The 141125-nt window shown below is 49.9% G+C and overlaps 1 protein-coding gene and 1 long non-coding RNA gene across 14 annotated transcripts in view; one reads left to right on the forward strand and one right to left on the reverse strand.

Annotated features, from left to right (window-relative positions):
- The first annotated feature begins 987 nt into the window (after positions 1-987).
- Positions 988-120784, forward strand: DYSF (dysferlin). 13 transcript variants are annotated; one of them, XM_007426884.4, is made up of 57 exons: positions 988-1258; positions 14680-14735; positions 16532-16623; positions 22706-22811; positions 24816-24930; positions 25538-25725; positions 28177-28305; positions 29000-29062; positions 29581-29631; positions 29947-29977; positions 30611-30726; positions 32520-32646; positions 34966-35069; positions 36414-36482; positions 36569-36612; positions 37693-37775; positions 38897-38938; positions 39866-39981; positions 40120-40233; positions 40528-40705; positions 41322-41446; positions 42838-42944; positions 46280-46472; positions 47605-47760; positions 50713-50844; positions 51279-51445; positions 52640-52754; positions 52873-52978; positions 55201-55343; positions 59278-59451; positions 64772-64865; positions 65659-65736; positions 70424-70605; positions 72025-72165; positions 74354-74383; positions 75628-75654; positions 76494-76535; positions 81078-81179; positions 82960-83121; positions 83289-83454; positions 83980-84053; positions 89477-89539; positions 95612-95710; positions 96708-96836; positions 98024-98179; positions 98985-99076; positions 99558-99728; positions 101015-101157; positions 103545-103684; positions 103990-104078; positions 104898-104993; positions 106398-106539; positions 109321-109420; positions 110324-110493; positions 112835-112944; positions 113361-113508; positions 117936-120784. In XM_007426884.4, the coding sequence occupies exons 1-57, from the start codon at positions 1171-1173 to the stop codon at positions 117972-117974; spliced, it is 6315 nt and encodes a 2104-aa protein (XP_007426946.2). In that variant the 5' UTR covers positions 988-1170; the 3' UTR covers positions 117975-120784. The 13 variants fall into 13 exon arrangements, with proteins under 13 accessions (XP_007426946.2, XP_025021620.2, XP_025021623.2 ...); XM_088128747.1 differs by lacking the exon at positions 988-1258 and adding an exon at positions 8093-8234; XM_088128755.1 differs by lacking the exon at positions 988-1258 and adding an exon at positions 14312-14332.
- A 6535-nt stretch (positions 120785-127319) lies between these two features.
- LOC148214068 (uncharacterized) overlaps positions 127320-141125 on the reverse strand; it is a 15467-nt gene continuing 1661 nt past the window's right edge. Inside the window, exons 2-3 of the long non-coding RNA XR_015793529.1 lie at positions 128953-129056; positions 127320-127567 (exon numbers count right to left, since the gene is read on the reverse strand). This is a non-coding gene — a long non-coding RNA (uncharacterized LOC148214068). The remainder of the gene's footprint in view (positions 127568-128952; positions 129057-141125) is intronic.

Raw genomic sequence — 141125 nt, forward strand, 5'->3', positions numbered from 1 at the left:
AAGCTCTTTGTGGCTTGGTCCCTGGTTACTTTGGGGCTATCTCCTCCAGGTGTCTCCACCATCCCACCTGGTCTAGCTGGAGAGGATGTTTTGGATGCCCACCTTGCAAGAGATCAGAAGGCTGGCAGCCAGAGACCAGCATTTGGAGGGTTTGCCCCCTCACTCCAGAACAGCATGCCCATTGAGGTCAGGGTGGCCCCATCCTTTGCTTCTCCAGGCAGCTGGTGGACAGACCTCTCCTCCAGGGCACTGGGACAGGGAGCGTCTTCTCCAAGTGGATTCTGCCTTCCCTACCTGGTCTAGCAATGAGAGAATGGTCCAGCCCTCCCCCCCCCACCCCCCGACCCCCCCCGCCACCACCAAAGCGTTGGAGGGGTGAGATTCTCAGAGGCAGCCCCTTCTCTTGGGAACAGCCTGGCCACCAGCTTACATGAACCCCCATCTTTTTTGCCCTTTGGGGCAATGGTGAGGATGGGCCTCTTCAGGGGAGCATTCAGATGGGAAGATCTTTCAAATGGCAGCTGCAGTTTTTATTCAGCATATTGGATGGGCTTTATATTGACTGGTTTGACTGTGATTTGCAGTTTTAGTTCTCACAGAGTGGCGAAGTGGGCAGCATTCACGTGTATGCAGATCAGTGAACGTAGCGGACTTCAGCGTGAATCAGCTATTTTGCTGCCTGAAAATCCCACAAATGCTTGCTCACCTTCCATTCTCTAGTGGTGAAACTCCAGTAATAACAAAGCAAACACTGAACATTTGTTTTCTCTCTGCAACTGCCTAATGGTTGGGCTGGACCTGAATGTATTTGTCTCTCTGTGTGTGTGTGTGTGTGTGTGTGTGTGTGCGCGCGCGCGCGCGCGCATGGAAGGGTGAACTCCAGCCACGATCCTCCTTCGGCCCCATTGGCTAGCTGAATCCAATTCCGCGGTTCGTTTGCCCTTAAACGAGCCGGGGGCCCAGGACCCGGCGGGCGGAGCAGAGCATCCCTGGCGCTGCGCGGCCGCTCGTCAGCTGGCCGCGGCTGCTTCCCCTTTAAGGGCTGTTTGGCTGTCGCTGGAGCAACGTGCCAAGAGCCGCTCGGCTGGCTTGGGAGCCGAGGGGACTGGCCCGAAGGAAATCGGGAATCGGCCACCCCAGCGGGCCGGGCCCCGCCAGAGCTCCCCGAGGATGCTGCGAGTTTTCATCCTCCACGCCCAGAATGTCCAGACGCCCGACGGCGACATCAGCGATGCCTATTGCTCCGTGGTGTTTGCAGGTAAGAGGGGGGGCCGTGAGTTAGCAAGCGTGGAGACGCAGCAGGGCCGGCGCCCCTTCAGGAGCGCCCTCCCTCCCTCCGGCTTTCGCTACTTCTGCTTGCAGGGTGCAGCAGGTAAGACAGGCAGCAAGAGGGTTTCTCGGGGGATACGCCTCTGATCTCGCCCCACAGAACGCCTGGCCCCCCGCTGCCGTGGGTCAGGATCCTGCAGGAGCTCGTTCTCCACCAGGGATAGGAATGGGATTTTGTGTAAGCGGGAAGACGAAGAAGAACTCGCTGGTGCCTCGAGGGCTGTCGGACGGCCTTGCCTTGCGAAGGCAGCCTGAGTGAGCTGAACTTGATCGTGCCTGAAGAGCGAGGGAGGAGAGAGCTCTCAGGCCTGGCTGGGCAGGAAGGAGCAGCAGGCACGGGGCCTGGAACGGCGGGCAGCTGGCGGACATCCAGCTGGGTCTTCAGCATTTTGGTCGGGAATATGGAAGGGAAGAGCTCTTCCCAGAGAGGCTGGATGGCCGTTGGAGACAAGCATGTTCACAGAAGGGTTCAAAAGAATCAAGACAGCAGCTGCAGCTTGGCTTTTTTGACAGCTCCCCTCACCCCACGGATGCCCTCGGCCAGAGATGCCATAGAGCAGGGTTCCTTAACCCTGGCCACTTTAAGACGGGTGGGCTTCAACTCCCAGAATTCCCCAGCCAGCCTGGGGGAATTCTGGGAGTTGAAGTCCACCCATCTTAAAGTGGCCAAGGTTGAGGAGCCCTGCTCTAGAGCCCTGTTTCTCAACCCTGGCCACTTTAAGATGGGTGGACCTCACCTCCCAGAATTCTCTAGGCAGCATGGGGAATTCTGGGAATTGAAGTTCAGCCATCTTAAAGTGGCCAGGGTTGAGAAACAGGGCTCCAGAGGGTGCTGCAAGAAGCAGGGGGCTGGTCCAGGGGGCTGGTCCAGCGTCCCTTCTGCATCTAGGATCCTGTGGATCTAAAGCACAGTCTCTCCTGGATCCCTGGAATCACGTGGCAGAGAAGATAGGCTGAGAGGCTCTGGAGCTTTTGTGATGACAATCCTCGGGGTAGGAAGTCATTCACCGGGAGAGCCCCGTTCTATGGTTTGCTCTGTTTGGGTTCAGGGCACTGTCGGAAGCCGCCCCGGATCATGTTGACAGCAATCCTTGCCAGTACTGATAATGCTGTCTGTCCGTTCCTGGTCCTGCAGTCGCTCACCGTTCTGAAGCTGCCCGAGAGGGCGGCAGATCAAGCAGAAAGCGATGCTGGTTCGGGTGATCGCTCCTGACAGACAGGAGCATGTCGTGGAGGATGGTGGGAAGCAGAGTGCCCTCTGCACATGCTTGAAGGCACTCTTGCATTCAAGGCGACAGCTGGACATTGGCTCAGGGAACTCAGTTGGGCTTCCTCTTTTGCACAGGAATCTGACTGCCGCCATTATTCCTGCTGTTGTATCAGTTACGTGAAACGTTGAGAAGCCAGAAAGAGTTTATATATAGCCCAACATTTGGCCCCAGGACGCCAACAGAGAAAGGGGAGGGAAGAGAAGTCAGTGACTCAGTGAAGCAATTCATTTAATCATTAATCACAATATTTATCTGCTGCTCTGCCGTGGAAGCCACCAAGGCAGAGCAGGCCAGCCCCAGCAGTAACACCTTAAAGCATAAGAACAATAAAACCATATTCAGAGGGGAAAGAGGGGCCAGCATGAGAGACAGGCAACCCCTGAGGCCAACCTGGGGGCCCAGATAGAGCAGGACTGACCAGGTTCATCTGGACTCTCCTGAAACAACCTTTAGGAAACTTTTGCATAGACCCCAAAGTGGTTTCTTCTGGTTTATTATGGGGGAGTGGCTGGTGCCAAATCAGCAGTGGGGTGAGTCTATGATTCAGTGGCCCTCTTCGCATAACATGCTTACGCAGATTGAAAAATTAATCTATTCTGGGGTTCACCCGGTGCACTGAACCATTAAACTAATCAGATGCAAAGCCAGAAAAGCTAAATTAAGTGAAAGTTAACCAGGACAGCACGTTGGGCAAACGAGCCAAGTGGGGGGATTCAGTAGACCACGGGCAGCATGATGGTCTGAGCGAGAACAGCGAGTGTTCACAAAGCCCCGGACGCCCCTGCCTTCTTCTATGACTCCAGCTTCTGGGCAGGGAGAATGGAGACTTGCAAAGCCAACCCAGCAGTTCACAAGAAGGATGGTGGAGCGATGGGACGTCCCAGGACTGTCGGGGCACCCTCTGACCTGTGCTAGTTCTCTTTCCAAGGACCAGGGTCCACAAGGGAGTCTGGGGACTTTGGGGTGGGGTGGGGGTGGCACTGGGGTGTTTGCTTGGAAACTCCTGGACGCTTAAGCCCTTCTGCCTCTGCTCCAGTTCCTCTTCTGCATCCAGCCCCCTCCTCTCTCCTTTTCTGACCTGGGGGCCAAGGGAGAGGGACACTGCCAAGCCTTCTTCTGGGCTTCAATCTTTGAAGCTCCTTAGCTTCTATCATTCTGAAATTCAGCAGAATTCTTGCCTAGGGATATCTCTGTGATGTATGCCCTATTTTCACAAATTGCACAACAAGCAAGCATAGATGGAGGGGAAAGAAGAAATAATTTATTCTCTCCAAAATAATTTTCCTCTTGCATACAAATCATCCCATCCATTTGTTTGATTTTTTCAAAACTGACTTCTTTGCTAGGATCCCTTGTATGTCCCTTCCTAACAATTGTCTACAAAAAATGGTGGATAATTTTGTCCTTCTTGAGGAACTCCCAAACTGGGAAACCTGCTTTTGCACAAACCTTGCTCTTCTGGAACTGTCCGTCTTGATTGTGGCAGAAGGATCAACTTTGTCCCCAGATTTCTTCCTAGGTGGCAAACTTATGATCTCCCCCAGAATCTTTCATCCAGTTCTGTTGAATAGGGGCAAAAGAATGGCTGCCATTTCATTTCTAAAGTTAGTCGTAGTGGGCGATAAAGACATTTGGGTTCAGGCCATGAGATGAATCAGAGTCAGCTGAAGGTAAAGCAGGCTGTTGGAAAATCACCAGGGTGTTAAGCATGGGTGTTCAGAGATCTTGCCATGCCCAGTGGAAACTTCTGAATACACGTATTTTACTGCACCGTTTAAGGGTCAAAGCAGGAATTGTGCGTTTCTTTATTGCTGGAGTGAACCCGGCATTTCTAGGGAGACCAAGGGCTGCCGGTGGGGTCAGTGATACGAAACGGGGACACAGCAGGTGGAATCTTCCCTGGTTTCCTTTCTGGATTTCAAGGGCTTTCATCTCAAAATGGGGAAACTCTTCCCACCCTGGTTGACCGGTGCAGCCAGAAGGAGCCCTGGCGATCATGAAGCCTGGAGGCAGATTGCAAGGGGTGTGCTGGGGACTCAGCAGGACTGTCTTCCATTGACCCGTTTGGGGAAGGAAGAGGCTGACCTTTTGCACTTGACTTGCTTGGTCCCAAGATCGGGCTCGTGCAAAGAGCTTTGGGCTCGTCTCCGCATGTGACAAGGCCTCCAGGAGAGAGCCTTTCTCCCAGGGAGGCCACGCTTTTCCTCCAGCTTCCTAGAAGAGCCCAGAGGAAGCCTGTGTGTTGGCATGTCTCCAGTTCGTAGAGCATGGATGCTCTAGAGTCGCAGGAGAGAGGCAGCTGGAGGCTGGTCCCTTCCCCCGGCTCTATTCATAGCCCCCACCTTCTTCCCCGGCTGCCTCTTGGCGGTCCTCCCCAGCACCTGTCGGGAGATGACTTGCTCTGTTTGCAGGGGAATGGCCGGACCTTCACAGCTGCCTTCCTCGCCGGGGAGAGACGGGAAAGGCAATCGCAGAACTCTTTGCATCCGTGGACCCAGAGCTAGTGAAGGAATCCACGACAGCAGTGCCACACCACGCACCCGACCCAGCCAAGTACACCCAGATCGAAATACCTGGAATCACGGACCTCATCAACCTCTGCCTCACTGCCTGCCTTCGGTTTGATGGACAAACATACCAACCAATCAGAGGGATCGCCACTCTCAGGACTCCTAGCAGAGACTGCCATGTGGCATCTAGAAACTATAGCGCTCCTATGCATACAACCAAAAGTATGGGTCCGGTGTGTGGACGACACCTTCGTCATAATGAAAAAGGAACAGCGGAGTCCTTGGGGTTCTCTGAGCTTGGCTGTTGTCCTGCAAACGTTTTGCTATCTGGCTAGAAGGGAGCGGGTCTTGCTCTCTGTTTATAGCCCCAGTACAGTACTGGGGACAGATTTCCCCAATTCTGGACAACAGCACTGAATGCCGATTGTTTTCGGGTCTCAGGGCGCATTCAGACATCCGGCCTCACCTTTTCCCTCCAGTCCATGAGGCAGCACGAAGATCATCCCCGAACAATCTCTGCCATCCTGAAACAAGGCCAGGAAGTGGCGCTGTCCTCACAGCGTCCAGGTCTAGATCGGCCTTTTAAGCTTAACTTTTCACATTGTCCAGGAAGGATTTGAGGTTGCATTTAAAAGAGCCCCCCTTTAATGCTTTGCAATTTTCCTTTGCTGTTTTCAGATTCTTGCGTATCATCTTAATTGTTTTCAGGAAGTTGGTAGAGTAGAAATACTGTCGTTTTGTGCCCCAACCAGCCAGGGTGGAGTTTGACTTCAGGAACTGGATTACGCCAAAGTTTCTCTGTGTTGCTAGATCTTAACTTCTGGCTCGCAGGATGAAGAGGAAACAGGAAAGGAAAGAAATCCTGGATGGGGAAAGGAAAAGCTGCGACTTTACCAGATGGGGCCCTGAGTTGTCCAGCCATCCCATCATAAAAGCTGTCAGGGTCAGGGAAGAGTCGGCCATGGTGTGTGTTGTGTGAGAGGAACCATCGATCATCTATATGGCCCTTACATCCTTTCATTGTGCTAATGGTCTGACTCACTTAAGGGCTCAAACATCATGAGGGATGTTACTTCCTTGCCAAAAGAATAAAGAGTTTTGTCTCCCCCATCCCGTTCCTAGCCTTGGGGGGGGGTAAAAGAGACTCACAAGTCAATGATGGTAGGAACAGCACTGACCACAACAAAGCACCACTGTGCGCTCTCAACAAATCATCCACAGGTGCATAATTTATCATGACCAGCTCTGCCATCTGTGGGAGTAGCAGACCCCTGGCCCCTCAGTTCAATTCCTGACTGCATTTGGAACTTGGCAAGGAATAAACACGTTTATATTTAAATATAAATATTCTGCCTTTGATCCCATTTGGAAATTCAGGGTAGTGTGGAAACTAGAGCTGGATTTTTGAGAAGGAATTTGAATATTGGAGCTCGAATGCGCTAAATGGGGGTGGGAGGGACACTGGGGAAGGGGCTGTGGTCGAGAGTGAGCAGGCTTGCATCTGATGGAAAAAAACAGTGGCCGCTAATCCATTATTAGCCTTTAACACTGTCTCTCTCATAAAGAAGAATTTAAATGTACACTCTGGAACTCCTGGCTACTTCAGGAAGTTGGAGTCCCTAAAAATAAATTCACAACACACAGCAGAATGTATTCTCATTAAGCACCATGTTCAGTTTCAGGCATATTGGGAAAAAAAAAAAGTAAGGGTCCCATATCTTTACAGTAAGGTTCCCTTGCTTATATAAAGATCCATTGTGATCAAAATGTATTTGGGAATTGTTGGACTGGATGGATCTTTGATGTAGGGATTAGAAGATTAGATGGTCCCGAGAATTCTCTAAAATTTTCCATTTTTCTAATCTGGACACAGAAACTCAAACAAAGGGGTAATTCCAGGTTGCTATACCTGTTTTGACTATGGTGCGATTAAAGCTAGGACCATGGTCACCTCATTTAGGTTTGGTGGTCACATGGTTTATTTTCCAGAAGTCCCAAGAGTGAGTTAACTCAGGATCCTTCCTGGTGGAAGGCAAGGCTGGTTTTCAGAAGGGAGCATCTTCTTGTTACCTGCTTCCTGAGAGAGATTCTGTGGATGAAACCTCGGATGAAAAGACATAATCTGCTCACCCAAGAAATAGGAGCTTGTCCAGTGTGACTAAGGGCCTGCAGGCTTGGCTGATCAAAAAGTATTTTGTAGCAGTTGGTGGAGCTCACTGCCATCAGCAATGGTGATGGCTGTGAACAGAAGTGATCTAAAAATCACCTTTAATAGCAGAGGATTTGGCCCCATGGGGAAATAATGTCAGGGGCCTGCTGGTTGATGAATAGGGGTTAAAGGCCTCTTTGGAAGGGGGGGGGATTCCCCTGGTAAAAGTCTTTGCTTTTACTTATCATCAAAAAGTTCCTTTATTCATTTATAAGATGTCCAGATCAGTGTTTCGTTATTTATTTATTTTTTCCTGACCTGGCAATTTCTGAAAAAAAGATGCTGCAGAGATTTTTTTTTAAACCCTGGAGGGTAGGGAGGAATCATACAAATACCCTGTGAAGGTTGCATTATTCTTGAAGAGCCCGCAAGTTCTCCGAAAAGGAAGGGTTCCAGGCGCATCTTTAAGGAGGGCCAGCCTGGCAGGAACCGTAGCGCTTTCCCGCTTGCAGAGGAGGAGCACCTGCAAAGCTCGCTGGAGGGAAGTGCAGGCTGAGCAAGCCAGGACCCGGCCTGGCTGGGGAGGAGAGGGGAGGAGAGGGGAGGCGGCTTGCCCGCCCGAGCCCAGATTTCTTCCGCCGGGACTCTCCGCGCTGCGTGCCGCTGGGGCATCCCTGGTGGCCGACCTCCGAGCGCCCCCTGCAGGGATAACACAGCAGCGCCGGGTTGCCGCCTGGTCCTGATGCTGCGCGTCCGGCCCGCGAGAGAGGGAGGCGGGGGGGAGGGGGGAAGCAGGCGGGCGGGGCGGGGCGGGGCTGCCCGGGCGGCGGGCCGGCTCCTCTCCTCCCAAGAGCCAGAGGAGCGCCGCCACGGCAGGAGCCATGCTCCGCTGTCTGCTCCAGCGCGCCTGCAGCCTGCCCGGCTTAGAGCGGGGCGACAAGCGGAGCGACCCGGTGGCCAGCCTGACCTTCCGAGGTGAGTCCCGCCCCCGCGGCAAGCGCGGAGCCGCCCGGCCCGTTCCTTGCGCCCGGGAACTCCGTCCTTCTCTGGGACTGGCCCGGCTGACTTGGGAAGGGCATTTAATGGGGCACCCCCACGGACTAGAGTAGGTGAAGCTGAAGCGGCTGTTTTCGGTCCTGGTTTTAATACAGTACGTTCCATCGGAGCCCTCTGGAATTGCTGGACTCCAGAGCCCATCATCCCTACCAATGGCCCTGCTGTGCGGGGAGGGTGATAGGAGTGGGATTCCAGCCAATGCAGGGAGCTCCAGGCTGGAGAAATTGTGGGGTGGTCCTGTGAATCAGACAATCAATCAATCGATCAATCAGTCAATCACATTGTTCTGCCTGTGCTTTGGAGACATGGAAGGGGAGGGTGGGAAGCAGCGATAGTAAGGAGGAATAGGAATCTCCGGCTAGAGCAGGGGCTGGCACCTCTGCCACGGGCAGAGCGGGGGTTTTGCCCCTTCGCTCCCCCCCCACAGCCACTTCTCTGCTCCAGGGAGGGGGCACTGAATCGTCCCAAGAAGGCTGCGCCCCATGGGGTCGTGCTAGAGGTCTATAGGCGGGTGTGGTGCAGCTATTGTTGTGACTTGTGCTGGTATCTTTTCTGGGTCGGTTGCAGCCCTCAGCCTGACTGAATCCGTGCCCTCTGGCTTCTTGCACGCCCTGAGCCCCCCAGGGCGTGGTCGAAAAGGTCAAGAGGGCAGCCACGATGGTGCCATCAAAGCTCTGCCTGGTTTTTATGGACGCCACACCGTTGACTTTTTAAACCCCTTCTGCAGTCTACAAAACAGGATGGTCCAAGTTCAGGTCAATGGGCTTCTGGTGCTGCAAGATGGACTCTGATGGTTTGTTAGGAGAAACGGATGGAAAGACAATTCAAGCAACGGCCCCAGCGGGCCGCTGGCAGTCTTCAAGCAGCAACAGCAGCATCAGGATCTCAGAAGGAAGAGAGAGACTCTCCTGGCAGCTTCTGGGGCAATGTTGCTCAACCTTGGCAACTTGAAGATGTGTGGACTTCAACTCCCAGAATTGATCCACTTTTCTTCACTTTTAAAAATCTCTTTAAGTTACTTAAGGTGTTCTCTAAGAATAGTTGAATAGTAAAGGTCCATCTCACCCGGTTGACACCCCTCTCTTTCTTCTTCCTTTGGAGCTGTCCCGGCTTTCGCAGCCATTTTTGGCTGCCTCTCCTCCGCCGGCTTCAAGAGCTTCTCCCGGGATCAATCTGGGACTTGCTGCGTCCCTGAGATCCGCGGGACGCGCCCTTTGCCATCGCCATCTCTACGGGACGGCTTAGGTCCATCGGGACCGTCCGGGGGGGAGATATCGACTGCAATCCTGGGAACCCAGGATCGCCCGCCGTATCGCTGCGACGCCAGCTCCGCCCTCTTGACTTTCTTGACCCCCACCTCTGCAGGCACCCCTGAGTGACGTAAATGATAATGTAAAACCAGCCTTCTCCCTGGAGTGTTAATAATGAATTTTAACTGAAATATCTGGGACACTTCATGAGGAGGTGTGGTTGAAGACGACCCTGATGCAGAAAAGAGCGGGGCTGGATCTCCCCCAACGATGCAAGCCAGAATGGAGAAGGCGCCTGGAAGCCAGTCCTGGAGTCGGGAGGGTCATCCGACCAGGAGTCGGAAATGACGGGACGACTGAACAATGACCATCTCACCCAACGTTCAAAGATATGACTCCTTGGCTGATTGTAGCTTCACCGGATGAGCCCAGGGTTGTTTTGAGAGAGGAAGGGAAGGGAAATTCCCACCTGCTCTCTCTGCAGTGCGAGATGATGCACCTCGGGGTGGTCCCCCAGTCCCACCCCCCCTGCGCGTTGCAAGTTTTCTTCCAGGGAGGGTCTCCATGCTACGTTCGCTCATTTCTTCGTAGGGCCACCCCCTTTTAGGGAGAAAGCCAGTGTCAAGTTAGGGAAAGGCCCTTGGCCGGAGAAGGGGAAAGCGGATATTTATTTTTATTCATTTAAAAGTGGAAGCCAGTGTTCTTCAGGAAGAGGAATTCAAAATAGCAATCTTCCTCTTGGCTTTTTTCTTGAGCGATGGTGGCGAGGAAGGGAAGACATGCATCATCCTTAGCTGTTTTGCTGATTAAAAATGCCAGTTCCCCCATTATGTGCCTGATTAGTCTTATTTAATGTTTTTAAAAAAGGTCTCCCTTGATAGCCAAAAGGATGTGAATGTGACTGAGCTGATTTCTGCTGGGGAGAATCAAGACTGGTTGTGGAGTGAAGAGGTTGTGTGCTGCAGTTCCAAGATGTGAAATACCTACAGTGTGTGTGTGTGTGTGAGAGAGAGAGAGAGAGAGAGAGAGAGAATTATATATCTGCTCCTTTATCTGTAATGTGGTTTGTCTGGTTTTAGCTTAGTGCATGTGAAACCTACCACTGCAATTGGTAACCCATGGTTCATGGCTTTGCCTTGTGGCTTCTTAAAAAACCATAGCTCATGAAGGAATTAGTTGTGATTAAAAGTAGGCTTTGGCTCCTTAATGTCCAAGGAATGGCCATGGCCCCAAGTTCTTCCTCTCATCCTCTGTTGAGGATCACCAAAAGCTGGTAGTGGAGAATCCAGAGCCCTGATACTCTTTGTCCAGCTGTTTAGAAGGGGCAATGCCGGGCTGGGCTCTTCCACTGGGCTATGGATCCTCTCTTTGTGCTGATGGAAGGGGCTTGCAAAGGTGGTGTGACTACACCTCCCAGAATTGTAGGCAGTCTGGTCAGCAAAGGCTCAGGGAGGTGGCCACATCTAGTTGACCTTGGCTGATCTCAGAAGGGATTAATACTTGGCTAGGAGACCTGCAAGGAATCCCAAGATGGTAGAGGAGATTGAGAGGTAAAAGAGACTTTCTAGAAGAAGCACTAACTCTGTAGTGTTACGAAGGAAATGACCTGGGTGTGCCCATGAAGTCCCCAGGTCTTGGGAGCAACCCTTGGCTGGCCTTGGGTGATCACCAAAAGGCTAAGCAGAGTCAGACTTGGTGAACTCCTGAAGGTGAGAAGATGTGAGTTGTGGTTGCCAAGAAAACCCCAGGAACTGAGGTCAACTTGAAGGAGCCTTGGAAGGCCAGCAGATACTCTGGGAAGGTGTGCAGCCTTTTTGGAAATCCTGTGGGAACTGTGTGTGGGTTTGTTTACATCCTGGCCCCGCCTTGAGGGAGGTGTCATTGTCAGAAAGAATAGGAGGGGGCGTGTTCATGTGAATCTCCAACTAACTTCAGCATGGTCTATTGAAATAACCCAGGTCCCTGGGTTTAACCGCTGACCTAGTCCCATTGCCTGGGTTCGCACAACTAATTGGGCCACAAATTAGAACAGCGTTTCTCAACCTTGGCAAATTTAAGATGCGTGGACTTCAACTCCCAGAATTCCCTAGCCAGCCATGTTATTCACTGCCCCCCCGCCCCCCCGCCCCCGTATCCTGGATGAAAATGGGCCCTTCGCTAAATCGGAGCCCCTTTATTTCTGCTCCCAACACCTCCAGACGCCTCTCGGCATCGCTGGAGACCCGAGCGAGCAGACGCTGATCACAGTCGCTTTACCGCCTTTGACCAGCCTAAGGTAGAAAAGTCAGCCCGACTACAGAAAATAAGAACAAACAATAAGATGCAGCACAAGTATACTAAGTAAAAAGGAAGTATTCAAATGAAAAAAAATTGAAATGAAATATAAAATGATAAATTACTGTACAATCAAAACAACGTTTTAACAACAGCTATACATACGGTATATAATTGAGTTTAGTCTCTATATGCTAATAGGAAGATGCTGATACTGAAGATTATTATTTCAATTTATATCCCTCCTTTGTTCTGTACAACTCAAGGCAGCCTCTCTCTCTCTCTCTCTCTCTCTCTCATCTCTCTATCATCTCTATCATCTCTCTCTCTCTCTCTCATCTATCTATCTATCTATCTATCTATCTATCTATCTATCTATCTATCTATCTATCTATCTATCTATCATTTATCTATCTCTATCTCTATCATCTTCTTTCTCCTTTTTCCCTCACAGCAACAATCCTGTGAGGTGGAGTAGGCTTAGAGTGACTGGCCCAAAGTGGAGCTTTGATTGCACCATCATGACCACTACCTTGACTTTTTTGACCAGCCTGCAGGCACCCCTAGCAACCCAACATCCTAGTCAGGAGTGGGGAAATGAGAGCGGTGCAAATATCTCTGTCGAACGGATGACGTGCCATGTCCCAGCCCAGCCGGCCTGCTTCTGCAGGGTCACAGGCGTTCAGCGAAGGGAAGAGAGCCGAGGAGAGGCCAAAGTGGGCCCATCCAAAGGCTTTGCTGAGAGTAGGATGTGGAGGCATGGATCTGGACCTTATACTTTGGGATAAGGGAGGATTCGGGGAGCTACTTAGACCAGCACCCTTGGAAGACCTGAAGGACCAGGCTGGGGACAGATCGTTGTGGAGAAATCTGTCTATGTGGTCACTAAGAGTCAGCCCTGACTTGGTGGCACCTCACCAATCAAACTTAAACCAGACTGATGTTCTACACTAAGAAGGGGCTGGGCCTGGTCACATCCTGATAAGATGGGGTAAACCCGAATAGGGACAGTTTGATCCAGGAGGATGGTTTTAACCAGCCCTTCTCTGCGTCACCCCAAAGCCCTGACCTGGGTCCCTTTGCTGCGGGTGGGAAATGCCGCTCTCAGAGGGCCCCGCTGGAGTCACTGAGCTTCTTCTGGGGCAGCATAGAGGTGGCCATCAGGTGCAGGGCCTGGGCCCTGCTGGCTGAGGATCTGGGGTGCTGCAGTCCTTGTCCAAGTTGGGGGGCTTGATGCTTTTGAACTTCCTTGGGCTCCTGCTGAGCCCTGTTCTCTTCGTCCTTCCGGCCATCCCCCCAATTCCAGTGGCTTTGGGGCCATCATGCTGGGGGCGTTTGTGGCCTCAGTAGGACATTGTGATGCTATGAAGGGGCCTGGTCACCTGTAGCCTCCCACGGCATCCCTCGGGCAGGCCTGCATTTCCATCAGCCTGGCTGCTTAGCAACTTGTCTGGTGGCCTTTCTCAGTTCTGCAACAGCCGCTCTCTTCCCTGTCTGCCGACCAGTGTTCCTGGATTGGGTGACTTGCACTTGGTTGGATGACAATGCCATCCTGGGCCAGGCCCCAAAAAGTCAAGATGGTGCCCACGGTGGTGCCATCAAAGCTCCACTGGTTTTTTATGTGCAACTTGCAGGGTTCAGTTTCCTGGGTGGGAGATGAATTTCTTGCAAGTCCCCTGGGCAGACTCGTGGTTGGAGCCTGCCAGGCCCCCAGTCAGTATATAAAGAAGACTTGACTTCCTGCTCATCAGAGGAATTTTCAAGAGGAAAGGCCAAGCTGGTCTTCTCCTCCCCTCCCCTCCCCTTTTTTCATCCTTGGCTGCCCTTTTGCACGACGAAGCTCCAGACTGAGTCTTCTGGGTTCCTGTGAATCCTTTTAAAAATATTGCTCTCTGTCTCTTCTGGGAAAGGGCTGTTGAGTGACCATATATAGCTGCATTCAGCCTGGCGCTGGACTGGGAGGAGGTGGGGGGAGGGGGAGGGGGTCCGGCTGCAGCTGCCCCAGACGGACCTTCCGCCCGGCCTTTGGCACTGGGGACCCTCCTATTGTTCTGGGGTCCTTGTTTAGGAGTCCCTTCCTTTTCCTTTCTGGAGTTTGAGCAGCGCCCAGAGTTGCTTTGGCCTTTGCCAAGGCAGTTTGCACAAACGCAAAAGGGCACTGCGTGCTTCAGCTGGAGCGCTCAGCGTGTTTGCTTAATTTATGGGCTGACAGCAAGGAAAAATTAAGCACGCAAGAGTTGCCGAAGATAGAATTCAGAAGCGACTGCCAGATGAGCTCTGCCTCTCTTAACCAGCTCCAAGAGCCAATTTCTGATTCAGATGAAGCAAGTTTGACCATCCAAGCTCACGCTGCATTCAAAGGGACTCCAGGAACCCTAAGCCACTCACTGGCTTGATTTGCCCATCCTGCAAAAACCTAATGGGGTGCATTTGGTTTATTATGTCTACCCAAACATCATGGTTTTGAAACCATGATTTATAGCTTCATTTGAGGTGTGTATGTAGCCAATGGTGGCTTATTTAACAAAACTACATTTCAGTGCAGGGGTAAAACCATTCTCCTTTCAATTCACCTATCAAACAAACCATGGCTTGATGGAATAAATCTGAGTGTAATGGCTTCTTACAGTAGAAGTCTTTGTCCAGGGTTTACAAATCACAGTAGCACAACCCGCTCAACAAAAGTTGAGCCAGGAACATCACGGCTTAGCCAGCCCGTGAACCAGACCATCTGCCCTGACTCCGCTCCACCCCTGAGATCTGCCTGCAAGAATATTTTTGGAACCAACTGCCCCAAGAGGTCCTTGGGGGATTTGCTCACCTGCTGTGCTTCCTTTTAGGAGTGAAAAAGAGAACAAAGGTGATCAAGAACAACACCAACCCGGTGTGGAACGAGGTGAGTCTGCCTTCCCACTCTGAAAATTGGCTTTGTTTTGCATTCAGTGCCAGTCAAACAGAGACGTCAAAGCCCCCAAGTTGCTCTGAGCAACTGATAAAACAGTGGGTCCATCTCTCCTAGATGAGGAGAGTGGGGATCCAGGTGGAGAAGTCCTAGAATCTGGGAAGGTAGGATGGCGAGCACTGGAAATGGAGCCATGGCGACCCAGGTATCTGGGTGAGCTGGCAAAGTCTGGGGACGAGTGGGAATGGGTACGGCATGGCAAGCCATTCAGGAAGGTGTGTTGGTAGAGCTGCTGGGGGCAAACCTTGAAGAATGACTTCAAATGGGCAACAGAAGAATGGGCAAAAACTGCAAAAGCTTGCCAAGGATAGATAGATGATGGATGGATGGATGGATGGATGGATGGATGGATGGATGGATGGATAGATAGATATAGATAGATGGATAGATAGATAGATAGATAGATAGATAGATAGATAGATAGATAGATAGATAGATGATAGAGATTAAATGATAGATAGATTTTCCCATTCTTATGCAAGTTGATCTGTTGTGCAGCTTATCAAGATACAAACACTGCTTTTCAGCATCAGGATTGGCAGTCCTTTACGAAAGTGGGAAGGATTCCCAAATTTCATCACCCACCTAAAAGAAAATAATTAAAGTAGGGGCAGTGGTTTCTTCTCCACAAGCCCTGTGCCCTGGAACTGCCTTTCTGCTTGCGGGTTCTGCCCTGTTTTTGCTGCTCATAGCTGGGTGTGTGTGTGTTACTACTTAATAGCTTCTTGATGCCTCCAAAGTCAGTTTATGTTTCTGGGCGGTGGGGGGGTTGGATTATCAACTTCCTCTCTAGCATTCTGTCCTCTTCATTCTTATAGTGAAACAGGGCTATTTCGCTCTTAAAATGAAACCACAAAGACAGAAGAGTTTGGAACTAAATTAGAACTAAAAGTTTTTCCTTTGGAGAGACACGTAATGACAATGGTGTCTGTTTATCACACATCCTCTTAGTAGTAGGAAACTTTTAGTTAATCTTCCTGGGAACCTTTGTTGTTGACTGGATTTCCTTCAGAGGAGAAGGAAACTGGTGGTGACCAAAAGCTTTGTCAGAAACTCTGTGCTGCCTTGTTACAGCCATGCTGCCTTCAGTTATCTGTAAAATGCGCAGCATCGTGGCAGAACCGCAGAGTTTGAATTTGGAGTCAACCAAAACCTCTTTCCGTTTGATGGAGATTCCATAGAGGAAGTTGGATGTCTCTGGGAAAAGGTTCATCCATTGATTTCTGCTTTTTCATGAAGGATTAAAACCTTGGCATTTCTGCACCTTAAGTGGAGAGATGCTCTGGCTGTGAAAGCAATGGCTGGATGAGGGATGAGTGCAACGGTCTGCCTCTATCCAACGGGTTACATTTTACTAGGGAAAGGGATGGAGATGTCCTCAGGGTATGGTCCAAAAAGTCAAGATGGTGGCTGAAGCTTTGACTGCACCATCTTGACCTTTTGGACTACACCTGTGGAGATCCCTGGAAAGGAAGCCGGAACTGATTCTCTGACTCTGCTGGTGGTTGTGGTGATGGGAAGACAATGTTTCTTCTTGGAAACTCAGCCCTTGAATGCATCTTCAGTCCTGGTGGTGAGCTTTGGTGAATGGGGAATGTGAAAAAACCAACCAGCCCGCAAAAAGGTGCCCCTGTTGCTGAATAGCTGGAGTCATCTGCTGGAATTAGTTGGGTTTCATCCTTGTGTATTGAATTTCTGTTCTGAAGTCCCTCTTTCTCCCCTCTTCTCAGGGCTTCGAGTGGGACCTGAAAGGTATTCCATTAGACCAGAATGCTGAGCTCCAAGTTGTCGTCAAAGATCATGAAACCATGGGCAGAAACAGGTGGGGCTCACAGGAATGTGTGTGTGTCCGTGCGTGCGCAATTAAAGTCTTGCATGGTGTTGTTTCTCCTGCCTGAGAAATTGCTGCTTATCTATGACAGGCAGGAGCTGGTGGGTTCCCAGCTCTGCACCCGCTTCCCTGATGCAGAGCCAGTCTCACCGTGGATTTTTCTAGCCCCTTTTGAAGCCAACCAAGTTGGTGGCCCTCATTGGTGTTCAGTATTAATGGGTGCCATAGTTCAGTTCTACGTTGTGTAGAAGACTCTCCCACTGGCCTTCGCTGGCCTGGCATTACTTTCCTTTTTCAGGCTGTTGATCTGCAAATTACGAGGCAAATGGCCTGGAGGAGCCATCAGAGAAGAAGGCATCTTTCTTAGGCAGTGGAACAGCTAAACTCCCGGAGTTGCGGGTGCTCCATCACTGGAGGTTTTCAAGAAACGATTGGACAACCATTTGTCCGAGATGGTTTGAGGGTAGGGGGTTGGACAAGAAGACCTCCAAGGGCCCTTCCAACCCTGGGATTCTATGATTCTAGGCAGCCCATCTAGCTGACCTTGGTGGTGGGATGGGAGTTTGTCAGGAGATCCCATGGAAGCTGGAGAAGTTGGAAAAATCAGCCAGGAAGGCATCTCCTTTGAGTCGCCAGACATGAAGCTTGACTTGAAGGAGAATTCTACTTTTTTATGGTGGTAGAGGAGGAGGGGGCAGGGATGTCAAAAAAGTCAAGGCAGTGACCACAATCATGCGATTGAAACCCCCTTTTTACATACGTGAAGCGCTGGCCGGGAAGAAGGCAGCTGAAAGAAGTTGTTACACTTTCCAGTGATAGGCAGCTAGATAAACTCTTTCTTATCTCAGCAAGGGACTCCCTGTGGCCAACCAGATTAAAATAAAATAATTACAAAAATTAAAATACCCAGCAGCTGAGAAAGACACAACAAACATCAGTCATCCACACCACCAGGAGACTGGACTCTTCACATGCTCTTTACCGTCAGCCACCTTCAGTGCCCTGGGGCGAGAAAGAAAGACCATCGATGGCAAAATCCAATCAAATCAGTAAATATATGAAAAGTCCTGGGCTGGAGTGACTTGGCTTGCATCTACAGACCAGCATCTCATTCTGGGATTCCTTGCAAGGAGAGCTGAGAATATAGCCCAGTGTTTCTCAACCTCTGCAAGTTTAAGATGTGTGGACTTCAACTCCCAGAATGGCTGGCTGGGGGATTCTGGGAGTTGAAGTCCACACATCTTAAACTTGCAGAGGTTGAGAAACACTCATATAGCCTATGCATATGCTGCTATATGGGTGGCTTTCCATAACTTTATTGCTGTTTCCAGGGGCATCTGGGTTGATGGGAACTCAGCTGATGATGCCGTATTTGCACCCTGGAGCTCCACCCCTCCATTCTCTCCAAGGAAATTAAGGAATCTAAGTCCCCATGGCCCGTCACAGATTCCAAAATCGATCATCTGTAAGACTGTCAGATATTCATCCTTTAATGCTAAGCAGAATCAGGTCTGGGGAGACCACCAGGAGACCCTTGCGTTGAGAGTGAGAAGCGGATAAAAGATTCCAGAAGCAGGCAGTGGCAAAACGCCTTCCTATTGCTGCCAAGAAGGCAACATGAGCGTAGCAGTCAAGCTGGCCCTAAAAGAAATTTCATTTTTTTAAAAATGCGGGGCAGAAAAGTTAATTCATTAGATGCTCAAGTTGGAAGGATTCACCAAATCCACCCCCCTGTCCTGGATGGCTACCCAGAAAATTCACTCTTGCTGCCTTCCACGTGTACTTTCTCGGGCAGGGCTTGCCGGTCTGTTGGGTGGCTTCCAATCGCACAGCGAGGGTGCCCAGAACCAAGCCACCGCAATTCTACCCGCAGCCCGCTCTGTCCTCTGCCCCCAACCCACAACTGCAGGAAGCTCCCTGCTTGCCGTTGTTCTTTTTCTGAGCAAGTAGACACACTTCCAAAACGTCCTCTTTGTAAAGAAACAAAAGAGTTGGTGAAGCCGTTTGCTTGGAGCACGCCGGCTTCTAACTTTTTAGGGTCTTGCATAACCCGTCGCGACTCAGGTTGGTCGCAGGGCGTTTGACCTCCCGGGCGAAGCAGTAGCGAAGGTTATTTTCAAGAACTAGCCACTAATCCTCCTCTGCAAGAAAGCCTAACTTCCGTGTGATGAAGGGGTCAAAATGCTGGACCAGGGACCCCTCCGGTTTCTGGTGCTGGTGGCTGGGGAGAACCTGGCCAGTCCGAAATTCTCCTCTGCCTGGCGACTTACTCGGACGTGCACAGTGGGCTGGGTGGTCTCCTTCTCTGCCTCTTCACACCCACCCCCTTTAGCAGCAGAAGGGAGATGCTGCCTCCAAGGTGGATCCGGTACTGGTCTACTGGGAGTTGGGTGGCCTTGTTCCAGGAAGGAAGGAAGGAAGGATGGGAAAGGGAGAGGAAGAGGAAGAGGAAGAGGAAAGAAGGCCTGTCAGCTGTCTTTGGGAACAATGGAATGGAGAGTGTGTAGATCTTGCTTGGATCTCCTTCAAGGAGCTCTTGACCCCTGGTGACTTCACAAGCATTATCAACCCAGTCTACTTGGTCACAATATGGGAATGGTTTGGGATCGCCTTCTTCCAGAATGTTCTTTTGATTTCCCCTAAGGGGGCCTGGCATGTCAAAAAAGTCAACATGGTGGACGCAAAGATGCAAACAAAGGCCCACCTCTTGAGCATGTGCAAAGGGCACTCCTCTCACTAGTATCTGCGTGACCTGCTCAGGTGGATGCATTTCGAAGGCTGTTGTTGCTGCCGCTCCTCCTGCAAACCAGCTGGCATTCTTTCACAGAGAAGAAGCACGGGCCTCCCCCCAAGGCTTCTTCGGCTGCTGCCGCGTTTGGCAAAGCCTGGGTGGACGGCTGAAGGAGAGGCTGATCTGGAAGGGATCCCTGGTGGGCCCTGCCCTCAAAGATCCCTAGATCCTCCAGCTTTGCGGAGGACAAGACCTCCCTCCTCCGGAAAGGGCCTCCAACCATATTGCGCCCTCCCCAGACAGTGGCAGGCGCTCTGGAGAGGGGATGTCGGCTGCCCCATAGCTAGACAGAGCAAGCTCGCCAAGGTCAGGGGGCCACTGACCGCCCAGCTGCCGAGCAGAGGGGCTGGGCTGGTATGGCACCAGCTGTGCTTGGGGAGAGGGGCGGGTTAAGAAATAAGATGTCCAGGAATAGGAAGCGTGATTCAGCCCCAGAGAATGCGGAGGGTGAGACCAGAGGAGGAGAAAATGCAGGAAGGGTGGGGAGGCTTGGCAGATTTGGCCCTCATCCAAACACTTGCAGAACTGCTGCTGGGGACCCTGGAGGTACGGAGTGTCCCCCGCACAGCTAACCCTCCTGAACGCCAGTCCAAATTCAGGTCCCATCGCCAGAGAAGTCAAGCGTTTTGAGCTGGATGAGTCAAAGCTTTTGCGTTTGGGACGTGCCCTCCTTCCAGACTTCCCAGGGCTTTGCTAAGTCCTTCTTAGCAAATGGCGTTGATGGCGTTCTTGCTTCTCCTGCTGGCCAGGCAGCTATTTTTGAGATCCTGCATTGGCAGCTGTTGGTGGGCTCTCGCTAAGCCCAGGGTCTGGATTTGCAAGGGGCGATCCAGGCATCTCATGTGAAGCAGTGTGGAGTTATTTTTATCCGCAGGCCTGGGGTGGGTTTCTCCCTTCAGGAAGCAGAGGGCTTGGGCACTCCACTGGCATGCGGGCTAAATCAGCCCTTTGCTGGATACATCTCTATTCATCGGTGACTAAAACGGGTGAGCTCTTCTGCAGCGAAACCTCTCCAGGTTTATGCACTGCAAGAATGAATATATATCGAACAGGACCCGAATAGACTTCCCTGTCTGAAAACCAGTCAAGATTAAGAGCAACTGAAAGATAAAACTCCTTAAAGTCCCCTAAAAGTCCTTGAATGGAGCTCCTGTCCTAGGAAGCAGGTGGATATGGCTTTGCTGCTTTCGTGGCAACGCTGCAAGAGGAACTCAAGGCCCTGGAAAGGCGTTGTGGGGCCAGTGGCAGCTAAAGGATGGCAGAGGAGGTGCCAGGCAGCCTCCTCTAGGCAAGGAAGAGGACCAACACCGAGAAGGCCCCTTTGGAGGGTGAGATGTGGCCCTCAGGAGCTCTGGGACAAGGGACACGTCCTAAGACTTCAGTAAAAGGGCCTGGGGCCTGCATTAGGGCAGCGTTGCTCCACCTTGGCAACTTGACGATGTCTGGATGTCAACTCCCAGAATTCCCCAGCCAGCATGAAAAGGACCTTCAGGCCATTGACTCGGCTGATGGGTGCAGAAATCCAAACTTCAGCATCGCTGACCGATGGCGGTCCAGCCTGCCCTGGAAGATCTGCAGCCAAGGGTCTTTCTGGGGATGTATTTCCCAACGTTCAGTCTGAACCGGCATTTTTTATATATATGAAGTCCACGCTCTTCAAGTGGCCACATTGGAAAAACACTGCTCTAAATCATCACAGTGTTAACAATTTCTAGTTTCTATTGTATAAATACTGTACCTCTGTATTCAGATATTATCTGTATTCTATGATGTATTACTCGCCTTTTGTAATGCGACCAAACCATTAACTGGGGGGGGGGGGTCCAGATGGCACCGTGCTTGTCCCATCAAGTGGGCCACAACTCACGTGACAAAGGGAGAAGGCTTCCTCTGTGCATAGTCTCCTCTGCCACCTTGACTTTTTGGCCCCTGCAAACGCTGACCAGATGCCAGGACGCAGGCTGGACCTTCCGGCTGTGATGTGTGAGACTCCGAGATGCCCCTTCCGAACTGAAGGGACCCAGCCCGGGGTGGGCAGAGGGGAGGCGCCCGCTCCTGTCTCTGAAACTCAGGAGTGGCGAGGCTCTTGAAGGTCCGGAAAGTTGGCTCCTTCCGAACCGAGATGCATTCAGGAGCCAAGGGAACAGGAAGAACATTTCAGGAGAAAGACGGCCGGCTCTCCGAACAATGCTGGGAAGTGGGAGGGGAAGTGACCCAAGACAGACCCGAGAACATTGCAAGCCTCCCGGCCAGACGTGGCTCTGGTTGCAACTGGGTGGGTGCAGGCTGATGTGGGGAACATGGGCTGAGTGGACAAGGTGTCCTGGAAGACTATTTTTTCCCCTTCCTTTTTCAAGCCAGACCGAACAACGGCTTGTCGGTCTCTCTCTGGGAAACGTTTCCTTTCCGGTCCAGGTTCGCTCCCCTTCGGGGATACCTATTTATGGATTTATTGGATAAATTGAGATTTGGAACTTTTTTCCTGCTTCCTGGCTTATCCCCGTATCAGGTTTTCAGGTGGAAAGCAGAGTGCAGGGGGGTAAAAATACAAGCTGAAAACAGGAATTCTGAGGCTAGATTTCGCCCGCTCTGGACCACGGTGGCCAAGTTGGGGTTGAGAACCTGGGATGTGTGAAACGCTGCTCAGGAGAATTCCTTGGAACTGGGTAGGGAAAGGCTGGGCGATGGAGTAAGGGCTGAGTAAGTGGGAGTTCGTGGTGATGCCAAGCCCTCCAATACAGGGAGTCCCGGGGTCAAAAATGCCCAGGTTACAGATGACCCATAGTTAAGAACGAAGCTTATTGTAGCAAAATTCAAGTTAAATACACAATTATTGGAGTTCATTACACAATACTACTTATACCAGTATTTCTCAACCTTGGCAACTTGAAGATAGATGGACTTCAAGTTGCTGAGGTTGAGAAACATTGATTTATACAGTATTATACAATAATATTGTTCCAGCTTACATACGAATTCAACTTAAGGACAGACCTTGGGAACAGAACTCGTTCTTAAACTGGGGACTCTCTGTACTTCTGGGGAGCAAGAAGGTGTAGCCCTCTGCTCGTCGCAAAAAACACGTTGCGCGTGATGGGCTGAACACTGGGAATTAAAAGTGTGTGCTGTAGGTAGGGTTTGTGTTTGGTGGAAGAGAATATTGCTCCATGTGTAGACAATTGTGAGCATTGATCTGAAATAACGGCTCCCGGGTTGCCCGCAGGCTTAGCTCAACCCCCCTGAGATGTTCAAGTTCTCCTGATGGCTCTTCCCCTCCACCAGGTTTCTGGGCGAAGCCCACGTGCCCCTGCGGGATGTCCTGGCCTCCCCCAACCTGGCCGCCAGCTTCAACGCTCCCCTGCTGGATGCCAAGCGACAGAGCACCGGGGTAAGTCTGCTTTGGGGGTGAGCAGGGGCTCCCTCTGAGAGAAGCACCCTCTGCTGATGGTGGAGCTGCTCGGCCATCTGTCCACCATGATGCCAAACAGATCAGGCGAGAGGCAGAGCGAGCCTCCCCTTGGGAGGAGGCCCATCCAGATCCAAGAGGGTCCCCTTCCAGCCTGACTCATCTTTTTAGAGAGGGAGCTGGTTTCGGAGCAAGGAACGTAGGATTTTTGCTTTATGAGTTGTGAACAAGTCCAGAGGTTGGGCAACTCCAGCACTGTGGAAGTCTCCACCAGCTGTGGTTGGAGGCGATGCAGGTGGAGAAGAGCGAGAGAACTCGAACTCAGGGTCTCCCTGCTCCTGGTCCTGGCTAGTCTAAAGTGGCAAAAAAATCAGACCTCCTCCGACTAACTCATCTGATTCAAAGGCAGAAGCTTTCCTGAACTGCAGCCCCTGCCTCAGACTCCGAGAGCAGCTAGCTGATGAAGAGAGGGCGCTGCGGCTCATGAAAGCGCCTGCCTCTTCTTCAGATCTGTTAACAGGCTTGCGGGCTCCTGACGTTTCACCTGTGGCTGGAGGCTGACCCCAGTGATGGACCCTGGAGCCCCTGGCGTTTGCCCTCCAGGCCAGCCTGACGTCTGGGGACGGCTCAGGACCCTCGGAGGAGCTTTGTTGACCAAATGCAGAACTGGCTCGGCGCTGCCTTCACTGGGAACGTGTCCTGACTTCCCGGGCAGATTCTCCCCTCTGGATTAACCGGGCCTGATCCCACTCGGCTTCTCAGCCCAGAGGAGGTGCCTTTCTTAGAAGCGATCCAAAGGCGTGGCAGGGTTTCAAAAACTGTTGTCAGGCAATCGGGAGGACTCTAAAGCTGCACTGATGATTGCCCGGGGCTGAGCTGCTCTCGGCTGACCTCGAGAAAGCTAAATGGGATGAAACCTATTACTGCTTGGATGGGAGGCCACTCAGAAATCCCGAGGATGCAGGCTGGGAAGAGAGTTCGGAGGAGCATCCTGGGAAGAGGCTGTGGCAAGCCACTCTGTGAGGCTGCCATGACCTGTGCCTGGTCCATCTACTTAATTAATTAATCTAATTAATGTAAAGTCATGAGGGGTTATGCTTGCCTACAGGGAGTCTACACCTTTTCCTTAGGTGAAGGGGCTCCTTTATCACTGTTTAAAAAAATGTTTAACTGAGCTCTATTACTGAGATCTGGGTCTTACACTTCTTCTGGAGCAGTGTTTCAACCTTGGCCACTTGAAGATGGGTGGGCTTCAACTCCCAGAATTCTTCAGCTTGCCGACTGGGGAATTCTGGGAGTTGAAGTCCAGCCAGCTGAAAGCGGCCAAGGTTGAGAAACACGGGTCTAGACAGCGGCTAGAAGCAGCACGGGGCAGTGGTTGATTTAACGTTGATTCTCACTTCCAGAGAAAAAGGCTGCCTGGATCACAGTGCAGCTTGGGTGGGGATGGTCCTCCGGGGCCTCCCAGCCCTTCTCCCTTCGTGTAGGAAATCAGGAGCTGCCGCATTTTCAGAGGGAGTGTGGTGCTTATCCCACCTTACGCTCCGTAATCTTGACAGTTCCTAAGTTTTATTTTCATGATGGTTGTAGATACGCTCAGACTTACCACTGGGCATTGTTGGAATGACGTATGGCTGTTGCTTTAATGTTAAGATCCAGTTCTGGTTTGGTTGTTGAGCTGTGAACTAATTTTAAGGGATGACATGTTGTCATTGCAACGGCTTTTCTGATTTGTGTGGTGCTTTGCTAAAGGAGCGTAAGTAACGAGAACCGCCACCGGCACCACAGGGGAGGCGTGTTTTGGAGTGCACGGGAGTTCAAGCGGCGGATCTCTTTAACACAGCCCCATCAGCCTGAAAAAAGAGGCAGCTGCCTTATAGAGGTCCTGCCTCTCCAGGTTAGCCAAGCTGCGCCCAAGCATCGTTTTCGGAGCGCATCCAAGTCCTTTCGGTTGACGTCCTTCATCCAGCCCTTTCCGTTTCTCAGGGGTGCCTGATCCTCCAAGTCTCCTACATTCCACCTCCTGGGGCAGCTCCTTTCGTCCCTCCTCCGGCCCCCCCGGAGCCAAATCCGACTCCCTCTGAGCTGGACACGGTGACAGGTAAGGAGGCGAACTGTCCCAGCCCAACTCTGTCCCAGGATAGGCCTGCCAAATAGTCTTTTTTTCCTTTTGATTCTGGACGTTCTTTCTTGCTCTCGGCTTCGTATTGTGTCCTACCCCGAGGGCCAGTGCAGACCAGGAGCTAGGCAACGAAACAGTAAAGGGATCATCTGTGGCCACTTCATGGACGTGTTTACGGAGGGATTCTTTGTGTTTTGCCATTGCTTTCCTCCAGCCTAGATGGCATTTCCTAGTGGTCTCCCGTCCAAGGATTAACCGACCTTGCTTATATTTTGGAGATCTGAGCTGGGCAAACAAACATGCACATGAAGAAGTCATTCTGGGTACCTGAAGCAAAGTCCAAAGGGAATTAGAGGTACGGTCCCATCGTGGCTAACATCCAGTGGTGGATCTGCTTTTGTTAATTGGTCTGATTTGACGGCCCTTTTCCCCACCGGAGCTGTCTTCCTGGCCCTTTTAGTCCCTGCCGCTTGCTACCATCTTCCTGGCCGTTCGTAAGCATTCAGCCCCGTTTTGGGCTGCTTTGCTTTAAGGGCAGTTTGTGAGCTCCTCAAGGAATAAATGCCGCGAACCTCCTTCTCTGCAGATACGGGGGGCGAAGAAGACACGGAAGAGCAGCTGGGCACAGATGAGGAGGAGGAGCCTTCCGCGAGGCCACCCGCTCCCGCTCAGCCTCCCTTGCCCAAGAAGCCGCCTTCCCACGTTCCTCCCGGAAGCAAGAGCAGGAAAAGCACTTCCCGGAAGCTGCTCTCCAACAAACCCCAGGATTTCCAGGTGACCAGCCTCAGGCCCGCCTTTGGGCGACGTTCACGCGGGTCTTTGGGGTCTCTGCCCTTGATCTGCTGGCTTCGCGCTGATGAGGCAGAAGGGCTTCAAGCCGTGGGCCTGGATTAGGCTCTCGCTGCCTGCTTGAGACGGTCTGCCCGATCCCTGGAAGCACCAGTGGCCCCGCGTGGCTGGAAGCCCCTGGAGACATTGCTGGGCACCCTGCATGGTTAGAGAGGGTGAAAAGGACAGGAACTCATCCGGACGTGCACCCAGGGTGTTCTTCTGCCAGCTAGAGTGACTTATTGTTACAGTGCAAATTAAGTAAACAGTTCGTGCTTCTGTTTCTAAAATACGGCTCAGCCCTCTATGGAGCTTCTCTCAGCTCCTTGACTGTGGCCTGCGCTCCCTGGTGCACCCAGTTGCTAATCATTGGGCTTTGCCACGTTCGCTCCTCTGCTGGGCAGCTTCCCTGCTCCTCACCTTTTCTAAATTAGGGCGGCGGATGGAAGGAGGGGAAATAACTCTTTTTCTTGAGCCTCTAGGAAAGCCACCGCCTTGTTGCGCATCTCCACGCCATCTCCATCTTGCATTACCGGCAGATGCATCTGCTCCCGGGTGTCTAAATTAAGGCAGGAGCTTCTCGCTGTCTACATGACTCATACAGCTGGAAGACGGGCAAAGCTCTACCCCTTGAGGCACACTGCCCCCAGCCTCAGTCATGGCAGCTTGCGCTCCCACATGGTTCCCATTGCCCATAACTTGCTTAAGAGAAAAGGCAAATCCTTCAAAGGGTGGAACATCTGGGGCTGTGAAGCACCAAGATCCTCCTGGTGGACAGGGGTCTTGGTACAGCTCCCCGTAGACCCCCCCAGTTCTAACCCAGTCAGATCTCCTAACTTCCACACCATTACATTAGCTGGGTCAGAACCTCATTTGGGGAATACAGAGTCTGTGCCAACTTTCTTCTGGAAGTATGCAGAAGGATTTTTTTTTACACATTGCATAAAAAAGTGAAGTTTGGAATTGGCTACCACAAGATGTGGTGCTGACTACCAGCTTGGCTAGCTTCAAATAAGGGTTGGTCCAATCCATGGAAGCCATGGGAGCCATGGCTATCAGCCTTGATGGCAGTGGGACAGTCCCCTGCTGGGCTTCCTTGGGCAGCTGGTTGGCCATTGTGAGAATAGACTGCTGGACTAGACTGGCCAGGGGTCCAATCCAGGGCACTGCTTTTGTTCTTCTTATGTTCTTACGGCGTCTCCTGAGCCTTGGCACTAGGAGGGCATTGGCAAGGCATCATGATAGCATTAGCCTCTCCCCTATTGGCCAGGCAGGCAAGCAATAAGCGTGGCTTGGCCCCTGCAGCCAATCAGGGCTTGGGAAGCCTGTTTTGGCAGTGAGTTCTGTTATGGAAAGATGCGCCCTTCTCAGCCACTCTTTCTCTCCAGCTCCTTTTCCTGGAGGACCAGATAGGCAAAAAGGGTCTTTGACAGTAGAGTTAAGCTGTGGGAGACTCAGTCTGGTTGGCGCTAAATGCCATCCCCGGGATTTCATTGGCCGGGTCACCTGTTCCTATACCCCAATAACTCCCTTCAGTATGTCCTGGGAGGAAAGCCAAAGAGGGGATGTGGGCATTTAGTGGTTCGCGTTTGTGTTTCTGCAGTTCTTTGCAGCTGTAGAGGTGGCCTTTCCCCCACTTATTGGGCTTATTTCATGCTTTGTTGTATTCCTGTAAATGGTCCTGGGCCATGTGAAGTAAGCGATATATTTATTTTTGTACAAATAAGCGCGGAGTCCTTGGTGCTCTCTGAGCTGGGTAGTTTGCTTGCCAACGTTTCATCACCCAACTGGGTCACATCATCAGGGCGAGGGAGGATGAGGTTTGCTCCCTGTTTATATACAGTAGCTCGCCCTGCCAGTGCTGGCACGAGTGTGGTTTCCTTCTTAGCGGTTCCTTGATCCAGACAAACAACCTGGCAGAAAACAACACCCTAATCAAGGAACCACCAAGGGGGAAACCACACCCCCGCCAACACTGGCAGGGCAAGCAACTGTATATAAACAGGGAGCAAACCCCACCCTCCCTCTCCCTGATGATGAGACCTAGTCGGGTGATGAAACGTCTGCCAGCCAACCGACCAGCTCAGAGAGCACCAAGGACTCCACAGTTCAACCCTGAGCTACAGAGATGCTCTTCTGTTGGAACAAATAACTGCACCAAATAGATTTTGGATGGAGGAAGAGGCAGACGTCCAACTTTGGACCGGGGTGCAGAATGAAGAAGCTCCAGGCCTTTCCGTTCCGTTCTTGGTGGCTCTTCCAAGCGTTTGGGCCTCTCCCTCCTCCCTTCCCTTTCTGGTTTGAGCTGGGGGGTGGGCAGACTCTGCTGGCTCCACTCACCTGCTCTCGCGTCCTTGATGGCCTGTTGTCTGCCTTCTCCCCACTTCTCCTTTCTAGATCCGGGTGCGCATCATTGAAGGGCGACAGCTCTCTGGTGTCAACCTCAAGTCTGTGGTGAAGGTCACGGCAGTGGGGCAGACCAAGAGAACCAGGATCCGGAAAGGAAATAGCCCCTTTTTTGATGAGGTGAGGGGAAAGGGGGGGGCTTATTTCATTCTTCAGTGGGATAGAGCTTGGTGTAACAGGTGCTATGAGTTAAGAAAGCTGAAATTCCCCTCGTAAAGTAGCCCCGGTAAAAATTCAGCAGCCCCCTCTCCTTTTTGTTGGGTTGTCATCTCCTGGTCCATGGATAGAGGACAAGGGAAGGGGCTGCCAAGCTTCCAATGTTGCAGCCCCTACGGAAAAGGCCCTTCGCACCTCTGGGGCGTGTGTGTGTGTATTATCCTTAGCAGACCAGGGTTCCTCAAAGTTCTGGCACGGTGAGTTTCCCAGGAGGGGGAAATGTGGTGGCGCTCAGAATAGTGTGTGAACCCAGCCCTGATGGTGAGTTTACGGTTCAGGGGAACTGGGTTCATTGCAGAACCATTCTGAGGTTAATCATGGGCAAGCAACAGGGCGTCACATGGACGCAACCAGTGAGCCTGAATGTGTTGGCTCCTCCATGGAGGAGTCTCGCATCCCTTTGGAAGCCCTGATTGTGAGAATTGCTGCAAAGCATCCCGGGACTTTTTAAAATTTGTGTGACTTTGGGAGGGGAAGAAACTCACTTGTCTGCCCCGTGTCTGTGGGTATTCCTTCGTGGCCGGTTTCCTGGCGGGCAGAGAAGTGGAAATGCGTTTGTGGTGCGGCTGGGCCTCACTCCTCTGCCTGTCTCCTGCAGACCTTTTTCTTCAATGTCTTTGAATCCCCGATGGAACTTTTCGATCAGCCCGTATTCATCACGGTAAGTGGGCTGGGGGTCCTCCCCCTCAGTTTACATATAGAACGTATCAGATAGAAAGTACGGTATGTTGCTTTTAGATATGTGAATTGCATGTTACCAACACAATGTGAGGCAATTGCGACTTTTTTTAATTGGGAGAGGCACATGACCCAGTTGTGGGAATTCATGACATTTTTTCTACTTCATTTATATATGTAGGTATGTGTGTATTTAGCACGGGTGTCAGCAATCTTTGGGGGTATCCCCAAATCACCTGAAATCTTGCAAGCTCACCAAATCTTGTGAGGTACCTGCAATCTTGCCCCGAAATCTTGGGAAATCTCTCCCCAACGTGCTGAGACCTGATGAGATTTTGCAGGAGGACACAGAAAGAGTCTTGGTGCAGACAAAGAGGGCTGGCTCTTAGGGCATAGCGCTGAGCTTATGGCTGGAGAGTCCCTCGCGGGGCAGAGGGCAGTTGTGAGCTGGCCTCTTAGGGGTGCTGTTTCAGTGGAAGCTCCTGTTTGTGTTCTCTCCAGGTTGTTGACTCCCGCTCTCTCCGGACGGACTCTGTCGTTGGAGAATTCCGGGTAACTCATTTCCTTCCTAATCAGCATTCTTGTTTCTCCAAATAATTACGGAGAAAGAGTTCTTGGGCTTCCTTGCTAGCCAGGAATTACGCACAGTTGCCGCTGTCTCTCTTTCCGCCCTCCCCTGGTGCCGCTTTCGCAAGAAACGCCGGTCCACTGCCACCATTGTCACCATGATCTGCAGAAACATGACCGGAAGGGGTCTGGCTGTGCATCATGGCTGGGCAGTGAGGACAGAGGGGGGGTTCTGGGGAGCAGTGAGGGCATCTGATGGAGGAGGTCCAGTCTGAGGGTCCTTGTACTTATGTCTTACAGTTGGACGTTGGAACCATTTATGCTGAACCCAGTGAGTGGAAACTGAATTTTCGTCTTTGGGGGAACTGAAAGGGTTTCGTTAGCACAGAGCAGATAGATGCGGTTTGCTGCTTCTGCAGAGCGCTGAAATGCCTAAGCAGGTTTTGATTAAAGCTGTTGATAGGTTTTAGAAGGAGACCCAAGCTTTGGGATGGGAGGAGAAAACATGTTTAGCAAGACAGTTATGGTGGAGACCAGTGCTGGTGAAGACCATCTCACTTCCCAGAATCACATCAGATGGATATAAGGGGTGTTTAGAAAAGTTTCTCCCTTGGCTGGCTGTTCATAGAAGAGGCTTGAACGGCTGTAGTGGGCACTGCCAAGGCATGAGATGTGGGTGCCAAAGACACAGGAATATGCTGGCTGGGGAATTCAGGGAGTTGACGTCCATACAAAGTTGTCAAGTTTGAAAAACACTGGTCTGAATGATGCTAGTTTTGCTTGTGGAGAGCTTTAGGGGTGGATTTCATTGCAAAACGCACCTTCATTCCGGAAAGGAAGAGGGGCCGTGAATTCTTCAGCCAGTGATTCCCTCATTTTATCAGTCTGATGGTATAACTCAGGTGGCTGAGTTATGATGTATGAATGTGAGTTCGGCCTCCTCCTCCTCCTCTTCCTCCTCCAGGGCATTGCTTCCTCCGGAAGTGGCTGCTGCTTTCAGATCCAGAGGATTTCTCTGTCGGAGCCAGAGGCTACCTGAAAGTCAGCTTGTACGTCCTTGGTCCTGGCGATGAAGCGCCTGTGAGTATATTCTTAAAAGGTGGTCACCTTGAAAAGGAGGCTCCCCAGAAGCTGTCTCTCCCCCTTGCAGGGCTCTTCGGCTGGGTGGAAAAGTGTGGGCTTTGGGCCTTCTGGGGGGACACAGTGCAACAGGGCTGCTATTCCGACAGGATGCCTGACTTTTTCATTTACTGGGAAGGATGGCTGGAATCAAGCGCTGCATCCTTTGGAAAACCAGCATCTTTTGAAGCCTATGGGGAAAGCCCCGAGGCTGTGATGCCCGAGTCACCATCTTGCATGCAAGCAAGATGGTCCAAATTCAAGGACCAGCACATTCACAAATTCAAGGACCGGCACAAACTTCACCTTCCAATCATGGCCCCCTGAATGTGTCAGGCGCGTGCTTTCCCGGAGGCGAATCTGGCCTGGGAGAAGCTGCCTTAGAACATAACCTCACAATTGTGGCCTTGGTGCTGCAGACTGAAAACGGGTTGTTTGGCCTCCTAGTAGAGCCATTGGGGGAGGTGAAAGTCATCCTCTTTCATGCTTCTCCAACACTTAAAACGCCACAAAACACTAAAAGAGCTCAAAAGCACAGATCAAATTGAATGAAAAGGCCAAGGGCAATACAAGAGACCACAGTTGGTAATTTCCTTCTGTAGCTCTGGTGCAGGTGGGGAGGAGAACACGACCAGGGCCTTCTGTGGAAGCCCTCAGGGACTTTCTCCCCTTGCAGGGCGCAAACATCCCCCAGCAGCACTTTTGCCCACAACATCGGTTTCACGTTGTCCCTCACCCAGGAGTGAGATGGACTTCCGTTGTCCTTAGTTGCGCTGATGCTGAAGCCAGTTTCTCCCCTTGTTTTGACACTCTCCGAGTGCAGCTGAAGTCCTGCAAAAATCTGTTAGAGTCGGCCACCCGATCGCTTGGAGGGAAGTCAGGGGAGTGGCAAGGACTGGGACCAGAGGCAGCCAAGGGAGGAGAAGGGTCCATACCCATTCTTACTTGTTGCATGCACACAATGGTTTCAGCCTTCCCCTTCAGGGAGGAGTGTGTGTGTGTGAAAGAGAGACGGGGTGGGACATGTGAGATTAAAGCCCCGTTTCTTGATGATAACATATTGCGTGACCTGAAAAGGTAAATGTTTAATTGTGGAGTCCTTGGTGCTCTCTGAGCATGGTGGTTTTCTTGCAGATGTTTCATTACCCAACTAGGTAACGCCGTCAGTGCGAGGGAGGGTGGGGTTTGCTCCTGTTTATATACAGTAGCTTGCCCTGCCAGTGTTGGTGAGGGTGTGGCACTGATGATGTGACCTAGTTGGGTAATGAAACGTCTGCAAACAAACCACCAAGCTCAGAGAACACCAAAGACTCTACAGTTCACCCCTGAGCTATTGAAATGTGTACTTTCTGGATCATGTAAACTGCCCTGAGAAAACTTTGCACTCACTGAATGCATTGTAAAAATTTAGTTTTAAATATTTCAAATAAATACAAATGAAAAATAGAAGAACGCTGATGCTAAGGCACTGAAGATGGCTTTGGAAAGATGAGAGGGTGCAATCCTCCCCCCCCCCCCGCCATATTTCCTGGGCTGGCAAGAAGAGGTGAAGCCTGATGCCTCCTTGGTGGAATCATCATGGCAGGAGGGGAGGGAGCCAAGGGGGCAGGAATTCAAGGGAGGGAGACAGCAGGGCTCCAGGTGTGTCTGAGAAGATGAAAGGCACCTGTCTCTACAGGTGATCCTTTAGGTACCCCAGTCCCAAGGCATGAAAGGCGGGAGAGAGCTTCATTTCCCTCCCCCTTTCTTCACAGGTGGAAAAGAAGGAAGCTGCTGATGAAAAAGAAGATATTGAGGGCAATATTCTCAAGCTGCCCGGGGTGTCTCTCAGAGGGGCCCACTTCTCCCTCAAGATTTATCGAGGAGAAGACTTGCCCCAGAGTGAGTGTGGGGTTGAGGGCAATTCTGCTGGGGGGAGGGGAGGGGAGAAGGGAGGAGATGGTTTGTGGGGGAAAATAGTGGAAGCAAAGTGCTGAAGGCACCTTTTCTTGGTGGTGGATGATGGGACTTCTTATTCAAGACCCCTGCCAGACATCTGGTTCTGGAAGGCTGCTGCGCTTGCTTCATAAGAACAAGAACAAGCTTGTTGGGCCTTTCAGCAGCAGCCTGAACTGAATGTGATTCTTTTCCGAGCACAATTCACACAGTTTTCTTTAACAAGGTTTACTGAGGTGAGAGGGTTAAGGTACAGGAACTCCAGCAACTGAACTAAGTTTCCAGTTAGAGGCACTGTGTCTCAGAGACCTTCTGAGCCTCTTTCTCGCAGCCTAATGGTGTACCTGGGGATAAGTGGCTGTCCTCACTGAGGACAGGGAACTTTGCAGCTGCTCGTTTACATAGCAGTCGCCTGAATCTTCATCCATCTGAGAACCGTTAAGAAGCTCCTCCTATTGGTACGGAACATAACTGATTGGACAGATTTCTTTAATCTATCCAGATTGTTTTGAATTTTATTTCTCACTTCTAGGGTATTAGTTATCCCATGCAAATTTGTCCCATCTGCAAATTTGATAAGGATTCTTGGATGAGTCATCTCCTCATTTAAGTCATTAATAGAAATATCGATGAGTGATGAATCCGGGACTAAACCCTGTGACTCCTCACTTGATATTTTTCTCCGGTCAGGTGAGGGACATCCTGGGTGTTCTGCATGATGATGATGATGATGATGATGATGATGATGATGATGATAATAATAATAATAATAATTTTATTTATTAAATGTATATGCTGCCCGACTCCCAGCAATTATATTAATAGAGTGCAATTGTTTCTGAATTGTTTTTTTTTTCTTTAAAAAAAAAAGAGCTTAATTTTTGTAAGTTTAGTGGTGTGATGGAATGGACTTATGGCCACGCTCAGGGAGATAAGCGTGCTCTTAGCCCCCAACAGGAGCGTGGGAAGTTCAAGAAGATGAGGCTGGCACCTCCCTAAGGAATTCACGGTGTTGTGGCTGGCTGGCTTGGGAAGTTTAGATTCAGTCTGGAGAGATTCTGTCTTGAGGTGGAAGCTAATAAACGCACAGAACTGTATTTGCGTTGTCTCGTGGAGTTCTTTGGGCTGAACCTGACAAGTGGAGTGTTAAGAATTTGGGAGGTGACTGATGTAAGATGTCTTTGGCTTTGGACTCTTCACAGCATCTCTGTGGGAAGACTTGGCCAGAGCCCTGGCATGTGAGGGAGGGGATCTGCTCTTCCCTGCCTCGGCTTGTTAGATATTTTTATTTTATCAGTTTTAAAATCTTTTAGGCTAGGTGCATCACAGCTAGATTGTCTTGTTTATTTTTTGAACATGTCCTCTATCCTGCAGGATAAAAGTTTGGAGTAATGAAGATCCTGAACAAAATAACTAGATAATTGGGGAGGGGGAGGTGGTCCTCCCTCCCTCCTCGCAGCCTTGTGAGCATAAGCAGAGCTGTGGGAGGGGCTACGTGGGCCGGTTGCTCTTCCCCTTGTTGGGTCAAGAAATTTGCTGGGGAGGGGGCAGAGGATGTACAGTCCTTGTCTGGTCCCTCTGGGCTGGCCAAGACTTGACGGTCTCTCAGGCCAGCCATCTTGACTTGGTGCAGAGCATCAGGAGGATGACCTGGATGGAGATATGCAGAGGCTGTTCACTAGGCAGAAGGGGCGGAAACGTTTTTAAGTCCAAAGCACGGATAACGTTTGGAAGTGGCTCAGACAGATACCTCCCTAATGCACCGGAGGAGGAGGAGGAGGAGGTCCAGCACAATCAGGCGTGCATGATTCTGTTCTTAGAGCCCATCTCAACCAAAGTAGTCTTAGCCTTAGCTCCCCAGAAGTTAAGAGGTTGCCTGGTCTGGTCTGCCTAGTGGGGCTGATGTTTCCTTCAGGATTTCCAAGGCTTGCTTGAACAATAGCTGAGGTTTCAGGGGGTAGCCGATTACACAGGAAACAATAGGAAGGTGGTGTGTTTTTTACACAATTGCAAACAAGGGAAGGCAACTGAAAAAAGTAATGTCAAGTAGCTCTGAAAGCACAAATGGCTCAGCTCCTTTCTACGTGTGGCCAATCGTGTCTTTTTAGCATCTGGACTTCTCTAGCTCTGTCCCTTTTTGCGCCTAGGAGGGTCTGGGAAACTTGCTCTCATGCTACCCTGGGAAAGTCGATCCCCACCTCCCTGGTCCCATCCACCAGTTTCTGCTCCAAGGTCCCTTCCAACCGTATGATTTTATGATTCCAGTGGATGATGCCGTAATGGACAGTGTCAAGCAGATCTTTGGCTTTGAAAGCAACAAGAAGAACCTCGTGGATCCCTTTGTGGAAGTTACCTTCGCAGGGAAAATGGTATGCCAGCTATACCACATGTGCAGGTCCCCCAGTCTCATGAAGTGGGAAGGATTATGGGGGAAAGTCTTCCTATTTCCAGAGATACATGACCAGGAACATTTCTTCCTTAAAATGTCTAGGAGCCTAGTGGCTCCTTGAAAGCTCTGACTACAACTGCAGTTATTTCTTGTAAAGGGACTGGAGGACCTGTTGAGTGGAAAGGGGGAATTAAATTCAAAGATAAATTAATAAGTGCAGGCATGCACCTATTGATTGCTAAGGCTACCATTACTTGGTGTGCTGAATTTCAGCTCCTCCTGTGCCAGCATGGAAGTCCAGCACATGTGGAGAGACCAAGCTAGGAAACCGAAAAGAACCCGTGGGTTATTGAACCATCTGGAGGCCAGTGCTCTTAGCCTGGTAGCCTGTACACATATGTGCAAATGTGTCACACTTGCATTTCAGAGCCCTTCCCAATTCTCAGACTTCCCCCTACTGTGTAGCTATATGGAGAAAGCTGTTTCTCAACATATGGTTGAAAGTTATCTCAGGTTAGGACCCTTCATTGCTCTGCTGGTGGGGGTCCTATGCTGGACAGGCAAAAAGAGTTCGTCTGTTTGTCTGAATGTATAGATGGGTCAAGGAGAGGGAAGAGGCAAACACGAGCCCTCTGGCCTTGTCTCACTGCTCTGCTGGAACAGGAGTGACTTCTCTTTTCTGACACGGATCCAGATGAATGTCTGAAAGGGGATTATCTTTAACATGTAATAGATCACAGAGCAGGGATCTCTCCCTCCTCACCAAGGATAAGTCCAAATGATGACTTATTCATTTATTTATTACATTTATATAGCCACCCATCTCACATGTGTGACTCTGGGCAGTGCGCACTATCAGAACTTGCTAAGTCTCTTTAAAGAGTATGTCCTCTCGGAAGGGCAGGTCCTTTAATATGTCCCAGTTGCTCGTGCCTCAGTTGTTCCAGTCGCACAATGGAGTTTTCCTTCTTCTTCCAACTCAATTCATGCCATGCCTGTCATCTCAGCCTGGCCAGTTGAGTCTCTGGCGGGCTAAGCCCCTCCCTCCATTCAGCCCCCCATGGCTTGGGCTGCAGGATAGACCAGCCCTCCAGTGTAGACAGAAGAACCTCTGAAGGGTGTTCAGACCTTGTGTGGCACGATTGGGCTGGGCATCCTTTTTTGCCATCCCAGGGATGAGGGAAACGCCCATTAAGGCCCGTAGCTTTCTTTTACTTGTTTGAACTCCCTCCCCGATTACTGCCCAGAGGTGGGGAGTGGCACCCCCAGGGAGAAGGGGCTCTGCTCAGGACCCTTCTGATGCCTCTTGTCTTCCCTCGACCAGCTCTGCAGCAAGATTGTGGAGAAGAACGCCAATCCTCAGTGGAACCAGGTCATCACGCTGCCCGCCATGGTGAGCAACAGGGGCCCGTGCCTTTTGCGCGTCCTGCTTTCCCCCGAAGGGTCTCTCTGATCGGCCCTTTCTGCTCTTCCCTTTAGTTTCCCTCCATGTGTGAGAAGATGCGGATCCGCGTCATGGACTGGTGAGTAAAGACCGAGGATTCGGCGAACCATTTTATGGGCGTCTGTCTTTCTGCGGGAGACCAGGAACACCAGCCTCTCCTTCACAGCTTGATCCCAGGTGTCTGCAGGTTTTGGGAGAGGAAAGCAGGCCAGGCAGCCTTGTTTGTAGCCGGGGGCTGCACTTCTGTCCCACCCAATTTTTTAAGCCTCCAAGGGCCTTGGGGACACAGTCGGCAGGGATCCCTCCCCGCCCTTTCTCAGTGGTAGCTCTTTAAGATGAAAAAAAGAAGAGCAAACAGTGGTCTTCCCCAGGCAGTGGTTTTGCTTCTGCAGTGTGATGTGGTCCTTTGGGGCCACTGAAATAAGGCAGGGGAGGGCTTGGGGGCCATGAGAGGGTCACCCCATTTCTCCCCCCCGTTGTCAGAAGCTTATTCTGCAGTGGCAGAATTTTCTCAGAGCCGCCTGGGCTGTTTCCACAGCACCTTTCCAAAGACCAGTTACGACCTTACGAGCTGCCTTCGCCTGGAGTTTCAGTGTTGGCTCACTTCTGTGTGACGGAGCAATTTGAAGGCTCTTGTGCGAATGCACCCTTTCTGGGCAAATTTACTCCCCCCAACCTCTGAATTCACTCTGACGCTGGGGACTGAAAAGTTGGACAAACATTTTTTCTTTAACGTTAGCAGGAAGACAGCTGCATTATCACTTCATGAGGAACTAGTATTTTGAAGCCATTGTTTATTGAACAAGCTGTAATGCCTTCTCCAAAGCCACAACAGAACCACTCTGTCCAGCTGCAGGCTATCTTTCCTCCAAACAGCAAGTTGGGGCCCTTCTTTGTACACAAGCAAGTGTAAAATCTCCCAGATCTGGGCTGCAAAAATCTGAATGGACACTAGATGGCAGCAACAGGATAGAGAAACTCTAACTCCTGGAATTCAGAAGATTTCCGGAGCTCTGAGATTTCCAAAGTTACAAGAGATCTTTCAGCTGAAGGTGCTCTGATCGGGATGAAAACCTTGATCTTAGTAGAAAAGTATCATGATTAGTGGGCAACTGTGGATTGAATGCATTTCAATCAAATCGACGTTTTTTGTTTTCAGGGACCGTGTCACCCACAACGACATCATTGGCACCAGCTACCTTTGCATGTCCAAAATCTCCGCTCCGGGAGGAGAACTGGAAGGTGGGCAGATTCAGAGGGGCCTGATCCCTGAGCCGCCTTGGAACTTAGTTGAGAGGGTGGCAGGCAGGGGCCTGCCAAGGTGGGTCCCTGATCCCTGAGTAAGCCAACCACAGCCTTCCTAGAGGTCAGAGGGGGTGACTGATGGGCTGCGTAGTCCACTTCAGGACGGGTGAGCCAGCTGTGAAGACCAAGGCAGCAGCAGTGCAGGGCTCTTCCTGTGTCGTCCATGGCATCGATTCACAGCCGTGGCCTCTGCGATTTGCGTGCTGAGTTTTCCTGGGCCACATCTTTCCCAAGGAGAACACTTTCCAACTATTGTGCAGCTGGCATCTGTGGTGAATCTGGAAAATGCCTCTGCTGCCATGTGGCAGTTACGTTTAGGGAAGGGCTTCTGCAGCAGGGCGACCCCTCTCTTTTCTAGCTGATCTGAAACCAAGGAAGCCTCCCCTACCCCCACCCCCACCCCCCAATTGCTGGTCAATATGTGTGGACTGAGTCTGGATGTTTGTAGATGAGAATGCACCCTTGGCGTGCTTCTGCGCTCCCATCTTTTCCGTCAAAAAGCCCCTTGGAAACTGGTCTTCGCGGCCACCTCCCCGGCTTGAGTAACTGGTGGTCCACAGCGCTGCCTTCGTGGAGGATCAGACGGCAACTGATGCTCTCTGGAAACCTCAAAGGCAAAGGCTGGAGCAGTTTGGGGGCTGCCTGTCTCTTTGACCCATATCCCTTATCTCGGATCAACCCACCACCCTGGCTGGGACCTCTCCTGGCCTTCCTTCCTGCATGTGATTTTCCTGATGCCAATTTGGATCCATTTAGCGGTCCATCTAAGTAGGATAAATGAGAGATGGGGGCTTTCCTTGACCTTTGAAGGTGCTGAAAACAGACCGTGAGAGCTTTGAGTGACTGCAGCATGAAAAATTCAGTTGTCATATGAATGTAGAGTAAAAGAGCCCTGCACCCCTCCTTGGAAATTTAGGATTAAAAAGTCATCTCGTCACTTTCACCCCTTATCTCTCGGATGGCCTCTTCCTCCTCCCTTCTCTAGCAGAAATTGTGATGACCCTACACCCAGGAGGACTTCACTTTCTGCTTCCCCCCCCCCTTTCTTTGTGCTTCAGATGAGTTTCCTGCTGCTGCGAAACCCTTCAAAGCAACAGACAGTATGTCCTCAGCATGTCTCTCTAGTTCCCCCCCCACTCCATGAGAATCCAGATCAGTGTATTTCTGAAACTAATTGAAATCATTTTGGAAGCCAGCTCCCACCCTTTTAATGCACGATGCATGCACGTTCTTGGAGATCAGTGGGGAGGGCATGTGCTTCCCTTGGGAAGATGATTATCAACCACTCTGATTTTTAACCCTGGTTTGAATCCTCAGTTCATGTGACTGTGCATGTGTGATTCTGTTAGAGGGAAGATTTAGGGTTAATCTTTCTGGAGAGACCTGGGCGTCCTTTTTCCCTGCCACCTCTCCAGCACAATGTTTCTCAACCTTGGCAATTTGAAGATGTGTGGACTTCAATTCCCAGAATTCCCCAGCCAGCATGGCTGGCTGGGGAATTCTGGGAGTTGAAGTCCATACATCTTCAAGTTGTCAAGGTTGAAAAACACTTATTGAGCACGATGGGTCTTTTGTGCAAACTCTTTAGCATGCCAACAATACATGGGCTGAATCTGGGCAGTTGGCTGTGAATGTGTCTGGTGCTTGGTGAAGGTGTCTCCAAACCATGAGCGTAGTCACTGAGTTTTCACCCTGGTGACCTCTGTAGCCCTAGATGGTGAGACACCTTGCTTTGATTGCTAGACATCTAGAAGGCAGGGATCATTGGACAGATATGGCATGACAGCTGAGTACAGATTGCAAGCATGTCCATTCTCACCCTAGTTTAATGTTAGGGGTTTAAAAAAATACAAGGATTTCCCCTCAGTTCCACTGCTTTCAAAAGATTCAGAAACATCCTGCTTCTGTTCTGGCCACCAGTAGAAGAATATTTGGGTGGTCTATAAAAAGGTCCCAGATGGGTTATCCCAGCTAGAGAACTGTTTCCATAGTTCCACTTTGATGGGCTTCTTCTGGTCTGTCCACAGTTGATGATAGCCTTGGCTTCCTGCCCACTTTTGGCCCATGTTACATCAACCTCTACGGCAGCCCAAGAGAGTTCACTGGATTCCCTGACCCTTACGAAGAGCTCAACACTGGCAAGGTGAAGCAACTGTTCTGAGTAGCTGGTTTGAAACCCTGAAGAAGCAGTTGGCTTCACCTACCTGGGCAAGTTGGAAGTAATAGCTGGCTTGTGAAGAGAGCCCCTCTCATAGCCTCATGACCCTTCTTATCCCCCAAGGGAGAGGGTGTGGCTTATCGTGGCAGATTGCTGGTGGAACTGGAGACCAAGCTGGTAGACCATGTCGAACAGAAGTTGGGAGACATCCCTGCTGATGACATCCTGCGGGTAGAGGTAAGGGCATGGACTGGTTACACACGTTGTACTAAGCCATCATCTGCTCAGTTTGGTTTTGGGTTGAGTGCTGCACGGCCATTATGTCTTTGATGCTTATGGCAAGTTGTAGGAACCCAGCCATTACGGCTTGTACACCACAGCTTATGTCTCACCTTAAGGTGCAAAAGTTTACAATGGTTAACTAAGTCCTGGTGTGTGACTCATAGTGGCTCTTACTCCAGGCTAGAGTACCTAGGATGGGCTTCTCCAGGAGTGGCCGAGCCTTTGGCACTGATTCTTGGTCTTCCACAGAAGTACCTGCGTCGGCGGAAATACAACCTCTTTGCAGCCTTCTACTCGGCCACCATGCTGCAGGGTGTGGGCGATGCCATCCAGTTTGAGGTCAGCATTGGGAACTATGGAAACAAATTTGACAACACCTGCCTACCGCTGGCCTCCACCACGCAGTTCAGCCGGGCGGTCTTTGATGGTAAGGAGGGGGGAGAGGCACCCATTTGGGACAGCCAGAACCGAAGCTCTTTGACCTCTCTAGCCCTGGGTGGGATTTCCTGCTCCTACTGACCTTCCCTTCTTACCCAGGTCCTCTTTGAGAAAGACAAGCAAGTGAAGCTCTTAAAATCATGGAACCATTGATCCACCCTCTTTAGCTGTTTTCATAGATTCGCAGAATTGTGGAGTTGGAAGCGGCCTGAAGGGTCATCTGGTCCAACCCTCTGCCGTGTGCAGGAAACCCATTTCAACCATCCATGAGAGGTGGCTGCCCAGCCTCTTCTTAAAAGCCTCCAGAGACAGAAAGCCACCACCTCTGTCAACTGTGGGGCAGAACTGACCCCCCGATTCTTTCCCCTAACATTTAATGACATCTCAGTAGCTGGAACGTGTGCCTGTTATTTCTGGTCCTAATTCTGGGCTTCAGAACAGAGTTCCTGACCACGTCCCCTCTGGTGTCCTTTCATGTGCCTGAAAAGGCTTTGCTATGAGAGCCGCTGCTACAGCATGAGAGAGATATTTCTTTAAAAAACGGAAAAGCAGACACCCACCTGCTGCTCCCCGGATGGAGACAGCTCTGCCTTTCCTGCTTCCAGGCTGTCAGTATTACTACCTTCCCTGGGGCAACGTGAAGCCTGTCGTGGTTCTCTCCTCCTACTGGGAAGACAGCAGCCACAGGACGGATGCGCAGAATCTCCTCTCTGGGGCTGCGGACCGGCTGGTGAGTGCTCGGGCGGAGGAGGGCCCTCCGGGGGGTTTCCAGAAGAGAGTCTGCTTCTCTTTGCGGTCCCAGGTGATTCCAGCCTCGGTCCGTTAGTAGCACCCACCCTCCCTGCCTGGGTGTTTGCGACTGGGGTGGCCACTTGGCTAGCTGTGGGACTTGGGCAGTGTTGAGCGGCCTGTGACAGCTTCTAAGGCTCCGCTGGGGGATGAGCAGCAGTCCTGAGGCTCAGAAGGCCTGTCCTCTTGGCGATCTCGTTTCTCAGGCTTGACTTCGCCTTATCCCACTTCTGAAGCAGGGAGAGATGCCCGTGCGCTGTTTTCTGTACATTTCTCCTAATCTGTGCATCTTCCTCATAAATGCATTTCTTGCAAGTGATTTTTCCTAACGTGTCATCTTTGGATCTGTACTCCCCTTCTATAGGCTTTTTCATCTATTTTTCTGAATTGCAAGCTACATTACAAAATTAGGGAAAATGTGGATTTTGGAGGGTAATTGTGTTCTGGCTGGGTGGACCAGCGGGCTTCAAGTCCCTTGGCCCGAGCCAGCGTGGCCGAGAAGTATGGTGGAAAATACAGACCCCCACGGCTGCGGGGGAGCCCCTTGCTTTCTTCTGGTGTGTAGATGGAATTGGGCAGAGTAAAGATGCCCCAAGCCTGAGCCTCCTGGTGACTCTGTCCACGCAGCTGTGGTGGGCACAGTACGGAAGTGGCTTCTCATTGCTTCCCAGTATAGCCCGAGGCTCCCTGGGACTTCCTGTCAAGAACTAGCCAAGGACAACTGTTCCTAGCTTTGGGGGATCAGCCAAGGTCAGATCGGAGGTGTGGATTGGGCCCACCTGCACTCTAACGTGCCCTGGCCAGGCTCCCTTCATTGCTAGGGCTTGGTGGAGTTAGAGGCGGCACTGCGCTTTCCAGAACATGGGGAAAGACATGGAGGAGAAGACCAAGCATTTTGGACAGGGAGGTCTGCAGAGCGTGGTCAAAAAAGTCAAGATGGCAGATGTGTCGGTGCATTCAAAGCTCCATCACGACACACATAAAAAAACAGGTGGAGCTTTCATCTCACCAGCATGGCCACCATCTTGACTTTTTTGACCACACTCTGCAGGCACTGTGATTTTGGAGCAGCTGAAGTTACACACAGGCACGGGGGGGGGGCAGGGAGGGGGTTCTCTTATGTGTTCAACCTTGGCCCAGAGCGGGGTGCGTCTTGAAGGGGCTGCCCAAAATGGACGGAGAAAGGTTTTGGGGCTTCTGAAGTGCCCGGCACGGGATAGTGGGGGGGGGGCTGTCCTTCAGCTGCCCTGTGAGCCAGCCAGAAGGCTGACTGAGCGGAGTGGGGGGGCTTCCTCAGCGGCGTGTGGCTCTTCTGCTCTGTGCCCAGTGCAGGACGCCAACTTGGAGCGGGTCCACCTCGCCCAGAAGGCCAAGAGTTCTGCCAGCGCCTTGGACACCCTCGTGGCTCAGCTGCTGGATGAGCTCATTGTGGACGGCAGGTAGGCGTGCGGGAGGCGGCTGTGGCCAGGCCCGCGCCCTTCGGGGGGTTTATGACAAGCGTGTTTGTTTAGGTTGGACGGGGCCCCGGTGCCGAAGAACGCCGTCCGTTGGTAAGGGCTGGCTCCGGAGGCACCGAGCCGAGGCAGCGAGTTGAAAAGGTGATGTTGGAGGCAGGTCATAAATTTCCACTCCAGCTTGAATGGCCTCATTGTGGCGAGGTGGCCTGGCAGACCCTCTCTTGGAGGGGATCTCCCAGCGTGGGGAGGGGGCATAGAACAGCCTCCCCTCCGCATCTTAAAGCGTATTGCTTGGACTCGCTCCCCCATCGCTTCCGGCTCAAAGCCGCTGTGGAGCCGTGCTCCGGGTGCCTCCTTATTGTAACGTGCAGGGGTGTCCCGAAGCTCAGAGATGGTGTCTCTGTCCCGAGACCCCCCAAAAGTGCTTGGCCCTCTGGGGGTCTTCATGCATGGCAGGCGGCTGGACAGGGGGAGGAGGAGGAGGGGCCCCATTTCCCAGTATTTCAGGTTTTCCCCGTGAAGTGCTAGGAAAAGGCAGGGCACCCAGAAGAGATTTGTCCTGCAGGACAGTGTTCAGATTGAGCGAGGTGAGAAGAAACGGTGCTGACGGCAGCGAGAAGACCACCCACCTCAGTCCTACAGTGGTAGATGGTCACAAGGTGGGCTTTTCCTTCCTTTCCTTCCCAGCTGTGCGCTGCACTCTCTGGGATACCACAGCAGGAGAGAAAGGAATGAGTCTTCCCGAAGTCCGGCTTAACTTTTGGCGGCTTCACAGACACGTCCACGAGATTTTCTTGGCAAGCGTCCGGAAGGAGTTTCCCGCTGATGGTTTTTTGACTGCCCAAGTCTAGCCTTCAGCCTGGGACTCCCTGTGGCCTCCCCCAAATATTAACTGGCATTTGTCCCCGCTTAGCAGCATCTAGTTCAGTGTTTCTCAACCTTGGGAACTTTAATATGGGGGGACTTCAACCCTCAGAATTCCCCAGCCAGCCATGGGGAATCCCCCACTGGGAATTCATGGCATGGGGAATTCCCCAGCTGGCTGGACTTCCCCAGCTGGCAGGGGGATTCTGGGAGCTGAAGTCCACACATCTTAAAGTATTTATTTATTTTTTATTTATTTATATTTCAAATTTGGACACCGCCCATCTCACGAGGAAGTGACTCTGGTTCTAAAGTTCCCAAGATTGAGAAACGCTGGCCTAAAGGTAGGGCTGGCTCTGCTTCCTGCCCCCCACCCCTCAGCTTGTAGTCTTCTGCTCCCCAGCCTCTCTTCTGCCTCTCTTTGGCCATCCTGGCGGTGATGCCCGGGTCGAAGGACAAGTGTCTGTGCTGTAGATGGGTGAGGCGAAGGGGGTTGGGCGCTGCTGGAAAGGTGCCCTCCTTCTGCAAGGCCTTGCAGGGTCTTCCCACCCCCTGCACTGACTTAGCCAATGCCAAAGCCATTCCCCAGGCCATAAATCAACCGGGCATCTGTGTGTGCCAGACACGGCCTGGGCACATCCCGGACTTTGGCTTTCCACTGAGAAGGCTCCCTCCAACAAACACGCCATTCAGTTTTGGGTCTGGGGGTGGTGGGTGTCACTGCAGAGGCTGCCAAGCTGGGAGGGAAGGAAGGAGACCCCCTCGGACCTGCTTCGGGTTTGTAGCAGCCCTTTGCCAGGCAGACCCCTCCTTATTAAATCTCCATGCGGGTTCCTGAGCCGAGGCCCTCCGTGGCTTAAGTGCCAAACGGGAGCTCACACTTGATGGACCACGCGAGGAAGCCGAGTCGCTGGGCCCGTGCAAAATGCACCCCCAGTAGAGGAGCAGCAGCCAGTTACAGGAACGAAAGGGAGGAGGACTCAGGGTCACGGAAGGCAAGGCGGTTGCCCACTCTGCTGCAAATTAAAACTTCCTCGGGGATTACTCTAATTGAGTTCATTGAAAGAAAAATAAACAGCCTTGGTTTCCACAACAGCTGAAAATAACCCAGCAGAAAAATGTTATTTTGTGCTCATGTGGAAGAACACAGTGTTTGTTTTTCCTTAAAAGAACTGAACTGGGGCTGATCCTCCGAGGGCCAGGACACCTCGGCTTTCACGAGGCTCTGCCGCTGTTGGGCCAACAGCCCCTCCCTTCTCCTCCCCCTGCTCAGATTAGCAAAGTCCCCGAAATCTGATTGTTTTTCTTCTGCTTTCGCGGACCTTCACCTCTTTAAAGCTAACGGGGACACAGGTCAACATTCAGAGTGTGGATTTATGCTTTGCAGTTCATTTGGCCAGGTTTACCTTTGGATTTCAACGGGAGCTCCGAAGCAGGTGGTTGAAGAGTTCCCATCATTGGTGGAAGGAGTCCGGAGGCTCCTTTTCTGACGAACCAATTTTATTCCAGGCCAGAAGCTTCCCCAAGAAAGCTTCTGCCTTGGAATAAAATTAGTTTTTGGAAAAGGGGCTACTAGACTCTTGATTTTTGGCCACCATAGACTAACAGAGGTCTTTTCCACACCACCATCCTGGAGCACGTGCGTCTTCTCCCATGCCTGTATGGAGGACATTAAGATGCCTGTGGTTTATTTGCGGTAACATTTTCTCTTTGGGCTGTTCCCATGGTTGAGTTAAACATGATCCACCAGCCCTTGAGTCAGTGAAAACTAGACCCGCATTAATTTGCGGTCCCCGCTGATGATCCCTACCCTCTCACAGGCAGGATGCTGGCAAATGGCGTTCCTTTATTTATGGTGCCCGGAGCAGGTTTAGGGCAAGGACTGGGGGGCTCTCCCTGCTTTGTTTCCTCCCCATCCCCACCATTGGAAAGTGTCCACCAATCCCCCTCTTGACGCTGGATGATGGGTGAAGCCCGTGACAATTTACCCATGGCAAAACTGCTGTGGCCTCTTCTAAAGATGGTTTTAGGCTGTTCAGGGATGGCTGGTTGGGGATGAGCTGCAGGTAACCTTTTGAGGTCATGCTTGGGTTCTCCTTAAGTGGGGGAAGGCCCTCAAATTAAATTTCAGGGGAAATCAATAGCAGCGGGCAAAGGGCCTTTGCAGACCAATGTCCCGTTGGAATGCTGCAGCTGTTCTCCTCTAACATAACTTACAATTTGCCATCAGCAACTGCACAATCCTTTGGAAGAATCACAGACAGGAGGACATGGTCAAGACCTATATATCGGGCAATTTCCCCAGGCCACTACAAAATCTGGTGGGTGGGGCAGTGGGAGAAGAAGGGCAAGAAGAAACAGAGTTAGTTTTGCAGAATCTGCCTTGGGCAACCCTTATTTTATTCCCTGGGTTGGGCTAACGGATGGGCTCCCCTTGCTATTTCCTTCCACAGCCAGCCCCTGGTTGATGTCACCCAGAAGCCAAACAGCACCCATCTGGACCAGTATCTTTATCGTTTCCGCACCACCAACCTCAATCAGATGGTCCAGGCGGCCTTGAAGCTGAAGCATGAAGACTCTGATCTGCAAACGATCCTGGATCAGGCAGAAGATTGGCTCTCTCGGTTAAAGTCCATGGTGGAGGAGGTAAACGTAGTTCCTTGCATGCAGAGAGGAACGAGGACTCCCACCTCTTCTAAATTGTGGGGGTTTAGCATTTTTTTGTCTAGGGAAAGGGGATGCCAGCATTCTGACTGCAGGAGAATCCCTGGTGTTGGGCAACATAATCCCTTTTTGCCAAAGCATGTCAAGGGTCAAGGACAGCCCGAAGTGCAAATACGAGAGGGGGAGGTTCGCAGATTCTGGGCTGGCCTCGCTGCCTTTGCCAACATCAACCCTTGGGAGCACATGGCTTCTCGACCCTTCCCCATTTTGGTATCTCTCCTTTGAACTTGCTCCAATTTGTCCTTTTTGAATTCTGGTGCCCAGAGCTGGGTACAATATTCCAAGTGGGATCTGAACCAGACACAATAGTGGGGAACAGTGTTATCCCATCAGCTGGACTCTGTGCTCCTGTTGATGCACCCCAAGATAGCACTTGCCTTTTTAGCAGCTGCTTCACATGACTGGCTCAGGTTAACTTGTGCTTGACCAGGATACCCGGATCCCTTTCACATATCCTACTGCCAGGGCAGGTCTCTTCATCCTATACTTGCGCCTCTCATTTTTCCTACCCAGATGCTTCCACCTGTTCAGTTCTGTTTATTTACTTCAGCCCACTGCTCAAGCCTCTCGTGATCTTTGTGAATCCTCTCTCTCCTCTAAAATATTAGCCTCCCCTCCCCGTTCTGTGTCATTCTGTGGCAGCCTTGAGGAGTGTTCCCTCAACTTCCTCATCCAAGTCAGTGAGAACCGTGTTGAACAGCACGAGGCCCAGGACAGACCCTGTGGCTCTCCACTCAAGACTTCCCTCCGAACGAGGTGGAGCCATTTGCTAGCACTCCTTGGGTGCGGTCATGCAGCCAACGGAGAGTCCACCTAAAAGTAGTGTCATCTAGCCCAACTTTTACCATTTTATGAAGGCGACTCTCGGGACCGACTCCGTTAAAGGCTTTGCATCTGAGGCCCAGATACCCTCTGCCCCTTGATCTGCGCAGCTCACAACTCCGTGAGGGAAGGAGGTGCGATTTGTCTGGCATGAAGGTGACCCCCTCTAAGGCCTGATTCCCCTTTCCCTGCAGAGTCTCTCATCCTTGCCTGCAAATCATCTCTTTTCCAGCCCCAGAACAGCCTCCCGGATGTCATGATCTGGATGCTGCAAGGGGACCGGCGCGTGGCTTACGCCCGGCTGCCTGCCCGTGAGGTCCTTTTCTCCCGCAACGGAGCCAGCTGCTGTGGGAAGAACTGTGGAAAACTCCAGACCATATTCTTAAAAGTAAGTTTTGTCAGGTCCAGGTGGGATTTTGACATTGCAGTAGGGATGGGGAGGCTGCGCGGGATAAAACGTTTGCAAGCGCTTTCCGCTCAAGCAACATTTCTTCTCCTTCTTGGGGGTGGACGGGATGACCTTTGGGCCCCGGCCCCCAAACTGCGCTGGGCAGGGCAGCCTGAATGCACAGAACTGAATGGAGCCACGTGACTGTTCTCGGCTTGTTTGAAATTAGGTCATGGCTGCTCTGATGAATACCAGGCACCAGCAAGGCATATAAATAGAAATGCTGGTGCAGCTGCAAAAATACAGTAAAAGAAAATACAGAAATCACAAATCCAATTTAAACAATGCAAATGAACCAAGATAGACTATCCAAAATGTTTGTTTGAATGCAATTTCCTCATCTGAAAACTGCAGCCCCAAATCTAGCTTGTTCTTACTGAAAAACACACAAAATGCATCTATACCAAAATAGCAACAATGACACAGAAGATGACCAAGATTGTCTTTGCCTTACCTTCCCCTTTCCTCAATGAGCTGATACCCTGATTTTAATACTACTACTACTACTACTACTACTACTACTACTACTACTAATGATGTATTTATTTGCAAGAAATACCACTTGCTTGCAAGCAAGAACTGGTGGGACCACAAAACAGACAAACGAGTAGAACATGAAGAGGCTCAAGTGCTCTGGGACTTCAGAATTCAAACAGACATGCACCTGCCACACAACGCCCCAGACCTAACCATGGCTGACAAGAAAGACAAAAAAGTCTGGATAGTGGACTTTTTTGCAATACCTGGAGACAGCATACGGGAAGAGAAAGCCAGGCTCTGGCTTTATAGGTCCTAACCAGCACCTTGACTCGCACCCAGAAGCAAACCAGCAACCAGGGCAGTTTGCGAAGCAGAGGTGTCGCGTGGGCACACACGTCAGCTCAGCTGGAGACATTTCTGCCAGCTGACTTGCCCTCCTCCTCCTCCTCCTCCTCCTCCTCCTCCTCCTCCTCCTCCTCCTCCTCCTCCTCCTCACATCAGTCGTGCTAGTGCTCAGCATTCCCTGATCCACTCTCTCACCCAGTTCACTCATGTTCACTCAATATGAGCTTTGTGAATTTTTCATGCCATTGTTGCTGCTCGTGCACTTCGCTGGGATGGTCCTTTGATCACGGAGAAACTCCTGAAAAAAAGGCATCCGTTCCATAATCTGGATTCCCCTAATCAAGATATTTGATACCAGGGTGTGCTGGAAGCATCTAGGGATGGAGTGATCTTTTGCCAGCCCAGGAAATCTGGACGATGGGCACAAAGAGAGAAAAATGGTCAGGAATCTTAAAATGGGAAGTGAGGATAGAGTAGGGAGAGGCCAGGAAGACATAGAGAATAGGTTATTCAAGAAAAGAAAAGAAAAGAAAAGAAAAGAAAAGAAAAGAAAAGAAAAGAAAGAGGGAGGGAGGGAGGGAGGGAGGGAGACTTACGAAAGATCTGGTTCTTGTCTGGAGGAGCCGAAAGAGGAAAACCTAACGAAAGCCCTGAATTCCTGCCACCCCACCGCAGCAGACCCGGGGCTTCCAAGAAGTGCCCGAGCAGGATGGGAGGGCAGGAGTCCTCTCCTGTCCATGACTCCAGCAACAGGTGCTTGGAGCACACCCCGCCTGCAACACCCCGCCTGTAACACAAAGTCATTATGGCCTCCATTGATTTGTCTAGTACCCCCTTTCACACTGTCCAAGTTGGTGGCCCTCTCGGCCTCTTGTGGGCGCTCTCCTGGCATTCCCTGGAACGGGTGGGGGCTCTGAGATAGGCTGGGCGTGGGCTCCCATTGCTCTTCCCCCTGCCGTTTCTCTCTTGGTAACGGGCGGCCCCAAGCAGGGCAGGACTCTCATGGGACAAGCGCGGCTCTCCACACAACCCCGGTGCCCCCCCGCCCCCCCGGTGGGGCGGAAGCCCTCTGGGTTCAGCTGGTTCGAACCCCTGAGGAGTGCACAGGCTCAACGGACTCATCCCCTGATTCTCACGATACACGAAGCCCTGAACAAGCTAATCAGTGAGCTGCGTTCACACAACATACGGAGACACAAAAACAAGCAAACAAAAATGATCTGGTCTTCGTAAGTTACGCCCAGGTCGCATTTTATGATTTGTTTATAATGCATTAATATGTTTATAATATTAGCGACTGCTGCTTTACTTCGGAATGCGTTGCGTGTTCGTTTTTTAAAAGTTGTAAACCACTGGCAGTGGACCTGATCATGGAGGTTGTCGTACATAATCAACGGATTAGCTGATGAAGACTTGAGCTGCGGCCGTGGGGTCTGCAGATGATCTGGCTAAGCAAGTCCTGTGGATGTGGCCGAAGAGGGGGGTGCAAAGAAGCACACCCAGAGCAGGGGAGGGGGAGCTGAGGTCGCGCAAGATCACGTCGCCGTCTTGGAACGGATGCAAATCCGTGCCATTTATTTGGTGATGACATCACGGCCCCCGGGCATCACTGTGGCTTGAACCAGCCGCCTATTCCAAAGCTCGGCTTTTCTCTGAAGCCTTTGGCACTCCGCTTCCCGCCCTTGAAGAAACCACCCAGCTCCTCCCCTGCTTAATGCTTGGTCCCCATCGCCTTTCTTGCCCTCTGCTGCCCCTGCGGATCTTCTCTTTTGCTTGCAGAGGCTGAGGCTCTCCTGCTTTTAATAAAGGGGCAGCGACTTCTGATAGATAGAGATGAGTGTGTTCTGAGAAGTCCCGGGGAGGAGGATCTTTGGGTCCGATTCGACCATCCAAAACTTCAGTTCACCCATTCCCTGCACTGCCCTGGCATGGTCTCCCTGAGGTGGTCCTTTCAGCCTGCCCTGCAGCCCAGGGTCGCTGGGCTCGTCTGGAATAAGAATGGTGACGGGGGCCTCCTGAGCAGGCTGCTGCCCTCCATACTCCGGGCCTCCTTCCTCTCTGCTCTAGTGTCCTCAGGAAGAGGTGGTGGGTGCCAGGATCCCAGCTCAGATCCGGGTCCGGCTGTGGCTGGGGCTCGCTGTGGACGAGAAGGAGTTTAACCAGACGGCAGAGGGGAGGCTGTCTGTCTTTGCTGAAGCGGTGAGCCAACTCTTGTCTTTCTCTAACGGGGTTGGGGTTGGAAGTTCCCCAGAACTGGATTGCTTGTTCTTTTGGGGGGGCCGGCCATGCTAGGAAAGAGGGAGCAGACACCCCTTTGCATCTGAACCTGAAGCGGGCAGGGGCCTTTCCATCCAGAAGCTCAAGAGGGCTTGAACAGCCCAGCGTACATCTTTCCTGGTGCTCCGGCTCTGTGGCCACTGTATTCTCTGCTGTTCACCCTTCTCTGCTTCTTGTCCTGGAGAGAGAAGCGTTCTGTCTATTGCACCCGGGCGGAATTCCACCCGGTGAAGCTTTCTTTTAGCTTGCACACCCCAACGACTTTATTGCTCGCCTCTAAGGTACCCTTGTCGGAGAGACGGCTTGCTCTTTTGCTCAATCCCCATTTCCCTTTTTCTCGCTCTTTGGGGTCTTAGTATGAGAACCAAACGAAGCTGGCGTTGGTTGGGAACTGGGGCACAACCGGTCTCACCTACCCCAAGTACTCGGACATCACTGGCAAGATGAAGCTGCCCAAGGACAGTTTCAAGCCTTCCGCCGGCTGGACGTGGGCCGGAGACTGGTTTGTCAGCCCCGAGAAGACGTGAGTAACGGCAGTGGGAGGTTCAAGACTCCGGGGTTTCTTCCCTTTCCTTGAGCTATCCTGGGTTAGGTCTTCCTAGCTCACGAGACCAGCTTCCCATCATCCCCAACCCCCGGCCAGTATCACCCCAAGGGCTGTGTTGGTGCGTAACGAAATTATGAAGGAGCCCGGTGGGAGGGCTGGGGTGCCAAAATGGGCACAGACACTGCGGATATGGAAACAAGGGGGCCAGAGGAGCTGGGGGGCTTTGCAGACCATGTGAATTTGCGGCCTGGCAGCTGGGGGAATGGGGAGGGGACTGGGGCAGAGAAGTGAGGCAGCTCACGGGCGGGGCCAGCCCTTGGCCGCTTTTACCTTCTGTAGTCCACTCTGCCTGGAAGTGGCCAGCCTTGGGGGCTTTCCTGGGCCAATCTGGAGAGGGCCGGCCCTTTGCCTGGGCCACGGGAGCCCTGCCCTGGCCTCCGAGGAGGACAGCCGGCCTCCCCAGGTCAGTGGAGTTTCCTTTTCAGGCAGAGCTGCACTCCAAGCACCTCACACATCGACTCCCCCACTCTTAAATTGGGGAAAGGTGGGAAGAGGAGTCTGGACTAGAATCTGAATTAAGGGTGGGCTTTTGTTTTTGAGTGGAGAAGATGTAAAATCCATCTGAGAACTTTCAGAAATCTGACATTTTGTGTGGCTTTAAAGCTTCATGAACAGTTGCAACTTGTCTGGCTACCCAAAGAGTTGCTATTTGCATCTTCTTCTTCTTCCTCTTCTTCTTCCTCTTCTTCTTCCTCTTCTTCTTCTTCTTCTTCTTCTTCTTCTTCTTCTTCTTCTTCTTCTTCTTCTTCTTCTTCTTCTTCTTCTTCATCATCATCATCATCATCATCATCATCATCATCATCTTGCTTTTTTGGTGAAAGATGGATACACTCAGAATTTTTACAAATATAAGGGACAGAAATCCCATGCTTTTGACTACCAGATTTCTGCCTGAATTGGTGGCTGGCTTGATTCGTTTCTGCCCTTGCATGCCAACCTCAGGAAAATTGAGGAAGCCTGTGGTGCTCAGATGTGCCTGTGACAAGGCAAGGGGTTATGAGGGCTTCTGTTCTGAAGTGGGCGCTGCTTCCATTTAAAAAGGGCCTTTTTAGGGTGAGAGAAAAACGTTAAAAAAGTCAGGGTCGTTTCCCCCCTTCCTACACAATGCAGGCTACTACATGACGTGGATGCCGGTCATATGAGCTTCGTGGAGGAAGTGTTTGAGAATCAAGTGCGGCTTCCGGGTGGTCAGTGGATCCATATGGCCGAAGCCTACACAGATGTGGTGAGCAATGACCTCTTTGATGGCGATGGGTGGGGGGTTTTCCATGCCAGCTCCTTCCTCTGAGTCGCAAGCAAGAGCAGACAGGCGGACTTCATTGGATTCTCTTCTCTTTTTCCAGAATGGGGAGAAGATTTTGCCCAAGGAAGAAATCGAGTGTCCTCTAGGATGGAAATGGGAAGATGTGGAGTGGGACACAGATCTCAACCGAGCAGTTGATGAGAAAGGTATTTGCTTTCTTTTGGGATTGATGGACAAACAGTTGGGAAGAAGTCGTGGGACTTTGTTTTTGTACATGAGAACTGCAGCGAGATTACCGTATGCACAAAGATGGAACGATTCGGCACTACCCACCAGGGAGGAACGGTAGGGGGGAGACGATGGACCTTGCTGAGATGGTTAAATTGACTTCTTTGATCAGAGAAAAGACAGTATCTACATTCATTGTTGACTGGAAGCCCCTTAGAGACTTTTTGCATGAAACAGGGAAAAAAATGAACTTATGATTTACGGTTTTGATGATTAGACAGGATAGATTATAGAAAGAAGAGAGTTATATTGTAACCATAGAGTAAGAGGTAAATTTCACAGTATAATTGTACTTACAACTGCCGTAAAGAAGATCAGAAGCTACTTCTTTGTATCTTCTTTCTTTCTTTTCTATTTTCCTTTTCCTTTTCCCCCCCTTTCTTACCCTTTTAGCTTTCTCTTTGATTTCTTTCTTTTTCTTACTGTATATTAGTTTGTATTCATTTTTAAACTTCCTTTTTAAAAACATTTTAATAAAAATTAGATATTTATATATATATATAAAGAAAGGCATTTGCTGACCAGGATGGGCCTTCTGTGGTAGTCCTCCTTCTGTGGAAGGCAGCCCTGTTCCTCTTCCAGCCCCCTGGTTGGTGCCCATAACTTTGGATCCCCATTGCTCTAGGTGGGGCCACTCATTCATGTGCTACTCAGTCTTCCACCTTGTGACTCATGAAGTCCAGCGCTGTTCCCGAGGCTGACTGGTTTTCCCACATTCCCGTTTAAGAGATTCTTTCGTAGATGCACTTGTCCAGCTAGACCTTGCACAGCTGTTCCCTCGGGATGGCAAATCCGATTGGGTGACCGGCTGCCCCATATTTGTCATTTCTTGGCTCGGTCATAGTATCGGGGTGTCTGTGGGGAAGGGTCAAACCGTCTGGATGCCAGCTGCAACGGTGTGACGGAAGCATCACCTGTTTGCTGTGTGCATTGCAACGTGCATAAAAAATGGGGGGAGCTTCGGTGGGACCGTCATTTTGGGCCACCATTTTGATTTTTTGTTATCATATCCTGTGGACAGCCCTGCAGGGTGTGTAGTTAGGTAGCTCTGAATTCTGTCTGTTGGGGTTCTGTTAGTGGCAGGAAAATCCCTAATTTAAGGGAGCTATCTGGTCAGGAACGCAGAGACTGTAAAGATGTGACTCTTTATAATGGGTGGGGCAAAGGTGAGTGAGAAAAAAAAAGGGCCAGGGCTTCTGTTCTTGGGGGGCAACCCTCTAAAAGAGCATGAAGGTTTTGAAATAGGAGTGGGTATAAAATATGTACCTCTCTCCCACCACCTAGAGCAGCGTTCCTCAACCTTGGCAACTTTAAGATGTATGGACTTCAACTCCCAGAATTCCCCAGCCAGCCTTGCTGGCTGGGGAATTCTGGGAGTTGGTCCATACATCTTAAAGATGCCAAGGTTGAGGAACACTGACCTAGAGACTATCAACTGGCTGATGGGTCACCATATTCTGTACAGGATAAAGCAAATATTCTTTGCCCAGGGGCCCTAGTCTCGGGAAGGAGCCTGATGTTGCTCAGCCTAGAGACGCTGTAGGTTTTTAAAGAAGCAATTCTTTTTAAAAAATAACAGACCCATGCACACACAATAATGGAAAGATAACTATAAAGCTTTGAAGGGTTTAGAGAAAAGCCTTGCTTTGGTCTAGAAAAATACGTTCTTGCTTCTTGAACAAGGAAATGAGGAGATGATGAGGTGAGTTCAGGAATCTCCTGATTTTCTTTTGAATTATTTTCCTTTTTTTTTTTTCCCCCCCAGAACTAGATATAGTAGGCTATACCAGAATTTATTTCTAAAACTGTAGGAAGAGATGCCTTGGGGCTACCAAGTAACTGCTTGCTGCTTTGGTTAAAAAGTGGTTGGCGTGGACATTCTTCCTTGAGGTGTCCTTCAGGGTCACAAGATCTGGAAAATTGGGATGAGGTTTCAGAACCCTCTCAAGCTCTGAATTACAGTGTCTCAGTTCTCTGAAGCAGCTGGTGTCTTCCAGATGTGCTGGGCTTCCAATCTCAGGATCCCTCCACCATCGGCCATGGAAACGAGTGGAAATTCAACACACGTTTCCCTTGGTTAAACTCAAAAAGGGGATAATTCCTTTTGGTATTCTAAGCTTTTCTGTCTTTTGTCTCTGAGGCTGGGAATATGGCATTACCATCCCACCAGACAACAAACCTAAGTCTTGGGTGCCAGCAGAGAAGATGTATCACACTAACCGACGTAGACGGTGGGTGAGGCTCCGCAGAAGAGACCTTGCTCAAATGGAGGCCCTGAAAAAGGTAGGTGTTAGGTGGGCACAAAGGTAAATGGAGAGTGTCCAACAGCCATGTCCCATCATCTCCATGCAGTCTGGATGATGAACGTGCTAGATGGAGATGATTTGACTGCAGTTGACACACATGGAGCATACTAAGGGGAAAAGATGAGTGAACAATACTGATTTTTTCCCTCTCCCAAGTTCTTGTATCTTATTTCAACTTTTATAAAGAGCTTGGAAGAAGTTTTCAAAGTTCTCAGTTTTCCAAACAACTGCATGATTAATGAGATATCATTAGTGTCCCATCCCTATTGACAGATTGTTGTCTTGTTTCTCTGACAAAAAGGCTGCTAGGCTGGCTTTTGGGTTGTTTGTTTTGGGTCAGTCCTTCCCTGCCTGGATCACTCACATGATGCATGATACATTGGTCAACCTGTCTCCAAAGTTATGTCTCCCTCAGTGGTCTTTGGGTTTTTTCTCCTGACCACTTTGATGACTTTGGTTGTTATTTCCCTGCAATACTGAGTTATGTGTGTTCAGATCTCGTGGTATTTTACTCCTTTCCTGTCGGAGTGTCTTCGTAGAGGGACACTTGGCTTTACAGCTTATTTATGTATTTATATACCGAAGCTTAAATGTTGCTTCAGTTGAAAATGACTCCGAATGTTTTACAACTCTGGATAAATGTAAAAGGATTAAAACTCCTTTTGAATGGGGGGAAATCATTTGTAGGCTTCCTGCTTTGATAGCCAAGGTTCAAAATGTTGAACAAACATTGCGAAGGGAATTAAATTTTCAGTGCATGTGTGCACAGTTATGCCACACAATCTTTTTAGAGGTAAAGCTGCATTCCTGCACAACTGGGTAGCTATGGGGATGGGAAAGTCTCCCTGGAGTCAAACGTAGCATGGATACGCTATAGTGGACTTTAAAAAGAAGAATCCGAAGCTTCTTGCTTCTCCCCAGGTGCGGCATTCTGCTCATGGCTGTGTGCTCTTGCTGTAAACATGAAGGATAAACCCCACAGTACCTTTCACTGTGCCCTCTTTCCTTCCACGGTTATGACACTGTGCATTGTTTCTGAGGCTTGCCTCTTGTTATAAAGAGAATCAAAGAAAGATAGAATTGTGGAATTGAGTGGGACCACAAGGATTATCTAATCTAACCTTGTGCTTTGTGCAGGCAAACTGAGATGATTCTCTAACTCCTTCTTAAAAACCTACGGAGGTGGAGAACCTACAACCTCTGTAGGGAGACCGTTCCACTGTTGAATAGATCTTGCCATCAGGAAGTTTTTTCTTATATTTAATTGAATCCTACGAAGCTGCAACTTGTACCTGGTTCTAATTGCTAAAAAAATTATTAGAAGGGGGTGGGTGGGTAAGAAGAGGTTCCAGTGTGGAGTCGAACCCAGATTGTAATGTTGCAAGGACTGGGAGATCTACAGCAGTGTTTTTCAACCTTGGCAACTTTAAGATGTGTGGACTTCAACTCCCAGAATTTCCCAGCCAGCATGGGACCAGCAAGTTGCCAAGGTTGAAAAACACTGATCTACAGTAGAGGGATCATCTGAATTAACATGTGTTCCATTGATCCCCTGGCAAGATTGTTGATCTCAAACTGATGTTGCAACCTTTTGGGTGATTTAACCTTCTGTGAATACATATATTCATACAATACACACAAGCAACCCAACCAACAAGCTACTTTATTGCAGCCATAGAGCCAGATTAAAACACAACCCAGGGACATTAGCCAAGTGGCAAAGAAATAGTGGAGATATAAGTCTACATGTGTTCCAAGTCATCTCAGCAGTATTTCTCCATCCATATTTCTTGGAGGAATGGCGTACTTGGGGAAATGAAATAGTTGACAGGGACAGAGTTAGTTCCTTCCTGCCTTAAGATGGGGCCATCCAGCAGCTGCTTTGCATGTAGAAAAATGTCCTTGGGGAGAGAGCCATTTGGGGCAGTAGTAAGCATGGCATTTGGCCTGCCAGTGAACAGGCAGTGGTCCTGCTGAGCAAGCTGGATTCTACTGGCAGTGTTTCTACTCTGCTCTAGGTGTCTCCCTTGGACAACAGATACCTCAAAAACGTGGAGAATCCTGGCAGTTTATATATGCTACTCTTGAGCTTTGAATAGGAGGCATGTAGAAGTAGTAGTTGGGGAGATGCAGTGACGGTCACCATTGTGGGATGCAGTTTCCTTCTCCAGCAGCACTACAGTGCAGCCCTTCTCAGTCACAAGAGGGCTTCCTCTGGTGGAACCTCACTCGTGTTTGGAAACTCCGGAGTTCTCGGCTTCTGTTACCTCCAGAATAGCTGACCACAGAGCAAGCTGTCCCTGAAGATGTACAGAGTGGCTTTTGCCAACTCCCTTTATCAGGCTCAGTTGGTCATCACATCCAGGTTAGAAGACAATGTGGGGTCAAGTAGGGTCCCAGAATCAAGCAGCATGTGATGATCTTGAGACCAGATTTGTGTTACATGCTGGTGTACATGGACCACCACTGGTGGAAACTAAGCTGGACACAATCACCTTTCCTTTAACCAGGCTCAACATGAGCATTGCGTAGCACATTGCATGAAGCCTTTGCTATGCTTACATGTGTTTGCCATTCCTTCAGGAAGCTGTGAATTGAGCTCTTCCTACATCTGTGCAGCCTGGATTTGTCTAGGGATGGCTAAAGCAAAGGTTTGCTGATGAGGGCAATTCTGCAGGTGATGGGTTGAGTCACTGCTGGGCTAGTGACCCAGGAGAAGCTTGCCCCTTCTGGACCTCAAATCAACTTGAGCAGATGGCCTTCCATCTGGGTGGGCTGCCTGTAGATCAGGCTGGTTCTCCGAGGAGACCAGCCAAAGGACCAATTTTCTTGCTAGGAGTCACCAGTGCTCACATTTTATTTAAAGGGTGATTTATAAAGGACTTGCTGAGAACGTCTCCTGTTTATTTCCATGTGGTTGATGTGGGATTCTTCCCACTGGGTGATGCCCTAAGTTGGGAGGTTAACTATTGCTGCATGCATAAAAAATGCTAAAATGCGGACAAAGAACTTTCCACATGCCCATCGTGGAAAATATGGGAAATGTTTCACATGCTTGCCCCAGGATTAAACAAGTTATCCCACTTCACAGTGCATGCCAAAAATGTGGATTTCAACAAATGTTTAAAACATAACTATGAATTTGTTGCATTAAAAATAGAGCAAGATGTAAACAGGGAGATACACACAGAGTTCCTAAAGAATGCCGCTGAAAGTACATAAATGCCAGGATAGGACCAGGGAAGTGTTTAAACTGGGGGAATATTGGGTTCAATAAAATAATAAATCTAATTGCAAGACCAGCATTTCCCCACATGGCTCTAATCATGGCATAAATCTGCTTTGCCAACCTCTTTTTCTGCCACGTCCTCAGGATGTTCCCTTCATCTGATCCCCAACACAGACCTTAAGTTGCCTTCAGTTGCACTGGGGTTCAAGTTTTCTTCCTTCTCCTGACCCAGTTTTGGCTGAGGAGGCATGATGTCACTGACCCTTCTATTGGGGGCATAATCAGGGGAGCCCTAGAAAGTGAGGTTAGCCTGGCATCTCTTGCCCACTTTAGAGAGCATGTCCTCTGCCCTGTCGTCTCTGAGCACTGTCTTCCAGGGCCATTCTATTGCGGGCAGTCCGAGAGTCAAATTGGGCTCTTTCCCTATGCCTGCCAGTCTTTTCTGCCAGGGTGGTCAGTGGGAGGGATGGAGGCTGCGTGATGAAGTGGAACCTTCTCATCCTCTTCTTCTTGGTCAGGGATGAGCTGGGAACCGCTGTGGCATTACTTCTCCAAGGTTATGTCTGTATTCCTCTGTACCCAAGTTTAACCCCAAAGAAGAGCTCTGAGGAGGATAATAAGACTTCTCCACTAGTCACTTTCTTGGTTACCTGTCACTGAAAAAACCCCCTCTTCCCTCCAGTATAAACAGGAGGAGTTGGAAGGGGAAGGCTGGGAGTACGCCTCCCTCTTTGGCTGGACGTTCCATATGAAATACCGCAAGACAGATTCCTTTCGCCGCCGACGCTGGAGACGTCGGATGGAGCCCCTGGAGCACACGGGCCCAGCAGCTGTCTTCGCATTGGAAGGTGCCTTGGTAAGTACAGTATGTTCTTCCGCACCCAGCCATCCATCCTTTCCCCCAAGTACTTTCTTACGGGAGAGCTATGGGGTTGGCCACATCATGGAGAAGAAGACCGTTCTTCTGACAAGCACCAATTGAAAACCCTCTGCTATTATGGAGCCCCAGGGCCATGGCCATCATTACCCTCGTCTGACATAAATTTGCATAATTGGAGAATCCTATACAAAAATACAGGGAGAGTTCAGTTTCCTGAAGGGGTTACTCACAAGACTTAGAGCATCGTATCACATAAGGTGAACTGGATCAGAAGCCTTGGGTTGGGTCTGAGTTCCATGAGCTGAAGACCCTGATTGACCTAAACCATGGTATGTTTAGCCACTTTTTGGGAAACATCAAAGTTGGCTGGATTTGCATCACACGTGAAGCCGTAAGCCATGGTTTACAAACTATGGTGGTTGGGTTCACATAATATGCTAATCTTGGTGGAAGATGTTCCTCCCAGGCCCTTCCAGTTAATCAGGACTCCAGGTTTGAACAGGGCCTTGGAAATGGCTTTTTGTCTACACCTGTGGGTCCCCTTTTAGGCTGGGGTTCTGGAGCATGGAGGGTGAGCTGCAGCTGAGGTCTCAATTCCCCATTTGACTTCCCACAATGGCCAGGAGAAGCAGGGGTTGTTGGAGGTGCTGCGCTGAATCAGAAGCACGACTCAGAGCCAGCCCCTGGGAGGGGCCCTGGGACCTGCCTGCTTGCTTGGCCCCCATGATTGCAGGGTTGACGTGTCTCCCCCTCTTCTTTCCTGCACCTGGAGAGGCCTTCAAAGTGGACTTAGCAAAGCAGCTGCTGGGCCGAGGCTCAGGACCTCTGACCTCTTGTCCTCAGCCCGGTCCAGATGATCTCACTCCAGAGCAGGGGCAATACCTCCCTGCCTTGTCTTCCTACTGTATGTAGCGGGAATCAAGGCTGCATTGGAAGGAAGGGATGAGAGGTGCCCCCTCCCCACAGCCCCAACCGTTCCCCATTCCCACATTTATTTTCTTAACTAATATCCTGGCTTTCTGAAGACATTGGATTTCATAATCTTCTGGCTTTTCAAGGGCTCCAGCACAAAGACGTTATTATATCTTTTTCCTGCCCCTGCCTCTGATTTTTCTCCTTTTGCTGCATTTTGTCCTCTCCTCCTCCTCCTCCTCCTCCTCCTCCTCCTCCTCCTCCTCCTCCTCCTCCTCCTCCTCCTCTTCTCTCTCTCTCTCTCTCTCTTTTGACATTTGGACTAGGTTTTAAACAAGTTAATATATAACATTTAGTCATGTGGTTTTCTTAAAAAAGAAAGAAAACAAGAAAGAGATCTTTCTGTATTTTCTTATTCACCTTGAGATCTGGCCAAGTTTTTGCGCTTCATAATCTTGACTCCACTCTCTGGAGCTGGTCTGGCTGGCATTTGCCTCAAAACGGGGTCTTGAAGCAGTTTAACTTCAAGGCCTTTTCAGGATTCCTCCCCCCCAAGCCCTGGCATTGTCATCCTGTGCAAAGGGTCTGGTGGAGGGCTGTGGGTGAGGTTTTGACCCTAACCTTTACCAAGCGATGCCCCTGTGAGGTGAGCAAAGGCTTCTTGTTATGCTTCTAATTACTTTTTCAAACTGGGAGAACTAGGGATGACCCTAGAAATCCAGCAGGTCCTACTGTCTCTCGGAGCAAAACCAGGGTGGATTTCAGCAGAGCTCACAACACAATGAGGTTGGTGCTGTTCCTTGACACATGGGGTGGTGCAGAAAGGGTTTCCATGTCAAGTGGTGGAAAACTAAGAGAATCTGCTGTGTTGCTGTGCTGGCTCTGGCGTGCAGAAGGGTGAAGCCAGGAGAACCCAATGGAAGGGTGACCAAAATGTGGAGAAAGCAGAGGCTGTTTTATGAAGATTCCAGTGAGATCATCCTCTGGACTAGAGAGGTGGAGTTAAGCAGGGGGAGGAAAAAGCCTAGTGTGATGGGCAGGATTCTGCATACAGGTAGTCCTCGCTTAACAACCTTTCATTCAGTGACTGTTCAACGTTATGGTGGCAACATAGAAGCAAAATGTTTCTTGCTACCATCATCATTGCCATCAACATCATCCTCTTTCTAATCCACTCAATCATTTCGAGTACAAATACATTTGCAGTTACAATAATTTTCAATTACAAAATTGCCAAAAGAGTTTAAGAGTGCAGAAAAAGAATAGAAGAATTCAAGCAATAAAGCCCAATAACTAGTACAGGAGTGCTATAAATGATAAAAGGTCTCTCTGTCAGGATAGCCGTGGCGTTTTGTACAATCACAGGCAAGCACTAAGAGATCAAGAGAGCGTGGCTCCATTCTCTCCTTAGCTGCTGGGTTTCCCTTATTCCATGGGCAGGTACAGACCTACTTCTGTGCCTCTGTTCCCAGCTTGGTCAGACTTAGTGAGCAAAACTGACTCTGAAGAATTAGATCCAGCTCTGGATTCTCTAGTGGGACAGCAGATCATCCCGGAGCCTTCATATCTTGGGGTTCATGGTGCCGCCAAGGCTTTTGGCCAAACGCTTCTCAGTGGTTTGGGCAGATTTTATAATTTGGAGAATCTTCTGGACTTCCCCTTTTGAATGGGCACCTTGGCCTGGGGACAGACCAAACCCTTTGCTTTGAGATTGCCTCTTGCCTCCCTCTGAAATGGGCCACTCTTGTTCCTCTTCCTAAAGTTATTGTCCAGATCCTTGGAGAGATGGGGTTCCCAGCCAGACTTCCATTTGGGGCTTCCCTTCAGTCTAGAAGGTAGACACACTGAATGAGCTGTCAATTGAAAGGCCTATTGCAGCTATTTCCTCTTTTCCATCTTAAAGATTTTTATGTGTGATAAAAAATAAGACAACTCGGGAGGGCTACTAATGTTAGAGAAGATGACGATATCTGCATCCTTTTCAAAGTTGGTGGATGAGGCAAGATGATTGCACAGTGAAAACCCCACCTGCAGACATCCTCAAGGAACCTCCAACCCTGAAAATACAGAGAGTTGGCACGTAAAACACTCCCGGGGCAAAAGGAATTAACCTGAAAAGTCAAGAAGCACTTTGATTACTGGTCGAGCAGAGCAGATCATGTGACGAAGCTTCCAATAGTCAGGTCTCCTCAGAGCAAGAAGGCTTCCTTCTTCTCTTGCCCCACACCTCACTTTGCCTCACTACATTCTTTCTTTTTCCAGAGACTCCATCTGGCTTTGACCACTTCACACATGAGCCTTTATCTTGATGTTTGGCATGAATGAGCAAGAAATATGCAGGCAGGACTTGATCCCAAGTCCACAATCTGACTGGTCCTTGACTTAGGTTTATGTTCACCCTTTGAACTGCAGAGTAATGTGCTGTCAGGCAGAAGTAGGAAGGAGAAAGGAGTGTGGCTGCTAGGCCTTGCCACCCTGATCTTTTTGCTTTTGCAAACATAGAGCCCACCAGATTAGCTTCTAAGCAAAGGGTTTGGAATGGCAGAGAAGATTGGAAGAAGAACTGTGATGCTATTGATCAGGCTCTTGAGGGACATCAACACTTGGGCCTTTTTTCAAGAAAAAGCTGGTAGTGAAAAGGACTGAGGGCATAATGGAAGATTTGAAGAAAGCATTTTGAAAACCTTTGCATGACCTGATCATCTTCAACTGAAAGAACCACAAAGCCAGCAGGCTGATGATTGTGTCTCTTCCAGAAGGAGACAAAGCTGACTACCTGAGAACCTGACACTTTCTTTACACCCAGGCAGGCCCCAGAGACCAGAAATTCTATGCTCAGCCTTATTTTCTGGCCATTGCTAAACATCTGAGAAGTGAATATATGGAGCAGTCAGCTTTTTGCTAATCCAGGAAGTGTGATCATCTTGTTGTGCCTGCAGCCAGATATTTTACCCCAAATGCCACAATTAAGGGAGTGATATAAGGCCCTTATGGGGATTTGTGCTCCTGGGAAGAACTGAAGAAACCACAAACATTCTCCATCCAAATCCCCATTGAATTGGACTTTATGGATTGATTGATTACTGCCATCAAGACATTGTTGACCCTTAGCAGCCTCATAGATAGATTTTCTCCGTGACGATCTGTCCCTAACCTGGTCCTTCAGCTCTTCCAACAGTGCACTCATCACTCCTGTAACTGAGTCGTTCCACCTTGCTGCTGGTTGTCCTCTTATTCCACCTTTCCCAGGATTAAAGCCTTCTCCAGAAAGCTAAATCTTTGCATCATGTGTCCAAAGTGGGATAATTTGAGCCTGGTCATTTGTGCCTCGAGTAAGAACTCTGGGTTGATTTGTTCAATGATCCATCGGTTTGTTTTCTTGGCTGTCTACAGTATTCTCAAGAGTCTTCTCCAACACCAAAGTCCAAAAGCATCAATACTCTTTCTCTCCTGCTTCAAATGTCACAAATAGTGATTGTGTGACTGTGGGATGCTATGACCATCGTAAAATTGTGATCAAGTGGCTGCAGAGATGCAACTACAAGGAATGGTCATAAGTCCCCTCCTTCAGCACCATCATAACTTTGAACAGGTCGCTGAACAAGTGGTTGCTGATCAAGGACTACCTGAATATGATATGATCTGTACAAAATATTATTGTAAAATATCACAAAATCTCAACCACGGTAACACATATTGCTGCATCCTTTGATTAGTAGAAAATATTGCCTTTTCCAAAGCGGATAGATCACATATTTCTGACAACCATTCCTTGACATCTGGAATAAGATCACATTTCCAATGTCTCAATATGATTCTTTTAGCCATCCCCCATGCTTGATCCAAGCGTAATTCCTGATAAACAGTCAGATTCCAAAGCTGTGGTATATAGTTCAACATTACCTTAAAGATTTTAAATCTGTTTATAAACATGAATACACTCTCCAGAAAGATACCGGAGGCTGCAATGCCATACAGGCAGGACTACAGCCCCCATCAGCTGCCACATATCCGTCCCAGGGGCAAAGGGAATTGGAAGCTCATTTATCTGGGTGGAGCAGGTAGGACGTCAGTCTTATGACTAGGGAGAACCAGGCTTGAATTCTCAGTCAGAAAACCCGCTTGTGGCCTTTCCCTCTTGCTTGGTCAGGAAGGAAAGTCCGATGAACCAGGAGTAGGAATCCCTCTCATTAGGTGAAGGTGGAAGAAGGCTTATGACACATCAGACATGGCAGCGCTGAGACACAGGCCTAGCTTGGAGATTCTTGTGGGAGGGCAGAGAGCGTCTCTTCCTGCAGAAAAGCAAGGCGGGGCGGGGGGCTTGGCAGAAACTTTGCTCAGCCTGCCCTCCCCATGGCCAAAATGAAAGTGGCTTCTCCTTCAGGGTGGTGTGATGGACGACAAGAGTGATGATGGCAAATCAGTGTCAACACTCAACTTTGGTGTGAACCGACCGACCATTTCCTGCATCTTTGACTGTAAGTGGCCCTGGGGGTGAGAAATGAACCCGTGGGTCAGCACAAGACAGGGACTGAAATGGAGAGGGGGGTACTAAAAGCATTCCATGTCTTCTGGGTCACTTCTGGGGAGAATTTTATTTCATTACTTTTGATCTGCCCTATAATTGGAATGCTCTGAGTGGGTCACAGAGATATTTAAAACATTGAAAGAAGAATGGAACTATAAAATAGTAATAACAGCAAAATACATTGATAAAGACCACAGGATGGTATGGACAATGGAATTAGGGATGTCTGGGGGGTCAAAAAGGTCAAGAGGGCTTTTTTCCTTACATTGTGCATGGAATGCATGTAAGAAAGGGGTAGACAAGTTTCAATTGCTTGGTCACAGCCACTGCCTTGAATATTTTGACCCTCCCTTGCAGACACCCCTGGATTTGTATAAAAAAACACTCTCCTGGTGTAATGCGGACATTTATAGTTGAAAACCCAAAAGACGTCAGCTGGCAAGTGGGGAGTCCAGTGTTGGGTATCGATGCCCATAAAATAATATTCACAGTAGGATGTATTAGGACCACTTTCCCCAAGCTACCCCCCACCAGACCCCCCTTGGACTACGGCTCCCAACAGGATAAAGGCTGTAACTGAGGCCACCGGAAGGTACCAGGTTGAGAAATACTAAAACAGGCAACAATGTGGAACTCTTTCTTGAAAATTACCTCTAGACCTTTAGTTTTAAAGCAAGACGTTCACTTCAATACTGTTGCTTTTTTTGTTGTGTTGTTCACCTCTCCCTTTTCTCTCTTTAAAGATGGAAATAGGTACCATCTACGTTGCTACATCTATCAGGCAAGGGACCTGCTGGCCATGGATAAAGACAGTTTTTCAGGTAGGCCGAAATTGTTGGCTGTGCTGCTTTGGGATTGTAGGTGCGGGGCAGATGTTCAGAGGTGCAGGTTGCTCAGCGCCATGTGCAGATTTGGTTGTCCCACTGTGAAATGAGCATGAGTGCTTTTGAAAGCATGCTGGGAAGATCTAGGGATGAGCAGATGTTTTCCATCAGAGCACATACAGAAGGGACACACAAGCTATTTTAAGTCACCTGAGAACTCTTTTCCATGGTTGTAGAAACAAGGACCAGAAGTAATGGATATAAGTCGTAGTTGCCTAGATTTCATTTAACTGTAAGGAAGAACTTCCCGAGAATAAGATCTGTGCAAGAGCGGAACAGTCTATCTACAAAAGTTGGGGGTTCTCCATCTCTGGAGACCTTTAAGAAAAGGCTGGACAGCCACCTCTCATGGACGGTTCAGTTAGTTTTCCTGCACATGGCAGGCAAAATGCTCCTTAAAGCCTCTTTATAGGTCTTTGATTCTACTTTGCCTATTTGTGCCAATAAAATGGTGGGTTGGACTTCTAGCCCAGAAAATGGGTAGAGAGGCAGCTGATTTCCACTTTGCTTGGAGAACCCTTAATGTAAGGTTTGAGTTCAGGTAGGGCATCTTCTAAATCTGGGTTTGGTTGCACCACCTCTGTGCTTTGTGTGGCCATGATCCAACCAAAGAGAAGAGAGTTTGGCAAGAGGTGTAACTTACTATGGCTTCTTCTGCAGGCTATTTTGCACCTCTCCCACCAATGAAGACCGAGAAAATTGGAAATTCACCCCAGCAAGTTTTAGTACATTCCCCGGTGGATTGGTCGGGGAATTCAGCTCGATCTGAATTCTGGTGGATTGGTCGGGGAATTCAGCTCGATCCCACACATCTTAAAGTTGAGAAACATTGATCTAAATCACTCTTTAAATATCTGAATCCTTATTAGTGAAGTTATAGCTAGTAGCAAATTCCATGAAAACAATTCAAAGATGGAAATCCATGCATACTGAGTAGAAATAAACCACTCTTGCAGCTTCTGCAGTCCCTTGAAGCAGGCCACTGATGGTGGTCTCAGGAATAGAAAGGAAGAGATGATGATGAGATGAGATGATCAGATGAGATGTTCCTTTAGATACTGTGACCTCAAGCTTGGGAGAGACCTTTTAGATGGGATCTAAAAATCATCTGGGAGCCAGTGAAGAAGATTCTAAAGAATTGATGACAGTGTCTGGTTCCATATTGACATTTCCAGACTGTTTTCAAAGGCAGCTTTGTAAATGTGTAGTGGGAAATGGACAAAGGAAGGGAGAATTGATGTGGTAAGGCTGAAGGGGACTGAGGTATCATCTTGCCTTCTCAAGTGCCTTGGAATCAAGGGGCAATAATGAATTAAAAAATTAAGTGGCTTGTAGCAACCCACATTTTTTTTGGTGCACATTGGCTTTCAGTTTCCCCTCCAAAAATAAATATCCAGGCAAAGACATGGCAGTTGTTGAAGCCTTTCCGCAGCAAAGATCTCCCCTCAACATGGTTATTGCACAGGAGAGACATGACTGAGGTCTCTGGAAAAATAGCTGAGCATCTGTCAGCATTTTTGTCATGTTCTGGCAATTAATGGAAAAATTTTAAAAAATGCTCTAGGTGGGGTGACAAGATGCTGAGATGTATGGAAAAGATACTTCTCAAAAGATCTGGTGCTGAAATTGTCTTGTGAATGGGCAATCCAGCACTGCTCTCATTTAAGTACAAATAAGTATATTCCAGTTTCTAGGCAGGAAGAGTCAGCAACCGTTGGCCATTGTATGACAGTGAAGCACGGTGTGTATGCTGTGTTTTGTGGTCAGAATAATGCATCCAGGGTGAAGGGGGCATTGACCATAGCACCAGGTCTTGAGGGACTCCTGGAACATTAACAGGGATGAAGCTAACCTCACTTTAGGGGGGGGGGGAGAATGTTCCATAGGGTGGGTGCCATGGCAGAAAAGGCCTGCCTCCTGGGACCTGCCAAGTGTAGTTCCCTAGTAGATGGGACCCGCAGCTTACCTTCTCTGCTGGATCTGATGGGACGGGCAGATATAATTGGGGAGAGGCAGTGTGCAGGCAATTTGCAGAGATTGAAGGACCATTCTCTTCCTGAAGGGGTGGGTGGGAGACTGGAGCCTCTTTTTTCCTGCAATTTCAGGTTAGCAATTGCATTGCAAGGCAGTGGACAGAAAGAGGCGCATGGAAGGGCGAGTGGGACCATTGGGGATGCCCAGCTCCAGCATTGAGGTCTGCAACAAGTATCACTCTGCAGAAGGGAATCATTAGCCAATGGCTTCTTTGGCTTTTGAGGCCATCCAAAGGTCTGGGGCTACCAGCCATAGTGGTGGAGTCACAGCTTTTCCCAGATCTTGCCAGTTCCTGATGACTTATACTCCAGTCCCTCCTGTGGTTTAGCAAAGTCAGGTTCCCTCTCCTTGTTCCCCCATCTCCTCCTAGGAAGTGGTCGGGGAGAGGCTGCCCTCCTTACAGATCTAATTTAGAAATTCTTCACAAACACACTGAGTGGAACAAGACTTTCAAGGCCAGTTATCATAGATGAGGGGTAAAATTATTGCCAGTGTTCCTTTTTTGCAATTTTGTGTTTGACCTAACCACCGTTTTCCACTGGAAAATGAAACACTGTAGGGCTAGCCCAGTGAATTGCTTCTGCAAGCCATTTGCATCGGACTTGTGCCCTTCCTCAGATGAACCCACAGGACGTTCCTATTGTTCTGGGGGTGGCTTTCTCATTCGCTTGATGGGGAAACTGTCCTCCAGAAAGCTATCTGGTCCACAGTGTTTAAAGAGGCGCCAACTGATCACCATCTTCTCTAAATTCAAAGGGATCTGCTCCCTTTCCACAGTAAATCTCTCCGTTCTCCTGCACACGTGTGTGTGTGTGTGTGTGTGTGTGTTTATGTGCATGTTTGTTGCCTTGAACTCAAACTCTCTCCAAAAGGATGATCTCATCCTGCCTGATTGGCTGGGCCGAGTGGGAGTAACTTTTTTTGCATGGACAGCAGCCAATGACAACACATGGGACAGACGTAGACAAGATGGAATTGTGATTTGCTGTTGGTTGAACAAAGCATAAAGGAGTGTTTGAAAGAGACCTTTTCAGGGCCATAGAAATGAAACCTGGTATGGATGCAAAGCTGAGACAAAGGGTCTTTTTAAAGGGTTTCAAAATTGGGTTTACTGCAGCGCATTCAGCGTTCCTCTTACTTAAGACGAAAGAAAGAATCCAGCAACAGCTAAGACACGTCTTCCTATCAGGAGACTTACTGCAGCAGTCTTGCTGGTTCAAGGTCTACATTAGGTGGGAATGCCAAAAAAGGCAGTTAGGGAGCGCAGAAGCTCAACATTCAGTGCCCCACATCAGGGAATGGGCAGCAAGTCATCTGGGTTCTCCCAGCCTCAGGAGGAAGAAGAGGGTTTTAAAGCCCCTTGAGATTAGACCTGGAGAAGCAACAAAGGTCTCCACTGTGCCCCTGGGCAGCCAGTTCCACAAATTCAGAATGATTAATTCCCTTTTCAAGATGGCATTAACTAGAACCTGAAGAATCAGAAATGATTGTACTGCTATAAGCAGGAATGGCAAGGTATCCTTCAAAGCACCAGGTTCAGCTCCCAATGTTGCTATTTGGTGGCCTCTTTCAATAGATTAATAGAACTGGAGACTTGCACAGACCTACCTTTAATTATTCTCAGAGGGTTCCAAGAACTGAGATTGTTGAGGTTATAGCTGTCTCAAGAATGCCACCTCATTCTATGTGCACCATTTCTGAAGGAAGTCTCCTGCTAAAACCCATGGAGGCATCATTTCTTGATGATGGTAATATGATTAACGTGTCATGAATCGCCAACAAGACAGCAGTGGTGATGACTTAGCTTGGGATTCAAGATGGGCAGACAAGGCACAGGGCTCTGGGCGGAAGATGGTGGAGCTGGAGCAAGGGAAGGCAGGTAGAAATGTTGCTTCTCATTGGTTCAAAGTTTTTTTCAAAGTGATGCAAGATGTGTGGTCTTGGCCCAACTTCCTGGAGATGCTTGCTTTGAGTCTTATCTTTAGCAATGTTGGAAGAGCTGGGACTCTTGTTGCCATCTCTGGGCTGGGTCTGGGGAAGGCTTGATGCCCAGAACAGAGGAGCTTTCATTCTCTGAGGATGCCAGCAATGAGAACTTTCTGGGTTCTAGGAGAAAAACAATCCTGGGTGGCTTTTCCCCCCTTTTATTGAGTATGGAGGTCCATAGAGGGGGTTCTTTGGCGTATTTGGGGGTGGGATCTGGGTATGGTGGGAATTGTAATCCGTTGCATTTGGAGGTCACTGTGTTGGAGAAGAGAGGTCTAGAGACAGTGAGTCAGTAGTGTGATGACACTGAGGGGCAGTGTGTTGTAGTCTTTGAAGTATTGGACTAGGAATGAAGAGACATGGGTTCGAGTCCACCCTCACTGGTTGACTTTGGACCATTCACTCTCTCTCAGCCCAATCTATCTTACAAGAGTGTTGTTGTGAGGGGAAAAACAAGTCTTGAACGTGCATGCCAAATAAAAAAAATAAAAAAAAATAAAATACTAGTGCAGGGGTCTTTCTCTGGTGCAGATATTTCTCAGCCATGTTCCTGGGCAGAATGGAAGGTGGACCAGAAACCATCTCCTTCTCTTTTACTTCGCAGATCCCTACGCCATTGTCTCCTTCCTACACCAGAGCCAAAAGACAGTGGTAGCAAAGAATACACTGAATCCGACATGGGACCAAACGTTAATCTTCTATGAGATTGAGATCTTTGGAGCACCCCAAAATGTTGCTGAATCCCCTCCCAGCATTGTGATTGAAATCTATGACCATGACACCTACGTAAGTGTGAAAAGTGTGAAAAGAACCTGGTAAAACAGGTAATCTCAATTTGGGTTTCATCATGACAGAGATCATAGAAGTGGATTAAGAATATAATAATGATATTACAACATAGTGCCGTAGATGTAAGTCCTAAGAGACATCAGGGATTGTAGTTTCTTTGAACTGGCGATGCTACTTGAAGACTGAATTCCATGCAAAGCAAATGCTCTTCACTGAACTCCTGTTCCTTCTCTCCCTCAACTTTTCCCCTTTTGGTGCAGAGTGTTCCCCTTAAGATTTGGAAAGTCATTAGCTTTATTTCCTCTTAGATCATGTCTACCATGCATATTTACACTGGTTTGGGATGTCTTTCTTTTCCCCAGGGGAGCGCTTGAAATTCTAGTTCGTTTTCTCCTAAGTTCCACCACTCCTTCCTAACGTTTTCAACTTCTTCCCTGCAAGATTCTGGGAAAGGCTGTGACAGCTAAACTAATTTAAGATTTAAGAGAGTCTGGTAAAGTAAGGTCAATATTGACATTTAGATGAATTCCATGCTACTTCACAGGAGAAGTGCCCTGCTCTCCCTTTCTGCCTGGATTCACTTGAAGGAAGGATCATGGAAGAGCTGGGTGGCACACCGTGCAATTTGGGGCTACTGCCCCACTCATCTGTGTGTGAAATTGTAGACTGCCCTTCTGATAAATAGGGCAGACCACCCCATTCATTATGATGGTAGAAGGACCTTGAAGGAGAACTTCATGGAAGTTATTTGCAGAGGCCTTTAGATCCCTGCAACTCTTTCCCTCAGTCCGCCAACCTTTGCTTTCCTAGGTGAACAAAGAGTTCAGTACCAGGATACTAAGACCTGAAGACAGCCTAGATGAGGCTTGGGCAGCTTGAGGAGTTTTCCCAGAAACTCTTCTGTCCTGAATTGCCAAAAACTTGCAGCATGGTTCCCCACTATTTTTACAAGAAATGTGGAGTGGAAGCTGTAAATAGGCTTAAGAAACAGAGAAAGATTGAATGACCCTTCTCCCCCAAACAGATTACCCAGGCCAAATGTTAACTATGGCCCCATCCACCCAAGGATTGGCCTTGGACTGTACCAAGGCCCATGTTGCACTTCCCATTAGCGGCTCCCTGTGTTTTTGGACTCCAATCCAAGCGCTGTCTTCGACTTGCAGGTGGCTGCTCTTATGTCACCTTTCTCCCAAGCGGCTGCTTCCTCTTCCAGTGAATTGCTTGTGGATTCAGAGGACACAGTCCCTGGCCTGCAGTGATGTGGCACTGTGGCACATCCAGAAGAGGGATGGAAGGGCCACCGCCGCTGGGCTTATCAGCTCCATCATTTTTAATGACATCTCACCCACTTCACTGCCGTGTTCTGCCTTTCAGAGCTGTCAGTCTGGCCTTAGTTCACTCTCTCCCTCTGACCAGGGTGCCGATGAATTCCTGGGCCGCTGCATTTGCGAGCCAAGCCTCGACCGCACGCCAAGATTGTCATGGTGCCCCGTTGTGAAGGGCAGCCGGGCCGCAGGGGAGCTGCTAGCTGCGTTTGAACTGATTCAGCGAGAGAAGGTGAGCGGGGGAGTTGCTGGGGGGCTTTAGGCGCAGCCTCTCCTGGACTGAGCAAGGAGAGGAGCAGGAAACGTGAGGGCCGAAGGAGGGCGAAATGCAGCCCAGTGGGGTGTGCGCACGCGCGTGTGCGTCAGAGCAGAGGCCCCTCCGCAGGTGGGATTCTGCTCCCAAGAACATGGGAGAGGTGGGAGGATCCAACCATAGACGTCTGGGTGAAGCCATGATGCCGTCACACATGTCATGACATCATCACACAACTGATCTTGCAGGTGATGACGCGCGTTCCCCATAAATGTCCGTACATCCCACCCTCCCGGCTGATTTTGCCAGCTCAGGCCTGGTTGTCTCAAGGCTGCCAACGGGCTCTCTTTGAGCAAAGGGTTGCCTAGCAGCAGCGATTTTTTTTTTGAGTTTATAGTTTTCAGTTCTAAGCTGCTAACAATAAATATTTTTAATAAAAAAAATAGAGCATTGAGTAGCTGGTGCAGTTCTTTTATTCCCATCAGCATAAAATAACTTTAAAATTCACGTCTGTGAAGGCGATGGCAGAAGTGGGGTGCTGAGAACCACCCCCTTGAAAGTGGTTTCTAGGCAGGTTGGCAGATCTCACAGGGTGAACCTCCTGCTCCTAAAAAGGCAGCGTTCTGAACTCTTTCTGCAACTTTTCTGCCTTTCTTTACATTTCAAAAGCCCGGTGCTTACCACATGGTGGGGCTCTTTGACTTAGGAGAGGTGCTTGAGCCATCCTGCAATGTCTACAAAGTATGTGCTACTTCCTTGGGTTTCTGGTAATGGCCACCATGCTCTGGAGAAGGGTTATGCTCTTCAAAGAGCCCAGGGCTTCCCTAAGCAGAAGGCAGAAGATAAAGGTTCGAGCTGAACTCTGGTGACCTCATGGACATCCTCAAGCAGTCATTTCTGGGCATCAGAAGTAGTTTGCCACTGGTGCTACCTCCTCCTCCTCCTCCTCCTCCTCCTCCTCCTCCTCCTCCTCCTCCTCCTCCTATTTCTTAGCCTGGTCTACAACCCTGGATTTCCCAGCAATCTCCCAACTAACGGTTACTAGGCTCAACCTTCTATAACTATTGGAGATCAGCCAAAGAGTTTAAAAAGGTAGAAGAGATGCTGGAGTCATCCTATAGTGTTTAGAAAGTATGTGCATAGATTGTTTTCTGGAGAAGGACAAGAGTTTGTATTTTTTCTGGACAGTGTTTGTCCCGGTGAGGATTTGTTGGGCATCAAACGCCCACATTCCCTCCCAGGAGGACCCCCGGCCAAATTCTTTTTGATTCCTCCTTCTGACCTCCTCTTTCCCCACTTGCCAGAAAGACGGAAGGCCCAAGGACGGGGGCGGTAGGGGGGAGGGACATTTTTAGCCCACGTACCTACTGCCTTGTCCCCTCTGGTTCTTTCCTCTCCTCCTTTGGGACAGGCCTGAGTCTGGCTGGAGCCCAGAGGCTGGGCTGAGGCCAGCTGGTGCGGTCAGCGTTCCACCAGTTCCAGGTCTTCACTCTGGCGGTGAGCCAGTGAGCAGCGGAGGGAAATCTCTCTCTCTCTCTGTGTTGGGCAGGCAAGGGGCGTGCCGCGAGGTAGACCCGTTAGGAGTCCTTGCGAGGGAAGAAGGAGGCAGACCTTGCCAGCTGGCCCGCTGCCCGGTTGATGTTGGCAAGGGTCAGCATGGTGTCTGGCTGCGGCTTTTGAAGTTGGAGGGAAATGGCTGGCAGCTGATCCCAGGTTGACATCTCAGGGGCAGAGCAGCGGAGGACGGGGGGCGCAGCAGAATCAGGTCTGAGCCAAGGCTGCATTGCCCGGCAGATAACAACACTGTGCTACCCCATGGCAAGTTAGGGAACCTGTGGCTGAAAGCGTCTGAGCAGTGCAAAGTCTGGGCTCTATTTGTGAACTGCAACCGTTTGCCTTGGGATTTTCTTTGCAAATGCCTAGTTCTCACGCAGAGCACTTTTTCTAGTGAAATTATACAAGGGACTGAGCTAAATTTGTGATTTGGTTGGTGCTGAGCCATCCTTCTTGGAGGAGGCAGGATTTGTGCATCTCTGAAGTGTCCAAGAGCTTGTGATGGGCCGATGGCCTTGTCCTGGGCCATCCCACTTCTCTTGCCGTTTCAGACTTTTCTCGCTCCTTTCAGAGTCAGGCCCTGACTTGGATATTTGCTGTTTGTTTTTTTCAGCCAGCTGTCCATCACATCCCGGGATTCGAGGTAAGACCGTCGCATGTCCGTAGCAGCCACATTTTCTGCTTTGGGTCCTCATTGAACTGTGCAGGATTGTGGTTGAAGACAACAATCTCTGTAGAACCCAGAGCTTTCCTCAAAATGGTGACCTCACGATGCAAGCGTGTGACTTTGCGATGCATGTACGAAAGGCGTAGTTTCCATCATGATATCACAACACCCGTTTGGTTCTCTGCCCGTCTCCTTGGCTCCTTTCTGGATGCCCATAATGGGAGGGACACATGTGTCCCACTGGGAAGCAAAGGCTGGGTCTTGGTGCAGCTGGGCAGGATGGGACACGCTTGCTCAAATTCCTCTTCCGAACTGGGACTTTTTTTCACTGGGGAGAGAATGGGCTTTTGAGGGTTCCTGATAGACTTATTGTGTTGCCAAAATTTTAGGTCTGCCTCAGTCTGACTATATGCCAGGTCATTGGGACGTCTAGCCAGACCACAGCAGTGGCAGTTCCTAGCCAACCTTGGCTGATCTCAACCAAGCTAAGCAGAGTTAGACCTGGTTAGTCCTTGAGCAGGAACCACTAGGAAGTCCCAGAGCTACAGGCTAGGCTGGGAAGTAAAAAAAAAGAAGCAAAAACAAAACCTACGAGAAGACAATGGCTGCCATTTCTGTATTGTTGCCGAGAAAACTACATGAAGGTGCCTCTCCAAGTCTCAGGAGGAGTCATGCTCAGCTTGAGTGAGTCTTTACTGACTCTTCCATGGCCTTATATATTGTTCTGGAGCAGTGTTCCTCAACCTTGGCAACTTAAAAATATGTGGACTTCAGCTCCCAGAGCCATAGCTGGCTGGGGAATTCTGGGAGCTGAAGTCCACATGTCTTAAAGTTACCAAGGTTGAGAAATACTGGTCTTGAGATATGGAGATCCAGTTAACTGCAGTGGTTTCCAGTGGACAACTTCTTCCCACGTGTCTTTTTAGAGGGCATTAACCCTTAGCTTTCAAAACATTTCAGTGCCACTCTTGATCCTGTTTGGGTGGCAGGCTAGGGTAAACCAGAAAACCTGCTTTAGAAGTGGCTTCCTTCTGGGTATTCATTCACTTAATGATTTCAACGTTAGAGGCGACGTGTAAGTTATAACGATGACATTGCTTTTAAAATGGCCCAAGTGGCATTTCTGACCGTTTGCTCTCTCCATACCTGTGGATTCTGCCTTTCCTGCCCTGTGTTCTCTGCGCCACTCCTCGTGGGACAAACGGGGGAAAACTCTGCAGACGGAGATGACGTCTGTTCTGGACGAGGTGAGCTCCTTGGGTGAGAAGGGTGTCCCTCCCCTGGTCCTGGGGTGCTTGCTGTTGAAAAAGGGGTGGGGGAGGCACAGCTCCACAGAAACCCTTTTAGAGATTGCATTTTCTTTAAGGAACATCTTAGATCAAAACCATCACCGGCTGAATAGCCTACAAAGATCAGGGTCAACATGTTCCCTTTTTAAAGGCGTGGCTCGTGTGCACGTGGGAAGGGAGCTATAGCCCCAGCCTCCACGGGGCTTCTTCCCCTCGGATATAACCATGGCACAGACACACCCCAGCAACTTCTGTTTTCTGCCAGGAGGTGCCCAGATTGGGATGAGGGCCTTTGTCTGCCAAGGTGACGTTGTATCACGGGGCTCTCCCCTTCTCCCCCCACCCCCACTGCTTGCTGGCAAGGTGGACGGGATCCTGGACAGCAGGGCTGGGCTTCTCATCTGAGCTTTGTGCAGTGAGCTCAGCTCTCCAAACCATGAAAAGAAATTGGCTCTGGAGACACCCCACCCCTGGTCAGACCCATATTTTTAAAAGTTCAGCCCTTGGGGCACAAACGTCGCTTGGCCCCCTCCCCCAGACTCTCTAGTCTAAGTGCTTGTATTGTGATGTATGTGAGTCTAGTCAAGCTGGCTTGTCAAAGCAAAGGTCAAAGACAGATTTCTAGCAGAGATGTCGCCAGCCCCAGAAGGTGGGGAAGGGGGGAATCTGGCCTCCTTTTGGATCCCCCATCCGAGTGCGCACCGTCCGCACCCTGGGGAGTGCCTGGGCTCACGGTTTCTCTTTCTTCTGCTTCCTTTCCTCCTTGTTTTGTGCCGCCTGGAACTGGCGCGCTGCAGTTGTGCACCCCTGCCTTCTACTATGAGGGGCTTCTGCAATGGGTACCTTTTCACTTTACTTATCCCCCGCCTTTTCCCTCTCTCCCTGGCAACCCCTTGGGCTGGAGCAGCATGCCAAAGAGCCCCAGAGGGCCAGGCTTTTGGGTCACAGGGCGGTCCCACTGTCGTCTCAGACAGTGGAGAGCAAGCAAGGGCAGAGCTGCCCCTCCATCTACTGACTGTGAGTAGTCAGATGGATGCAGAAGGCCAACGCTGAAAGCCGTCTGATGGATGGGGCGTCCCTTGGTCTAATCCTTCAGGGCCCCGTGTTGCCAGGCCTTTCCTCTAACAATCACAGCCTGCATGGTTTTCCTCTTGGCCAGTGAAGGTGGGGTGCCCCCTCCCCACCCCAGGCAGATCGCTGTGCTCTTTTGGCAGCTGCTCGGGCCCATGAGTGTTTTGCCCACGTAGCCTTACCCTGCCCCTTGGCTCTCCCCTCCTCCTGCCTGGCACAACCAGCCAGGTGCCCACTGGGCACTCCCCCACCCTCTGCAGATGTGGGAGCTCTCAGCTCTGGAGCCAAGAGTGCTGCACTTTGGCGGGGAGGAGCAGCTGCGGGGAAGCCAAACCAACGCCTGGTGCCCAGAGACCCTGCCTGCTTGATGGCTCCTGCAAGGACCCGCAGCACTGCTCTCCAGTCCCTGGGGCCCTGAGCCCATGTCCGTGCTGGCTGTGGGCAGTGAGAGTTGGGGGAGGCCACTCTCAGTAGCAAGGGCGCTCCTGAGCTGAAATGTGGCACTCGTGGCGTGCAGCCCTGGGGCCGCTTCCCTTCGCTTGAGGGCCTCACGTGCTTGTGCGGCTGGTCAAAGGCTGCCTGCAGAGCGGTGGGGCCAGGATCCCTTGGGGGAGATTCAGGGGTTCTGCCCTGCAACACCCAGAAACCAGAGAAATGCGAGCAGAGGAAAAAAGAGGGAAAGTCCTCATTCTGTCTGACGGGGGAAGCCTGCTCTGGAGGCTGCAGAAAGGATGCTGATGAGGGACGTCTGCAGGGAGGTTAAAAAAAAAAATCAGCTCATGGCCACAACCTCGGGGTTGACTATTTTGACCTCCCTGCAGGGACCCCCGATACCAGCAGCCACCTGTAGCTTTAGGTGTGCCCTGTCTGCTTCGCTGCTTGAACGTTGCTGACACCCTCCCAGCGTGCTTTCCAAGCAGGCCTGTCCCCGCCCCCTCTGCTCACAACCCACACCAGCTGGCGGGTGTCACCCCCGTGCCCCGTTGGCAGCACTGATCCATAGCTGCAGTAGCTGGTCCCTGGAGGAGTGAGCCCCGGGCCGCAGCGGGTGGCGGTGGGCGCTGCAGCCAGCTCACCGGGAACGTCCTTGCTTGCTTGCTTGCTCCAGACTTCAGGTCTGGCCACTTCCCAGCTTCCTTCCTGTCCGAAACCAAGTCTGAGTCTTGATCCCCAGCATGGCTCATTAACTGCTCATTAATATTACTGATGAACTGTTTGTTATTCGTGCTGATCAACTACTAGTCTGGAATCGTCTAAGTAACTAACCAGGGGCAAATCCACAATTGTCCATTAAGCCGTTACCGAGCTGGCTTTTTGTCTCTCAAGAGCGGGTTCGTGCCCCATTGCCACCACTCAGGTCTGCTCTCCGGAAGGTGCTTCATCTCAAGGCCGCCCTCTGCCTGGGCCTAACCCTAAACTTGGGTTAATGAAATATGTTCACGGAACTCATTATTTCCAAATGAAGACGCCTATTTGGGTTGATCTGGTAGCTGTCTTCCTGTACCTATTGGGACCATGGCTGGCTCCCACAGATGCTGAGCCAGCTGCGGCCCAGCTCTCGTGTGGCCTCTAGCATGATTGCTGAACCTGACCTTCAAGCCAAATGGGCAGCTGGAGTGGAGATGGTGGGCGGGGGTGAGCGAGAGGTGTGGAAGGAAGTGAAACGGGTCTGTCGGAGAACTACCCTGTGCCTGAAACTCAAGTGCCTACTTAACACGATCAAGGCTCTGGGTGCGAGGGGGCCCACTTTGCGTTGCATAGAACAGTGGGGTGTACATCAGTGAAACGCTCGCTTATGGGGGCATCTGCAGAGAGGTGAAGAAACTCTAGGTGGTGGCTGCAATTGTGTAGGTGGAGCTCCGTTCCTTGTTGCACGTGTGGTGACTTTTTGACACCTCCCCGCCCCTCCGGCCACCCCAGTTGTTCAGGCGCCAGTGGGCATATTTGGAATTTGGGGAGGGAATGTTAGAGAACTCACCCAGGGCACTCAGCCAGCTCAGTTTAAGACTTGAGCTGCATTTGTGCAATGCGCTAAGGCTGGTTAGTTTCCGCTCTTGTCTTATCTATCGCGTCTCACCTCACCTCTGAGTGGCTTTGCACCTTGGCGTATTGTGAGAAGTGAGGAAATGGGTTGACTCAGAACCAGGTGAAGCGAGAGCTGCTGTGAGGTTGGGCGGGTTGGGTCCCTGTTTTAAAAATGGCTCCCTTGGTGCGGGGGCAGCATTTGCCGAATATTCAGGTACTCAGAGATTAAGCAGTGAGCTTGGTCCCGGCTTGTCCTGGGCAGGGGTCAGCTGCCCAAGCAAGCCCTGGCTGCAGGGACTGGCACCTTTGTGCCTATGGGGGGCCCCGAGGCCTCTTGCACGTTGAGTGGGTATTTGAGGCTGGTGCTTCACCTTTTGGTGTGCCTGCTTCCAATTTTTTGAGATAAATGAATATTTTTAAAAGAAATTAAAGCCAATTGGGGGGCAGAAGGCCCAGTGGGGCGAGGGGGTATTTGTAGGCCCAGGGGTGCCGACAGGGGTGTGGATGTTGGCAAGAAGGCCAAGGGACATTGTACGTGCCAGGCGTCATTGTGCAAATGAGACAAATAGGCAATTTGCTGTTGGGCATGATAGTGTTGTGACCCGTGTGATGCTAATACACAGGGTGTCTGCAGGGCATGGCCCCAAAAGGAAGCTCTACCTGCTTTCTTTGTGAGTTGCGATGTGTGTTTTATGTGCGTTGTGGAAGGCCAAGGGCACCGGCGGAGCTTCGGTTGCACCGTTGGGGCCACCAGCTTCACTTTTTTGCCCTTGCTCTGCGGACAGCTTCTTCTGGCTGCCTACACGCGAGTGCCAGGAGAAGACGTTTCGCTTTATGATAAGGTGTCTGTTGAGTAGGGTGATCAGTCACCTCCTCATCTTGGCTGGGTGATTTCCCACTCCATGGTGCTTCCTCCGAAGAGGGGGAAGGGGTGGACCCGCTGCCCTCTAAGCATCTCGGACTCCAGCTCCCAGAATTCCCAGGTGGCATAGTGCAGCCCACTGGCACAGGGGCCGGGGTGCGGGGTTCTAACAGCTTCCCTGCAAGGGCTCTTCCTGGCTTGGGGTGCGCTACAGACCGGCTGAAGACCGTCAGGGTGGCGGTGCCCCATTCGGCGGGTCACCCTTAAATCTTCAAAGTGATGCCGGGGGCTGAGCTTCTGGAGAGGGGTCAGGGTTCCAATTACGCCAAAGCGGAGCTGGCGCGGCCATTGTGCACAACAAGCTGTTTTGTTTAGGCAGCTCCTGGCAACCGCCAGGGAAAATTACAAGGCCGCCCTGAGCAGCGTTGGCCTGCTACCACCGTGCACGCCTCTCTGCAGCCTTATTAAATATACATATATGGGATCTATAAATAAATACGACCTGATCTGATGTTTGAAATATATACGCCTGCCTAATTTAATGCAATAATTCTTTCGGCTGGAAAAAGTGACTGCAACTGAAATTACTTCCAACTGCCCTTGGTTAAGAGGTCCCCTTGGTTTTCCTGCCTAAGGGCTTTCCTTTCCTTTAGAGACTAAACCCCCGAGATCAAGTTTGCGGGAAAGCCTGGGAATTTTGCTTACCAGGAACATGTGGGTAAAGGCAGAAGGGCTGGCTGGGTTGGAAGTGGTGCTGTGTTGCAGCCGGCTCATACTCTCGCAAGAGCTGATGGTTAAATGTTCAGGAATTTTGGGAGCCGGCGGAGAGCGGAGCTGAGCCGCAACCCTTAGCACACCAATCAGCTGTTTGGCAGCAAGTGGCACGACACACTGGCGGCCATGGAGGCAGCAGAGGCAGTTGTTTTACATTTATCACTACCCCACTGGTTGGAAGCGTCTTCTCCTTCCTCAGGGAGTGAGCTCTGGGGTGGGGGAGTGCAAGCAGTAGGCAGTTCTTTGTTTCTAAATGAACCCATGGGTTCAAAGAGCAAGAAATGGATTCACGGAAGCAGATACTTCACTATTAACACGGGGGATATTGCGATGTGCGAGGAATAAGGGCTTTAGGTCATCGTAATTACAAAACCCAACAGCCATCTGCTTCAGATCTGGAGACCACCAGTGTCTTGTCTCCAGGCCTGGTTCTGAAGAACAGGCCTTTTTGTTCAACAAACTCTAAATATACTTTACTATGTCATGTCATGTCATGTCATGTCATGTCATGTCATGTCATGTCATGTCATGTCATTTCTCACCCCTGTGAGTGAAGTCACAGGAGTGAAGAACCAGCAGGATGGACTTGTCCTTCTCTTACTGCATAAAAGAGATGTTCTGTATTGACCTGATTTATGTCTTTTCGTAGTCCGCTGATTCAGACCTGCCTTACCCTCCACCACAGAGAGAGCCCAACATCTACATGGTCCCTCAAGGAATCAAACCTGTTCTTCAGCGTACAGCCATTGAGGTGAGTACAGAAGACTCAGTGAGTGCAGGACCTTTTGATTAAAGGATCTCTCAAAATATTTGGGGAAGAGAATTGCTAATTTCTGTAAAGGTTGTAAGGATGTGGGAGGGTGCCATTTTGCAAATTAATTATTTATTTTGTCTAGTCAATTTGTGCCCACTGTGATCAGACTCTTGATGGATCACAAAATACATACAATAATGTACAATAAAATGCTTACGGTAGGACTAAAATAACACCATCAAACACGATAACCCAATAAAAGCCACCAATCATTCATTCAGTGGTGTCATCCCAATCACATTTTTTAAAATGGGCAATTCATGATAAAAAAAACAGGGGGGGAAGGCTTGAATTGCTTGGTTGTGGCCACCACCTTTATCCTGACTCCCCTGCTGACACCTCTGATTTCAACCATGAGTTGGCTCTCTTGGTTTTTAACAGCTTCCAGAAGGCCAATAATGTTGGGACAAACCTGAAAGTTCTTCCATAATATCGGTGTAGCCACTGAAAACCAGCATCTGTGAACCTCAGCTCCTCCATTCCCCATAAACGCATAGTAACAAGGAACCACAAGCATTTTCTCCCAGGACACACAAACCAGGCAGGTTGATTCTGGGTGGAGAAGGCAGTTCTGCAGGCAACTCAGAGCCAAGACAGGTGGAGCTTTAGAGGTGAAAAGCAGCACTTTGAGTAGCACCCAGAAGTGAATAGAAAGGAGTGCTGGGCTCAAAGCAGTTCAGGGTGATGCAAACCAGCCAACAAGCAGACTGCTGCATTCCAGATTAACTGATGCTTCTGAATAGTCTTTGAAGGTATGTAGAACACATTGTGGTAGTCCGCCTTCGTAGCTAAGAGGCTGCGATGAGTCACTGTTCTGAAGTCTTTCCACTTCAGGTGGGCCACAACTAGTGCAAAAGCTGAAGCCAGACAAATGTCCACTAGCAATGGTCTCACTATGAGTAATAGCCATGAGTCCTAGAGGTCACCCAAGTTATTCCTCTGTTTCCTCAGGACAATCCATCCCAACTAAGAGGTTCCTCTGAAACTGTCAGATTACTTTAATGTACTGACAGTAATTCTGACATGCTGGGCTTCAGTGTCAGTCTGTTTCATCCCCTCCAGACCCCAGCAGCCTCCAGGCATCATACTGCAAACCAGCAGATGCTCTCTACTAGTGGCTTCAATAGTAATTATTTGACAATAGGGAGAGAACCCTGCATTTCCCCACAAGGGAGCAATATTCAGTCCATTCTCTCTCCTCTGCATTTGACTGAAACTCCCACTAAAGAGGGACCAAAGCCATCTCCATCTCCAGTCCATGGCTGAACCTTGGCTGAGAAGGGTCCAGATAATCCATTTCCTGAAGGTGCTTTGTAGTTGCTGGCCAACTGTGGCCTCAACAGCCTTCTCTAAAAAGGGGAGATAGAGACTGGGTGATAGCTGTCCAGGACAACTGGATCCAGGGAGGGGCTTTAAAGAGAGGGTGTACCAGAGCCCTTTTTCATGGCTGTGGGCACAATCCCTGCCCATAATGAGGCATTGCTAAGAGTCAGCCTGTTCAACTGATACAAGATGGCATGTGTATTCAGCATTAATGGAAAATGCACAAGACACGCAGAGAGAAACTCCTCCTCCGCTGCCACCACCACAACCCACACCCAACACAAACTGCAAAGCAAGCCCTAGCTGATTTGTCCACATCAAGATTGCACTGGTTTCTCTATGGCTATTTTAGATTCTTAGTAGCTGGTGCCCTTTCTGTTGCTTTCTGCTGCAGATACTGGCTTGGGGTCTTCGAAACTTGAAGAGCTATCAGATGGCCAGTGTAACTTCTCCCAGTCTTCTGGTGGAGTGTGTTGGGCAGATGGTCCAATCAACTGTTATCAAGAACCTCAAGAAGAATCCCAACTTTGACATCTCTGTGCTCTTCATGGAAGTGGTGAGGCAGCCTCATTTTGCATTCTCTTGTCTCTTATGAGAATCACTCTCTCTCTCGTGACATTTGTCCAGAAAATCCTATTTCCTCTTCCCCTGTTATTTGAGTAAAAGATAGTCACCTCTTCTTTCTCTGCCCTGTTGTGCCAACCAGGCTTGTTCTTGTTTCAGCGTATGCCAAGGGAAGACCTGTACAGTCCTCCCATCATTATCAAAGTCATTGACAACAGGCCTTTTGGCCGCAAGCCTGTGGTGGGCCAGTGTACCATCCGATCACTGCAAGAGTTCTTCTGTGACCCCTACAAAGAAGATACAGTATTTCCGGAAACCCACACAGGTCAGGAAGGGTGGAACATCACTGGGTGTTCTTGGTTATAAAAATGGGTGGCTTTGCTGGAACAAATAAATGATACGTGATATTAGCAAAGGAAGCCTTGCTGCTCTTGAGTATCATCAGAAGGTCTGACCTACATTCTACTTGAACCTGTGGGCTTATTGGTTTTAGGTTGGTTTTATGGTCTCCATCCTTCTTCTCCAACCTGGTACCCTCCAGAGGTTTTTGAATACAACTCCCGGGATTCAGAACACAGATGGATTGGGGAAGGCTGCAGCAGCTCACATGTTCCCTGTTTAGTAGCTGATGTATCTTGAACCTTCCCAGAGATTGTGTCTAAATCACAGTGGCCAAAGACCCAGTTCCATCTTCTTGGTCTGAAATAAGACTTCTTTGGAAGACTGCTTAAGCAGCTGCTGAGTAGCAGGACTGGTTTGAAAGACACATCAATGGAAAGTTCAGCAAGAACAGTGCAATTCTGAGAACTGCAGGTTGAAGCTAGAGTTTCTTCCCCCTCTTCTTTTATAGATGATGTGAGCCTCACACCAAAAGATGATGTTCTGATTGACATTGATGACAAAGAACCTCTCATCTCAGTCCAGGTAAGCAGGCTCAGGGGCTAGGAAAAAGTAACATAGAGTTACTTCTCTGAATTCTTCAGTGAAGAATATAGCTAACCTTGAGCACCCAAGTTCTATTGCTCGACTGAAAGCACCAGCAAGAAGCAACCTTTCAAGGCGAAAGTGGGTTTGCTGTGCATCTTCCTGTGAGGACAGCTCATGTGAGGCTGCTTGTGACTGCATCTTGGTGAGCATCTGCTGATGATGTGAGCATGTGCAAAATTGATAGGTGCTAAAGTCAATGGGGAGTGTGGTCTGGGGTACACATCTGGGCAGGGTGGTCCATAAATAACCCCATAGAAATGACCCCTTCAATAAAAAACAGAAATCAGAGTCCTGGAGGCCTACATTTAATGAAAAACGTGAGGTGTTTCCAGCCACCTGGCAGAATGCAGTTAGTGTTGCTTCTTCTCTATAAGAATCACAGGGTTGGAAGGGACCATAAATGTCATCTACTCCAACCCCTGCTCAGGGCACAATCCACTGGAACATCTCTGATAGATGAGCATCCAACCTCTCTTTGAAAGCCTTCAGTGAAGGAGGACTTGCCCTTCATGTGGCAGCCTGTTTCACTGGCTGAAGCTTGTGTAGTCTGGAAGTTTCTCCTGACATCTACTCGATTCTTACTTCCTTTCAGTTTGCACTAGTTTCTTTGCGGTCTTCCCCATCCTGCATTTTTGCCTTTCGTTTTCCTACCGAGATGCAGAATGTTTACATTTCTCCCTGTTAAATTCCATTCTTTTCATTTCAGCCCACTGCTCAAGCCTTTCTCTGAATCTTCTGTTTCTCCTTCAGAGTATTAGCCACCCCTTCCAGTTCTGTGTCGTATGCAAACTTAATACGCGTCTGCTGAACTCCCTTCACTGACAAAAATGTTCCTGTCCGCTTGATACTTCCCCCCAAGGTGAAGTGGAGCCCTTAGTTAACATTCTTTAGGTGGGATCATTCAGTCAATGTAATAATTGATAATTATAATAATTGGATAATTGAATGAGTTGGATACTGTAATTGGATAATCCTGTCAGGTGTTTGTCTTGGCAGCAGGCCATTTTAAACCTGATCTTGGTCAAACTAGTGGTTCCACACGGAGATCCTGAGAGCTTCTGTTACAAGATGTCCCAGGTTGATCATCCTTCATTCTGCATCCTCCGTTCCCCATGACCTCAGTTCAGCCTTCCCTAGCCTGCAGAAGTGTTGCAATTACAACTCCCCAAATTCCCAGCCAGCACATTCAGATCACATATTAGCCAGAGAGGCAGCCAAGCTGAAGAACCTGCTTTAAGTGGTGGACCATAAAGAAGTGATGATTCTATGTTTCTGTGGCTGAAAAGAAGTCCCTTTGGGCCCTTCTGGAACAGCTCTGGGTTTCTTCCAGGTACTGTCTGCCGCCTTTCGCAATCATGCGCAGCGTGTAAGAAAAGATGGCCTTCCTCTCTTTCTTGCAACGGCTCAGCACTCTTTCAAGTACTTTGTGGGTGGCTTAGGAGCCAGCTCCTTCCATTCCTCAGAATCAGACAGTGGCTCACCTTGACCAAGGAGATGCTTGGCCAGAGATTTCTCCCTTCCTTGTTCTTCTGGCAGGAAAGGAACATGTCAGCGATCTCAGCCCCAGCAGCTGGTGGAGTGCTTTCAGACCCAGATACTTGCCAAATATTTTTGTATAAGAAAAGAGACCTGTCCCATCTTTGGCTATGTCAGAGATATAGAATATTTCTGAGATTTTTTCTCATCCTTTTCTTGTCCAAAAGGGATAGAGATTTGTGGGGAAAGGCTTTTTTAACAAACAGAGATAGTCATTTCTTCATTCCAGTAACGCTGTGTTGTCTCTTATCAGTCATAGCCATCACTACTATATGTTTTGACAACAGGCGCTATTTGCTTGGCCTAAAGCCCACCCTTCAAAGGTTTACCAACTTCTTGGTTACTCTAATGTTTCTTCTGTGTATCTAGAGCAGGGTTTCTCAACTTTGAGAACTTTAAGATGTGTGGAATTAAGTGACAGGACCTGAAGCATATTCTAATACTTCTTAGCATGGAATCTAGTATCTTCACTGAGCTGTCCATCCAAACCAGAACTGTCATCAACCGTGAGGAGACCCTGCTGACCCCACCTCTCCTGACTCTCCCCGCTGCTTCTTGAGGCTACAGTTGGTGTGTGACTGCTATCTTGTCTTCCTGGCCAATGCAGCCTTGGAATGTGCTGGTAGAGGAGGGTTGATGCCTGGTCTTTGCGATCCAAGCTCAGTGACACCGTTGAGCAGGATTTTAGCATTCATTTTCTGCTCAGAAGTCACCTGAACTTCAAGGGAGACTGTCTCAAGGAGCATCAGCAACCTGCTGACCTTGAATTTCGTATGCTGTTCTATTGCTTGCTCATCTAGTTCGGGTTGGTCCTTCTGGAATCCTCCATTGCTCACCAGATGTGGTGTTATTAGCAAATCTGGCCACCCCAGTCCTCAACCTTCATCCAGATCATTTCTGAACAAATTCAAAAGCCATATAAATCTGGGCAGCCTGTTTCTTACATCCCCCCGACTATAAGAACAATCAAATTATTTCTGCCTTCTGTTTCGCTTCCTTATCTGTTACCAGCACACTAATCCTGACCTCTCCCTTTCCACCAGTTTATCCAGAACAGGCATCACTCTGGCCTGCAATGTTCTAGATTTCCCCTGGATTGCTTTTCAAAGACTGGTTTCCTTTCCCACAGAATCTGCTGCCACTCAGATGGACGAGACACATATATGAGTTAGAAGAAGAGTCATGTCGCGTTTGCGTTCTTTAGAACTCATGGATGGGCATCACCCGGACTCCAGTATTAGAAAATAGGTGTAGCTCAAGGTTGAAGGGCTGGGTTCTTGGTGTTCTCTGGGCTTGGTTGTTTTCTGCAGACACCTCATTACCAAGTTAGATAACACCATCACAGCCTGCAGGAAAACAACCAAGTTTAGAGAACTCCAAAACCCAATCATCCAGTCTTTTGCAAATGTTCAGTTTGTCAGTCTGCCCTAGAATGTTGTATCTTCTCTCCATTTTTGGCATCTTCTGGTACAGGAATTGGCTGCCCATCTTTGCAACAGTTTACTCTGAGGCCTCTTTGCTGGGACTACAATGCTTTGTCCCTTGTGCTGGCAGGTTGGAGCTTGCTTGCGGACCTACCCAGGACTCCCAGCCTCTGCTTGCTCAGGGGCTCAGTTGCCTCTCAGTGACACTCAGTGGAGCTAAGATGTTTTTTCCTGCCATTCGTACATTTTGAACCCCGGCTGATGGGCCCTTCTCTGTAGCTGCTGCGGTCTACGGCCATGTGCAACTGCACCTGAGTCTCCCACCTTTGGCACAAAACTGAGATTTTGCAACAGGCTGGAAATGTATTTGATCCTCTGGCACCTACTGGATGCCCGAGCAGCTGTCGCTGCTGTTGTTGCCACTGTGAGTCAAACTTCAGACTGGCTGTTCTTAAGCCTGCTCCTAATTAAGCTGCCTTGGAACCCGCATCTGGGTGCTACAGAAGAGCCTGGAGTTGCACTGCTGTTTCAGTTGCAAAAGATTAGTCCCACTTAGATGTGGTGTGGCGTCGGGGGCAAAGATGGCTCCGTTTGCTTTACCCTGTCACCACTAGCACCACAAGATCCATGCAGATCCTTCCCCGACAGTCCCTGGCAGGAGACCGAGAGAAGATGGGAATGTGGTGAAGGGCGAGAGAGCACAGACTGGAGGTTTGGGACGCAACACGATATTTTAAGAAGTCAAAACTCGTGAGATTTTTCAGATTAAGATTTCAGAAAAGTACAAAAATTAAGGGGTAAATTGGCATGCGTGCATGCACACAAACACACACAAACTAGCCAGGTTGCTGCAAATGCCAGGACATAAATGTTCTGTTCTAGCCATCTCAGAAAATCTGGGCATTTGGTTTTTCTTAAAGTGCCCTCCGGCATTTATATGCTTTTGCGAGTCCTGTGAGGTGTTCACCTCTTTGTCTTTGACCTCGAATGCTCTGATGTGGCCGAACCACGTTCTCAGCTTGTTTCCTACTGGGACGAGTGTCGTACAGCATGCTTGTTTGTCTTTTATTGCGAGAGATACCAGACGGCAAGATTTTGCAGTGGAGATGGCAAAGCAGGAGGGATTGGCAGCACGGCAGGGGCAGGAGGCGAAGGACGTGGCCAAGAGTTCTAAGCCGCAGGCAGAACAGACACCATTGTAACTTCCTGATTAGAATACGCACCTTATGAATGTTCCCCATCCAGATAAAGTTCAGCACAAAGGAGGCAACATTTGACCTTCCACAATTCCTATCAAAACCCAGCATGGTATCCACTACACACTGAACAGATCTGTTTGTGTCATGAAGGTCTGGAGAACTTCCTAGTGGATTGCTTTCCCCATCCTATCTTCACTTGCAAAGGTTTTGTGAAATAAGGTGCAAGTACTCCATATTTTTACAGATGAAGGACTTAAGGAGTAAAGACATGTCCCCTAAGACACCCACCCCCAAGCATCCGAGATAGGGTTTGAACTCAGCTTACTATTCATCTGAATCACTTTGGAAGGCCCATTAGCTCTTTTTGTCTTGGTGTGAATCTATTATGTTCAGAAAACCTTTACTATCCAATCCAAATCTCTGTCACATGAAATCCTGCTTACTGAAACTTTTTATGGATTGCTGATCTGTGTGACATTGCGGAGTGACAGCGAGAGCCAGATGTCTTCATCCATCTGCCCACCCTGTTCACAGATAATGGTGTGAGTGGATGTGTAATTTGAACCTTGAAAGGGGCACACAAGTGAGTGGTGTTGACTCATACATTCAAAATTTCTTTCTCCCCTTGGGCCACGTCAGCACTAGAGGGGGAATAGGTTGGAGGGTGGGAAGATATTCCCAATATTCCCATTAGTTGCTTTAACCATCCACAGAGGACCCCCAGGTTGAGCAGAAGGACAAATTAAAACCCTTGTGCCTTCCAGACATGATGGACAATAATTCCTATCTTCATCAGCCAGATGGCCGTGCTTCATCCATGGATTTAGAGACCGTAGACCAAGACATGTGGTAGGCATCCAGTTAAGGAAGGCTGCTATAAAGCATAAGATGTCCCAACCCATCAAAGCAGCAGTAAAAGGGGTAGGATAAAAGGACAGAGGTGTCACCCTTCAATGTTAAAGGAAGATCTTCTACCATCCTTGTTAGATACCAGTATTACATTCTCCTTGGCATTTGGCCTCATGCAGTTGGTGCATCACTTATATGAACTTCTGCCTGTTGATATGTCTGGGAGGTTTCCTTCATGCTGCTAGAATAAATGAGATTACACGTGTCTTAGTATGAAAACCTTTGCTTTTGCTATTATATTTTGGACTTGTGTTTGTCTAACCCCTCACTAATCAAACATTTTAATTTGTAGCCTGCAGATGGCATGACCAACTCAGCTTTAATTAACATGCAAACTTCTCGGCCTCATCTCCATGTATGTATGGCTTCCTTTCTCACCTAATTACATGATTTGTTTCCTTGACTTCTGTTTTCCAAGCTCATCTGCAGAAAATAAAAAATAAAAAAGCAGTCACTACAAATTGCAAGTTGGTAAAGCTGGCCTAAAACATTATCCCAAACACACAGAAATATGAGAACGCTGAAGCTTATATTTACATCTGTCAAATATCTCCCAGCATTAAAGGGAAAGGAGAGGATTGCAGAAATGCAGAACTGGGTTACCCAGTTCAGGTGTCTCCCAGGGTCAGTGGCATAAAATGAGGGCATCTCCAGGCCTTGCAAAGAATTCAGAGTCCTCTTCCCTCTCCAGAGCCAAGAATGGAAGGTTATTTTGGAGTGCGCGGCTGTGGCTTCTGCGTACCTCATAAAAGCATACCTCATAAATATGATCAGCTTCTGCAGAATCAAATGCATTGCAGAGCCCGCGTGTTCCAAAAGGGACAACTCCTCTGTGCAGGAGGGGGCATATGTTAGCAGTGGCTGATGATCTGTGCTGAGAATCAACAAGACTTGCGGAAAAGTTGCTTTCTTGGAGACTCTATTGGAGTCTGTGGTAACACTTAGAAGTTCACAGCATGCTGAGCTACCTCCTGCTTGCCTTTGAGCAGAGGGAATGTGTTTCCGTTTAGCCAAATTAAATAGTTGCAAACCCCAACAGCAAACTTGCAAGTTGTTAATTTAGAAGAAAGGAGCAAAAGGATCCGCAGTGAGCAGTAACCTCATTCATGTGTTCTGTGTGGAACTCTAACACAAATGTCATTAAACATAATAAACCTCACTCTTGAAAGAGCTGTTGACATCTTGGGGGGAGGCTCTGGAATGGATGCCTAATTTGGAACCAAGAACTTATTGCAAAGGATGTTTGCACAGAGAAAACAGAGTTGCTGGCTGCTGGGGATGGTGGGAGGCTGACAGCTGCAGCTGGGAGAATTTCGGTTAAATATTTAGGAATATGTTGATGGCTCACAATTGAATCCTGGTGTTGAGCACATGGCCTTGAGGAATATGAGTGCAACTGTTCAGTCCAGTTCTCGGTCTGGATCTAGGCGCCACTGTTATCAAAGAATGATGCCATGCTGAGTACAGGATCTGAGTGTTTGAGCTCCAAAACACACTTCTCCACCCAGCCTTTGGTGGCCCAGGCAAAGGGATATTAGCCAAGGCATCGAGCCCGTTGGGTGCAGTGATGGAGAGCCAGCGTGGCGTGGTGGTGAAGGCATGGGAGAAGGACCCAGGGGGTGACTTTGGGCCAGTCATTCATTCTCAACCCAGCCTACCTCACAGGGTTCTGGGACAAAATAAAGGGATATTCCCCCATGTAAGGCACTTTGAGTTCCTGGAGAAAAGGTGTGATATAAATCTAACAAATAAACATTGGTAAGGGAGTGCTGCAGGCTGATCCATGGGTTAAGGAGTCTTTAATTTAGGTGCTGGGAGGTATGGAAATCTGTGTGAGGTGCCTTTTGTGTGCATATGAATGGCTGCCTAGACTCCTGGTAACAGGCAGGTCAGCTAGTTGGGGCCAGTAACAAGACGCAACCAGGCCAAGCGTTTCTTTGCCAACAATTGGCTCTGAGTGCTGATGGGAAGAAGAGAACTGACTTCAGAGCTCCAGGGCCTAAGGAGCAGCATGAACAAGCCACGTTGGCTCTAGCCAGATGAAAATTTGCATGTAAGAATGGCAGGATTGGAAGAGATGGCCAATGGAATCGGAAGGAGAGGTGGAAACACCAACCATTGGAGAAATGCGGGGGACATCTCTTTGTGAGCCAACCATAAAGAAGAAGAACTCATTCTGAAAATCAAAACATCTGAATTAAAGTAAAATAATAGGAAGATTAATTAAAGTAATGTCAGCCAGTGTACTTAGTGAATTAACAGTTGAAGGTGGCAAATTTTGCTTTCTTTGGCTAACGAAAAAGATGAACAATATGCTAGAGAAGTAAAAAGAACATTAATCCAAGGGAGGAACACAGTGACAAACTTAGACAAGATCGTGAAAGATAAGGGTATTTCAGGAACAAAGGCATGGATGAAGGAACGAATTTCTAACAGTAATACAACAGTTGTAATAGTTAGACATGGAGAAAGAGGGACCGAATGATGATCTGGAGACAGTTTCTGGGAGTACCATGGATGGCAAGAAGAATCAATCCAAGCCTTAGATCCAATAAAGGCTGATTGTCACCTTGAGGAGATAAGCAACCAGAAATGAATATCATTTGGGCATGTGGTACAAGCTGACAATGGATTAGAAACAATTAGGATGCCTGGCAGGATTGTGGGAAATAAAAGCAGAGTAGGGAGAGACCATGGATGAGGTGGATGAACAGTACTGGAATACCTTTGGAAGTGGAAGAGCTACAAGTTATTATTGGGGACAAGTCAAGGTGATGAGCCTTGGTTTACAGCAGTGTTTTTCAAACTTGGCCACTTTAAGATGGGTGGACATCAACTCCCAGAATTCCCCAGCCAGCTTGGCTGGCTGGGGAATTCTGGGAGTTGAAGTCCACTCATCTTAAAGTGGCCAAGTTTGAAAAACACTGGCCTATAGAGTCATGAGGGTTAAATCCAACTCAATGCCACCAACCAGCAGAGTTCCAGATGGGGAGTTGGGGAATGGTTGCCATCCAGCAAGGATTTTTTTGGAAGGCAAAACCTGCTAACTGCCCTGGAAGTGTATTGTTGCAAGACAGCAAGATCCGGGCAGGTGAGCATTGGGTGCTCACTGTAAGAACAGTGCTGGAGCTCAGCCACATGCAGCTCAAGAGGGGAGGGTGTGGGGAACAGGCTCCCCCAAGCAGTGGGAGCTCTTGAGATCGGAAATCCCGGCTTCAAGCTCTGGCATTTCCGAGGATCTGACTTTGTGGAATCCGGCACAGGAGCAAGTACATCGTAGAAGATCTGGGGCAAAACTGCATCGGCCGACACCTGTTCTCTTCCCTGCTTCAAGGAATTTAAAGAAGAAACGTAAGCAACTTCATGAAATGTAAATATCAAGCAGCATTTTATTCTAAAGTTCCTCATCCCTTGCTATCTGATGCCGCCTGATCATCAGGACTGTTGGATCAGGCACTGGAGTCCCAGTAGGACGAACAACTGGGAGGCTTTGCAGCTGCATTGCCACATTCACCTGGTCACAGTCCGGCAAGATCCTGGGGATGTTTGCCAGTCAAGGGATGCCATGTTCCAGTGGTGATGCCCCAGTTAAATAGATAGCTGGGATTTGTTGGTAGGGCTTCCTTCTACCCTGTGCATCAGATGGGTGGCTGGGTTTTGGCTTGGTACGTTGTGTGAATGCAACTAATAACCAACTACTAAAACCATGGTTTACCAGTCAGCGGGCTGTGTGATTTCCGCCCCTTGGGGCTGGCTTAATAAGCCTGGTTTGTTTTGATATCTGAAGCTCGCTTTAGAAGCCATTGAACTCTTCCAAGCTGGATACCTTTCCCAATAACCTGAAAGAAATTGGGAGAATTGAGGAACAATCACTAATGTCAGAATGGTTTGAAGGAGCCCTTCCCTCCGCTGAAGATTCCAGCGATTTTGTATTGCTCGTCCTGCCAGACCTTCTGCTGTCTCTAATACAAATAAGCCATTAAGCAACAAGTTAGCACGAGAAACATGAGCCAGAAATCATGCAAGCCGAAATCTGTAAACTATTTGGAGTAATTGGTTATTTGCTGTGCTTGCTAGTCTCAGATCGTAGCGGATATTTTACGGCCTCTCCAGTTACTGTTCTCTGGAAGAGCCACCAGGATCGAGTGTCTCCAGCTGAAGCCTGATAGTTGATACCCAGGTCTGAGAATGGTATGCCAGCCTCACATTCCTGTGGTTGCCTCCCATGGATGTAACCACATCGGGGCTCCCTGTGTGGGGTTAGGCTGCCAAGGCCAGGCTCGTGAACCACAGAGTGATCCCCGTGCCAAGCTTTGTCTCCCTTGTCACTGAAGCAGTCAGTTAAATGGGATGGATATGAGATGTTTTACAAGGCCACATCCACCAAGACATTTCTCCTGGTCACCCTCAGCTGAAAGGCATGAAGACTGGTTTTGGGCTCATCCTCCCACTAGTCATCTTGACCACCTCTTGTAGATTAATGAGGGAGGGAGGTGTCCTCAAGTTGAGTTGGATTCCTGGTAATTGCATGGACTACCTTGATCTGTCCCCAGTAAAAACTTGTACAAATTCCAAGGACATTCCAGTCCTCTCCTTGAGCCCATCCTCCACCTGATTCATTGTTTTCTGTTCTCAACCTTACTAAGCATTATCAATTTTTTTCTATTCCAACAGTAATTCCTGAATTTCTCCCTAGAGTTGCCCATGGGGTAGTTGCTGTGAGAAATTAACTAACTTTCCTTTGAGCCCCAAACCTTCCCCCTCTTCACAGTGGCAGGGTCCCCATCCAGTCAGGCTTCACAGTTGAAGTGTGGGGGTGGGATGGTCACTGTGTCCCTCCATCAAGTTGCACTGCATCATTCTGCCATATATCTCTGACAAACGATCCAACAACCAGCTGCTTCCAGAAGATGCTGGCTTGGTTTCTCTGTGTGTGAGATGATTGGCCTCCAAGAACGAAGCCCATGCAAAATCATGGCAGTGCAGCGGGGGTGGGGGGGAGGAGGCTCCACAATCCCCCTCTAAAAACAAACATTTTAGAATGGAAGAATGGAATGGAAAGGGTGCTCTTTGCATTATAAATGTGGATTTCTGGCCTGTCCACAGAATATGGCCAGAAAAGTCAAGCTGGGCAGCTACAACCGGGTGATACACATGAAACATGATGGGAGCTGTAATCCACTACATTGGAAGGACACCGCCTTGCACAAGGCTGTGCTACGTTCAGCGTAGCACCTCAGGTTCCCTCATTGCAAAACCAATGCTAATTAATTAATCCATAGCGTTCCGTCTTGGTTTCAGCTGGATCCATGAAGCTCGCCCCTGGTCGTGAGCGGCCTGTCCTTTGCGTGGCTTTTCCATTCCGATGGAGACAGATTAGCATCCTTTCCAATCAACATTCCAGCCTCTTTTCCTGGCATTTTGCTTTTTTAGAAAAACACACACTTTTTTTCCCTTCTTGGTAACATCATTCCAAAAATCAGCAGAAACCTCTAACCCCTTTCTTTGTCTTGGGGCTGTAGAAGATACCAGAGGTAAATCGTCAGATTACAGAAAGTGCTTTCTTGGTAACTTGGCACCTGTGGAATGTCATAATAAAGCCAGTTTGGTTTGAGAGGAGCTTTCTTGATGAAAAATGGCGACCCGGATGGTGTCCTGGAAAAGGAAATCTCTGTCATTTTTCTATGAAGAAATGGGAGGGGGAGCTCGATGCCCCTGAGAAGGTGACTAGAAGGAATTCTGCAGGCTGGCTTGTAATCGAACTCTGTAAGCCCAGAATTATGGTTTCTTGATGAGCTTAGCATGATGGAATTTTGTGGAATTCTAAAATGAGTTATTTATTTGTGGAGGAATGTTTCATGAGATACAAATTGCCCCTTCTTTGCGGTTTCAATCAATTTCAGAATAGTTAACTATTTTGAAAAAAAAAACACTTAAAAAGAAAAAGCAAGTTGTAGTCCCTTAGAAAGCCTTGTTTTCTGCTGAGTTGGTCCCCAGGCCAACTTGGTCACTACCAGCATCTTCCGAGTCTCCCTTCATCTGTACCTGGGCCTTAAACCAGAGATGTTGGAACTGCACCCATTACATCTGGCCTGCCAAGTATGTACTCCTGGTGTTCTCCAAATCCAACATGAACTCTCCCTTCTGGCTTTTATAAAATATGAGAATCTTACTGCCTAAGACCAAAGTTTCCCAACCTGGATTGCCTTAGATATGATAGATGCCAACTTCCATAATCCCCAGCCAGCCTAATCTCTGTTGTGGAGTTATGGTATTTGATGTTCAAAACATCTGGAAGGCACAGCTTGGAAAAGGCCATCCAATGCTTTGAAGCCTTCCGTTGAAATGTTCCATGTGCTGTAGAGCAGAAGGCCTTGGAGGGTCTGAAAATAATAAACGAGGTGTTGTTCCTTCCCTTCATTTCCAGGAAGAAGAATTCATTGACTGGTGGAGCAAATTCTATGCTTCCACAGGCGAGCGAGAGAAATGTGGCTCCTATCTGGAGAAAGGCTTTGACACTCTAAAGGTAATGCCCTTGAGAGTGTCTTTCTTTGGGTGTTGAGTGATGACAGCCATGGCTTTGCAGGTGCAATTGTCACATCTGGAGCTCTTGCTAGGAATGTCTTGACCTCAACCTGGGACTGGACTTCATAAGAAACACGGGCCGTTCACACAGAAGGTAGAAAGAATCACGTCAAGCACGGATTGGGTAGCAGAAGGGTTTAGATTAGCCGCGCTGGGTCTGAATATTAAGATGTCTTTGCTATCAACAGAAGACGCCGGCTTTAAACTTTGGATCTAGCACCAGCAAGTAACCTAAGAGCCGCTGGCCAGGAAGACATTCTCTCCTGTTTTCAGTTTAGACTCTGCTGCTTAGAGCTAAATAGTGCTGCTTAAATTATCTTCATGGTGGGCCATGGGATAATTTCCAGTATGCCTGTGCATCTTGTAGATACAGCTCCTGGATAGTGAGCTGCTCCACAGCCTTTGAATGCTGGAACATGGGAAACAAAACGTTAGACTAAGTTGGACCTTTGCCTGATCCAGCTTTGATTCTTATGTTCCTTCATTAAGGAGGACTTCCATAAATGCAAGCAAGGTCCAGGTAAATGCTCAGGAAGATACTGGAATCAATGTGCCAGCCATAGCCATTCTTACCACATCCTTCCAGGAACCTCTCAGGGACCTTCAAAATCCCATTATGCATTTTTCTGGAGAGGGCAACTTATATCCAAGCCTGAAGATCTAGGGGAAGTTGGTAGCTTTGCTAAGAGTGGGGGGTTGTGCTGCATCCCCGTTCCATAGAGACATGAGGAATTCTAGGGTGCAATGGCCTTTCTGAACCTCTAAGTGGAAAGGGCTTATCTTGTGAGAGCCAGTGTGAACTGGTAGTCATCTCTCTAGAGAGAAGTGGGAAGATGTTAATGGACCAGATGGGGCTTTCTTTTCCCTGCCAGACTGCCCATCCCTTCAGATAACTGAGAAAAAGAAACAAAACGCTTTTCTCATCCTTCTTTCCCTAGATCTACGAGACAGAGTTGGAGAGCATAGAAGACTTTGGGGGTCTTTCGGATTTCTGCCACACCTTTAAGTTGTACCGTGGCAAAGCTCAGGATGACAGCGAAGACCCCACTGTTGTGGGGGAGTTCAAGGTTTGCCAATCTCCTTCTGGTCTTTGTATGCTTGGTGAGAACGGGAGGGGCTGAGTTCAAGTGGGGATTCTCAGGGATAGCTCTCCTGCCAGTAGCAGATTAAGAGGGCTCTAGGCCAGTGTTTCTCACCCTTGGCCACTTTGAGATGTGTGGACTTCAGCTGTGCTGGGGAATTCTGGAAGTTGAAGTCCGCGCATTTTAAAGTGGCCAAGGTTGAGAAACTCTGCTCTAGGCACAGCATTTGTCAAGGCTCCTTCAGAAAAGCTTGAACAAATGCAAGAGAGGTTATGAGTAATTTAAGACTCTAGTTCCTAGGGCTTGTAGGATGGGATGTCATGCTCTGTTTCCATTCCCCACATTCTAGATGTGCAGTGCCCTTTTCTTTGCATCCTTCTGGGTCCATGTGCCTGCCAGCAATGAGTCCAAGACCTACACAGGTGGTTGCTTTCCATATGACTGTTGCATCTTTTAGTGCCCTCATCAGTTACTTGACTTTTCCCCTCATGTGGGCCCCTTCCTAAAGTGGCCGTTTATGTTGCTGAGATACTGCAGTCCGGAGGAATGAAGGTGGGTGGGTAAGTGGGTGGAAGAAGACCTCCCAAATGGGGCCGGGTGCTTCTTGAACCAAGATGAGCGGTTGCTGTGGAGCAAATTCTGAAAGGAAGCTTGTGCTGGCATGGGGTGTGTGTGGGTGTGCAGTCAGTCCCACCACGCCATTGCCAGCTCTAATCAGGTGCTCTTCGATTTGTCACTTGGGCAACTTTGCTTACACTTTTTGCAGAGCATGTCAGTGCCCCATTGCATTAAGAGGAAAGAAACTTTTCTACTTGCACTGAAAGCTGAGATTCTCATTGTGTTGGAACCAGCCTTGTACACACACATCCTGTTTCTATACTGGTGTGATAGGTTGTCAAAAAAGTATGTTTCTGAGGCGAACACCCTTTCCTAGGGTCTTTGAGACAGTTTCTAGGTCAGTATCAGCCTCCTACAGGTTATTACACTAGAGATACTCTCTGAGAGGGGCTGGTCCCCTGGAGTAGACATTCAAGGAGGCAACTGCAGCGTGCTTCAGGAGCCCCACTGTGATGCCTGGACCAGTTCTGGCTCAAGTGTGTGGCTGCAGAATGGAGAACGACGCCGAAGGGGCCAGTGTGGGTGGAAGCCTCATGGCTTCCCTCTGTCTGCAGGGCTCTTTCAAGATCTACCCTCTGCCGGATGACCCCACGGTGCCTGTCCCTCCGCGTCAGTTTCACCAGCTTCCAGCCAGAGGCCCCCAGGAATGCCTCATGCGGGTTTACATCATCCGTGCCTTTGATCTGCAGCCAAAGGATTCAAATGGGAAGGTAAGGTCATGGATGCGGTGGGGGCAGGCTCGTAAGGAACCAGAGTTACCCTCAAAGTATTCGCTTAGAGAGAAACGTAATTGCATCTAAATTATATTTGGAAAATTTCTCAGAGGGAGCCTCCTCAGTTTCCCTGGAACCTCCTCTGCTTCCTTGCTTTGGTTAGCAAGAAATGATGCTTTCCTTCTGGTCCAGGGAAGCCCTGGAATTCTGCTCCTTCTGCCGCTCAGTTGAGGAGTGGGCAACTGGTAGTCCTCGCGCCATGCGCAGCCTTCGTCTTCACTGGCACGCTCAACTAGTGGGGTGAGGGGAGCAGAAAGGAAGACGGGGTTGAGGGTCTGTTTATTTTCAGTGGTAACTTGGGCTCCATCTATTGCCAGCATGTGGCTTAGAATAGCTTTGTTTTTTTATATATGTGCGGGTATATAAAGTTTAGGTGTGTTTATAAAGAAAGGAATTCTTGAGTGCACATGGAGCCACCTTCCCCAGTCGGGTGGCTCCCACCCAGTTGGGTTGGACGACTACTCTCATACCACCACCACCCCCAGCCAACATGAGGTTCAGTGCATCTGGAGGGCACCAGGTCGGGAAGGAATGTTCTCGGACTTCCCTAAAAGTTTCCTCTTCAGCTGCTCAGCCTGCTTGCAGGAACAAGTAGCTTCCATAGCAGGGTGGACATTTATGGTGGAAACGTCAAAGGACCTTTTGCTTTCACTGCTGCTTCTTTGCCTTTCCTGCTTCTTCAGTACCTGGAACTGTTGTAGAAAGTCCACCTTGGCTCTCTCTCTTTCCTTCTCCCATGCAGTGTGACCCTTATGTGAAGATTTCTGTGGGGAAGAAGTCCATGAATGATCAGGACAATTATATTCCATGTACCCTGGAACCAGTCTTTGGGAAGTAAGTATTCCCATCAGTCCCAGATAGGGATGGGGGAGGGGGAGGGGCAGCTGTTCCTGAAAAGATTAAGCGACTCCTGTTAGGCTGAGGGAGAGGCGGTGTCTGTGATTGCCACCGGACATCTTCCAGTATTCTGGATTTACTGTAAATCGCTTACATGTATCTTGCCATTAGTGGAATTCACGTCCTTCTTAGAGGGGATCCCAGACTTTTGTCTGTAACTAAAATGAGTCACTTTAATCATAGCAACCACTTTCTAGACCCTGTAGGAGAGTCTCTGCCAGCCTTCTCTAACTTCCTGTCCTCCGGAAGTCTTGGACTTACAGCTCCCAGAATGCCCGGAGGAAACTTGCCCATTGTATGCCATTCTGAGTGAGGACAATTGGGAAAGCTGAGTTTCAACTGCTGAGCAGTTGAAGCAACTCAGTAAAGCCCCCGCCTGTGATAAGTCCAGCTGACCTGGTGTTTCTGCCTTCTGTAGGATGTTTGAGCTGACCTGTACGTTGCCCATGGAGAAGGATTTGAAGATCACTCTGTACGACTATGACCTCTTGTCCAAAGATGAGAAGATCGGGGAGACCATCATTGACCTAGAGAACCGGTTCCTTTCCAGATATGGGGCTCGTTGTGGCCTTCCTCAGACTTACTGCATGTGAGTACTTCTGGAGACCCATGTAAAACGTACTCATAGAAACAGAAACGTGGGGTGGAGGGGCATCCTGTTGCTGGTATCTCATGCTGTTCCTGAGCTCCTGTGCCTTTCAGATGCTGCCACCATGAAACTGAGGGTGAGGTGACTTAGTGGTAGGGCAGACTTTTTCATGTGGAAAGTGCCAGATTCAGCCCCGTCCTCTGAAGCTAAACACGATTATAGGTGAAAGCTTAGGAGAGTCTTCTGGCTGCCTGAGGACTTGAAGTGCTATTATGTCTTGGAGTACAGCTCTGCAGCTGGGTCTGCCCTAAGCCCCATCCAGTGGCCAGCCAGAATGGCCCTAAAAGAAGATTCAACAAGTTTGAGCTACAAGTGTCTACTAGTCATAAGGGCTATCTGTTTCCTCCAGTAGGGGAGGCAGTGTTTTTGTGAGTATCAGTTACCAAGTCACCAAGGAGGAGGACACTCTCCCTCTTGTGCCTTACTTGGGGGCCCCAGAGGTACCTGGCTCAGCACAATGGGTAGAAAATGCTGAGCCAGATGCGCCTTTGGTCTTCAAGTGTCCTTAGGCCTGTGTCAGAAGGGCATGGAGGTAATACTTCTCCTCGGTTGGCTGTGGTGTTTATATCAAACCTGTCTCTGAAGCTGGAGCTCCACAGAGGCATGGCCATTAGTTGCCCATGGCAGAGACAGAACATCTCTTCTCTTTTGTAATTCCTCTGAGATACTGAGGATTGCTCAGGAGATGGGCCAATGGAGCCACCGGACTGCCACTAACCTCATTTCACTGCTTGAAGCACAGACGGGTTGAGGCCACTGTCCACGTTCCTGCCTGGCGTTGGATAGGCCACCAGTCTGAGCTCCAGCTCTCACAGGGCCTGCTCAAGGCACAAGCGGCTCTTGCCCTGAGACCCAAAAAGCCCCACGGCTAGGAGCTATTGCACAACCACAGAACGACATAGGGTGCAGGTGGACTGGCGTGTTTTCTCTACATGTTGCTTCTGGTTCGTTTTAAAAGATCAATACTTCCCTTCTTCCATTGAAAGCAGCTTGCCATTTGAAATACCATGGATGAATACACTACCACCCATAATCATGAACAACTACAGAACAGGAGAGAGAGCAGAACAGAGCCCAGAGGGATGAACTCTTGCATAACACCTTGAAAGGAGGTCAGGTGTGCAGCAGCGTGGCAGGACCCTAATACAGTGCCCAGAGCTTGCAGAGAGTTGAACAAAGGACTCCTTGAGGTTCCTCTGTTTTATTGTTCCATTTCTCACTTCCAGTTCTGGCCCCAACCAGTGGAGAGACCAGCTGTGCCCTTCCCAACTCCTCCACCAATTTTCCTTGCAACGCAACTGCAAACCTCCAATTTACCAGACTGACCAGATCATCTTTGGAGATGAAACGTACCACCTCTCGGACTTTGGTAAAAACCACAAATCTCCCACCGCTCTCCTTATCGCTTCAGCTCAAGGGCCTAAATCTAAATATGCCCCCCACCTCCAGCACCTACAAAAGCAGCAACTAATCTACAGCACTTAAGGTGGCAGAACGGGAACAGTATTAAACTCATGGGAGGATTCCTATTAGCTAGATTTAATTAATTTCATTTGAGTGCAGGTTTAATGCAATCATTACTCCAGCCCCTTATTGAGTACCTGGACTGAAGAATGTGGGGGGGGGGGGGGGGAGAGACTTCTGCTTTAACCTGTACCTAAGCTAAAGCCCAACAGATGTGATGTGGCTTCTCTAGCACACCCTGGCACAGCTCCTGTTCATTTCAATGGGGCTGGGGCTGAAGCATCAGGCCTTCCAACTGGATCATGCCCCATAGACTTTGGGTCATATTTTGCTTGAGGAATGAGTTCTGTTTTAGCTCAAGAGGTGAAGCTAGATCAGGAATGCCCAACAGGTAAAAGAAGGAGCCACATCTACTGGTTTCTTGTGGAGCTACTGACACAGCCCAGAGGTTCTTCAACCAAGGATTTCCTATCAGAAAAGTAAAGTTGAGCTTGGAGAGACCTTAGAATTGAAATTAGGGCCCCATGGGAGATGAGGACCATCAAAGAAGTCCAGCACTAGAAGGAGGAACCTTGCCATTCAAGGTGCACCCTGAACCAGAGGCTTACTTCCCTTGGGGGGAGACAAGAGTGAGCTGCTCCTCAGCTGCGTACCAAGGGTGACGGAGTCTTCCAGCTTCCTGGCAACTGTTTTGGATATCCCAGTTTCTGACAATCCTCTTTGGGGATTGTGTGGGCAGCAGAGCCCTGTATTTGTAGATTCTGGCCAGCAGAGAGAGACATCGCCACGTGACTGAGCTATGGCAAGAACAGCCAACAGGCCCCGCATGAAACAAGAAGAGGAGCCTCTTTTTCTCACTGGGTTCCACATTTACATTCATGCCCTGCAGGTTTTACATTCATTTTGGATTTTTATTGCTGGATTGAATTTGTTCCCTGTTCTTTCTCATAGGCGTTGGGTGCTGGTAGGGGGTGGCGGGGAGTTCGCTCCGGTAATCTAGAAGCAAGAGATTGCATGACACAAAAGAATTATGGTTCTTTAATAATCAATTAAATAGTAAATCTTCAGCAATTGTGATTACGTGTGTCACGTAGACTAGTCTAAAATTTTACATCAGACTTGTTCTGATAGGTCAGTGTTTTTCCAACTTGGCAACTTTAAGATATATGGACTTCAGCTTTGAAATCCACACATCTTAAAGTTGCCAAGTTTAAAGAACACTGTGTTAGATGAATCTTATAGTACTGAGCTGAGCTTGGCTGATCTCAAAAGGCTAATATTTGGGATGGACACCACCAGCACTTCTCAGGACTCCAGGTGAGACTGAGATGTAAAAAAGAAAAGAAAAGAAAAGAAAAGAAAAGAAATCCTGAAAAAAAACTAAGAGTAAACCATTTCCATCCTGGCCCCCCACAAACCACATGAACCTGTCTGTGAGGTTACCAGGAGCTGAGGGGGCTGCACCTCTTAATCTCCCTTGGCAAGAAGGCACCAAGTCCCCCTCAGAAGCACTTGGGTGATTTATTCAAAAAAATGGGCCATCTGTTATTGTTCTGTACCTTCCTCTGTAGAAGGCTTGGTCACATTGGTGGGCACAGAATGAATGGCAGCATGAAGTCCTGACCAAGGAGGTTGCATCCACTCCAAACGTTCCATTAGAAAGTTGTAAGCAGAGCATGTTGTGTAACGGATCATAGAATCGTGGACTTCTGGAGTTGGAGGGGTCCCCAAGGATAATCTAGTCCAAGTCTCTGCAATATGCAGGAAAACCAGTTAAACCATCCACAAGGGGTGGCTCTCCTGCTCCTCTTAAAAACCTTCAGAGTTGGAGAGCCCACCACCTTCATAAGGAGACTCTTCCACGGTTGGGCAGATCTTACTATTATGAAGTTCTTACTATATTTCAAAGAAATTGTTTTTGATGGCCGTGAGCAGAAGGACGGGTGGTGGAGGGGGGAATAAAAGATAAGTGTTTGCAGGGCTGGAGAAAATACATATTCTTTCCGAATGTCCAGATGTGCACTTGTTGCTGAGCAAGCTTCTCAGGCTTAGCGTCACTGGACTGCTTCAGTGTTCCATCGGGGGACGGGGGAGGTTGGCTCCCTAGAGCATGGCCAAATTGCTGCGGTTGATGAAAGTGATTCTGCAGTTTGTAGAAGGCCAAAGAGCAAGGAGTCAGGTCTAAACTAGGATTATGGTGGCCAGCCTGAGCAAATGCCAGAACTCAGCAGTAGGACTTCTGGGGCTCCGACGGCTGATGGGTGAAATCTCTGCCTTTTCTCTTTGGTTCAGAGGACGGCAAGCCGCCAAACCCCCACCTGGGTCCTGTGGAAGAGAGGCTAGCCCTGCACGTTCTACAGAAGCAAGGCTTGGTCCCTGAACACGTGGAGACGAGGCAGCTGTACAGCCCTCTACAGCCGGACATTGAGCAGGTAAAGTTGGGGGGAGAAGAGGAGCAGCTGCTGACTCAGAAGACACTTGTGGGGTCTTGAGTCCTTTCAGCCTTAAGGCTGCCCTTCCGGTCATGATGGGGATAGTTTCTGTATCCCGGAAAAGTGACCTCCTGGAGCCTGGCTGAAGGACCCAGCGTGCTGCCGAGAGAGGTTCCTATCTTTGTCCAGGCTCCTCATGTCCCTCAGAGATGCTGCATTCCATGGCAAGGCTGCCTAGTGGTTTTCTCAGGGATATTGCAAAGAGATCAGCTTTCCCTAATTCATGGGTTCCCCTTTCATTACAGGGCAAACTTCAGCTTTGGGTGGACTTGTTTCCAAAATCACTTGGGCCACCAGGACCACCATTCAATGTGACCCCACGAAGAGCAAAGAGGTAATGGATCACCTTGCTCTCCAACTCTCTCACGCACATACCTTTCCCCATAGAACCCAAGGACAACCTGTTGAATATGACCACAGTCTCATCTTGCTTAGAATCATCTTCTTCCTAACTCTAGCAGCCCTCAAGCAGACGGCGAAGGAAGACAGTGAAGCTTCCCTACCATCCCCTGGCATTTATAAGAAGGCTGCTTTTGAACACATAGGCTGAATTTAGCCACAATGGCCAATAGGTTCATTCCCCACTCCACCCCCACTGCAGTAGCTCTTCCCCAGGGCTACAGTCATGAGGGAAGCCTCAACATGCCCTCGTTGCAATGGAGTCTGTAGTTGCCATGTGGTTTCCATGCCCGGAATAGCACAAGAAGAGCATCAGGGTAATCACCCAGATGCTCTGGACAAGTTGGGTCTTGATCCGAATGGGGCTCAGAAAAAGAAAAAGCCCAGCTACCTTGAGAAGCCAGCAGATCCAGGAAAGAAAATGTCCCTCTGGAGGGTTGGTTCTCTACGGATGCTACTGAAATGGCTTGTGAATTCTGTTTCTGTGGGGTGGAACTGGGCAGGGTTGGCATCCTCTGCTTGAGGCACTGCAGTAATCTGGTGGGTTCCTTCTGGGAAAGAAAAGAGGAGAGTAGGAGATGTCATAGGCTTACCTCTTCACTTACAAAACAGACCCTAAGGATCTGGGAAGTGTCCTTTGCCTGTTGCAGTGAGGGACCCTCATTTATTTCTTTACTTGAGTTATGTGCTGCTCTTCTGTTTGAAAAGAGGCTCTTGGCAGTCTGTTGATCCCCATCTGGGCTACTGCTTCCAGGTTCTACTTGCGTTGCATTGTCTGGAATGCCCAAGATGTCATCCTGGATGACGTCAGCATCACCGGCCAGAAAATGAGTGACATCTACGTGAAAGGGTAGGTAGCCCAAAGCTTCATCATGTTTTCTTAGGTGACGAGGGAACCTTTCCTCCTCTCAGTTCCAGCGATGGATCTGCTTTGTACCAGATGGTTCTCATGAAATTTACCCCATTGAATCCTGGAAGCTGCTTGTGTGTTGTTGTCCACCTCCAATCCACGTGCCCTGCTGAGATTAATGTTTCCACTGAGCAGTTGTTCCTCTTCAAACAGCTGCCACTGCCAAGTTTTCTGGGATGTTCTGAGAGTGTTCAGATGCTTCATACAATGGCCTGGATAAGGGCCCACACCGTCCCAATGTGTTGGACCTTAAACTCTCAAAACACATCTTCAGATGGGGAACAATTGCTTTAACTCAAACCTGAGCCCCAAATGCTACCTTCTCTCAGCCGAGCCCTTTGCTTTCAAAACAGTAATTACAATGTGTCCCTCACAAAGTTGTCCTGGAAATGATTTAAACATGAAAATTAAATGCCGCATAGCCTTCTTGCAGACTGACTGTTCTGAATTTGCACCCTCCTTGTGTTGTAATCCTACTGGTATTTCTTTGATCTTTTCCCACTTCATAAAACATTCGGAGTCTCCCCAGACAAGCTGGTGGTGTTTGTAATGGAACCCGTCATTGTCTGAACACACCTTCACTGCTTTTTCAGAATGGTCCCCAGACCCTCATCTGCTCCACTTCTGTCCCACCAACATGAACGCAGCTCCCGGCCTCCCAGGGCCTGCGCCATGCCAGTGTCCACGGGAGAAGAGGGATTTGTAAGGGAGCAGGACTCGAGGGGATTCTGAGAGGAAGGTGGAGGCAAGCAATGGCAAGACTAATGTTCACCCCCTCTTCGTTTACCCCCCGCCCCAAATTGAGAAAACCTTGCCAATGTGGTGGAGAGTTTAAGGTGTCCATATTGTCCAATTCTTAAGGTTCCATAAACACCCTACAGTGTTTTTGCTATCTGCCTGGGCGGCAAAAGCTGGAGGCCTCCCAAAGACCTGTCAGGGTCCCACATGGAGCTCCCAGGTTAAGCTGGGCTGGGAAGGCTCACCTGACAGTTAAACTGAGCTCATGATGCAAAGAACAAGGAGAACCGTAGAAACCGAAACAAAAAACAGATTCCAAGAGAAGTGGAGAAGTTACAGCTGCAGCCCTCGATTCCTGCGGCAGGCTTGGACCGTCATGGCCTTGTAGAAAGTGGCTTGAACGTTTTCCCGTCCTCCATTCAACTTGGCCTTTCCCAGAAAACCTCCTGCAAACTCCTCCTGCTTTGGCAGCGAGGAGTCAATTGCAGCTGGTCCTCCCAGTGGCACGGTGGGGGTGCCACTGTTGGGCCCGGTCTCTTTGGCAGGTGGCCGTCGTCCTCTGGACTTTTGCGGCTGACTGGCCCGGACTGCTTCTCTGGCTTGCAGGTGGCTGGTTGGGTACGAGGAAAACAAGCAGAAGACGGACGTGCACTACAGGTCCCTGGGAGGCGAGGGCAATTTCAACTGGAGATTCGTCTTCCCCTTCGACTACCTCCCCGCTGAGCAGGTCTGCTCCGTGGCGAAGAAGGTGAGCGTCTCGAGGGGCCCAGGCAGCCCCTGCCGGGTTGCCTCGGAGGCTTGAATGGAGCTGTGCCTGATGCTGATGTGTCTGGGGGGGTAAGGTGGGGGGTGTGTGACAGCTTCCCCTGCACTCTCCCCTTGCAACCTGCTCTTTTTCCAATTTTATTTTGGCTCCTGTCTTTTCATTACGATATATAGTCAAAGAGGGAAAATATCCTCACCCAAAGAGCAAAACTGGATGGGAAGGTTAATTTGCGATGATCGCAAATACGAAATTAGGGCCCTGATGCAAATTGCTGCATGAGTGGTTCCCTACACTTTAGAAGGTTTGGGATTAACGGTTCTCAGTTCACCCCAGCAACAGAGGTAGCCGGGGGGGGGGGTGTCCAAAAGAAAGTTGCCAGAACCATGCAATCAAAGCCCTGTCCCCTTTTTACGTGGAATTGTGCCGTTGTGGCCACCTGTAATGGTATGTGGGAGTGACCTTGGGAGACAGGAGGAACAGCCACAGCCAGGGCAGCAGCCGGATAAGCAGCAGCTGAGCCCGCAGAAGGAAGGGGGGCGTGGGAAGCGCCTCAGAAGGGACCCTCCCTTGTTCCTTGGGCTGTAAAGGCGAGGGGGAGAGAAGTACCTTCAGACTTGCAAGATTGATGTCAACCTTGTGAGGTAGCCCAGACAAGAAACACACCCCGAAGTACTAGTTCTAACTTTATTGCAAGGTTATGTTGACAGGATCATGCTGGCAAGGGAATTCTGGGAGATGAAGTCCAGACACCTTAAAGTTGCTGTGGTGGAGAAAGACTGTTGCAGATGATGGAACTTTGTGCATGTTTCACAATCTCGCTGGCTGGCGGCCAGGAGCAGGACAAGGGAGTCTTAGAGTCACAGATCGAGCAGTGCCTGGACTGGAAGGCCTCTTGGGCATCGCCCGGCCCACCCCCTGCCCAGGGCAGGCATTCATTCTGACAGCCTCTCTAGCTCCGCCAGTTTCACACTTCCCCGGAAGCTGGTCTCACAGTGTGTGCGATTTCCCCAGCCCTCCTCCATTTCCAAGTGAAGTCTGAAAATACCCCTTCCCGCTGTGCCACGAGGCTGGTGTAGCTGATCGGGAAATAAACCACTTGTAAAAGCTCTTTGCCAAGGTAGAAATGATGAAGGAAAGATGGGTCTCTGGACCAGGGAGACACGTTCCTCTTGGACCAGTCTTGATCTTGCCGCGTGCTGTTGAAATCTAAGTTTGTTGTTTGCCGTGGGGGTGCAGGGGGGAGATGGAAAGGAAACCCAGAAGGAAAGCGGCTGCTCTGAAGCTGAAACCAAAACTATACATGGGAAAAACTCAACCCTGCCTGAAAGCAACCTACGTGGTTGGGGCTGGGGAGGGATCAGTGGGTGTTAACTGTGGGGCAGGGTAGCTGTCGGGGAAGAGCCTCAGTGCCAGGGCAGAATGTGCTCCCCTCGCTTGGAATGGGCCACGCTGCTTCTAAAGGGGAATTTGGCACAAACCTCCCCAAAGGGTGGACAACCCAGGCCCCGCTCCCCTTTTCCATGGGCCCCAGAATGCCCCATGTCCAGGGGGAGGATCTGATCCAACCTTGCCAGGGTCTTCCCGGCTGAATCCACTCTTTCTTCAGAGGAAAAGTCCTCATTCATTTGTTCTGAGGTGTCATCGGAGCTTGTGAACCCCCCCCCCCACTAAAACCGGGTCAGGGGTTTGCTTCAGCCCACCTTGACATAGAAGCATGAAATATTCTGCCGAAGTGACACTTTTAGGTTAATCCGTCACGATGCTGCTTCCCCCAGATGTCTTTGGGAGGCTTCCCCTTGCTGGTGTCTCTGCAAAGTCTGAAGCGATTGGGCTCCCTGCTCTCCCTCGGGAACTCATTATAAAGATGGATGCTTTGCAGTTCTCCCTGGAATGTTTCCCCAGATGGTCGTCATGCAAGCCGGTCTTTCCCTCTCTCTGCTCCCCTGCCTGCCGGGGGATGGCCAGGTGCTGCGTCCTCCATGCCATTCCCACAGACCAATTTTTGCTTATCCAGGCGAGGAGTTTATCCCAGTCTTGGGGAGCATTCAGCTGACTCAGGGACCTCCTAGGGCCACCAGGCCCCCTAGAGCAGTGTTTCTCAACCACAGCAACTTTAAGATGGGTGGCCTCCAACTCCCAAAACTCCCCAGCCAGAGTAAGGGAAGCTGACCAGGAAAGCAACAAGGATCCAGGAGGAATCAAAACAAGGAGATTTCTTCACCCCCATTTTTGAGATGCCTCCATGTCTTGACATGGCGAGGGATCGGTTTCCTTCAAAAGCCTTCCAGATACTTGGATGGGGAAGAGGAACAAAAGGAATATCTATATCACCCTGGGTAAATGCTTTCTTTCAAAGCAGGAATGATCCAAAGCAGTTGAACATTGAGTTCACTGTAGATTCGGTGATTACTGAATATCAGGCTCAAAAAAAAAAAAAAGACACATTTCATAACTGATATGCATGCATTTGCATAATCTTGCTTCTGCTGTTCTTGGGAAGGGGCACCAGAATTTCTGGTCAAATTCTATTGAGTTATTAGTATGTGTATCGAGTTATTTGACTTTCTGATCAAATTCTCTTCTTCTGAATCTGATTTGATATTGCTCACTTACTGGATCCTTACAGAATAAAATGTCATTGCTGGATTCCTGACCAAAGATTCTTACAGCCCCAGGTTCCCAACGTCCCTCTCTCCCCATACTTAATGGTGAACATCAGTGCAGTCTTGCTTGTAATGGCTTCTTATCTATGTGCAAATGCAGGAACATTTCTGGAGCTTGGACAAGACAGAGAATAGAGTCCCACCCCAGCTGGTCCTTCAGATCTGGGACAATGACAAATTTTCCTTTGATGATTACCTGGGTGAGTGGCAAATCTGGGCAGGCCAATGTTGCATTTCTCAATCCTCTCTATGAATATCCTGCTGCTTCATTTTGCCCCATCTACTTCTCTCCTGTTTAATGTGGGAGCGTTTATGCAATTGGTTTGGGGACTGGCACAGGAGAACTTGCCAGGAATTAATGTGCAGCTATCAAATCATAGAACAGAAGGGAAACTTGATGGGATTACACAACACCATTGGAATTCCTCTCTGTGCCATGAGTTAATCCATATCCATAGTAGCTGGTGGACATTTCTGCAAAGAAAGACTGTGGCGGATGGTACCTGGAACAGAGCCAGGCCTTACGTGGAGCCACTGCCCACAGCAGCTTGCCACAGGTCAGCAGCCACTACATGGAGAGGTTTCAAGTGCCAGCGGGGGCCATTTTGAGGGGCCACAGAAAGACCACAAGACTCAGCAGGCAGCCTTGTCTTTGGCAAAGGGCAAAGACTGAATTCTGTTCACCGGTGTTGCCTTCTAAAGATATTCAGTCTCCCCCAAATACATCTGAGATACGTTGCCTTCCAGAAAATCTTTCTGAAAGTTAGAAAAAGGTTTCGCTACTTCTTTTCTTTTAACTTACAAATAACACAACCTTAAGTGTGGCAGCTGGGTTGGCTATGAAAAGTTCCTGTGGGCTCAGTTTTAGTAGAGCAGTTAGAAGTGCTGTGTGAAAAGCCCAGTCAGAGACAGAGATGGGGAAACCACACTGCCGCTCCCAAATGTGTGCAAAACATATGGACTTGCACATCCAGACAGCCCTCCCCTGGGTATGGATGCACACCTACTGTCCCCAGACACTGGCTTCGAGATGGTGCAAGAGACCTGGCTATTCCACCTGTTTTCTTCACAGCTTTTGCTCCTTCTTTCTTTTGACTTTACAGGCTCCATCCAGTTGGATCTCAACTGCATGCCAAAGCCGAGCAAGACAGCGGAAAAATGCAACTTAGATCTTCTTGAGATCCGGGAGAGAGAAGTTTCGCTTTTTGAGCAGAAGACAGTCAAGGGTTGGTGGCCTTGTGTGACCGAGCAGGAAGGCACAAAGATAATTGGGGTAGGTCTTCTGGGCCTGCTTGTTTTGCGAGTGAAAGTCTTCTGCCTAGGTAGAGGAATTGGGACAGTCAATTTGACACATAGTCCCAGTAAGAGCAGATCTGCCACCACATTTAAAATTACTTTTGAAAGGGAAGAGATGTTCCTCTTTGAGATGTTCTGCCACTCCTTCCAAGAACACACCCGCCTCTGGATTCATTTACTTTGCAACCAGGAAGCTTCATTCATGAACAGAACCAACCATGTTGCTGGACCCAGACCTTTTGGATGGGGTTGGGCAATAGAATAGAACATATTTCCAGTGGTAACATCACCTGAGATCCTAATTTCCTTGTTTTTAAATGAATTTAAAATGCATTATCTGTTTGCTTAGTCCGCAGGATTTGTAAGTCACTCCAGTCAGTCAAAACTGAGGTCTTAGAATCCTAGAGTTGGATGGGTCATTAAGGTGTCCAGCCCATCTCCCTGCTCAGAACATTAATCCAAATTAAAGAAGGGGCCAAGACTCTCTCCTGCTCCACCATGCATCTCAGCCACCTGCATGGTCAGCTGCTGGTCAGGCTGATCCACACCTCTACGCCTGGGATTGCTTGGAGGTTTGGGGATGTCAGCCCTTCAGGGTAGACCAGACTAGGAAACCAAAGTTATGTGGGTCAGTAGGTTATGGTAACAGAATCTTGCAAGTCTGAATGTGCTTCCCCCCTTTATCTTCATGAGAAATGGGGAGGGTCTTGTCTGAGACGTTTTCTCAGGTTACAGTTCTGTCTTGAACTCCGGTTTCTTTTATCTGGCCGTGGTCTTGGTAGTGGCTCCTCCTCCTGTCCCTCAAGATCTTTCCTTCTGCCCATTACAGGGGATCAGAGGGAGATCCACACCCTCCTGCTTTCTGAAGCAGAATGGTCCTGGAGGACCCCCAGCCTAAAGAGCCCATAGAAGCTAAACCTATTCCAACCCCCGAATGCTCAGTGAAGCACTCAGATTGCACTTGTTGCCTGCTTAATGGGGCATCTGCAGGGAGGGTTGAAAAAGTCAAAATGGTAGGCATGACTGGGTGATTGAAGACCTGCCCTTTTTTATGCACCTCACATGCTGCTGCAAAGGAAAAACGTGTGAACTCCAATAAAGCTAAGGAAGACTGAGGTCTGCCTCAATTACGGGTTAGGGATCAGAGGAAAGCAATTTCAGAAGCTTGATTTCTATTCCAAGAGGTTGCTGGGCCACGCTTGTGTTGTGGTCCAGTGCAAGTAAATGTGAGGTCTAGAACTGGATGTACATCCCCATGGTTTTGAATGGATATCTTGAAGGCAAGTGGCAGGCCTCTCTCCCAAAATTCTGCTCTCGTTCAGAATTGCAAAAAGTTGCAGAGATTTTCTAGGCAACCTCCTCTTCCCATCTTCATTCTGAAGGAACTTTGAAGGCTCCAGAAAGCAGGTTCAGGAATGATGTCTATGGTGGGGAGACACCTGGGAAGATGCTTGCATGACCACATACATTTCCCAAATGTTTCCTACACAGCAGCAGGGGAAGTCTTTCTTGCTAGCAGACCCCTGTTCTCCTTCATTGCTTCTTCCTCAGGAGGATGTGGAACGTTGGGACCACACCAGAAATTAACTTGCAAGGGGCAGCCATGTTGGTCTGCTTGATAGCCTCCTTGGGAGTATGAAGGCACCTTAGTTCAGAATTCTCAGCCAGTATAGCCATGTTGGTTGGGGTTGATAGGAGTTGTATCCCAAGTTGTATTCTAAAGGGTATCGGGTTGGAGTTGGCTGTCTTTAGAGTGGTTATCTGAGGGTGAGTTCTTTTAAAAATTCATAACGAAAATAGCTTCAGTGTTCATGGCAATTGATAGACTGCTATTGCAGTGAATTTCAAGGCAAATTTGGAGAAATTGACCAGGCAAAATGTTTTTGATAAGAATACTGGTTTTTCTCCAGAGATCTGGTATATCTCCAAATAAGTAAATGTTTGAAAGAGGTCTTGGAATATTTCACTTGGAAAAAGGGAATAGCATAGTGAAATTCTTTTTTTTTTTTTAACTGAACATTTTTGAGAGTTCATATCTCTGTTCCTAGCCTGATGGAGCAGAAGGTCTTTTTATTCAGAAGAAGCTGACTGAGGTCAGACTACTTGCCTGCTCTAAACCATCTGCTCTAGTGGTTTCTCTCCAGGATCACAGGCAGAGAAGGGTCTCTTCCATCACTTTCTCCCAGTTTCTTTCCTTGGAAGGGCCAAGGACTGAACCTTCTGCATGCAAATGAGGTGACCTATCACCACTCCACACCTGATCAGTCCTTCCACCTTTGGGTCCTCAAACACGGCCCCACCTCATCTCTCTTTTGCAGGGGAAGTTGGAGATGACACTGGAGATCATCAATGAACAAGAGCATGAAGAACGGCCAGCTGGATTGGGCAGGGATGAGCCCAACATGAACCCCAAGCTGGAAGACCCAAAGTAAGAGGCAATAAGAGTGGTGGTGGGGGCAGGTCGACTCAATTTCTGCTCTCTTCAGAAAGCAATGGAGAGCATGAGAAGATTTTTAAAGGCAAATCTGCTAAGTAATTTTGTGTACCAACATTGCACTCTGTCACATATGCAGGTGCCTGGAGAAGAGGGGAAAATTGAAAAAGAAAAGAACACATGACAGTAATATCACAAGGTCTAGGGTGTTCTTGGCTTCTAGCCTAGCCCAATTTCTTTTCCATCAGAAAGCAAAGAAGTGGCAGTAGGAAGGACTCCCTGCTCAGTATCAAAGCCAGGCTTGGCACCCTGGCCATAAGTGGCCCATCCTGGCCCCCGTGATGGGTTTGCAGATCCTATGCCAGGCAATCTTGGCTTCCTCTAGCCCACTAAAATGCTCTTTGTTGCAGGCGCCCTGAGACCTCCTTCCTGTGGTTCACCTCACCCTACAAGACCTTGAAGTATATCCTGTGGAGGAGGTTCAAGTGGGTCTTCCTCATCTTCCTCATTCTCTTCATTGTGTTGCTCTTCCTGGGAATCTTCATCTATGCCTTCCCGGTAAGATCATGGGGGTTTCACTTTTCATCTCTCTTTGCCCTCTTCTCTCTTTCTTCCATTTCCCCTCCCTCTTTGTCCTCCTCCCTTTTCTCACCTCTGCGCTGCTTCTCTGCCTCTTTCTTTCACCTCCTCCTCAATCCTGCCTTCATCAGTGCCTTAGGCTTCTGGGTGAGCTCCCAGGGGTCCCAATGGAAGCTTTGCATTGAGTCCTGCTTGCTCAGTGTAGCATACTCTGGGTGGTGAAGTTCTGCCTTCTGTTCCAAGGAGCATCCTCTCCTTGTGGATTGTTTGCTGGTCATCGTTCCTGTTTAGACGTGGATGATCTCTCAACTTTGGTTGTTCTTGCTTTTAAAGTAGATTATTCTGGTAATCTACCCAGAGTCATCTCAATAAATAAAATTTTAAAAAATTAGACACCCTCGAATTACAGCAAGTTAAATACATGGCCATTTGAGTTAAAAAAAAAAAACCAGCGGTATCCAATATCCTATTTCATTAGTGTTGATTGGAAGCGATTGGTGCTAGGGGCATTTGCTTTGATTGGGTGAGAGTAGATGACCTTCAACTCCCCTTCTACAGCTTTGTGACTGTTACCAAAAGTTATGGAACCACTGAAGCGCCTTCTTGGTCCCCTCTCCCCAGTTTTTTAAGCAGAGGCGCTCAGTTAGTGACATCCTTGCTCCCTTGAGGCTTGGGACGGAGCAGAACAGAGGTGGGACTCCATCTATGAAACGTTCAGGCAGTCTGACTCACATTTCTAAAAAGCAACTGAGGCGTGTCATGGAATTTCTCTTATTTGGAAGAGATCTTTCTCCCCCCGCTCCCCAATTTTTGAGGTTGCTGACTTGAACGTCTCACCCTGAATCTGGGTTCTTTTCGCTGTTCTGTTACACATTACTCTTTGGCAATCCCGCAAGTGGGGAGGGTGGCCGGGGGAGGGGGGAGCGGGAGGGATGTGTGTGTTGTGGTGAAGGGGAACCAGTCCTGATCTGAAGTCAGGGATGCCCCGGAACGCAGAAGTTGGCAGATGCAACAGAAATGATTCGTTGATTCATCTCAGAATGATTGCAGATGGAAAACTGAAAAACTACAGAATGATTTCTGAGAGCTTAACAGACCAGTCTGCCATTTGGGCGGGGCAGGGGAGGGAGGGCAGGGGGCTGTCCAGGTCATTCCACTAGGCAGGTCCACACCACGCAGCCCTCCAATCGCCAGGTTGCCTCCAGTCCTGCAGCTTGCCCACCAAGGCTCCATCGTCTTCCCTCCTGGGCTGCAGTCTTTTGTGAAGGGCTCCAGCGTCCAGGAGAAACGGGTGACCGCTGCTGCTCCCTCTAGACCGGCCTCCACCGCCACTGCACCCTCCGCATTGAATCCAAGGATCCTAGGCTCAGAAGAGACCTTGGGGGTCTCTGGCCCATCCCCCTGCCCACGGAATCCTCAGACCTTCTCAGACCACGGGCCCTCCAGCCTTGGCCTGAAAAACTCCAGTGCTGGAGCGCTCGCAGTCCCGAGGCCCAGGCCATTCCAGCGCTTGAGAGCTCTCAGGACATCCCCGTTATTTCAAGTGTGGGTCTCCCTCTGTAAAGCTCCCACCCACTGGTTCTTTAATCTAGAGCTCAGCTGTCGTTTGGAGTTCACATGTTTCTAAATGACGTTCTGCACTTTTGCAATTTGAAGAAATGCATAAGAAAATCCGTAGATTAGGGGAAAATGTCAGCAAAAATGCTCATATTTGTGAAACAGTCTGTCCCCAACTGCAGGAAAATCACTTCCCAAAATGTGCATTAGGCAAAATTGCAGGCAGAAATGCCTGTACCACCAGGGACATCTAAAATTACTTAACTGTTTTTTGTGCAAACTTTAAAAAAAAAAAAATCAAACTGATTCCAAATTTGGATAAACTAAACCTAAGCTCAGCAGATGGAAAAACAGGAATGCCAGTAGATATGTCCCTGCATACTTGCGACCTGTGTGATGCTGAAAGTTTGGCCATCGTGGCATTGATGATTGGTGGCCTGAGTCCTGCAGCGTGGAGGATCTCCCCATTGGCTCCCCATGCAGAATGGGGATCTTTTCCCATGCCGGTTCCATTGCAAAACAGCCTCCGGGGCCCTGAGTGGTCTTGGGGGATGGAGAGAATCACCCCATTGGCCCAAGCAGCTGTTGAGTGGAACCCCCCATAACTCAAGGTGCTCCTTTCCACAAGGATGCTGCGAAGAAGCCAGGGAAGGGTCCCACTCTCTCTTCCATGAACACTTGCTTACTGGGTTGGGAGATGAAGTCCTTTTGGTTTTCATCATTCCACTAAATGCAGTTTCCAGCCAGAAGGGAGAACCTCTCCCCCTTGCCCCCACCGGCCCTCCAGACAAACCCTAAAAATAACAGCTACACTATTCTGGCGGAAGCCCCCTGAAAGACAAATGGTGGGAAATTAATTAGGAGGCGGTAATGTTCCACCAGAGGGACCTGCTAATGGTGCGTGATGGCAAGCCTCAGTTTAGGCTTCTTGGCTGGTGGGGCGAGGGGCATGCCTCCCCCTCCCCAGACTGGAAGAAAGCCTTGGAAGCCAGTGCAAATTGCAATTTATTACCCTGCCTGGGGTCACCTTCTCTCCACCTTCTTCCAGTTGGCGCTGCTTGCTCCTGATCTCTTTCCAGGGCTGATTCTTTTTTTAAAAAAAGACCGAGCAGTGGAGATCAGCCTGTCCTAATTAAATCCAGTGGGTTTGGAAGGGAACCCCCTGCCTGCACGGTGTGTGTCGGAATCAAAGCCGGTTTCCAGGAGTGCTCTTTCCAACTCGATCAATGTGCCCGTAAACTTGGCTCCCCCAGGAGCAGAAGAAGGAGCGCTTTCTTTGGATTTATGTAACCGGCTCCTGCTGGGGGAGCAGCCTGCCTGCTGCAGAGAGGTGGACATGCAAAGAGGGGGGACGGAGAGGATTTGGCCATTCTTTCTCCACAGCCCACCCCACCCCAGCTGGAAGCTCACTCTTCTTCCAGCACGTCAGTGAGCATTTCCGTGCAGGGAAACTCATGTTACCAGCAGAATGCAGGATAACTTTTGGCCCTCGGGGGTAGTGCAAAAGAGGACTTGGGAAAAAGACATTTCTGGGTTTTATGCTGATTTTGGAAACCCAGATGCAAGGTTCAAAGCCCCACGGGTGGGTGAAAATGGCCAAAGAGGACCTGTACAGGAGAAAAGAGATTGCAAGCAAAAATGACATCTTTCATGGACTCACTCACTCACTCACTCACGGGATTGGCACTGAGCTCATTTCTCTTGAGATTAGTGCCCTGTGAGGTTATCTGGGGTGAGTTCAATTCTGTTGGCCAAAAGGAAGTGGATGGAGCTCTCTGCAACATGAATTCTGCCATCTGCAGCTTCAATCCCTGCCCTTCCAGGTTGGTGAAAGCCTGCACAGAGGTGGCAGGAAGCTGGGTCAGGGTGAGGGTGAAAACATCTTTGGCAGAGGAACGGATGCTGCCACCCTGAAGGACAATGGTGTCCTCCTCTGGGGAGTACACATGTTGGAGGGCTGGGAGTAGAGGGCTGGTTTGCAGCGGCTCTCCTCCTTTCTAAAGGGGCCATTCCAGTTAGTGATGGCAGGGGAGAGGTTGACCCCTAGAGCGCTCTGTTGTGGGGTGCTACAGGGCTTCACACTCTCTCCTTATTTGTTTAACATCCATAACTGTGAGGTTCACAAGTGGCAAGGGATCAGGTATCATCAATATGTAGATGATGCTCAACTATACAGGATGAGCCCCTGGCGATGTTGTTGAGATGCTGTCATCATTCCCGAAGGCTGCGAGGATCTGGATGGCGAGGACCAAGCTCTAGCCAAGCCTCACTAAGATGGAGTGGTGTGGACTTAGAAGACTTCTGACCCCATGAATATTCCATCTTTGGTTCTGGATGGGTTCTGTGTCCTCATGCTGAACTGGTTTTAATTTGGGGGTCTTTCGGCATTCACAGCACCTGTTTGAGGAGCCGGTGGCAGCTGTGGCCAGAAGCGCCTTTTCACAGCTCCATCTTGTGTGCAATGGCCTTCCCTTTTCATTCATGCCGTGGATACCTCTCATTTGAACTATTGCAATGCACTTATTCAGGGCTGCTCTTGTGTAAGCGCGCACATTAACTGCTCCAGAATGTGCTGATGTGAGTAGTCATAGGCACCTCATGGTTTGCCCATAGAATATCTTGACTTCAAGAGCTGCACGGGTTATTGCATGTACTCTGGGTGCAATTCAAGGTGCTGCTGGTCCCCTTTAGAGCATTTTATGGCTCAGAAAGGCCATAGAGCTCTGAAGAATTCCATTTAAGGTGGAGTTTGCCCTCACTGTAAGAAGCTTTGTCCCACAACAGATCACTGTTCTGATTGGTAGCTCTTGGCCTTGACTCGCTTGTGGTTCCTCTTTCCGCTCTTGCAGAACTATGCTGCCATGAAACTGGTGAAGCCCTTCAGCTGAACCCCCACCCCCTCCCCATCTCCTGGAGCCAGGCAAGAGACGAAGGATGCGTCTGGGGATTGCAGGAGACCCGTCCTTCCCATCACGTGACTGCGTGGAAGGAGGGAACACCCATGCTGCCTTGTAGAAACTGCACTACAGAAACGAACCCAAGATCCCCTCCCCAGTTTTCCCCAAATGCTGCTCAGGTGACTTGGCTGAACTGATGTCCCAAGGCTGGATGTTTCTTTCCATGGCCTTGTTTTCTGAAGAGGAAGCCCTTCCTGGTGATGCTTGAACGTGGTTACTGTGACCTGCAAGGCACCAGCCACATGTGGGTTTATGGCTCACCTGGGAGACCTCTTGAGAGAGGAAAAGGGTGGCACAGAGAGGAAGAGGATGGGGGCATCTAGTGAGGGGTCAAAAAAGTCAAGATGGTGGTCATGACCGCACAAAGCCTGGCCCCTTTTCTACATTACAGGCTTATTCGAGGCCTTGGACCCTTGCCTGGGTTTCTAGAGCAGGGTTCCCATCCAGAGGCTTTGGCTACAGTACCCACCCTCCCCCGGAAGAGAATGGGAGATGAGGTCCAGCACAGCTGTAACGGAGAATGTCACTCTTTCTAAGGCACCTTCCTTGCAATACACAGTAGAGGAGGCCCTCATGATACACAGTTTCATTAACCACAGTTGGTAAATATAGACCTGACCTCATTATCTGCAGGAAAAGGATCTGCAGACCTCCAGTGTTTGGTGCACAGTTCTGTCTGGCAGAAGACTTTGGGACTCTTGTCTGTGCAAATTATGCATGTGCAGAATGGTAGATGGAGCTTTGCACACGCATGTCGTGCATTTTTCTCTAAGTCTTGTTACCAGAGGTTTCATTATCCTTGGTGTTCAATGGAAAGGAACCCCTGCATATTACAAGGGGCACCTGCCCTTCAAAGATGGCTGGGAGCTCCCAGTCTTTCATTTTGCACCCTGCTGTGCTCTAGGTGCTGAGATAGATTTGAAGCTTTGCAACAGTTCCGCTTTTAATGAATGCAAAGAACGAACTTGCTCTTGCCAGACCTGGGAGATAGGGTGGAGGTACTTTCAGCAAGATGAAGTAGCAGTTTGGGAATTGAAGGTTTCCAGGAATGCCATTCAGTGTCTGGGAAGAAGGTTAAGCTCCTGAGAGGGTCGAGCATTGATCCCAAATGCGTGAAAGAAGTTGAGTTACGGGATTTGTGTTTGTTTGACCTGGTGCAAAAGCAAGGAGGAGTGGGGATCTGCGAGGAAGCTGCCTTACAGCAAGTGGGACCGTTGGTCCTTCTCACGTTGTACCAACCAGTATATTTTTCAACGGGCTTTCCCACTGAGCTCCTTCCGCCACACCCTTGGCTCTGTCACCCAGGGGCCGGTAAGACATTAGGGTTTGTGGACTTGGGAAAAGTTCATGATCATCAAGGGAAGAGTCCTCTCTGTCAGGGCCCCGAGAGGGTCCATACAATTTTGCCGTTCAGGACAGCTGTGCTTGTTGGAGACAATGGCCGGGAGTCAAACTTTCCTCATTATGTATCAGTTCCCACACATCTCAGAAATCATTGTAGGCCATTTCATCAGCACTGTTTAAAACTGGGGATCGTACAATTATGAGTTTGGGAGGAAGGAGCCTATAGATCCTCCAACCTTGCAAGTGATTGTTTGATATAAGTACCTGAACGTTTGCCAATTGGGATCCGAAAATCCTTGGGTTAAAATTCTAGGAAAAAGCTCTATGTCACATTTGTTTGTGAAATATTTCTTTCTGCTCTAATCTGGGAAAATATTGCTAGCCCAACTGTTTTAGTTTTCTAGCCCAAGAACATGCTGGAGATAGATCTCTTCATGTTTTCCAAACTCCTGAGCTCATCCTTTCTTATTTGATTATGTGCCATCAACTCATGTTGACTCTCAGCGACCACATAGATAGATTTTCTCCATGACGAACTGTCCCAACCTGGTCCTTCAGGTCTTCCAATGGCGCACCCATCGCCACCGTGGCAGAGTCCACCAACCTTTGCCTAATGTGCCCAAATTCTTGAGTTACGGAGCACGGCAACCTTTGTGACTCACTGATAGATCAGCAACATGCGGGCCTTCTGCATTTGCTCCATTAATCATATAAACGAACTGGCTGAAAAACATTTAGTGTAATCAGACAGATGATTTCCAACCAAACTGTCCTTATTTTTAACATAACTCTCCCCTGGAGGAGGGCCTGGCATGGATGTGGCCTTAAGAAGGAGAGAGACCATCCTTGCCGCTAAACTAAGAGTTTGTCTCCTTATGCAAGTTTAATGAAAGGTTTCATTACCCAAAGTCTTTCAACAGTTCAAGCCAAACTGACCGACGTCCTGCTTTTTTCTGGACAAGTTGCCTCTGGTGCCAGCAAAGCCGATCCCCATCCCGCCCCACTGCCAGGACCCTCGGACAGGCCAGCCAAGCTCTCTGCCCCGATCTGGGCCCACGCTGCCTGCTGCTAAACAGGCTGGGCCGAACCCCTTCCTTTGGCTTCCTGATCTTGGAATATCGGACCTGACCCGCCAAATAGCTTCTTCTGTGTTTGGAGAACAAGCCAAGCCTTGAATTTGTACTTTTGCAATATTGAAGTGCTCTTCTGTGCCATGATCTTCGCTGCAGCTGAGACAGACCAGAAGCCAGATATAAAACCGCTTGCGAGCTGCTCTGGAACTGGGGTCTCTCTGAGAGGGAGGTGGTGGCGAGTTTTCCACATCACCTGTATCTGCCTTTGAAGCAATATTCCAATTGCACTATAGTTACCAATGAAATGCTATTAAATCTTCTGAATGCTGGTGATGTTTTATTTTCCAGAGCCTGAATTGGGGGGGGGGGAGGAGAAGGGGGGCTGGGTGTGCATTTGTGCTCCAGGCATCTGATTCCACTTATGAGGAAAGCCAACCGAGCTCTGCTGTTTTATTTATCTCCTTGGCAGGGGGTGAAGCCACGGACATGTCCTGGACGAGAACGCTGGCCCACTGGGCTTTGAGTCGCCCTCCCTGGCTTTGCCCCTCCCCCGGGACACAGGCCGGGAAAAGTCACTCCTGGCGCGAGAAGCTCAAACCGGACACGCGGCGGCTTCTTTGCAGCCTGAGGCCGGGTCATGGGGTAGGTCCCCCATCCTGGTCCCAAGCCAGCCCTCACCCCCCCCCCATGGTCCACCCCAGCATCTGGTCTCTCTTGCAAGTGCCGGGAAGGGGAAGGGGAAGGGGCTGGGGTGCCCTGGGCCTTGGGGTGCTGCCCTCGTTTTTGTAAAAACTTCAGAGTAACGGGTGGTCTCTGGGCTGATCCGCACAGCCAGCATGATGTGGGCCAGGGCGCCTGTCTTTTCCACCGTGGGCCAGTAATCGTGTTCTCACACTGGTGCGGTGCTCCCCAGCTCGCCCGCTGCCCTCCATTTCCTGGTGGCAAACCTTTCCAGGGGAGCCTCGCCCCTTCCTAGGAACGGACTAATGGGTTAGGGCAGGCAGACCCTGTCTCCGAAAGCCACGGCCATAGTAAGAGACGCAATTACTTTTTGCTGTTCCCCAGGACTGTGGGGGGTGGAAGAGCGCAGGGCCCGGGGCTTGGCCAGCCAGAGAGGCAAACGCAGGAGGGTCCTCATGAGGTCCCAAAGGGCCCCTCTCCGTAGTTCTGGGAAGGAGGCTGGGAGTCGACCCTGAGTTGGCGTCTCCGAAGCCAACTCAGCAGCACAAGGAAACGAGGCCGCCAAAAACACGGCGGCTGGACGCCACGGCCAGCGCATAAGACAGCTGAAAGACGCCGTACCAGATCAGAAAACGTGGCGAGAGCCGGCCCTCAGAATCGCCGAGAATCGGACGCGCTGAATGGGCAGCATCGGCGTCATCAGGCTAAGCCTAGGCCTTGGAGAGGGAATCCCCAGGTGGATTCTGCTCTGGGACAAAGGTGCCCTTCCTTGAATGTCCCCGGGAACCTCCTGCTCCTAAACCCCTTGTTGCACAATATGGAGTCTCTGGGTGAGAAAAACGGAGACAAACGCCTCTCCAGCCCTGGTTCCGGGTGGCACACGCAGTAGCCATGAGCAAAAGTGGCATTTTCCATTTTTCTTGCTATCATTTTTTTCAATTTTTGTTTGAGAGCCAGTTTGGTGTCGTGGTTAAGACATCGGCCGGTTCCCAACAGCCTGCTGAACCCCAGAGGACCCATCCTCAATTTAGCACAGGGGTCTCCGCTCAAGTTGTGACAAGTGGCTCCTTTGGACCAGTTCCTAAGCACTGAAGCCTTTTCACCCATGGAAACAAGTCTCTAGTGGGTCAAAAACGAAGAAGAAGGGGAGTATTACAGTTTGCCATTAAGCATAAAATTGTTAAATAGTAATTAAAAAAAATCTTTGCTGCAAAAGTGAGCCGTTTCACTTTCAGTCACTTAGCTGGCAGCGCTTTTCATCAACCAGAACTCCAATATTTGGTACTATTACCATGTTGACAGGTAATTTTTTTTCAAGATCCTTTCTAGGATGATACAATCTAGAAAACTGATCCAGCTAAGAGCTACTCAAATCTTACTTTTCTTCTTCCCCTTCCCCCTCCCCTTCCCCTTCCTCTCCTCTTGCGAAGTGGAAAGATCTTTCTGTCCTCCCTACTTTCCCTCATTTGTTTTCTCCTTCCTTCCTTCCTTCCTTCCTTCGTTCCTTCCTTCCTTCCTTCCTTCCTTCCTTCCTTCCTTCCTTCCTCCCTCCCTCCCTCCCTCCCTCCCTCCCCCCCCCTCAGCGCAACCAGCCTTGGGGTGCCATCTGCGTGGCCCATCCAAACGGCCAGGCCAGAGCCAGGGGACCCCGGCTGGACCTGCCGCTGCTGCCGTGCCCAGTAGCCCAGCCTTGCCAGCAGCCTCCTCAGCAAAGGATTTGGCAGCCCACAGTGTGTTAAGGGACCACAACCGTGACATAAATTTGCTCGACAAAACAAACAAACAAACAAACAAATGAATAAACGAAGTGTTGCCCGTGGTGCCTAACAGCAAAAGGGATCCCCTTTCCTAATGAGCCCTCCTCCCAGGCGTTCTCCTCATCACCCCGATAAGGAAACTGGGGGGCTGCATTTACCTAACCTTGTTACTGAGGGAGCCTATTTTGTGGGTTTGCACATGGCGAAGCAAAACAAAGTGATTCCAGGCATTTGACGGGCTGTTAACGCCACAAGCTAAGCCCAAGAAGACTCACCGCGCTTAAAATGAGCATCCTGCGCACACCCAGCCCTAGATCCCAGGTGCTCCTTTTGGAACCGGAGCAGCCCCAGCCTGGTGCCTCCCAGGGCCCTGGAGCGCGGCTCCCAGAACTCCCAGCCCTCGCGGCCTTTGGCTCCGTGTGTCTGAGGGACAAGCGTTCGGCTAGTGACCCTCTTTCTGAAGGGAAGCAGCTGAAAAGAGCCCACTGGCAAAAGTTGCATGCAAGGAGAGAAAGAATCTCCTTTACCTTTACCAGATTCAGGGGTGTCTGCAGGGCAAGGTCAAAAAAGTCAAGAGGGCAGTCACAACGGTGCAACTGAAGCTTGACCGGATTTTTTTAAATGTGTGTTGCATGCACCCTATTTTAGAAAGAGCCCGTCTTTATATTGCTTCAGATAAATTCACTTATCAGGAATGCAAATGGGGTGATTTGTCTATAAAAAAGGTCATTGGACAACATATTTTACTTGTTACTTCAATTAAGGGAAGATCCGTATGGCAAGAGGCATTGCAAATGCAAACTGTTACAACCTTTTCTGCAGAGAATGAGCAGTAGAAAGGTTTTTTGTTTTATTTCCCTTTTTCGCAACCTGCATACCCCTGTCCCAAGTGGCTGGATTCACACAACAGGCTTATCCTGAATACTCAATTTTCTTGAACCATGAATTATTGAAATGGATTGGGTTTGCACTTTATGCCAAACCACTCCTCCCTCTCCTCCCCTGCCAGAAAGCTTCCAAGGCTAACATGAAGCAAGGTTAGTAGGCTGTGTGCGTGCGATTGCTGACCCGATGGGTGTGTTCTACTGATCCGGGCAGCGTTTGCCCAGCTGAGATTCCTGGAGAGAGCCTGTCTGTAGTGCCCCCAGCGGGCCATGCCCAGAGCCGAGCAGGTACCCGAGGAAAGCCACGCTGGGCCATCGCGCTCCGACCCTAAACCCTCACCCTGCACTCAGCATCTGCTTTTGGCACCAGCTCAAGTCACACCTCATCTTCTGGGCTTTGGTTCCCTTCTGACATATTTGCAGCTGCCCTTTATGTATGGTTTTCAAAGACGGCCTTGGGCTGGGGCGGGGGAGAGGAGGGGTCTGCCCTATTTTGGCCCATATTTCATTTTTATTTTTATACAGTGAAACATCTTGCCAGTTGAACAACAGTAGTAACAGTAGACATTGCAGAACTTCGGGCATGGATAATTCAAACCACATGAAAGCCGGGCTGCTCCTTGGGATGAAATATTACAGCCTAGAAGCTTTATAGACGATACAAGCGGATGATCCGCTTAAAAGTCAGCTTACGATGGAGCGTCGCTGTCTCTGTGGCCCCACCGGGAGGGCCTGGCGTTATAAAAAGGGCGGCCTTTGAGATTCCTCCTTTCCCCTCCCTCGCAACCATTTTCCTGGCAGCAATACGGAAGCGGTTTGCAGTTGCCTTTTTCTGGATGTTTTTTCGGGGTCCAGTCTAGCCTTCAACTCTGGGGTGTTCTCATCCATGCACAGACTCACCTGTTCAGGTGTTAGATCAGGTAGAAGGAAGGAAGGGATGGCGTGACAGCTGCCAATAGCCAGCCACCCCTGGAATGAGGAAGAATGGATTTTCTCCCAGATCCACCCTACTGTGTTTTTAAGACTGCAGAAGTGCTGTCAGGGGGCCTTCAAAATATCGCGTGCCCACCTTTAATCCTACATTTAGGAATAGCAGCCAGGAGGAGGAGGAGGAGGAGGATATTCAGGAGGAGAGAAGGGAGGAGGGTGTTCTCTGTTACGCCAGAGTGCAGGATCGGAACCGGTGGGTTGAAACCGCAGGGAAGTAGATCCAGGTTAGCCCTCAGGAGCGGAGAGACCTCAGCCAGGGGAACAGGCTCCACCATGAAGCCGTGTGCCCCCCTTCACGGGAAGCCTCCGAAGAGGGGCTGCAGAACCAGCCCTCTCTCTGCATTGCTCAGCAGATCACGCACCGAGCAAGGCGTTGCCCTCAATGACCTCCGAGGTCGGGGGGTACACAGGGAGGCCAAAAAAGCCAAGACGTCAGGCACAGCGGTGCAACTGAAGCTCTGCCCTTTTTCACGGGCATCACCGTGTACTTAAAAAAGGGCAAGGCTTCAACTGCATGGTTGTGGCCACCATCTTGACTTCTTTGGCTCCTCTGCAGACCCCTGTCTGAGGCCCCTTCCACCTCTAGATTCTGGGACACGGGACTGTTCTTGCAAACATCCTCAGATGAGGTGGGGCTGGCTCCTTCCCTCTCACGTCCGACCTCCAACTTTTATCCAGTCGGTCCGTTACCTCTTGCACCTGGCAAGGGGAGACACTGTCAGGGTTGGCAGGGAGGCTGAAGACCTGCAGGACAGCCAGCCCATCCGGAACGGTAATGGAAAGCAGCATTGCCTCTGAGCAGAGCTGGCAGCAGCCGTTGGCAGTCCCAAGCCAGGGTGGCGGTGGCGGTGGAGCTCAGACTGCCCCCGTGCGATTTTCCTGCCTGTCGAGCAAGCCACGCACTTTCAGGATATGCCTTTAGGATCACAGTCGGTGGGTGTGGGAAAGACAAGACAGGTCGCTCTTGATGGCGTGGCGGGCAGTTGCTGAATTAACCACTCCCCGACAGGCGCTGTTTCTCCCTCACGGCACACAGTGATGCAGTAACTGAGGTGCCCCCCTTCCAAAGGTCACAGCTTGTGAAAAACCATAGTTGGGTATGGTAGGAATCCAGGGTTACCTCTGGCAGAAGGGCAGTCCTGTTGCCCTGGGCCATCCACCCCTTCCCCTTCCCATCAACCTTCTGAAGAAAAATGGCTCAAAACAATAAGTAAATAGTCCGTCTTCCTGCACGCAGGATCAAGAGGGTCCTCCCCGCTGCCCTAATATGCTGCTCGCTACAAGACAGCCTGAATTTGGCCCAGGCTGGGACCTGCCAATTCTCCTAAAAGCTGGGCACCGTGTGGGGCTTCTGCAGCAGGCGGTCCCTCTGGGTTAATCCCAAAGGTGGTCAGGCCAGAACCGGCTGACGTGAACACAGCTGGGACCCGGTCTCCTGGAAGCACACGCAGCCTCCCGTCCAGCAGTGGCCCATTCCAGTGGGGTCTTCCCCACCCGCATCCACGTATCGCAGCTCTTTCTCTCTGCTCCAAAGACTCTTCTGCCTCCTTCTTTAGAGCCTTTGGAGGGTGCAAAAGCCCTCTGAAGGCTCAAGTCATTTGGCATGACATCCATTTACTTCCTTGCAGATGGCTGTGGCCCTTCTTCCCCCGAGATAGGGCACCTGCCCAGCCACTCACTAATTCAATCTCCTTTGCCTGAGCTGTCAGGCAACCAACTGGGTTATAAGTAACCGCACGCGGGAAATGCAACCCGTTTGCTGCAGGAAATGTTGCCCATGTGTCCTGGCAAGGCTTCATTGCGTGGCCAGTCCTTTCCACATTGGCCAGGCCTCCAGGAGAAGGCGTGGCCTGACTCTACAGCCCGTCCGTCTGTGGGGAGAGTGGTCTTCTTAGGGGGAGGCTCACTTTTGGGGCCGTGCTTGTGCTCCTGCTCTTTCTCTTGGAGGAAGGGAAACTGACTAGGCTTCAGCATTCCCACAGTGGGACCAGCTGGTTGGAGCTGGGCATGACCGGGTTTGTTTGGGGCTCCGTTTCACTCCTTTGGGGCTAGGTGGTTCCACCCTTCCTGAGTTCCAGCTACACATTAGCCCATTTAGCTACTTCGTTGAGTCCTGGGAACAGGGTCACTGGTTGTCTCTGGACACTGTGATGCTGTGTTTAATTGTGGCCTTAAGGTGTGTCGTGGTTTGCATTTGCTTTGAATGACCTTGCAAAGCCTATCCTCTTCCACAAGTCTTGCTGCTGTTGTTATTTGGTTAGTCAAGGTGCAGCCCACCTTTACCCCATTTCCCTCCCTCCCTCCGACATCTTCTGCATTCTTCCCTCCCTCCACCATCGGCTCACTCTTTTTTTTTGGATCATTTGTCTGCCCAGCCTGACTCTCATGAATGTACACGGAAAAGCCATTCATCTCCCAATGAGAATTTTTCTTGCTTTTTCACTCTTTCTCCCCCCCCCCCCAGCCCCTTCCCTTCCCTCCCCTCCCCTCCTCGGGCTGGCTCAGAATGTTTTACAAGTTGAATGATTTCAAGTGATTAATTCGCAGGATGCCTTTGCTATTTCCATGTCAGGCTTTGCAGCAGGTCAGGAGTGAAAAAACAACATTTGTTTGCATCGTGGCCTCAGCCGCTCGTCAGAGGCGTTTTTTTGCTCAGAGCAGAGCTTCTGTTCATGCTGGTCATCCCACAATGCTGGCTTCTCTCTGAGTCAGGTTGTCGAGTTTCTTGGCTAAAGAAAAACACCGTTTTTCCAGAAAGCTCAAGTCCTCAGGCTCTGCAGATTTCTGTAAAATACCTGCAAAAATTGAGCAAAGATGACTGAAAGAAGGCGTGCACATCGCACCAATTCCCTTACAAACATTTTCAGTCTTCAACAGTAGATTGACAAGCAGAGTTCTCATAGATGTAAACAGATGTACTTTTAGAGGAATAACTTACTCTGCAAAGTAAGACCAATTTTTGCAACATTCAGAAATACTTTTCCAAATTATTATTTTTTTTTAAGTTGAGGGTGTGGATGAAGAGGTGGAAAGAAAGTTTATCAAATTTGCAGATGACACAACATTGTGTGGGATAGCTCATGCTCCGGAAGACAGAAATTCAGAGCTCAGGTTGAAAACATTTCTCCCTCTAAACGGATTCCAGAGCTGTATATGAGGCATCTAAAAATTAAACATCCCAGTAAATACCCAGCATAATAAAACATATAGACAGACAGATCTGACAATAAAGTCACAAAGTTGACAGGGGCAACATTTCCATTTCTCCCACCTGTATAATACTGTACTTCTTAAGCTACACCACAAAAGTTGTTGCAGACTGACTGCTTCGGGGGGGTCACAGAACCAGAGGACAAGACTCCTCCGTGTTCAGCATGTTATTTCTCCCAGGGGCCAACCAAATGCCTCTGAGAGGCTCCCCAGCAGGAGACAGAGGCCTTCCCCTCTCTTGCAGCTGCCCCCCTGCAACTGGTATTTGGAGGGGTGCTGTCCCCAACCTGGTGGTACTATGGAGTCTTCAAGACTAATAGCCCTGAACAGACCTGTCCTCCATGAATTTATCCAAGTCTTTTTTGAAGCTGTCCTAGCTAGTGGTCATCATCTCATTTTGCAGTAATGGATTCCAGAGGGCACTTATATTCCTCCATTCGTCCGTTTTAAATCTCCTTCAAATCAGCTTAACGGCCCTGGCCCCTGGCCCTGGTCTTTGGATAGAGAGAGAAAAAACTCTCCCTGCCCACTTCCTCTATCACAGGCAGGGCCTTGTACACCTTGAACACATTCCCCGTCAGTCGCCCTCTTTCCACTGTCTTCATTGTTTTGTTTGCCTTCTTCAGCACTTTGTCCAACTCTAGCACATCCTTTTTCAAATCAGGCAGCCAGAATCACACACAGTATTCCAGGTGTGGTCATTCTGTAAATTTGTATATAAGGTCATTAAAGGGACAGCAGTTTTATTTTTAATCCTTTTCCTAATGATCTCTAGCACTGAATTTGCCTTTTTCACAGCTATTGTGTAATGAATGGACATCTTGACTGCACAATCCATTATGACCCAATGATCTTTTTCCTGTTATGGACCACCTAGACCACATTGATGTAAAGTTAGTTTTTCACCCCAATATGCATCACTTGACACTTATTTAAATTGAACTGTGCTTGTCATCTGGTGGCCACTCACCCAGTTTAAAGAGATCCTTCTGGTGCTCTTCACAATCACTTTGGGTTTTCATCACCCTGAATAGTTTAGTGTTACCTGCAGACTTGGCCAACTCACTGTTTACCCTGAAATCAAGATGATTTATGGACAAATTTAAAAGGCACTGGTCCCAGCCCAAATCCTAGAGGATTCCACTCCTCTCTCCCCTCCATTGAGAAAATTGCCCCTTTAATCCTACTCTTTGCTTTGGGTTTTTGAACCACTTAGCAATCCATAGAAGGACAGGTTCAGTTATCCCATGGATGATCACTAAGTTTACTTAGGAACCTTTGATGAAGAACTTTACCAAAGGCTTTTTGAGAATCGAAGTATACAATGTCAACAGGTCTACCTCCATCCATGTGTATCTTGACATTCAGAAAACTCTCTAAAAGGCTCTGGTCTTTGCGGATACATTACATCGCTCTCCAGCTACCTCTGCCATGAGGAAGGCACCTGGAGAAGAACCTCTGCAGAAGAGCTTAAGGCAAACGGTCTGCTTTTGGAGGGTGCTCACTCAGATAGTTTGTTCCAGTCTTGTGATAAGTGCCAATACTTCTATTTATACCCGGAAGCAAACAGGGAATCCATGTAATTCTTTGAAATCTGATATGTAAGGGAGAAGAAAACCCAAACAAAACTGACGGTTCTCCTTGGGATTCTGGCAGTTGAATTCTGTGCTAAGAGAAGCTTGGGAGTCATCATGATGGGCCATTCCATCTAAATGGGACTCTCAGCCACCAACATGTGTCCATACTCCATTGGTTAACCTTTAAGAGTACCACAGAGGCTTCATAGGTCATCTTACTACAAAGCTTTGCCACAGGCATGACTGTACCCAAAGGGAGAAAGAGTGACCTGCAAGGAGACCACCGCCTTGTTCTATTGAGGCACTTTTATCCAAGGCTCTCTCCCCTAACGGACAGCATTTCCTCACTTCACACAGGCCTGTGTGCTCCTTTTCTGCTTCTGTGCCTGCACAGGTCCGAGCAAAACTGACCTCAGTTATAATGTCATGTCAATGTTCAAAGTCTAATTCTGGCGACTTGCAATGGCGGTGCCCTTCAGGGAGTCAATGCCCAGGAGAACTCAAGCTGCAGCAGGACGTGTGCTGGGCAGGCCCAGAGGAGAAGGGCATGTCAAGTGTGCTGAAGGTCTGGCGTTGGTCTGGCGGAGCTAGAGAGGGCAGGGGCATCGGAAGTTGACCTCAAGGGATGGGGAAGGAGAAGAGGCTCATACCATTGGGTTGGGACTGTTGCCCAGGGCTATGTGGCTAGGACTGGCCCAAGAGCAAAAGTCCCATCCAGTTGCTGTGTGATGCTCGTTCATGCTTTTGAGACCCCCAAGGCCATCAGGCAGCTCTCCTCTCTTCTCCCCCCCCCACCCCCCAATCTTTCTTCTTGCTTTTCCCAAGGCCTCATAACACTTTTCTAAAACAGTTCCAGATTGGGCAAAGAGTCAAGGATCCAGCACAACATAAATCTCAACACTTGAAAACCACTGTAGGCAGTTGAAGAAAATGTGCAGAAACAGGGCACCGAGTTGCCTGATCTATTGAGAACGGGGCTTTGCTTGGCCACCACGGTTTCCGTTTCACTTGTCAGGCAGAATATCAAAAACCCCTGCCGAGAGCAAGCGGAGACATCGGGGTCTGGGGGACCACAGGAGTGGCTTGCTGCAAACAGGGGTTTGGTGCTGGGTTGAGGGAGGTCTCCCTGGAGGTTTCACGCACCCAGAGGCCTCATAAGGACAACGGTCCCTGGTAAAAACCCAGCACTGTCCAAAAACAAGTCTTCTCATTTCAAGTAGGATTTTACAGCTTTCTTGTAAAAAGAAACAAAAGTGGAATCGTTATAATCACAGAAATCTGAGACTAAGCTTGATGTTTCCCCCGTAATGCTGTGAGGCTGAGCCAAGTCTGGCTTCAGGAAGCAGGCTGAGCTTTTTGGAACTGCCCGAGCCCAGAGCCCGGTTCTGCAAGCACCTCCGGCATGAAAACCTTTCTCAGGATCCGGCACAGAGCTGCATTCTGAAGTTCTCTGAAGCAGCTGGTGGAGACCAACCTCTGCAGATGTAGCGTGTCTTCCTCTCCTTTTAGCAGTTAGTGTCCTATTGATGTCCCCAAAAGAATCACTTCTCTCCCTCCTAGTTTTCAGATCTTTTACCTCTCAAATTTTTCTTTCAACCTCCCAGCGCTTCTCTGACCACCTCTTTGTTTCCTCTACCTTCCATCTTCTGTTGCTTTCAAGGACTCTCAGTTCATTGGGGCACTTCTCCTTCCCTGTCTGGAAATGTGTCCCCAGGCATCCAAGTACCTTCTTCCCCCAATTTTTCCTCTTTCCAAATACCACAAATCACGCAGTTGAATTTTGGCAGCCAAAGGCCCAAGCGCAGAGGGGTAATTCTGGCTCTTTTTTTGGTGGGAGTGCTGGAGAGAGGATAAAGAAGAAATAAAATGAGTGTGCCCAGGTTCGAACTGGCCCATCCGGTTGCTTGTTCGGAAGAGTGCTAGACTCGTGTCAGAAATACCCTGAGAGATCACACACCTGGAGCACCTCTGCACCCGCAACCTGTCGGTTAACCATTGGAGAGATGGCTAAACACACCGGTCTCAACACCCAGCTGCACTCTCCGGCTCCGTGTTATGGAAGCGATGGTGGTTGTTTGTGTTGCCAGCAGGCCACGTTTGGTGGGAGGGGAAACAAAGCTGAAGAAATCCGCCAATCGCTTTTCCTAACGTGGCCTGCATTAAAATAGTAAGGACAGCACCAATCTCTGGTCTTCTTACTGTGGCAGAGTAAGGTTTAGCAGTCAGGAGTGCCGCATAACGTAGCCATCTAGGAGTGCCCTGTGCAATAGTAAAAAGGTATGGAAGATAAGCAGCAGTTCCATGAGGTTTGACCAAAATTCCCACAAGATTTTTTCCCCTTTTCCCTTGGAGCAGTTCTAAAATTCCCAGTTCTCATTTGCATGGCAGATATGTGACTTCTTTACGTGAGACAAGCTCTGAGACCCAGCATGTCAAAGAGAATGGACTGATCATATGTCTCCTTGCAATGTCAGGGTATCATCTTCAAGCCTCTAGGAAGTGAAAATGTCTTTGATGGTGGACGTTCCTATGTTTCAACAGTCCGTGTTCCTAAGTGGAGGGCTTTCTATGTAACACCCGCTCCAGATCTCCCTTCCATGCGCCATGTCTTCGTTCCGGATCAATAGGCCATTTTCCCTTCGGTCATAGAACTGCCAACTATTCCTTTTCAATTATACAAGCTGGACCACCAATTCTAAGGCAGGTGATCACAACAGGTGCCCTACAGAATAGGTAGGACATTTGCAATTTCATCAGAACAGGGAATGAAAAAGACTTTTTTCTTGGTGCAAGTTTAATATTCTCTGCCATAACATCAGAAGATATCAAGCAAACGTTCATCTGTGTATATCACTCCATGGTCCTTGTGTCACTGTTTCTTGGTAAATAGATTATCTCTGTGACATATAAGCAGTCCCAGGAAAGTGGAGGAATAATCTTCGTGTTGTTGCGCCCTTGCGCATCTCAGGAAAACACAGCACAGTGCAGGAGTACCCTTGGTCTGCCAGATCTGGATTTTAAGAAAGTCACACCTTATGTTACCACAATTTTTCCACCAATGAGAAGCTAACATGGGACGCTGAATATTTTCAGGTGCTTTTTGCTTCCTTAATCCAAGGTTTTACCTTCCGTATAAACAGCTGCTGTAAAAGCCCCTTCACCAGAACCTTTGGATGACGTTTGTGTGTGACGTCAGCAACCAGGTGCCTTGCATTAGGCCAGGAGACACACCAAAGAAGCGATGGGAGGGAAGTGGAGGTTCAACCAGCCTTGAGCTGTTCTTTGGCATCCAAGAAGGAAGAAGGAACGGCTCTTTGGATTTCACACCTCGCTGCCTGATCTTGTCCCCGTGCAGGGCAGCAGACACGTTCTTTGCTCCAGAGGAGGGGGTCTGCAGGCAGACACATTGCGTCCATTAGTCCAAAAAGGCAGGCCATTTGGGAACGGAGGCTTAGATTTCAGGCTGGGTTCCATCCCTTCTGGGCCTGCAGGACTGATATTCAAGGGTATTATTACAGGAAGTTCTCGAGCTCTTCGGTGCACCTGCCAGGTTCGGGTTTGGCTTTTGCTTTGAAGAGGAGATGGCTGGTTTTCAGTCTGGCTGCTCTTCTTCCCTCCGCCTTTGAAATCTGCCTGCCCAGAATTCCCAGGATCCTGATCTCTGAGGTTTCTCAAATAACGTTGTTTGCAAATTCAGAACAAAGAAATCTTCCCGTGAAGATCGTGTTGGAGTGAAGCAAAAGTATTTTGTCAAGAAGCACCGCTGATTTCTGAACAGATGAAGACAAGATCTGGGGTAGAGCTAATTGTCAGCATGACAGGTACACCTGAGACACTCTCCAGCCCATTCTCCATGTGCTATTTTTTTTTCTTTTCTGAAATACTTATTTCCTCTCTTTCACCGATGGTTTTGAAGGAAGGGCTTCCAGGTACAGTGCAATTAAAAAAACAGTAGTCTAATCATTGTGGCTTGCAAGAATGCTGTTTATAGAAGAAGAGAAAATGAAGTTGGAGAGTGTATCTGAATCTTGTAAAACTAAGAAATTATAAAACTCTCTGGATAAAACTAAGTCTTGTAGCTGGCTGGAGAACAGGCAAACTGAACGACGGGAGGATGGATCCTCGATAGACTGATAGAAAGAAAAGGATCTTAATAGAACCCTACGTAAATGCACCGTAATGAAAGAATTATGATTCCAAACTCTAGGTTGGCAGCCAGAAAATCAGGTTCAACTAGAAATCGAACGTGGCAATGACAGTGGTGCGACTGATCTTTCCGGCAGCTGCTCCTCCTTCTGGCATTGTGAAATGTGCACTTCGTGCTCCGTGTTCAGCAGATATTGTCCTATATGCATGTCACGGACCTACGGAGAGCAGCTAGGTTTTGGAAGGCTGGTGCTGCTGTGGCGCGTCCTACATTTTTAACATTTAAACATCGCATCAGTTTGGAAATTTGGCTGAAAGACCTGGGATAAAGGTTCAAGTGTAAAAAGAAATCCATCTGTCTCTCCGTCTCTCCTGCAAACAAAATTCAGGATTTCCTAACATCCGACATGAGTATGAAACTGAGCAAACTCAGGGAGGCAGTGAAGGACAGGAAGGCCTGGCACAATATGGTTCATGGGGTCACGAAGAGTCGGACACGACGGCTGAACAACAAAACATCCGACATGATCTTCCGCTCATAAGAGTGACAATCTCCACGAGTCCACGCCCAGGCCAGGTTAGGGAGACCCATTTGAGAGAAAGGGGTGAGGGCTAGCCAACAGCAGCCTAGCTGAGTTCAGAATGGGATTCCCAGGTGATAGGCACCAGACAGGAGAAGCGTGTTTGAGGAAGCTCTGCAAGGTGTGTCTCCAAAGCAACAGCCCCAGGCTTCGGCAAAAACGGATTCCAAAATGGTGGAATGCTGCTGCCACAATCACTTTCTTTCCTTCTTTCCCACGACTGCTCTGACTCCCTCACCCGCCCTGGGCATCTCCATGGGTGGCCAGGCGGCCAGGAGGTTTGGTGCAAAGTGAAGATCAACACGGGGCTGCTGTATCTGGACAGCGTTGATGGGACCCCTGGATGCCTTGAGCGATAGACCTCCTCCACATCCCCAGGCAGCTGCAACTGAAGGACCCTGTGCGGCCCGACCGAAGCTCAGAGCTCCCTTTTCTCTTGCTCTCTGCACATTCCAGAAATCCTGAGATAACGATAATTTGGGGAATGTCCCTCTGGATGCACCTTTCTTCTGCTCAGGGCTTCCTCATCTGCTTTGCTCCAAGGAGGGTGGAAGGGCAGAGGCTTTGATGTTCTTCTGTCCTGGTTAAATGGAGAGCGAGAAGCCCAGGTGGGTGTGGGGCAGCCTTTAAACAGCTTGCCATAAAAAGCATGGCCTTTTTGCCTGGAAGGGGGCAAGGAAGAGCACGTAAAATGCAAACCATAAGGGCTTTTCCTCTTAACTGGAAACCGCTCCAGGCACGGGAAGCTCTTGTAATGAGTTCACAAGCACATGTGGAAACCCAAGGAAAGAGATGCTGTGTGCTGTAAAAACAACAGGCCTGCAATAAACCCCAGCAAGAGCTCGCCAGCTGCCTCTGCAGAGGTGCCCCACCAGCAATGTCAGCTGCAGCTGTGGAAGGAAGGCGAGTCCCGAGCGCCAGGGACGGTCCAGACGGGCTGGAGAAGCGGCAGAGAGGATGCTCTGGCCTCAGTACATGAACAGAGGCGCTGGCCAGAAGCAATCCCAGGGCCCAGGCAGGAAAAGCAATCCCAGGGCACATGGAGAGTGCCTTTCTCCATTTATTTCATTTATTTTATACTTTCATTAACCCACCCAAGCTGCAACCTCTGAGCACTGTACAACAGAGTAAAAATGGGCAAAAGGTGCCCATACCCAAGATGAATGGCCTCACATGGTCAAGCAGGACTGAGGGCCAGCTGGAACAGAGCTGATTTAACAACCTCTGCAACACCAGAAGGAAGGGCCGCATGAACCTCTGGCGACCTGCTCCCTCGTCCATGTCCCTCTAACTGCGCATGGAGGAGGGAACCTCCACAGGCCCCCTTGAGATGTTTGTACTGAACAGGCACGTTGAATCCTGGCAAGAGGGTGTGGATGACCTGGTGCCATGCCCTGTATAGCTTTATAGGTAATGACCAGCAGCTTGAACTAGGCCTGGATGTTTGCTGGGAACGGCAGTGGGTTGTGAGTTCTCGTCCCCATGGAACAGCCACAAGGTGCCACCCGAGTGGAAAAGAGCCTTGCAGAGCAGGGGCCTGATGCTCCTGGAAGGGGAGGACACAGCCCGTCAGACGTCTCCGAGGTCAAGAGACCCTTGACGCGGGGCCAGTTCTCCTCCCCGTCTGCCGGGGATTTATGGCTGCCTGGGCTCAGTTCACAGAGGGAGAGCGACGCTTAGCAGAGGCAGCGTTTCCTCCAGCGGCGCTGGCGGGGCAAGCCAGTTCGCTTTCCCACTGCGTCTCTTCAGGGCTGCTCGTGCTCCTCTGACTTCCCTGCAACCCCGGGCACCAGCAGATGCGTGCTTGGGCAGCTCCCGTTTGCTTTGGGGGGCTCGTGCCACTCTCTTGACCTCAATTAGCTCAAAACACCCGGGTTCCCAGAAGACCGTCCCGGCGCCTCGGTGTCCATAGGGGCCCCCTCCCTCCTCCTGCCAAGGGCTCTCCCAGCCAGCCCGCCAGCCAGCCGAGGTCTTTGGAAGAAGTCAGTCCTTCCTCCAATGAGGCCGAAGAACAGACGGGGCGCAGTGGAGCCTCTCCAGGTAACAGGGAGGTTAGCAGGCCTCCAGGGAAAATCCAATGGCTTCTTCACTCTTGGTTCCGTTTCAGAGAAAAACTATTTACTGGAATTTTTAGTGCTTTGGCTCCTGGGCCTCTATGGTCAGCCGCCCAGTTTTTGTGAATCAGTCTTGCTGCGGCTAGAAAGAGAAAGGGAGGGAGAGGTAAGGCTCCCAGAACTTCCTTTGGCCCAGGATTTCAGAGGGGGAACCAGAAGTGATCCTGCTGGGCAGGAATGATGGGCGGCCTGGAATCGGATGCTCTTCTTCCTTTGCGGATAACCAGTGCAGAGTGTGTAACCCCTGCCTTCCAGACAGAGAGGGCTTCTCAGTCACGGTGGCCTTGCTCCTTCAGCCACGCTTCAGAGGACAAGAAGTGCCTGGCTGGATCAGCCCAGGGGTCTATCGAGAGCAGCAGTGAGGGCCACGGTGGGCTCTGCCTGAGACAGCTGGGGAGGCAGTGATGAGCTTCTCCAGACGGTTCTGCCCAATGCCCGACCGCCCGAGATATGCTGCCTCTCACACTGAAGGGTCCACGTGGCTAGCAAAGCAAAGGTCATAGCTGGAGGTGGGCCTATTTGTCATACATTTGAACTCTCCTTCCCAGAAAAATGTGCCCCCTCCCAAAAATCCATTTAAGCCTTGAGGACATAAACTCCAAAATATGGGCTGCGGCTCTGTGCACAATTGCCTGGGGTTTGGTCCCACCAAAACTGCATAACTCATGTCATTTCCCAATGACGTCATGACACCTGTTTGCGTTGTTAATTATATATTGTGGAAGAAAACGGTTTGTTTGGTTCCTCCTGGGCCTATGGCCATCCCAGCTGAGGATTATGGCCACATCTGTAATGCAACCCGGGGGCCTACCCAAAGAAGGCCTTTCACTGGTTCTGCCGTTCTCCGGCAACAGTTCTTCTGAGCTTCATAGATGCCTGGGAGAAACCACAATGCCATCGTAGTCATCATGACATCCTTGAGCAAGTGACAAGAATTATGTGGCTTGACCGATTCAAAGTACACAACTTGGGTCATTTGTGCCATGGCGTCATGATGCGCTTGGTGCCCTCCTGGTTTGTAGCCATCCGGTGCAAACCGCAATGGCGTCACAGGCATCATGACATCGCTGTGCAAAAGATGTCTAAGGACTGTTTGAAGAAGCGAACCAGAAAGTGCTTCCTTCGCCCATTTCTGATGTTGGCATCTGATGGGGCTTTTCCTTAAGCACTTAGAAGGGGTCAGAGGCCACCAAGGACTCCCCCACAGTCCTCCAGATGCTGGTGGGCGGCCCCTTCTCCACAAAAGCTGGGCCTCTGATAGCAAGGGGCTGACCCAGCTGCCGGGCAATTACCTGTGTCACCTGCTCTCCCTGGAGCAGCTCTAGATGCCCCCCGCTTGGGACCCCCTGTCCTCCAGGCTGCTGTTGCCATTCCCCAACACGGGTTGGCCCCTCTTGCCATTGCTGGTCCAGCTCAGCTCTCTGGCCTGGGAGGCGGCCAGGTCTTGTGGTCCTGCTGATTTCCCACAATTCCTTTGGCATGGCGTTGCCTTGCGGGACAGGAACCGTCGCAAGGATTGCTTGGATGCTCTGCCCTTGCACCCCCATTGCCAGGCGGGGTCCTGGAAGCCAGGGACGCCCTTGGCCAGGAGCTTCTCAGAGCTGGAGCTGGCCAGGCCAGGCCAGGCCCCTCAAGAGGCAGGAAATGTCTGTGCTCCAGGTCTCACAGTCCTGGGCGTGAGCAGCCTCCCTTTCCAGGTGTCTCTCTCAGCACCAGCCGGGCCATTGCCTTCCTGGGGATGCGGTTCTACCAGCTGCCGAAGCTCTTTCTGAAGTTGTGAGGAAGGATCCGAGAGGGTCTCACTTACTGCAGAGGGAGCTATTCCACTGCAGATAAGCCGCAAAAGGTGGACGGCAGCCACAGTCATGAAAGCGCCCCCCCTCAAATCGCTCCTAGCTCAGTGCTCCCCAGTTGGGTGCTCCGTTGGGCTCAGCTCTCAGGAGCCTTTAGCCAGCGTGTTCGGTAGCTGCGGGAGTTGGGAATGATGGGAGCTGTATCCAGCACCCCCAAGGGCCCCAGGTGGGAGAAGATGGCCACGGAGCAAGGGGACCACGAGTGCCGTTGAGGGACCCCTCCCTTCCCTCCCTCCTTGCCCCACCCCAAAAAGAAGGGGGAGAAGTAAGGGAGGGGACTTACTGTGCTGCCGTGGGCTCAGGAGGGAGATGGGGGGCTGGGGATGAGAGTGCCCCCCCTTGCCCTGCACCTGCATCCTCCCCATCTGGGCTCTTCATGGCACCCTAAAGCCAGATGGGGCACCCGAGGCCATCCAGTCCACCCCTGCTAGGAGGAGAATCCGAATCGAAACATACGCCAACAGACGGGCGTCTAGAACGCAGGGAGTCACCCGTCTGGTTCACTGAGCAAAGAGAATTCCCAGCGCTGATTCTGGAATTAATTAACCGGGGAGAGCTTTGCTCCCGTAGTTCTGCGAAGGGTGCCCCCCGGCTGGTGGAGGCAGTGGGGATGGGGGCATGGGGCAGGAGAAGCCGCACTGGGGGTGCTGGTGGCCTTGCAAGCCCCGGTGTCGTTTCCCTACCGGGCCCCCCCACCTTCTCTCAAGGGGAGTTGGGGCAGGGGGAGAGTCGCAGAGACCCCCAAGGTGCTGGCAGAGCCCGGCCGAATCAGCCTGTCTTGGCCCAGGAGCTGTGGGGCTCCCCCCTGCTGCTCCCCGCCGTCGTCATGGGGGAAGGGGCTGTCCCACTGCCTCCAGCCCTGGTTTCCGCCTAGCAGCGGGACAGCCCCTTCCCCCTCAAGCCAGAGGACGAGCCTCCCCGCATCCAGCCCCCCCTCCAGTGGGCAGACAGGCAGCCGTGGCACAGGCCGCTTGCCAGCCCTGCTCTCCAGCTGATCCATCACTGGGCTGCCTTGGCAGAGCCCCTCTCAGGGAGGGGCCCACACGCGTGCCCGCTGCTTTATAGCCAGGGCGGGCAGTTTTTCTGCTTTGCCTTGGATGCCCCAGCCTTTCGGCGTTGATGTATGGTTTTATTTCACCCTCCAGAGCTCCCAGGCAATTTAAAACGATGGTCTGGAAGAGGGGCGGAAGCACAGAAGTCGTTCTGATGGCAGAGAGGCCGCTGCTCGCAGGGCACCAGCTGCTGGCTGCAGGGTCAGCCGGACTCTCCGTGCCAGCCAACAGCAGGAGGCCTCTTGTCCGGCACAGGGCTGCCATTCCAAAAGTCTTCTGCCAGCCCCCCAGTGGTGGGAGCCCAGACTGGCCAGGGGAGGGCCAAGGGCCCTGCCCCAGCTTAAGGCAGGGCTGCCCTGTTGCTTGACTCAGAGGGGCCCTTTCACACGCACGCGCACAGAGACGTGGGAGACGTGTCACACGAAGGTCACTGCACACCGCTGGGATAGCCACCGGCCCTGGCCTTCTGGGAGACGTGGTTCCAGTGCCAAGGAAAGGTGCCAGATGGGAGAAGGGCTCGATAGCCAAGTTCCTATAAACGGAATTTCGGCTCTGCTGGCTGAAGCTGATGGGGATTGTAATTTAGCACCACAGAGAGGCCGTGAGTTACTCCAGTTAACCCAGCGAGTTACTCACTGCTGGGCTAGAAAGCTGGTCGCGTTCTTTAAATCTCCATGAATCTCTTTGAACAGCACCGTTGTAGCAAAAGGGGGTTTCTTGAAGCTGTTGGTCTGGCTGGCTGATGGCTGCCCAGCTCTCAGATCCCGGCGCTCTCGTGCCCTCTGAGGGCAGGGGCCGGGTGAAAGTGGCAAGTTGCCCCCATCCAGCAGCACTTTTCTTGGACCCTGCGGGCTTTGCAGGGTGAGAAGCATTATTGCCCACAATTAATGTGGGGCAACGGGAGGGGAGCCGACCCAGAGTGGCCTTGGAACCCAAGCAAGCTGAAGCTGATCCAGGGTCCTTGTGCTTGGCTCCTGACCCACATTGCTCCCTTGACTGCAAATGCTGGGGTGGGGAGGGGAGGGCTGTAAAAAGAAGGAAACCTTGGTTTCAGTGGAAGCAAGGTCCTTCACCCCCTTTTCTTTCCAAAGGGTGGGAGAAAGCCCCCAATGTCATCCACCTTTGCATTTCCTGAGACTTGCATCTGCGGCTACTTTCCTTTGACTTTGGCTCCCCATTTCCACAGACTGGGGTTCCACATTGGGGTTTCCTGGTCTCCCCCTCCCTTTTCAAAGCCACCTCTCTCTAGGAAATGAGGCCAGTCGATTTAGACATGACTTGCATGCCTTTGCCTGTTCTTCAGCCCAGCTGGTGAAGCAGCTTGTTGGTTTCTCCTTAAAGTGCCAAGGAATGGAAGAATCTTGGATCAGTTGGATATTGCCTTGCAAGCCAGGGGAATTCTCTCCGCTCCTTTCCAGGGTCTTCCTGGGCGATGGTTCCCATTAACCTTCTGGGATGCCCAGGTCTGGGAGGATCTCGTGGCTCTTGGACAGTTTCAGCTCCATCATGCAGAAGAGAATGGTGCCTTGGAGGTAGATCAATGATCCCGCCACACATAACCTTGGGGATGCACGTCATTCCCATCCGCAGAGAATCATGGAATCCAAGAGTTGGAAGTCCAGCCCTCTGTTCAGGAATCCAGCATCAGACCTCCCTGACGGGTGGTTGTCTAGACTTCATCTGAACCCCTCCAAGGAAAGGGTGCCAACTACTTTATTCCCAGAATCAAACTGTGGAATCAGTCTGTGATTCCAAGCCATTATTCTGTTCCATTTTGGAACAAGGCAGGACAGGCCTTGACCACCTTCTGTGACAGGGTC

This window comes from Python bivittatus, unplaced genomic scaffold (assembly GCF_059951505.1).
Source record: "Python bivittatus isolate LINGU-HERP-01145 unplaced genomic scaffold, Pbiv_v1 ctg000740_np1212, whole genome shotgun sequence".
In the NCBI taxonomy this organism is placed as follows: Eukaryota; Metazoa; Chordata; class Lepidosauria; order Squamata; family Pythonidae; genus Python; species Python bivittatus.

What these genes read in the sequence shown, in the direction of transcription:
- DYSF (XM_088128747.1), top strand. Translation starts at nt 8,141, where the DNA reads ATGCTCCGCTGTCTGCTCCAGCGCGCCTGCAGCCTGCCCGGCTTAGAG. An exon ending in TACAGCCGGACATTGAGCAG is followed by an intron (nt 103,685 to 103,989) that starts GTAAAGTTGGGG and finishes CTTTCATTACAG; the next exon opens with GGCAAACTTCAGCTTTGGGT. An exon ending in AAGGCACAAAGATAATTGGG is followed by an intron (nt 110,494 to 112,834) that starts GTAGGTCTTCTG and finishes TCTCTTTTGCAG; the next exon opens with GGGAAGTTGGAGATGACACT.